The sequence below is a fragment of the Topomyia yanbarensis genome, chromosome 3, assembly GCF_030247195.1.
Source record: "Topomyia yanbarensis strain Yona2022 chromosome 3, ASM3024719v1, whole genome shotgun sequence".
NCBI lineage: Eukaryota > Metazoa > Arthropoda > Insecta > Diptera > Culicidae > Topomyia > Topomyia yanbarensis.
The window spans coordinates 85717628-85831340 of NC_080672.1; the positions used below are offsets into that span (position 1 = coordinate 85717628).

The window sequence follows — 113713 nt, forward strand, 5'->3', positions numbered from 1 at the left end:
GGGTATAAGAGTCAGGGGAGGGAGGGTAGACAAAGATGGCAGGGAGAGAAAATTATTTCAGTTTCAGGCATCGTGAGATCAACGGATGGATTACAAACTCGGGTGGCCTTCATCAGGGGAATCATGTACTGGGACGCCGGGTGGTCCTCCTCAAGACGGCAGGGGTTTTTCCAGACGATTTCGTAGTACGGCTCAGATGTGGATCGGCTACATTTCGAGTTAAGCGTGTTATGTTCGTGCCATAGGTCCCGTGTTTGTTGGCTCATTCGATACAGATGGTTTGATACAGGTGGAAGAGCGTTCTGAGAATGATAAGGAGATAACAAGGGGCAGTTAGACTTGTATATTGATGGTTTTCACAAAGGTGTATATAAGGGACATATAGAGAACATCGCGGCTTGCCAGCACATCTCGAACCGGGACGTTGGTTGGTCTTCCTCGGGCCCGCAGGGTATCCATTAGCCGAGACCTAGCGGAACTGTACTCGGTGCACGCCCAGACAATGTGCTCGATGTCGTGATAGCCGTCGCCACAAGCGCAGATACCACTATCCACGAGCCCAATACGCCGGAGATGTGCATCCAGCGTGTAATGGTTTGCCATGAGTCGGGACATCACACGAATGAAGTCACGACCCACATCCATCCCCTTGAACCAAGGTTTCGTCGATACCTTAGGGATTATCGAATGTAGCCACCTTCCCAGCTCTCCGCTGCTCCACGAAGTTTGCCAACTTTCGAGGGTTCTCTGATGAGTAATACTGAAAAATTCGCTGAAGTAAATTGGTCTTTCGTAAACGTCTCCTTCTAAGGCACCCACCTTAGCTAAGGAGTCTGCCTTCTCATTGCCCGGAATGGAGCAATGAGAAGGGACCCATACCAAGGTAATCTGGAAAGAGTTGTCAGATAAAGCACTCAGTAGCTCCCGTATTTTCCCCAAAAAATACGAGGAGTGCTTGCCTTGTTTCATCGAGCGAATAGCGTCAATGGAACTGAGGCTATCCGAAACGATGAAGTAATGGTCTGCGGGTAATGTTTCAATGACTCCAAGGGTATACTGAATGGCAGCTAGTTCTGCGGCGTAAACTGAAGCAGGGTCACTGAGTTTGTAGGAGGCGGTGAACTTTTGATTGAAAATACCGAAGCCAGTGGATCCTTCGAGGTTTGATCCGTCAGTATAGAACATCTTAGAACAGTCGACTTCTCGGAATTTATTATAAAAAATGTTTGGAACCACTTGTGGGCGTATGTGGTCCGGAATTCCACTAATCTCGTCTTTCATGGATGTGTCGAAGAAAACAGTAGATTCAGAAGTATTTATGAAATGCACACGGTTGGGATTGTAAGAAGAAGGGTTAATATTCTGCGCCATGTAGTCAAAGTACAGGGACATGAAACGGGTCTGAGAATTGAGCTCAACAAGCCTTTCGAAATTTTCAATCACGACCGGGTTCAAGATATCGCATCGAATGAGCAATCGATATGAGAGTTCCCAAAATCGATTTTTCAACGGGAGAACGCCCGACAGCACTTCGAGACTCATCGTATGGGTCGACTGCATGCACCCTAAGGCGATACGCAAACAACGATACTGAATTCTTTCGAGTTTGATGAAATGTATGTTCGCGGCGGAGCGAAAGCAGAAGCATCCGTATTCCATTACCGACAGTATCGTTGTTTGATACAACCTAATTAGGTCTCCTGGGTGGGCACCCCACCATGTTCCGGTTATTGTACGAAGAAAGTTGATCCTTTGCTGGCATTTCTGTTTCAGATACCGAATATGGCATCCCCAAGTACCTTTCGAGTCGAACCAGACCCCTAGATATTTTACTGTGAAGACCTGAGCGATAGTTTGACCCATTAATAGAAGCTGTAGTTGTGCTGGTTCACGCTTCCTTGAAAATACAACTAGCTCAGTTTTCTCCGTGGAGAATTCGATACCCAGCTTAATAGCCCAAGCAGACAAATTGTCCAGGGTATTCTGTAATGGTCCTTGTAGATCGACAGCTTTGGGTCCCGTAACAGACACCACGCCATCGTCTGCAAGTTGCCTTAACGTGCAGGAATTGTCAAGACATTCATCAATGTCGTTGACATAGAAATTGTATAAAAGGGGGCTTAGACATGAGCCCTGGGGAAGGCCCATGTAGCTAAATCGTGATGTCGATAAGTCACCATGCGAAAAATGCATGTGCTTTTCCGACAACAAGTTTAGTAAAAAGTTATTTAAAGTCGCCGAAAGACCATGCTGGTGCAGCTTCTCTGAAAGAATGTTGATCGAAACTGAATCAAAAGCCCCCTTAATATCTAGGAACACTGATGCCATCTGCTCTTTGCTAGCATAGGCCATTTGAATTTCAGTTGAGAGCAACGCAAGACAATCGTTCGTCCCTTTGCCTTTGCGGAAGCCAAATTGTGTATCTGACAGTAAGCCATTTGCTTCGACCCAATTGTCGAGGCGGGATAGGATCATTTTCTCGAACAACTTCCGGATACAGGATAGCATTGCGATCGGACGGTACGAATTGTGGTCGGAGGCTGGTTTTCCTGGTTTTTGGATGGCGATGACCTTCACTTGTCTCCAATCGAGTGGGACAATGTTAGCCTCGAGAAACTTATTAAATAAGTTCAACAAGCGTCTCTTTGCAGAGTCAGGCAGATTCTTCAACAAGTTGAATTTGATTCTGTCTGGCCCCGGAGCTTTATTGTTACACGACAAGAGAGCAAGTGAGAACTCCACCATCGAAAAAGGTGTTTCGTTCGCGCTATCGTGAGGAGACGCGGCGCGGTAAATCTTCTGTGCCGGGGCGGAATCCGGACAAACCTTCTTGGCGAAATCGAATATCCAACGGATTGAATATTCTGCACTCTCGTTAGTACTGTTTCGGTTTCGCAAACGCCGGGCCGTACCCCAAAGAGTGCTCATCGATGTTTCTCTCGTTAGTCCGTCAACGAACCGGCGCCAGTAACTACGTTTCTTGGCTTTCATCAAACTCTTCATTCGCGTTTCTAACGTCGCATATTGTCGATAGCTAGCGGGTAACCCGTCGTCCCGGAAGGTCTTATACGCGGCGGCCTTCTCCGCGTACACGTCTGAGCACTCTTTGTCCCACCACGGATTAGGAGAGCGTTTTTGTATGTTCGCGCCGGGTACTGGCTTAGTCTGAGCTTGATTCGCGCTGTCGAGAATCAAGCCAGCCAAAAAGCTGTACTCTTCCTCCGGAGGAAGTTCTTGGGTAGATTCGATGTTGTCGGATATCGCGGCAGCATAGCTCTTCCAATCGATATTTCGTGTGAGGTCATACGAAATATTGATTGATTTCAATGGCCTTGAACCGTTATTGATTGAGACTACAATCGGCAGATGGTCGCTGCCGTGGGGATCAGGAATTACCTTCCACGTGCAATTTAACCGCAGCGATGTTGAGCAAAGGGACAAGTCTAAGGCGCTCGGGCGCGCTGGAGGAGCAGGAATCCGTGTCATTTCACCCGTGTTTAAAATTGTCAAATTGAAGTTATCGCAAAGATCCTGAATTAAGGAAGACCGGTTATCATCATAGAGGCAACCCCATGCTGTACCGTGAGAGTTAAAGTCTCCTAAAACTAGTCGCGGTGCTGGCAGGGATTCTAAGATGTCTTGTAGCCGTCGGTGCCCAACCGCGGTGTTGGGGGGAATATATATGGAAGCTATGCAAAGGCTTTTGCCTTTGGTTGTTACTTGACAAGCGACAACTTCAATACCTGTTATCGAGGGAAGGTTAATTCTGTAGAAGGAATAGCACTTTTTGATCCCCAAAAGCACTCCTCCATAGGGGGTGTCTCGATCCAGGCGAATAATATTAAAGTCGTGGAAGTTGAGTTCTATGTCGGAAGTTAACCAAGTTTCACATAATGCAAATGCATCGCAACTCAAATTATTTATTAAAATTTTGAAGGAATCGATTTTCGGGATGATACTTCTGCAATTCCACTGTAGAACAGTGATCAAATCCGTGACCTCGTTCGATGAGTTAGCCATCGAAGGATACAATCGCTGAGAGGAGGGGCCATTTAGCAGTCAACTGCTTCAAAAATGTTCTCACTGTAGGGAGAAAAGCTAACATAAGACTTTTAATAGGATCAGTAATATTGAAAGTTTTTATTATCCAGTCCACTATGTCCGAGAGTTTTATAATTCCAGTGCTGTGATTACTCTCGAACTGAAACAAAGGAACACTTGGGATTTTTGATGTTCCTGGAAGTGCTGGGAACTCCTTCTCTGAGCTTAATCCTCCGAGACCAGGAGCTAATTGCTTCGGTTTGGTTGCAACACTTCCAATAGATGTGACTTTCGGAGCCCCCTCAAGGGACACCTTCTGGCCTTTACAAGGAACTTTGCGAGAGGAAGTGTTCCTCCTCTTCCTATAAATTCTAGGCACCCTAGTAGATGTTCCCTCTTGTGGGTTACCAGCCTCGCCCTCGTCAGGAGGCAAGTGAGTATAGATGTTTGCTGAGGATGGTGGCGTAGCATTCTTTAACATTTCTGCGAAAGAATGTTTGGATCGTCCCGCAAGGGAACGTTTCAGTTTATCCCCGCGTAGTTTGTACGCGGGACATGCCGAGATATCATGCAGACTCTCCGCACAGTAAGGACACTTTTCGGCTTGCTTACTGCACGAATCATCTAGATGATTCTCCCCGCATTTTCCACAGCGGGCCTTATTGCTACAATGGGTGGCTGTGTGACCCAGTTGTTTACACTTTGTGCAATTCATGACCCGCGGCACAAACAGACGCACAGGCAGACGAACCCTGTGCAAGAGGACGAAATTTGGCAAAGCGGTACCAGCGAAGGTCACCCGATAAGAGTTTGATTGGGGGTACGTTTTTGAACCATCCCCCGCAACTACTACTGAGTGCAAACGTTTGCACTCAAGTATTTTCACTGGCTGAAGTAAGCGGTCTCTGAAACGGCCAACCCCGTACTTCAGCAGATCCTCGCACGTCAAACTCTCATCGGTTACGACGCCTTCGGATTGTACTTTTACAGCTGGAATATACACGTTATAATCCCGCGTAAAGTGCTCACAGCAAGCAATATCGTTTGCCTGCTTTGAGTTGGCTAGCAACACCCTTATCTTGTCTGAGCGGACCTTTGAAATTTCGGTCACAGCCGAGAACCGTTCCGTCAGGTCTCTAGAAATCTGAAGAAGATTCAGTGATTTAGTCTTGGGCCGAAAGAAGACCACAAATGGACCAGTTGAGAGTTCTGGATAGCATTTGGGCCGCGGGGGAGCCTTAGAAGTTGAACCCGATTCAACTTCCATTTGACCATCCGGAGAGGGAACCATAGAAAACGTCAACGCACGGGGTCAGCGCCCGCGCAGACGGATCAAAGCAATAAATGTGTTACAAAAGACAAAAACCACTTAGCTTTAAACTGGTGTCCAACGACGAACCGATCCAGCTTATACAGCTGGCTATTGTTTAATCCTCACACGCGAACAAAAGACTGAGGACCGAACCGAACTGGCAAAATAACCTTGAATGCGGATTAACACTATTCTTTATCGCCTCACAGCACTACGGACTAGAAAAAACAACCTCTGTCTCGATGGAGAGCTCGAAAATGAATGACTGGTAAGTATATGTGAGTAGATAATGAATCCGAAAGTAAATATTATTTTTAATTTTCATTTTAGGCAATTAAGGGCGATTAAATGGCTCGTTCCGTGGGCGATTTGGGGGCGATTTGAGGGCGGGTTGGGCGGCAAAAAAATGACGGCGGAAAATCGCTCAAATGTTGCATTTGAAATAGCCCCCTAATTGCCAGCAATTTTCTGGCAAATTGAAGGGCAATTAGCGCATTCGAGATGGCAAATAGCCCCCCGTTAGCCAGCAACTTGCCCTTTTTGACTGGGTACAGTCTCAAGATTCTGGACAGAGTTGCCAGTCTTATAGATATGCAGTCTTCGCTTACACGCAACTCATATTGGTTCGATTCCTGACCCCGCGAATTTGTAAGGAAATTTCTTTATTCCGAAAAAAGTGGAGGGTAATCAAAATAAAAAAGATGTTGGATCAAACGAGATTTTAACTACTAGAGGTAGCATGCTTCTGTTAACACTGACGGTTTATTACTTCGCTCTTACATATGCTAGGCCCATTGGTTTGACACATATTGCCCCGAGTACACACATGTCAAAGTAATGGGATACAATATTTTGAAGCGAGACCCCTTGTTTCAGTCCGTTTTGACCAGCCCCCTGCTAGGCAGCCATTTTGTCCTAGCCAACATATTCCTTTGTTAAAATCAAAACAACCGAGGCCCATCATATCTTGACTACTGTCAAAGTCTGTATATCTCCATAGCTGATGGCAGGAGTGACACCCCCTGGTTTTGACAGTAGCGCTTTGCTCCCTCTAGTAGCTATAATCTCTTTTGCTTGATCGCGACGGTTAAAGTAAAACCAGTAAACACAAGAAGACAGTAGCGCTTTGAGCCAGCTGGAGGTTATAATCTCTTGTGCAATTTATTGCTTTTCACGTCTCCTACCCTTCGTAAACAGCGCAAGCAGTTCGATTCAGCAAGATCAGGGAGCAGTGACGTCATCAATGAATTTGTCGGACTCTCTCGGAGATTGAATGAATCATAAGAACACTGCCCGGTACACTACTACTACAAGTACTTTGTTTTCGATCCTGAACAGACGGAACTCGAAATAATCAATCTTGGGGTGCTGCTAATCAGTACCTAGCAAGACCATCTCGGAGTAACACCGTGCTTACTGGTAAATGGGCGTTTCATTAATTGTTAGGTGTAGGTTATAGAAGACAATCCAGTGAAAGAAGCGCTATAGATTAATAGAAATGCAAACTTGTAATCAGTGAATAATTATAATTTTCCGAAAAGTGAGTCGCGTTATTTTCCGTCTTCACACATAGCATAAGAATAACTTTTTAAATTCGAAATATGAAATATTATAAGAGAAGTACGCGATAAAAATGTTTTTTGTGGAACTAAACACAAATTCGAAACGTTAGCAAAACAAAAACACGGAAGAATCAGTTTGTTTTGAAATGTACGCTGCGAATGCCGGGTAGACATCAAGTTCAAAAAGGAAAAAGTGAGAGTGGGGTCGTGCAGAAAATTGCGTCTCGTGTGCGCGAAGGACTTGTGTGAGTGACATTTAGATTTAATATGAATATGTGAACTTTCATTTTCGAAGGAGTGTTAATCCTTTACGCATGAAAGTGAAAATTGATAAACTAGTGATTAGTAATCTGAAAGTAAACTGTAAGGTGGTGTGACCTTTTGGATTTTTAAAGTGATTCTTACACCAACGGTCCTCTACCCTAGTTTTAGGATTTAAATTTTGAGCCGATTTTTACATTCTATTGTAACTAAGGAACTTTTACGAAATCGCTCAAAGACGGGTAGGGAAAAAATCTCTTTGAATAACAATCCGAGGTTGGAAATAATGTACTTTCAGCTAGATGAAAATAAACTTCTGGAGAAAGTTTAGAATAGGACGTATGTAACATTGAGAGCCTCTCTTTGTTTACTTTCTCTTTCGATTATTGCGACGTCACTATAACACTTTGCACTAATTTTCTTGTACATATCGAAAGCCAGTGGTTATTACTATAATATTATGCAAAGAGTTGAGTACTAAATGTCGAAACAGCCGAGTAATGAACAGAAGAGAAAGACCCCAAAGAGAATATCTCATTGTTACTTTCGTCCTATTCGTCCTATAGCAATCGTAACTTTTCTTAAATACCTACAAAAAGTTAAAAGTATATGGCCTTGTTGGGGACCAACAAATTTGTTATGTTTTGCTGGTCATCGAAGACTTGCAGGTTTCCATGTTATATTTGGGGATATTTATGAGGTACGGATGTATACAAATTAGTGTTTTGTAATTCGAACACTGCACAGCCGAACACATAACCTTATGGTTTGGCCAATTTTAACAAATTTCGACTTTAATTAAGACGATAGGGGTAATTCAAGCGGTAACACAGACTGCAGACTTCGATGAGCTCAGGGGCGGATCCAGGGGGATGGTCCGGCGGCTCGGACCCTCCCAAAACTGTTCAACTTGTTGAGGAATTTTAAATTATAGGGTAGACGAGCCCTTATTCATCTCATTAGTCAGGATGTCACACAATTTCGTTGATAACTCGGCTGAGAGTGACGGGATTGTGCATAAATAGGTATTATCATCTTTGCTTCGTTCCTGAGAAGCAGTGCAGTTAAAATATTTGCCTGGAAAATGTAAATGCTCGCATTTGAGCGAAAAGTCGAATACAACGTACACTTATTCATCCTACCATTTGAGCTAACGCGTTGGATAGAGTTAGCAGACACTGCTCTGACTAATGTGTTCAAATGGGTGGGATGAATAAAAGAATTAGGGCGCAGTAACCTTATATTAGTTTATTATTATTTATTATTTATTTATTAATATTATGCAACTTAAGACAAATGTCTTCTTAAATGTTACAATGTATATGCTTGTCTGCAGAACGTGTGCAACAAAAACAAAATTAAGAATACAATCGAATGTCAAGTTTTTAAAGCATCAGATTTGGAATATAACTAATTAATTAAATTAAATTGAATTATAGTGTTCAATACATTTTTTCTTAAAGGTAGCTGCAGATTGTTCAATAGCTATAAAATTTGGCAAATGATTCCAGTATGATACACTTCTAACAAAAAAGGAACCTCCATATTTAGAAGTACGATGACGGGGAATCGTGAATTTTCTGGTTCTCGAACTTTCCAGAGGCTGCAATTTGTCGATGAGATAGCCCGGTTCGTTTGCGGTCGTAAGATTAAAAATAAATTGACAGCATCTCGTTTTTGCGAACTTTTCAAACAGACAACCGATCAACCGACGATGTAAGTGGGAGACGCGGGAATATCTGTTGAGATTGAAGAAGTTCCAAGGCCTCTTCCGGGTTCTATGTTGAATATTATCTTCGCTTGACGCTCATCCGGCATTCGGACCACGTGTCCAGCCCACCAAAGTCTGCCGTGTTGTATCAGCTTCATAATATCTGTCCCTTTATATACTTAGTATAACTCACGGTTCATGCGACGACGCCAGATTCCATTCTACTGCTTACTGCCGAGTATTGTTCACAGTACCTTACGCTCGAATACTCCGAACGCTCTACGGTCGACTTCCTTCAACCTCCATGCTCTATGACCGTATAAAGCCAACGTGAAAATCAGGGTCGTATATAGAGCAAATTTCGTTTTCGTTCGCAGACTGCGACAAAATCCGTAATAAGCCCTATTTGCAGCTGTAATACGCCTTTGCACATCGCGGGTAACATCGTTATCGCACGTCACTAGAGTTCCAAGGTACACAAATTCCTTTACAAATATTTCACCAACTAGCACCACTACACTATCACTGATATCGCGATCGTGTGATAATGGTACCTCTCCTCTGCACACCAGCTCTCCTAATCGTTCCCTCGAGCGCTATGTTGAACAGTAGATTCGACAGTGCATCGCCCTGCTTCAATAAATGCCATCAATACGTTGTTCAAAATCCGTCCGCGGCGACATTCGACGTTGAATAACTTAGTTATAAATAGCTGGTCATTGTGTTCTCGGCGGTATGTTGTTAGGTACAAATAGTGGTATATGTGTTTTTTGTCCAAGAAAAAGGTTTTAATTTTAATTCCATATAAACAATCTGTATCTTACACCAATTTCATTGCTGATTAGTTCGTTTAAATCGGTCAATTAGGCCACCACTAGTATTTTTTTAAATAAACAAGATAAAAATCACCTAATTTGGATGGCCCGTTTTTACTCTATACTCTGGCCAAACACAAACACGCGGTTTAAGTTGTTATACAAAATGATTGATTTCTGGGCCAGCTTGTTGAACGTTATTAGCAATGGATGCCTGATGTGGTAGAACTCGACAATGGCAAATTACCTAAGCCTATGCTACTCAGCATCAGCACTTCGCAAATGCTCGGTCTTGTGTGAGGCGTCAATAGGCAGCATATTTGTTCAGAGCATCACTTCTTGCTCCTGCGACTGCGCTCGACAAATTGCAAGGACAAGAATTAAAGTTTCTTTTGTGCTTTAGCCAAGGAACCCAATATAACAGTAATTGTTTTGTCGATCGCTTTGCGCTGACTTGGTAGAAGCAGAAAAAGCACACATCTGTCTTTGATGTTTGAAAATTGTAATCTTCTCCTTCAATATTTTCTCGTAAATCTCTTCAAACTAAACGATATTGAAATTTATTAACAGTCGCAGAAATAACTGTTCTTGTCCATTACTTATTTTTGAAAAAGGCCACTATTTCTTCTCTGGATGCATGCCTGATGAGTGACTATGTAAAGCAATGCTGCACACTCTTGGAATAATTTAAGGGGGATTCAGGGTTTCAGCGTAAAAAAATTTTTTTTTGCAATTTTTTTAGAACTTATGTAAAGCGAATTGATCAAAACTTTTGTACATTATAGTGTATCATTTCAATAACATTCTGTAATTTTTCTATGCAAAAATACCGACCAACGACTCGGTGACGATGCCTTTTGTAGAACATCTCTGGAAAAACAAGATTTGCGGTGTTACCTGCCATTCAAAAACTACTTAACCGATTTCTTTCAAGCTTTGTATACACATTCTATGATTTTTAACAAACAACCTAACCCCTACGTTGAGTTTTTGAAATAATTTTTCAATTAAGGTGTTTTTTACTCATTTTAAACAAAAATTTCTTTTTTTTCACGAAAAATTCTGCCTTTTCATGAGTAATTTTATCTTAATCGAAATTTTATCTCAAAAATTCAACGTAGGGGTTAGGTATTTTTAAACATAAAATGTGTGCACAAAGTTTGAAAGGAATCGGTTAAGTAGTTTTGGAATGGCAGGTAACACCGCAAATCATGTTTTTCCAGAGACGTTCTACCAAAAGCTTCATCATCAAGTCGCTTGTCGATATTTTTGCATAGAAAAATTACACCATGTTGTTGAAATGATAGACAATAATGTACAAAAGTTTTTATCGATTCGCAAAAACGTGTTTTTTTTCACGCTGAAACCTTTACCCCCCAAAATCTTGCTAAATAACTTGCAATGGGATGCATTTTCACTATGCGAGATATGGCTTACTTCAGAAATAGACCTACACTTCCACGATTATAGGCACCCAGGCATTGAAGTTGTCGCTTGCCAAACCAGAAGTAAAAGCCTTTGAATTGCTTCCACCTACATCTAGGGTTCGTCGCGGTGCGGATGTGGGCGGTAAATGGATAGTCCGCACCGCAACCGCAAAAAAATAATAAAACCGCACCGCTTACCGCAACCGCATTGCATTTACCGCACCGCGCGGTAATGCGGTAAATACGGTAAAAATCATGTATTTTAAAAATTGTGATGAAAAATTATTCATTTGTTTTGTATAGCCATATATAGTAAATTTTTTTCCTATTTACACGAAAATTATCTTTGACGGACTCCACAGAATGTAACATTTATGAAAATATTCAACCTTGCAAGTTTTATTAAGTGTTATTGCGGTGTTACCTGCCTTTCAAAAACTACTTAACCGATTTCTTTCTAACTTTGTATACAGATTCTATGTAAAAATACCTAACACCTACGTTGAAGTTTCGAGATAAATTTTCAATTAAGGCAAAAACTGTCCAAACTGTGCAAAATTTGGCATCTGGGCTAACTTTGACACTTGTCACAATATGAAGGAAGACCTTAAGGGAGAGTTTGAGAAACACAAAAAAACGCAATGCCCTACACTAACTTCGAAAGCTTTACTTTCAAAGAGTTACAAAATTCTCCTAACTGAAAAATATTATTTGTTAATTTGATAGAAAATTCCTAGTTGGACGAACAATGGAGACACGCGAAAAAAAATTCTTCCAAATTCGTTTGGTTTGATGATTCTTTGGATTGTTTTTAAGTCATATCATTAGTTCATCTCTAAGTTCTCCAAATTAATCAAAATTCACAGATGAGAATGTCATAGAAAACGATTCATAATTTCTCGATTGCCAAGATGAATCAGGAGAAATGAAGCATTTTGTAATTGGATGTGACAGTAAAATTCAATTGTTTTTCAATGATTCAAATTAATTTTTTTCTTTGAAGTATAAAATGAAAAGTTTTCAAAATATGTCGTAATGGTGCTAAATTATATTGGACATAGCTTATAGATTTTACTTCTTAGTAACAGTATGTTTTATCATATTTGATTGACCAAAATTTAAAAAATCAAGTAGCGATAGGTCGAATACAGATTATATTCGGATTTCTTTTCAAATCATTGTCAAGTCTATGGAAATTAGAGCAATTAAATGTTTATCATGTTTCTCTATTGTAGGGTAATAAAAAAACTCGAAGGTTCTGACAAAGAGATGTTCCTAATAATGACATTGCTAAGCATTCGTTCAGAAAATAAATCTAGTTGCGTCCTTCTCAAATGGTAAAAGTCATGGTTTTAATTCACTTTTTAATGCAGACTGCAGACTTTATCAATTTTTTTTGAAGTGCGGTTGCGGTAATACCGCGCGGTAAAAGCTCATTTCCCGCACTGCATCCGCGGGAAAAAGAGTCTTACCGCACCGCAGTTTCTGCGGTGCGGGTGCGGTAAATACCGCGCGGTTGCGGTAATTACCGCAACCGCGACGAACCCTACCTACATCCCTCCTAGAGCCTCAGTCAGCCACCGACGGCTTTGCGATAATGCGGAACTCCTCCCCGCACCGTGGCTAGTTTTAGGTGATTTTAACTCCCACGGTACGGCATGGGGTTGCCTTCATGACGATAATCGATCAGCCTCAATTCATGAGCTTAGCGACATCTTCAATATAACCATTTTGAACACGGGTGAAATGACACGGATTCCGGCCCCTCCAGCGCATCCGAGCGCCAAAAAAACGTAGCTACTGACGCTTGTTCGTCGACGGGCTAACGAGAAAAACATCGATGAACACTCTTTGGGGCACGGCCAGGTGCTTACGAAACCGAAACAATACTAACGAGAGCGTGGAATATTCAAACCGTTGGATATTCGATTTTGCCAAAGAGGGTTGTCCGGATTCCGCCCTGGCACAGAAGATCTACCGCGCCGCGTCCCCTCACGATAACGCGAACGAAACACACTTTTCGATGGTGGAGTTCTCACTTGCTCTCTTGTCATCTAACAATAAATCCCCAGGGCTAGACAGAATCAAATTAAACTTGTTAAAAAATCTGCCAGACTCTGCCAAAAGACGCTTGTTGAATTTATTTAATAAGTTTCTTGAGGGTAATATTTTCCCTCATGACTGGAGGCAAGTGAAGGCCATCGCCATCCAAAAACCAGGGAAACCAGTCTCCGACCACAACTCGTATCGACCGATTGCAATGCTGTCCTGTATCCGAAAGTTGTTCGAGAAAGTGATCTTGTTTCGCCTCGACAATTGGGTTGAAGCAAATGGCTTACTGTCAAATGCACAATTTGGTTTCCGGAAAGGCTTGTATTGGTATCAGTTTTCCTAGATGTAAAGGGGGCTTTGGATTCAGTTTATATCGAGATTTTTTCTGAGAAGCTGCACCAGCATGGTCTTTCACCGACTCTAAACAAGTTTTTGCTAAACTTGGTGCCTGAAAAACACTTGAATTTTTCCCATGCTGATTTATCGACATCACGAATTAGCTACATGGGTCTTCCCCAGGACTCATGTCCAAGCCCCCTTCTCTACAGCTTTAACGCGAATGACATCGACGAATGTCTTGTCAATTCTTGCACGCTAAGGCAGCTTGTGGAAATGTGGTCTCTGTTACGCTTTGCAAGGACCATTGCAAGATATCTTTGACAATTTGTCTGCTTGGGCCCTCCATCTGGGTATTGAGTTTTTCACGGAGAAAACTGAGCTAGTCGTATTTTCAAGGAAGCGTGAACCAGCGCTACGACATCTTCAATTAATGGGTCAAACTATTGGTTTCAACTTTCAAATATCTCGGGGTCTGGTTCATCTCTACAGGAACCCGGGGATGTCTAATTAGGTATCTGAAACAGAAGTGCTAACAAAGGATCAACTTTCTCTGTACAATAACCGAAACATGGCGGGGTGCACACACAGGAGACCTAATCAGGCTATACCAAACAACGATATTGTCAGTGATGGAGTACGGGAGTTTCTGTTTCCACTCCGCTGTAAACATACACTTCATCAAACTGGAGCGAATCCAGTATCGTTGCTTGCGCATTGCCTTGGGTTGCATGAAATCAACCCATACGATGAGTTTCGAAGTGCTGGCAGGCGTTCTTCCGCTGAAAAATCGATTTTGGGAACTCTCATATCGATTGCTCATCCGATGCGACATCTTGAACCCTCTGGTGATTGAAAACTGCGAGAGGCTCGTAGAGCTTAATTCTCAAACCCGTTTTATGTCCTTGTACCTCGACTACATGGCAAAGAGCATCAATCCTTCTTCATATAATCCCGACCGTGTCCCTTTCTTTGATACTACTGATTCAACTGTATTCTTCGACACATCCATGAAGGAAGAGACCCGTGGAATCCCGGATCATATACGCCCACAAGTGATCCCCAATATATTTTATGATAAATTCCGAGAAGTCGACTGCGACAAAATGTTCTACACCGACGGATCAAACCTCGTTGGGTCCACTGGCTTCGGTATCTTCTATAATACTACCACCGCTTCATTCAAGCTCAATGATCCCGCTTCAGTTTACGTCGCAGAATTAGCTGCTATTCAGTATGCCCTTGGCATCATCGACACTTTGCCCACAGATCACTACTTTATCATTTCGGACAGCCTCAGCTCTATCGAGGCTCTTCGTGCGGTGAAGCCTAAAAAGCAATTCCCGTATTTCTGGGAAAGATACGGGGGTCCTTGTGTACGTTATCTGAAAAATCTTATCTGATTACCTTTGTTTGGGTCCCCTCTCATTGATCTATCCCAGGCAATGAAAAGGCTGACTCATTAGCAAAGGTGGGTGCATTAAATGGTGACATATACGAAAGACCAATCTGCTTCAACGAATTTTTTAGTATTTGTCATCAGAGGACATTCGACAGTTGGCAAAACTCGTGGAGAAATGGGGAGCTTGGACGATGGTTACATTCGATTCCCGAAGGTATCAACGAAGCCTTGGTTCAGGGGGGTGGATGTGGATCGGGATTTCATACGTGTAATGTCCTGGCTTATGTCCCACCACTACACATAGGACGCGCATTTGCGGCGTATTGGGCTCACGGAGAGTAGTCGGTGCGCTTGTAATGAAGGTTATCACGACATCGATCACGTTGTCTGTGTATGCGCCGGGCATTTTGATGCCATGTCTCAGTTAAAGAATTCCATTCGGGCCCGAGGTAGACCACCCAGTCCCAGTTCGGGATATGCTGACAAATCGCGATCTACCCTATATGTACCTTATTAACACCTAAACGCTCGGGTTTAGATTTTAGCAGAATTTTTTTTTTCAAAAATTCATAACTCTTGACAGAGTTGACCAATTTTGATGATTTATATGTCAAAAGAATACCGGACCGGATATTCCTCTAGTTTATATTACTGGAACATTGTCCACCATGGTCCAAAAATACCGGAGTTATTCCGGATTGCGTTGGGGTAAGTCTGTTTTGCCATTTGGTGTTTTTACATCTTTATAAAAACGATAAACATCCCAAATTAGCCCCTCTTATTTCTCGTTTTCAGAAGCTCCCTGTCCTACCTTGTAGACCCGACCAGTGTCAGAGTGTCACTATGCGACCGCCATCGCCCTGCATAGAAGGAAACTGAAGCGAGAGCGACCCGATGGTCTGATAACCTCCCCGCGGGTCTGAAGAATACCATCCGCCAACCCGGTACTCGACGACCTACTAACATGACACTGTGTCCCGTTTCCCGTTTGCCCGAAAGTTACAAGTTCTGCCATTCTTTCCATGTCATCATATACGCATTCTCTCTCCTGTCCTCGATACAACTGCTGCTACACCGATAATGGAAACAAGCCCCCTTTTAAATATCTTAACCAAGCATAAATCTCCATCAAAAAATCAAATTTTTATTCTGTATTCCTAGTTTTAAGATAGCTGTTATTTTTATTAAAACTAATTGTCCCCCATCTTGTAAAAAGAATTATATCCCTAGTTTTAAGATAGCTGTGAAAATACTCATAACAGCCCCTTTTATATACCAAACTGTATTTTTAGTTTTAAGATAACTGTAAAATGTTTCGTAAAAAAAACTATTCCTCCCCTTTTGAATGTCAAACTGGATTCCTTGCTTTAAAATTTTTCATAAAAAAAATCTTTTGCCCTCACTATTGTATATAGAACTGTATTTCTAGTCTTAAGATAGCTGTAGAATTCTTCCTCTCAATATAAAAAAATATCTGAACATTGCACAATCCTAGTTTTAAATTTTTTAAAATGTAAAAAACAAAAGAATTTGGCCTCGCCAAGCTAACGCATTTGTGCCTATCAAATAAACGAACTGAAAAAAACCCAACAACAGTTTTTTATGTATTCACTTTAAATATAAAACATCAACGGATTCGTTAAAGCTTTCATCTAGGCGTGTGTTGAATAAACGAATTAAGGGGTTACATACGTTTTAATTTTTCAAAAATTCGATTTTTATTTTATCTCAAAGTACAACTCCTTGAGAATATTTTCCTAAATTTTTATAGAGATATTTTTTTTGATTGATCGTAATTATTTTTCTCGTACCTTAACGATTCCTTTTTTATGCATAATTTTTTGTTTTATAGATGAGAATTTTTCAAACAATTTTTAGAATTTAAAACAGCGATTTTTTAAGAAAAAAGTTCGCGAATGCAGAAAAAAATTACTGTTTAGTAAACCCATCGTTAAGGTACGAAGAGTACTATACTAATGGAATTTTTTGAGTTTTGGGATTTTAGTTGATCTATTGATCTTCAATCTTGATCACCGCAAACCTCTTGAATAAAAAACTTCGCCAATAATCAATATATTTTTATAAACATATGCTTGTTTATTTCACTGAAAATGTACTACCAAAATACTATAATTTTGATGTCATGAAATCATTACTTTACGCCTTTACGTAAATTTAAACTTTTTTGACATTTTTCGCACAAAAAGGTATGTAACCCCTTAAGAAAAAACTAATATCTTGAAACAGCATTTCCACGTTTCTTAGAAGAACCGTTGGCCATTGAAGATTTTGCTCCAGCTTAGGATTATCCTATTCACTTCCACAGGGCCGGCGAAATGCGTGGATACTATGGGTAGTACTACCCACTCGAAAATTACCGAGGGGGGAATTACCCACTCGAAAGTTTGGAAAAAGCCAAAATCTAAGATTAATCACGTATGTGTCTTGCGCACTAAATTCTTGCGTTGGAAATCCTCGATGTAAAACAATTGTATATTTTTATTCCGATACAAATTTCTTTGCTTTACAATTTCTTGTTTTTTGAGAATATGGATAATAATTAGAATTTGCTTGAAATTTGGAATTATCTATCTATCTATCTATATATATATATATATATATATATATATATATATATATATATATATATATATATATATATATATATATATATATATATATATATATATATATATATATATATATATATATATATATATATATATATATATATATATATATATATATATATATATATATATATATATAAAAGTCAATGTTTGTATGTATATGTGTTATAGACTCCCAAACGGCTTAACCGATTTTCGTAAAAATTTACACACAGTAGGTATTTGGTATGGGGCGTGTTTGTGTGCTATTAGTTGGAGATTATTTGCCCGCCAGATGGCGCTTTGGAACAAATTGTGCTTTCCTCCTATTTCGCAGAGTGTCGCAGCAACGCGCGATGGGTATTAGCTAGTTTTTATACTTATACTCATGGAAATACATTTTGACACAGCTGCATCTTAAAGCAAGGATCGCAGAGATCGATAGACAAATAATATTAATGCAATATTATTCAGACTATGGGATATATATATATATATATATATATATATATATATATATATATATATATATATATATATATATATATATATATATATATATATATATATATATATATATATATATATATATATATATATATATATATATATATATATATATATATATATATATATATATATATATATATATATATATATATATATATATATATATATATATATATATATATATATATATATATATATTTGCAGGTAGCTATTCAGCAAGTCAACCGAAAGAGAAGATCTACATAATCTGGCGCTACACACATAGAACAAATCGGGTAAATTTACGTCTCCTGACCATGACATATACGAGCATCTAAAAATTACATAGCTTTACGTTTGATTTTAATTTTACATGTCATTGATTTTTGCGAGTCACGTTATTTTACTCCACATATGACTTTTGTTTAAAATGTGGAGGAGTGTTTTTTAATGGCACTGCGCATGGAAGGTATATCTTTCATGTCAAATTAAACAGAGCACGGTTATATTTCGTTAATTACGGTTTGTTAGATTGAGACAACTTTTGAATTACCTCAACGGTAAAATTCAGATTTTGAGATGTGTTCAACACTAGGCGCACGACCCGACAACATGTTTAATGTCGCGATAGCTGCCATCGCAAGCACAGACACTCTCCACCACCTCAATATGCCGGAGATGCGCATTCAACGTATAAGGAAATCGCGACCTTCATCCTTTTTTTAACCAAGGTAAGTTGATGCCTTTGGGATTCCTAAACTTCTATTATTTAAATTAATAATTCCATTATTAAAATTTGAATTTGCCAATGTTCGAGCGTCCTCTGACAAGAAATATTAAAAAAATCGTTAAAGCTGTGCGATCTTTCACAAATATTACCTTCTAATGCCTAAGTGTCCGCCTTCTCATTACCACTCTAATCTAAGTGCCACTTTTCTTATTACCCGGACTAGAACAATGCGAAAGAACTCAAACTAATATTTGTATCAGGCAATCAGGAACGATTTTAACATAAAGAATCTAGGAACGCCCATATTTTCTCTAGGAAAATAAGGATTGCTTTCCATATTCCATCGATCGAAGTGCCTACTTGGAAGTGTAACGATGTGGACATGGTCATATAAAACCATAAGTTTTGTGGGGAGAATGCTTAACGCGAGTATCTTTGCTGTCAGATAAATTTGTGTATTTGAAGAACAAATATTACGTTTATTTACATTATTATATTTTGATCGCGAAACGTCTATCATTTGAATGTGAATCTATGTGGAATGCTGTTGTCGCCGATAAAGGATTCTTAGTTCCATGTATTTCAATCAAAGGCCGAATCGAGAACACAGCGTAGGACCCAGCTGCCAGACGAAATATTGTTTCTCTAGTTAATCCGTTGACGAACCGGTACCAATAACCACGTTTTTCAGTTTTCATCAAGTTTTTTATTTGCATTTCTAACGTCGCGAGTATTCGAAAAAATTTGGGCGATCCGACGTTCAAAAAGTCCTCATAGGACCTTTTCGCATACAATTCTGAGCGCTCTTTGACAATAACGGTTGTTAGCGTCGGATATTCGTTTCGGCTGGCTTTTAATCGCAATGTAGTGAAACCAGCCAGTCAAAACGTTGGACACTTACACCAGCGAAATTTCTTATTTTGATTCGATTGTTTCGGATATAGTGAACGCGTTGCTCTTTCGATCAATGAGCACACTAATGAGGTAGAGTACAACGATAAATCTAACGCGCTGGTAGACATTCGGTATATTTCCACTGTATTCAAGATGGTCATATTGAAATTGTCGCAAATATCACGCAGTAAGATATATCGGTTATCAGAATGAAGACAACACTATGACATAGCGTGGTAGTTGAAGTCTTCTAGAACCAGCTGAGGTGCGATGTATATGGACACAATATCAATAAATCTTTGTCTATGATTCGGATTTAACAAGCGACATTTTCCACACCAAATTTATCACACCGTGCTTTATTTCTACAATGGACCCGTTGTTTGCAACGACGGCAGTTCATGTCCCGCAGTACAAAAAGGCGAACAAATAGACGAGCCCCGTTCAAAAGAACAAATTTTGGAAGAACAAATCCGGCGTAAGGCTCGAAATGAGGCTGATGGAAAATAAGTTTTCTTTAACTCCTCTATTTTTGCTGAACGCAATTACTTGCATACCAGAATTTTCATTGACTGAAGCACAGGGATCTGGAAGGAGCACTCCCTATTTCGTACTTAAGGCCCTTCTCGGAGACTACACCATTAATCTCTACTTCCCGGGCGGATACGTAGACAAAATACTTTTTCGTACACGGTCGAGTGTTGTTTAGTTAGATCGATTATGTTAAATGGCTTGTTTTTGGTCCGGAAGTAGACTACCGGGGACCGGTTGTATTAGATATAACTAGCATCGAAAATGAGACTTATCGACATTATTTTAGCCATCGGAGAAATATTCAAAACGGCCTCCACTACCTTCCCATTAATCAACACTATCATGCGGGCTTCAGTACCCGAGAAAGGAAAGTTTTATAGCAGGGAACGGAAAATTATGCAACGAAATTTAAAAGAATGGAGTAATTGGTACTTAGCTGTGGAATATTTGTAGTATCTGTATTCAACAAACACATTTTCGCTGAGCCGTCAGATATACAGCCCTGTTAACAAAGGGTGTTTCCAAATAGCCACCAGATATTATCAGGGAATTTTAATTTTCACTTACACACGCCATAGCTGAACTTTCGTCAGTACGGGGAGAAATCACTCCGAATCTTACTACCCACTCGGGAAAAAGGTGCTCCGCCGGACCTGCACTTCCATGGTTGTCGCATTCGTCCATTGTCCGAATGTTTTCTTCGAAATGGTCTTAAAATTTAAATGTTTCAATTTGTTCATTCTCCAACTTTAACAATCGTTTTTTCTCGAATAGTGCTAAATGGCGCTTGTCATAAGATAGCACAACAGCGACAATGCGTAGATTGTTTTCGCCAAATATCACCTTTCATGAAACGCTGAGCTTAACCCATCCATGCCCATGTTGTTTGTGGACAATAACGTTTTTAAACAGCTATAACTTCTGATTGAGGCGAGATGTGCTCACAAAAGCAAGTAAGGCTCATTAATGTGATTGTTGTCTTTAATTTGAGTATTAACAGTTACAAGGATCAGCTCTAGAACTGAAGCTATTGCAATTAATCTGATTGGATTCCGATGGAGCAGTGCTGCCAGGGACAGTTTACGTTGACAACCGAAAATGATTTTTTCATATATCTTCGTTATGGTGCAATATTATTGAAAACTGGTAAAACTTATCAATTTAGACCGTCGTTGGCTACGTTTTCCACGTAATTGGACTATTGCAATTATTCTAGGAGAATTGCATTGAGTATTACAAGGTAAAAATTGACCAGCTTCTAGCACTGCCTATCGTTATGAAAATAGGCTTTTCGTGTTTCTTGACCCCACCGTTTTCAAGGAAAAATAGTTTTGAAACCCTACTTGCACTAGAAAAAAGTTGGGCATGAAAGGGTTAACATCCTGTATATGAAGATTCTTTTCCACTGTTAGATCAATCCGAGTTCTTCTCTCGATACCACGACCAATCACTTCCCTTACCAAAACCCGTACGCCACCCACAGCCTTCGTGATCGCGGTAGACTCATAACGCATTAATTTAAACGGACCACCTCAAAACGTAAACATCAATCTGCCGAAGGCCCAATAATGAATTACATAGAGTAGGTAGAACCGTGAGTCGTCGTAAACTTCTTATTTTGCCCTTATCAGTGGGCAGACTAGCGCGTCAGAAACTCTCATCATATTTCCATAGCCATCACAGGCGTCACAGGGTTGCGAACCATAACCGTTCATTCCGATTGTCGCCTAATAAGAAGACACAATCACTGCCACCAGACCAAGCCGAAGCTTCTGCGCGCAGCGATAGCAGCAACCCATTTGCTGACTGACTGAGTGCTGTCTGCTGCTGCTGCCATGGTGTTCCATCATAACACACACAGTAGTAATTTTCGGCAGTAGTGTTCACTATGTTGCACTCACATGTGGTGGCGGTTTCTGAGTGGCAAAGTAGATTGTAAAGTGCTTAAAAGGTAAGGTATTGCCTAATTCGCTAGTGATCTGGTGTGATTCGGGAGTGTTATACTATTTCCAGTCGCCGCGCTGTAACAGCTGTAGCAGTGAAGCTCGATCGGTAGGTCTGCCGGCGGCCGTGACGTGACGAGTTGTATGGCCCGAAAGTCTGCAACTCGTTTCATTCTGCAGCACATTTCACAAGATTGCAGTGTGACAATGTGTTTTCATCGGCTGCTGCCCTGCGAGAGTTCATGGTCGATCCAGTAATCTCTTTTCGAGATAAAGATAAGAGATATGCTAAGATGCAGATATCGAAACAGTTGAACTGTCAAAGCTGAGCCGATCGACCATTCCTGAGATAAGATTTTTGGACAGTAATGTTATGGCTGAGTCCAGCAAAAGTTTATCCAGTTTTTTCAAGCAGTAAAGCATCCGCCGAGAACCGGAAATATCTGACCGTTCCAGAAATGATAGAGACATTACCAGTTCGATTTGTAGGGTAGGTGAGCCCTTCTTCATCTGATTAGTCAGGATGCCGCACTGTTACTTTGATTGCTCAGCCTACAATTAATGGGTTGCGCTTAAATTAGTATCAACATGTGATAACAGGACTGGTGAGAAAAATGTAAAAGTCGTGTTCGAGCCAAGAGAAGTGCCTCTTTTTTCGTCCTATAGCGTAAAACAGTCATTTGAGCTAATGGCGTTGAACAGAATTAACAGAGATCGGCTGACTAATGTATTGACATTGGTAGGATGTGTAGAGGGGATGAATTGTATTAGGAAGCAGTTACCTTACCATATGTTGCAATACACTGCGTATTGAATTTCGCCAAACATCGACATTAAAAATAAAACAAAGTCACGCAGAACGTTCTCGCGTTGCTAGTGTTTTATCGCAATTTTTGTTGATGCCAGGCTGTTCTTTTTTTTCTTTGCATATCACTTATCTCCAGAAGATTAGTAGGTCTATTCACAAACAACGGGGCAGATAAGGTTGTGCTGATCGGGCGAGCTCCAGCAGCAGCAGTGACTTGGGTCGCACGAGAACCTCTGCAGTATGTAGTTAGCCGGATCTTGTCAACCGTCGACGACGAAACACGTACGTGCCTACCCAGACTTATCGCTCGGGTTCAAACCAGACAAAATCTGATTATTGTCGTTTTTTTGGGGAATTACTGTAAGATGATTGAACACAATAGGCTGCTGGCAGTACAATGTACCGAATTCAAAACAAGCTAATCTCTCGATGGGAGTCGGGCGAAAATCGGAAATCGATTTTTATGTTCTCCAATTGCCAGTGTGGAATGAGCTTTAAATAGGGAACCATAGGGTGGCTGCTCCAGTAGTCGTGAAGTGTCAATAGTTTGAGTAGTGAGTTTAAAGCATGTAAATAGAAAGGTTTTATCTTACAACATTTACTCAAAATATAAATTATCAATTCTGTGACATGTGTTTCCAATTAATTAGTTAACAAAGATAATTTGACATTTTTTCCCAAAAATTGGAATTGAAAGCTGTCGATTGACTTTCAATCATCACACATGGACCTCTCCATCAATTTCTAATACATTTTTTTTTCTCTTTTCTAGCTCGGATATTGGGACATCGACCCTACCGTGTTATCTGCAGCTGTGAATGGGTGACAATTTTTTTTTTCTCCCTCCGTGCCGGCCAGTATAAATTGTGTGTAGCCATTTTGCAACGGTTTCAGTTCGCTTGAAACGACCGGTCGGGTTGTACCATGATGGTTCGGTTAAAGTGAGTGCGTTGATTTACGCGGAATTATGAAAAAAATTTCCGTCAATTCAGCAGGTTGTTGAGTTCGAGTTCGGTACATTTATAGTTTAGTGGCTAGCCGCCTGATTAAGGGTTAAGAGCAGCATCATTGAAGCAGATCGTTGGCACGTGTGGCGTTAAAGTTTTCTCTTGCTCACTCGTGATCGGTTGGAGAGCGACAAACGTGACAAAGTTGATCGATTTTTTTTTGTTCTTTCGTTCGGATAATGGAGCAGAGCGAAAATAAAGCGATGATGAAGCATAGCGCGGAAAAGGAAACCGCGTTCCACCAGCTGAGTGATGCTGCCATTATGGAGCGTATGCTGCGGGTGCGATACGAGCACGCAAAGAACCAGAAAAAGGATTACTCGCATTTGTTCAGGTGAGTTGACCTCCAGCATAATTGCACTGATGTGATGATCAACGCCAACAGAAACACGTTTATGTTCCGGATTATACCAGTTTAAGATTTTAAAACATGTATGACAAGAAAAACCTTTTATGAAGGTCTTACCTTGTGCATAGAAATCGCTTGGTAAAGTAAAGGGTTACGGTAACCGGTTTCGTTCAGCTGTTTTTGAAATCATTCCGACAATATACCGGCAATTTGAAAAATGATGCTTTTTGATTATCAAAGTCAGCTCAATTCTCCGATGCATTTCTTTCAAAATTTCAGATATATTCGTTTCGAAATACTTGCGTAAGTTTAAATTGAATTCTAATGTGGTACTCAATTTTAATTTTTATTTATATAACTAATCATTAGCAATATTGACAAAAATCTTCACTTAACATTTAGGAAACAATTCAATCTACCGGTACTTTTCTATAACATTCCTATTCGTCTTTGGTAAATAAAAAGAATAGGCGTGTTTGTGTGAATCACCGTCTGAAGCGATCTGTCATTATCAGTCTTTTATTCCTTTTTCGCGAATGTGTACTAGTTACACTAAAAAAATATCGGCAGCCTTCTAGCGGCCTTTACCAATGACGAAGTGAGCAGTTGGATCGGTGTGTACGTTTAATTCGATTTTAAATAATTCAGCAGAAAACAACGGCTTAAACAGATGTACATTAATTGCGGTAAGCTCCGATCCGGTTAATACCGCATTCTGAAGCAGTAAAATCTCAACAATATAACTACGTGTTTAAGCCACTACAATTATACCTGAATAGTAGGTACATCTGCTCCTTGATTTGTGTGCGAACTATCGAAATGTATACAAAAAACCTGTTTTAATTAGCGATGCAATTGTACCTTTCTCAATCATGAACACAACAAATTTATCGTTTTTCATATTCATTAAAAGTTTTGAAATGTATAAATTACATTTTTATTATACTAGATATGACAACTATATACGAGACAAGAAATCATTATTCGAGTTCAAAATTTTGTAAAAAAACCATCGAAAACTTTACCCATCAGAACCAGTAAACAGCGGTTTGAGACTTAGTTTGGTCGGAGAAGAAGAGTAATATTCGCACCATCTGTAGGAAGGATACTTTATGCCCACATGGTCTAAACACCAAACGCTGTTTACGAAAATTTTCCGAAACAGCCACGATAATATTAAATTGAAAAACCTATTTTAATCCACCTAGCGGTGCAATTGTGCCTTTCTCAATCATGAACACGAGAATGTTTGCGTTGTTTATGTTTATTAAAAGCTTTCAGATGCATAGGGTGAAGTGCCTATTTTCGCCATACTAAGCAAGGTGCCTCACTAATTCGTTAATGTCTCGCCCTACAATCAATGGAATACGTAAAAATTGACATCAACAGCTTTGCTTCGTTGTTAAGAACCAATATAATAACACAAATGCACTGAAAACAGTGAAATTCTCGTGTTTGAGCGCAACGAAAACTCGAATCGAGTGCCCCTATTGTTGCGCTACCATTTGACTCAATGCGTTGAACAAAGATGGCAGACACTTCTCTAACCAACGGCTTCAAATGGGTAGGGTGATAATAGAAACATGGCGCAAATGGGCTCATCACCCTATATTACATTTTATTATTATACATGACATGACAACTATATGCAAGAAAAGAAATCATTATTCGAGTTCTAAAATATTGTAAAAGAAAAAAAAAACAGCCACGGTAATATTGAACTGAAAAACCTATTTTAATCCACCTAGCGGTGCAATTGTGCCTTTCTCAATCATGAATCACGAGAATGTGTGCGTTGTTTATATTCATTAAAAGAGTTCGAGTTCTAAAATTTTGAAAAAAAAACAGCCACGGTAATATTGAACTGAAAAAAGGTGCGAAATCGGCAAAGTCCCAAAAAGTCGATCTTTACAAAAAAAAAATTTCGAGATAACATAAAATCTCGACATTTCATGCATTTTAAAGATGTTTGGCATCAAAAATACGAATTCGATTTCTGAAATTTCATGGGGTCCCCCCTTTGAAAAAAAAATTTGAGTTCTGGCTTATATGGGAATTTCATATGTGACCGGACGATTTAGTCTATATTTCCGGACCCATATAAGCGATCCGTACGAAATTTTATAGACATCTATGGGGATATTATAGCTATCATTTGGGACTAAGTTTGTGAAAATCGGCCTAACCATTTCCGGGAAACTGATGTGAGTTCGTAAATTTTGAAAGATGGCCGCTTTTCCTGGGCACTTCCGGAACCGTCTATGGTGGTCAATGTAGTCAACGAAAGTTTGGTTGGCCGTCGGTGACCTAGAACAGCAAACTTAAGTTGTTTGAGAGACATTTTATCGAAATTTTTACCTTTTTTGCTTTCATCGGAGTATCGGTTTGAATCACAATTTGCTATGTGATCGCACGCCACAACCTGTAACTCCAGAACCGGAAGTCGGATCTGGATGAAATTAAATAGCCATTTACGTGGATGCAATACCTTTCATTTGAGACCAAGTTTAGCTGAATCGGTCCAGCCATCTCCGAGAAACCGATGTAACTGTTATTCTGAATTTAGATACTTCCGCCGGAGCTTCCGGAACCGATGATGGTGGCCAATGTGGCCAAATAGACTTTGAATGGATGTTAGTGACCTAATACTACAAATCGAAGCAGTTGTGGTCATATTTTGGAAAAATTTTCACCTTTATACATTCATTGCAGAATTTATTAAAATCGACATTTTCTGCGTGTTCGTACTCATCACCCTGTAATTCCGGAACCGGAAGTCGGATCCATTAGAAATTCAATAGCAGCCTATGGGAAGCATCTCTCATTTGAGACTAAGTTTGTCAAAATCGGTTCAGCCATCTCTGAGAAAAATGAGTGACATTTTTGGTCACATACACACACATACACACACACATACATACACACACACATTTGCTGAACTCGACGAACTGAATCGAATGGTATATGTCACTCGGCCCTCCGGGCCTCCGTTAAAAAGTCGGTTTTCAGAGCAATTGCAATACCTTTCTATTGAGAAAAGCAAAAAGGTGCGAAATCGGCAAAGTCCCAAAAAGTCGATTTTTATAAAAAAAATTTTTTCGAAATAACATAAAATCTCGACGTTTCATGCATTTTAAAGATGTTTGGCATCAAAAATACGAATTCGATTTCTGAAATTTCATGAGGTCTCCCCTTTGAAAAAAAAAATTGAGTTCCGGCTTATAAGGGAATTTAATATGTGACCGGACAGTTTAGTCTAGATTTCCGGAACCATATAAGCGATCTGTACAAAATTTTACGGACATGTGTGGGGATATTATAGCTATCATTTGGCACTGAGCTGGTGAAAAACCGGCCCAACCATTTCCGACCCGGAAACTGATGTGAGTTTGTTAATATTGAACAATGGCCGCTTTTCCCGGGCACTTCCGGAACCGTCTATGGTGGTCAATGTATTTAACGAAAGTTCCGTCAGTGACCTAGAACTGCAAATGTAAGTTATTTGAGAGACATTTTAGCGAATTTTTTACCTTTTTTGCTTTCATCGGAGTATCGATTTGAATCGGAATTTGATTTGTGACCGCACGTCATAACCCATTACTCCTGAGCGGGAAGTCGGATCGGGATGAAATTTAATAGCTATAAAGATAAAGCAGCTTTCGTTTGAGACTAAGTTCGGTCGAACCATCTCCAAGAAACCGATATGACTGTTATTCTGAATTTGGATACTTCCGTCGGGGCTTCCGGAACCGATGGTGGTGGCCAAAGAGACTTTGAATGGCTGTTAGTGACCTAGTACTACAAATCCAAGCAGATGTGGTCACATTTTGGAAAAAAAAATCACCTTTATACATTTATTGTAGAATTTGTTAAAATCGACATTTTCTGTGTGGTTGTACTCATCACCCTGTAATTCCGGAACCGGAAATCGGATCCATTCAATAGCAACCTATTCATTTCAGACTAAGTTTGTGAAAATTGGTTCCGCCATCTCTGAGGAAAGTGAGTGAGATTGCGTTCGCGTATATACACGCAGACGCTTATACACACACACACCCAAAACGCGAACCGTATGAATTGCATGCGAATAAGCATGATTCTAATGATAATTTTGCATTGTAAATGGTATAATGCATAGAAAGCGATATTGGTCCGGGACAAAAATGCATTAAATGGCGATTACACCACAGAAACTTACACAAACCCACAGTTGGGAATGCTTTGGTGCATTTAACGATATCGGAGTATTAGTATAAAAATGACTCCGCACTAATACACATGTAAAGGACATCTCCACTCGGATACATGTGCGCTCTGAAAATACTAACACACGCTTTTCCATTTCGCTTTTCTACTGATCACATGCTGAATATTGGAGCGAACAGTTTATAGCATCATCAAATTGGTGGGGTGTGGGTGATGCTTATGTGTTGATATAGGGGAATTAAAGCGTCATTTTGCTGTCAAAGAAAAATCAGGTAACTCATACCAATGAGAATCGCATTTCATTTACGTCATACGCGTACACGTTAGTCGGAATGAGAAAGGCTATTTTTCATGCAGGGAGAGATAGGTGTATATGGATGTCTCGAGCGAGAGAAGAGTGTGGAGGTTAAAATATCGCGGAAAAACACTTCCCGAAATATGCATAATTTACATATTTTACTTCGATCTACCTAATTTTAGCCATAAGAAACCGATAATACATAGTTCAAAAATGTTACACAGCATGAATTGCCACCCTTTACAGTCGGTTATCATTCATTAATATCTTATCGAAAAATATAAATATTAAGCGATTCTAGTGAAGGTGATAATAAGTTTTCGTTATTGTGCGCTCGTTTCATGTTGAACTCACAATTCGGTTGCAAAATATAGTTCAAGACTAATTGATTCACGATATTATTAAGAAAATATTAAACTTTTCATAGAGAAAATGTTTTAAATCCCGGGCTAAAAAGGTGAATAAAATGCACGTTGTTTGTTTACATATTCCTGATTTTTCTCTAAACTTTTGTAGAGGGAACCTCAGTACACTTGAATGTTCCCATTATGTTGAGCTTTCGGCGTTCTCTCAACCCTTAATTTAACAGCGATATGCGAGTTCTAGCCACTAGATAGGTTCATATATGTAAATAATGATTAATGATTATTTAAGCGCACTATACACAGGAGAAAGTTAACTATATGTGAACATTGGGCTAACAAGTTAATTCGACATTTGTCTGATAGAAGCGTCCGCCAATCATTTCTGGCATTCGTCATATCAGCAGTACTTTCAGGTGATATTATATCAGTATTTCGCAGCAAAAATATCTATGTTTAAAGTGTCATAAACTAAAAAGGTAGTGATGACATGGTTTTGCATTTTTGAGCAGCAGTGGCAGCTCATTTCAGTTTGTATTATTTCCCGAACATGCCAATCCAGCGCACATCATCGCCCTGGTCAACGATCATCACAAATCAATCTGAGCACAAATCATTTTCTTCCACTCTTCTCTGAAGCGTAGAATGAGAGAGCGATGATTTTACTGCAATAACCATTCGCTATGGGAAAATAAAAACGCGTAGGTATAGCACACGCTCTCGTGAACGTAAATAGACCTTTCTTGTCAGACCTGACCAAGGATGCAAAATGCCTACCTTTTCCACGGCTGTAATTTTTCTGCCTACATTCTCATTTCTCTCTCGATGCTGCTGTCATTCGCTAGTGCAGGACGCCCAGCGCTGTACGGCTGCCTGTGTGTAAAGCAGTAACATGACAGAAAACTACTGTCCCCAGTACAGCCACCAGACGCGAGCGGTACAGCTTCGCTTTCCTTATTTTACATTTTTTAATATTTTCAATCTTTTTAATATTTTTATTCAAAAATGACTACAATGAATGCGGCTCATTTACGCCACGGCCGGCATCAACGCTTTCGTGTGCGGGACTCTCCCTTTGACTATGCAGAGAAAAATGTACAAAGCGAGAGAACAAACTTTACTACGCCACACTCTCACCGAGCAGTCGGAGTACAGCAGCAAAACAAAAATGTATTCTACTGCTGTACGGCAAATGTACTCGGTTTGACTACTGTTCTGGCAAGAGCTGTAGTGATGCGTCACTGTAGCGGGCTGTACAGCTTGTGCAAATGTAAATATATCGAAAAAAATGTAGTTTATCGGTACCGTTTGCATCCCTGGACCTGACCCCCCTTTTTCTTATTTTTTATCGATAGTTTTCATATTTTTATAAACATTTCCGTTTAAATGAGGCTTTTAGGACTATTCCTGGATTTTTCATGAAATTTTAAAAATTGCAAATTGCAAGAATGTTGAATATTTTTTTCACCAAAGCAAGAATGGTGAGTCGCAAAATATGCGTTTCGGCAGCACTGTTCAGTATATTTTGTATAATTTTATCGGGAACACTGTAAATGAAGTGGTGAATCGCGGTACTACATTCATTCATAACTGAGTGAACTTCGCTCTGTCAAAATGGCTTTTTGTAAACAAAGTCTGCATTAAAATGTTTAACCTAGCTTTTCTGACAATTTCGGAGAGCTTGTTTCCATGGACTGAATTCATTCAGCACAAGGAACTCGGTTCGAATTACTTTTAGATTCTAATACTATGTAAACAAGCTCGCCGACTCATTTTTTGAGCATTTTTACTCAGATGACTTCATCTTGTAATATTCTATTGCCATCGACCAAGCCAAACGGACAAAACCCAGCAGTCCTTTTTAGATGAACCTACGAAACATAATGTTCTACCACAGATAACAGACGTTTAGGCTCGATTTGAATCATGTGTAAATACCCGCTACTGAAATTCCGAATGATTCAGACGTCTGAAACACGTTTGGCAAACGTTTGTAGATGGCGCAGTGATCGATACAATGCAGTTAGATTGCAGCTGTCAAACACGTGTAGCAAACAGTTTCGCAGATGGCAATAGTGAAACACGCATTTCCAACGTTTATCAATTTGAAAGTTTACACAGGTTTTTGAAGAAATTTTGTTCTAGCCTAAATGTCTGTTATCTGTGGTTCTACACTAAGTGGTAGGTTGGCTGCGAAATGGACGATTTCATGATTCAAGCTGACGTCAAACACTGGCCGTTCACCGTTGTCAATTATTGCGGCAAATCAAAGAACGAGGTCGAGTTTCAGCCGAAAATGAACCGGAACTCTGGCTGGTTCTAGTTAGTATACCGGCTCCAGTGACACCACCGATTCCAACATGAATCGGTTGTGTCGCTGGTGTCGCAATACTAAGTGGAACCAGCCAGAATTCCGGCTGAACATAATTGGGGAGAGTTCTTCAGAGTAAATTGACTAAGGTTCAGACTTCCTTGAGACGGAGATGTTGCCACGGGATGGAAGATTTTCCTATCAGGGAGGAGGCAATAATAGAAGTAGCAGCATTAAAATTCATATCCTAATCTTTCCAGACTGGCACCTGCCTGCCTGCAGTATGGGTTAACCGTCCCTACGGTTAAATAAATGTTCTTCCGATGAAACCAACTCCCGCAACGAAATGAGACCATCTTTGCCCAGAAACCACAAAGCTACGATTTACACGATACGTCCGGCTTGTCCCCAGTACATCACGTCAACGATACGACAAAATAGTTACATGTAGTTAAATAGAGGCATACACACACACAACTTCAACGATTCGGAAAGCTTTGACGTACGTAATGTGTGAATGCGCGTTCAACTTAACCTGACAAAACTGTGGCAGGCCGTAGATGTTCTGTCCCGTTGACGGAAGTTGATGTATCGTCTAAATCGGGTAAAATATCAAGGTTTTTGTCATTACATGAAAGAATTCATAGAATATCTTATTCCGCTCAAGGTCAAAGTCGAGCCAATTCTGTTCAATAGCACAATCTTCATTGGTTTTGAAGGTAAAAATTATTGACAATTTACTCTAATGTGCGGAATCGAGCTGTCTACGAAACTTTTACAAGGAAAATCACTTGCAAATTTACATCAAATGTTACCATAAATCTATACCGTTTACGCCTTACTGCACTCTGTACACTTGAATTTCTTCTCATCCGGAATGTGAATGCTCATGCGGCGATCCAGGTGCTGCCGACGGAGAAAACTCTTGTTGCAAATTTGACAGATGACTTTTTTCTTCCGATTCGTCATCTGATCGCTGCAGCAAAGGCTTCTTGGGTTTGTGCTTTTGCTGGGCGTGCATATTCATGCTAGTATGCCACATGAATCTTTCATTACAGAACGGGCAGATTTTCTTGTCGTGATTCTCTCATTGGTGCTTCAGGTGACGCATCAGCAGTGCCCTATTCGGGAAACCACTTGAACAGTGCCGACAAGCCAACAGTTCCTCCGGTTTGTGCTGATCGACCACATGTTCCATTACATTTTAATCCTGGTAAAACTTTTCTGGCACACCTCACACGAATGTTCTCTTCGAATAATTCCTTCTATCGCCGGTTCTCCTTCCTCCTGTTCCGAATCTGAATCGTTCAGTCCTAATTCTTCACCGTCCGGTTCCACTATCCTACTGCGATGTGAAGACCTTTTCATCACATGTCGCTATAGAGTGACAGCTGCTGCTAATCCAAGACTGTTCAGTTTGAGCACTGATGTTTTTGACAGTATTGAATGAATTCAAGCAAACTTATTGAAAAGGACCTATGTGCTCTCTGTTTACTTTCTCTTCCGCTAATAACACGGTCGCATTTGCGTTTGCTGCTTAACTCTTTGCATAATATGCTAGTCGAAATTAAACTCTTCCAGTATGTACTGGAACATTATTGGAAAGATTAATGGTAAAGCCGAGATAATCGAAAGAGAAAGTAAACAACTCTTTTGCACATAGGTCCATTTCAAAAAGTATGCGAGAATTATTGTATCGCGGTTGCCAGATCGATTTATGCAATAGCATGCGTATGAAGCTGAAAAGTCTGCAAGCTACTGCAAAATATTTGAGGGTGGGAAGTAGTGCAATGATTTTTTAAATAATACAAAATGTTAAATACTTGTTGAAATTTAATGATATAGGCTTTGTATTACGAAATATCTGAAGTCTGCAAAAAATCTGCAGCATAGTTGAAAAATCTGCAGATTTGCTGATAAATTTGGAGATCTGGCATCTTATTTTCATTCCCCACCTGAAATTCATCCAAATGGTGAAAAAAATATGGGGAAATGAGGCAAGATAGATCATCAGCATATGGGGTGAAATGAGCAGTTCGCAGATTTTTTGATTTTTTCAATAGTTGGAGGCTCTTAAACATCGCGGCAATATGAAATTTCGACTCAGGGATAAAAAAGGAAGCATTTCAGCAAATAAATTTTTTTGACAAGAAACCTCTATTGTTGACGAGTTTAGTGTGGTTGGAATTGAGCCGTTCGCAGATAAAAAAGCGTAACTGTGTATGAAAACAGAAGTTCTTACAAACACCACAGAGGTATTCATGTATAGAATACACAACCTTTTTGGCAGCCTCAGCAAGCAAAATCAACTAATACTTTTACATGCGGGCAGATAATATGGTAGCGTGTATTCTCAATCAATTTAGTTCATCATGAATCAAACTGTGTTGGTATAATGCCGTAGCTGTGCTGGGCCTACAATGCGAAGAAGGCATGATTCTAATTCGGAATATGCACGAAAGGATGTAATGCCTTTTTTGCATTGGGAAATTGTTTTGGGTGCACAATTCCCGGCTAACTACTTCTTCTCAGGGCGAACTAGGAGACAGAACGACAGATTGGCACTTACCTTCTTCAAAATGACCTCACGTTTTTTTTTCGGAACTTATTATATAAAAAAAAAACTAGTTTAACTGCATTTCACGGTTATTATAAAAGAAAATATTAAAGTGGGATTAATTTCAATAAATTTTATCTTGTGCAAGTATTTTATATTAATTTTTAGGCTACAATTTGTTTTTTTCGTTGGCTAGCTGCCGTCGGGCAGGTAGGTGCATTGATGGGTAGAAACTACCGGGACAGACTGTTCGTCCGGACAGAGCAGACAGGTCATGTTAGGGGTACTCACATACCTTAGTGAGCGACTCGCCGGTCGCAACGGGGGTGGTGACGGGTCGTCGGCGTTCGATGAGAGTTCACGATGACCGGGTAGTGTGGGATAGCTGGATCGGACTACCACCGTAGTAGTGGTTGTTGATGTGACGACGAGGGGGAGACAGGATGCGGAGTCAGGCTTCTTCGTGTTGGGTCCAACGTGTCTTCTTTCACAACGGTATTCAACATCGTTCTTAATGGTTGAGATCGACGAGGTATAGTCACCCGCGTGGGGTGATCGATCGACGGGATGTTGGATCGTGTGTTGACGTACGATCAGGGCGTACTCAAGCGGACTAGAGATGGTCGGGTTTCAATTTTTTCGAACCCGAATCCGACCCGAACCCGAGCGCATGAAAATTTAAAAACCCGAACCCGACCCGAGCCCGAAATTATAAAATTTGAAAAACCCGAACCCGACCCGAGCCCGAACATTTTAAAACTTAAAAACCCGAACCCGACCCGTACCCGAGAATGAAAATTTTGTAAAACCCGAACCCGATCCGACCCGAGAATTTTAAAATTTGAAAACCCGAACCCGACCCGAACCCGAAAATTTAAAATTTGAGAAGCCCGATCCGAATCCAACTTGCTAATACGGAGAATCAACCAAAGATCTCGAAGATTTTTAATTCTAGGCACCCGAGCTGGACCCTTGACTCATCTAAGAATAGTAGAATCACTCGAATCTAAAGTAGCACCATACGCATTGAGTTATATCTGCATTTGGAAAAACAAATCACTACCGAGTAGAATCCGCATTTATATTTACTATTATTGAACGTCAAATTTGTAACGTGCTGAAAAACTTGATAAATCATTGATATCTTAACCGGAAATTAAGTTAAATCGACGGCCAACTCATGGGGAAACAGAAAGCTTAATAGTCACAGTTTCCAACAACCTTGCCCGTCGTAATTAACTAAAATTTCTGATTTTTATCAGAAACCATTCCTGCAAGGTAGTTTCGTATAGTTTATTACATGCATTAAATTAAGCTATGGCAATTGGCAATTCGTATTCGACAGTTTACATGACGTCACCCACGTTACTGGTTGGAACGGTCAAACCTGTATCGAAGGGTATCAATCATTTTCTGACGTTATTTTATGCTTTAGATTATACGGTATGCGCGCCAATAGAGATGCTTCGACATCTCCAATGGAGCTCTCGGAACGACTCCAAACTTAAAAATCCGTTAATGGCTTCAACAGAACACACCAAATTTTTGCGATCATTTCGTTAAGTTCGTGGAAATTCATGTATTTTCATGAAGGAATCCGGATCATGCAACAGCTCAGCCCGGGAACAATCTGACAGAAAGTGCTTGTATCATATATGTACCACTGATTTGATAATGGTGCTATTATCCCATCACCATATGAGTGTCATTAACAGCGAAACCTGGCGGAAGTGAAGCTAGGTTTAGGTCTGATGGAACAAAGACAGTTTCTAGAAAATAAATTTGGCCTGAACTATCTGCTTTTAAAAAAATAATGCGCGCTTTTTAAATTTGAGCCGCCATAATGACACCAAAGTACCACCAAATTTATGATTCCAAATTTTTATTTTTCCGTTACAGTTTATTGCAAGAATTGCAAGAAATCTTTATCATAAACCAATTTGATTATTAAACTTCCGTGAAGGCAGGTACAATCTATTTGTTTCATTTGACAGTGCTTGCAAATGTACCCCACAAAACCGTTAGCGTTAGTGTTTTGTCATATGTACATAATTCAAAAAAAAATTATATATTTTTTTAAAAGCAAAATATCGATACATAGTAAGTGAGAAACTTGTGTAAAATTGTATAAGTATCAACTCTGCTGAATAATAGTATCTGTTATTTGGTATAACAAAGCACTATAACAAAGCAACTAGAAAATGCGTTTGGATCGGTATCGTAATTTTTGCGGATGAAAGAATCAAAACACATTCGTGAATATGATTTGTATATACTATGCATAAGCTGACCAACTGTGGGCTAGGAAAAATCCGTACACATTTTATCTCAAAATTTATAACACTAAAGTTATTTAGACTGTTTAGTATTTCTCTTGTTTACTATATTTTACTACAGGTTCAGGTAGGAAGGACGCAATCTTACCGCGTAACCACTATTGAAATACCTAGGAATAATTAGTTTTGTTCATGTGTCCTTTGTAATGATTACACTTTTCTGAACAGCGACATTTTTAAAGACCGTATCGCTAGTTCGAGGTGCCCTATCGTGCAGTCGAATCTCGATTTTGCCATTATCCATGAACACGATGATATTGATTTTGATTCTAATGCGTCACGATCAGCGACTTGTAGATTGTTCTGCAAAATGATTTTATTTCTCTGGCGCAATTTATCGAAAATTATCATTATTGGATGTCTGATATCGTTTCGTGTCGTTTTTTTATTTACGTGACTTTAAAAATTTTCATTCGTCACGTAAAATGTCTGATATGATCGCATCTGATAGAGGTGACTTTCCCAAGGCTAAGCTATGAAACCTGTATGTAAATATTCCAAAAACTCGGACTAATACGAAATCCCTCGAAGTCACGTTCTTTGACCAGAGTTCCTCTTTTGTTTTTCATATTCACACATTTCGTCACTAAACGATCACTTCGGTAAGAATACAAGTATTACAGCGATTATTGTTCGAATTAGCACTTCCCGACAGATTCTACAATACAGCAATTCCTCCAAAATTCACCCAAAATCTTTAAAATCGCAAAAGACCGATGAAACATTAGACTTTTTACCGGCATAGGTTCTGAGCACTTTGCACGGCAAAGCAAAGCATTTTGATTCAAGCGCAATACTTTAAAAGGGCCTACGAGTTTTTGCAGGGTTTACAATAAAAATTGGCTTGAGATCTGTATTTTGTGCAGCAAAAAATTGCAGGGAATAATCTCTTCTTCGCAAAAAACAAACGCTGAATAAAAAGTTTATCAAAAAGTTTATAATTATATCAAAACTTAAAACTACAAAAAACTCATTTTTTGAAAACTTTTATTTTTTGTCAACGAAAGTCTAAAGAGAATGGAAACATTTGTTGTGGTTGCATCGCGGAGAAGTAATTATTGAAAATGTTTTTCTTGTAACTACTTTAAATATGTTTCTAAATTTCATACTAACTGGTAGACAAAAATATAATTTTATTACAGAATGCGATTCTTATAGATATTTAAAATTTTGTTTTCTTTCTTTCTTTTATGAGAGTTGTCCTACTAGAACTGTTGATCTGAGTTCACGGAAGGGCTCCCCATCAGAATCACTCATTACTGCTTAAGTCCAATTGCTGTAGGCCATGATTCTGATTGCGACATAAAGTGTACGGTTCAGTTGTGCGGGAGTATGGACTTTACGATCGCGTGGGAATGAGCGTTTATTGGTGTGTACTTGAGACCGCGTTGGTGGAATTGGAAGTGCTGTAGGGGTCACTAAATCATTGGGGGCGTTTTTGTGTTAGCGAAATTTTGGGTGTAGTTGTGCGTGGATGATCGCGATTGTATGTTCGCTTTGTGTACCATAGCGAAGTGCTCGGGTGTTTGTATGTTATTGTATTCGAGGCGTTTGTTTGTCGCGTAGACGTTTGCATGTCGCGTGTGCTAGCGTGTCACTTCGCATGCATAAGTTCGATTTTAAAACCGGGTGTCCATTTCATATTAGCGTGTGTTCTTGGATAATCGTACGGATCGTGAATCTAATACTTAATTTTCAGTGTAGCGTCATTTTTTCTGATTGGTTCAGCTGAGGACATGGGACCTAGGCTGCTAGGGCCAAGAGGAAGATCTTCCGGACGTAATTAATTCATGATCGCAAGAACACGAGCGTGTGAAGGCTCATTCTTGAGACCACGTTCAAGTTCACCGGAGTGCAGGCATGCACAAGAACGGTACTGCACCGTGTACTATTCCTGTGCACTAGCTAACAATGTATCAGAGCTAAGTTCATTGAGCTAGCAGGTAGCACGAGCACCGCTGCTCCGAGCTATAGCAAAGTAGAAAAAATACAACGCGTTAGTGTGAGTAACAATGCTTGCATCGTTTTTTGCAGAAACTCGCACATTTACCAACGTATATTTTTCGCCTTGTCCTATTCTTTCGTTTAATGGCTTACTCTACTGCACCGTTCTAGCTTATCGGGCAGACTTACCGTGCTAGTTCATTGAGCAAAATCGTTTCAGCTTACCGAGCTAGCTCATCGTGCTCACCCGTTGTGCTAGCTTTCCGAATCCTACAGCTCGAACACGACGGATACCTAGCACGAGCGTTGTCAGTGCTTATTGCATTTGGTTCGTTCAAAGCGGCCTCCCAGCTCGTTTTAGGCTTTCGTGTTGTGTTTCATGCATCCCTGCCGGAGTGTTATCCTGTTAGCAAGATAGTAAGCGTAGGTATGCGTGGATGATCGCGAAAGGCTCAAGCGTTTGTATGTTAACGTGTTTGTCGCGTGTGCTAGCATGTATGAAACTTCGCGTGTATAAATTCGATTTTATAAACGTGTGGTTATTCTTTGCACAAGAAGAAATTGATTACTGAATATAAAAATAAGTGTCCACGCATTTTGCACTTATGCTCATCTTATGTGTGTATCAAGCTGCCCGATCAGCTCATCGGGCTGAAAATCTAACGAAAAATTAAATACTCTATTGTACTTAACAGCCTCGTTTCTGTATCTAATGTTCTTCGAGTACGTTGAAATTTTCGGTTCAACCTTTCAAATCAATTTAAAGGAAAAACCTATTAATCTATATATGTAAATGAAAAATTTGAAAGAGTTCCAGAATCTACTGCAGATTTTAATCGTATTATGTCTCAGAACTATAGAAAACAGTCGAACTGCAGTGATAATAATTTGGTTCCGAAAAAGATTAAAAATAGAAAATGTATAATCCGGATCATTTTCAGATACCTTCATTGGAGGCAAATTGAGTTGAATCAAATGTGTACATCGAGCACTATACTTTTCATAACGAAAATAAATCGAGTAAACTGCGTTTCGACTTGGATAGAACGACTTGGCGGCTGCTAGACACTGAATTTCAAAATACCACCCAACTTGAGAAAACGGCTTAAACAAATAGTCGAGGCGGATAGCGGGACATAAAAAAGTTCAATTTTTTCTTTAATATTAAAAAAAATCTTAAAGTTTACTTAGTTCCAAAGTTCTATTCTATTCTATTCTATTCTATTCTATTCTAACCCTTACACAGCCAGTATTGAAAAGCATCCTGGAAAACACTACAGTTATTCTGTGGTGTTTTCTTGTCAACATTAATATTTGAAGCATATTTTCATATGTTGCAAATATTACAACGGCCAGGCCTACTGTGCAGAGTTGGGTTTAAAGATGTTTCAAAATTAAACAACAACCAAATTATTCAATTAATAAACAATTTGATTGACGAATAGTTTTGAATCTTAAAGGAAGAAGAAACGAGGACAACCGTACCAACCGTTTCGTTTGAAGGGGATATGATATATCGTTGGGAGTGACTTTGCTAAGAAAGTTAATGTCACTCCTTTGGTCCTTTGAGATGGGACAGAGGTATTTACACCTTGCCCTTGCTGTTAAGCCTAGGATAAAGCGCCTTTACTCGCTATGGGCTACGCCATTGGTTGCAGTTGTTTTTAACAGCAGAGTCAAAAGTTGCTAGAAAACGACTTTCAATTTATCGATGTTTGAAGAGTCACAAAGTGTTGAATCCATAAGTAAAAGTTGTTATGCGCACTCCACATGGACAAACAATATCTTTCCATCAATAAAATCCAGACGATTAAATAACATTTATAATACTCGTTAAAGCACTGCCTGATGGTTTGCATGAGAAGAGCGCGTCAAAGATGTATATTTAGTGTAACTAAAGTTCAATGCAAATAAGATCAAATTAATAAATTCAAACGATCTCACCAAAAACCAGCGGTTCTTCAAACTTTGACCATTCTCGTGGTTGGCCCCGGGGGTCCTTGATCGGATTCTTTGATGCTCAATATAAACTGCAACTGAAGTACACCAAACACTGCTGATAATTTCAGTGTGAAGACCAAACCTGTTCCTGAGTCCCAGCAGAGAGCACAACATAACTAACTTCTATAACTTCATCAATTTTAATCCTAATTCCAGCACTGACTGTCGCAATTATTATATCATATTTACTGTAGATATTCACAAGGAAAAAAAAATTCTGGAGCAAACACGCGACAGATAAAAAAGTCCACTTCCAACCAAAACCTACTTCTGTCTTCCTGTTGGAAACATCTCTACTTAGTCCCAAAGTTCATAAGAAAATTTTCAAAAATCGAATTTTAGAACTCTTGTTCCTTGTGCTTTTAATTGCATTTTTGGAACCTGAAAAACTAGTTTGCAACATTATTTAGTCTGTTTCTATTTGTGGAAAAATTTTTGTGGTCCCGGGAGTACTCCCACTTCCACTGAGGTTGGAAATTCCGTGCAAATTCCGGACAAATCCGTACAAGTACTTTTTCCGGACACACGACAAAAAATCCGTACTGTCCTCCCAAATTCCGTACGGTTGGTCAGCTTAACTATGCAAGACGCATCATTCGAATCGATATCTTCTGCAGCCCAGGCTCTGGAACATACTTACTTTATATACACGTACAATGCACCGGCTCTACCTATTCCTTCGACGCCTTCCTGTTTCATCTCTGTTACTGCATATTCCTGTATTTTTAACGTTTGTATTGGCGTTTGGTTTTAAAAAAGCATCGGAATAAATATACATTTTGACCGGTTTTTGAAAAAAAAATTGATCAAAAGGAAATTTAATAAGCTTTACAACGTCGTATAAATGGTCAAAATCGATTTGAAACTACCGGAGTTATAGCAATATGCAGAAAAAGAGAATTTTGACGTATTTTAAAGACTTGTTCTATACAAAATGAAATATTACCTAATTAAATAGCCAAAACACGAATATTTTTAAACAGGTTACTTTACGAATGATTTTAATTATAAATTTAATAAAAATTAGACATACTAGAGCGATTTTCGTTCTGGGGTACGAATGTACCCCACAAAACCGTTTACGTAGAGAAAAAGTCGCCGCGGCCTAAGTATCGGTTTTAAAGTACTTGTCGAAATTTATATTCCATTATAGAAAGTTGAACTGGTATTTTCCGATAAATTCCTGTTGACTTGGTTTATTACTAATTATCATGAAAAATAATACGCAAAGAAATTTTAGATGTGAAACACGCATTGTTGAATGATCTTTCATAAATGTTCGTTTAAAAAATTAAATAATTCAGGCAGTTTGCGAATCTGAAGAGACGGAATTTTATGCAAGAATGAAAAAAAAAACAATATTTGAGCACCAGAAAATACGACGAATTCTAGCGATTCAGAGGTGGTAACATTTGGTACGGTTATATGTGTCATCCATTCGTATTACGAAGTATAATTCACTACTACAAAAAAGACTGCGTTTTGTGTATAGACGCAAACAGTATCATGAAATGGATGGGTTGTTTTGTTCAAAACCCGAACCCGACCCGACCCCGATAATACCTAATTTGAAAAACCCGAACCCGACCCGAGCCCGAAAGTCCAAAATTTCATAAACCCGGACCCGACCCGAACACGAGAATTTCAAATTTGAAAACCCGGAACCCGACCCGAACCCGAGAAGCTTAAATTTACAGAACCCGAACCCGACCCGAAACCCGTCGGGTTCGGGTCGGGTCCGGGTTTCGGGTCCAAAAACCCGAACCCGACCATCTCTAAAGCGGACACTAGATTTACAGGGTGCACTTATAAGAGTGGATTTTTACAGGAGGAAGCCGCACGATAAACTTTAATAGGGCGTCTGACTCTTCGACACGCTCACTTCCGGTCCTGATAGCCGCGCTTTTCTTCGTCCAAAGGACACCACTCCGCGAACTTCGTGTCTCACTATATTACAACGGTGATTTTTAACGGCAGACTTCAATTAAATTCCGCCCGAATGTAGCTTTTTGGTTTAACCTTGAACCGCGCTCGAGGGACCGCATTCCCGTCACACTATTGTCGTACTTAATAAAAGAGACCTACCCACATCACTTCATCCCCTTTAATAGTCCTTGCTCTCTCTCCCATACCAGAACTCTCCCTCTCATAACGCGAACGCAACGAAACCCACCAACTGTATTGATCGTGGTTCTACATCCCGTAGACGCAGGGTTTCGTATGTAGCCACCCTAATATTCAATTAGCGATTACTTTTGAATTGACGGTTATTCTATCCTAGCTTTTAATGTTCTTTTGAGAGTGATTACTTCGCTATTTTTCCTTTTTTTTGGCGCATGGTTTAGTATTATACCTAGCTAGCCTTTAAAATTGTAGGTTAGTAAACTCATTGTACAATTCAATTATTTCGATCAAAGTTTGCCCCTTGATTCTGCTAAATTCAAATGTTGCCTTTCTCATGAGCTTGGGCTTGTGCGACCACCTCTGCTACTCCGTAATCGTTCTGAAGTAGCTGAAGATGCACAGGCAATCAGTAGATAATTATGCTTGGGAGTAGCGAAACATAATCCTAAACTGTTTTATTGATCAATACCGGCACCTGCCAGTCCCGAACGTAGATCACGGTAGAAAAGGGAAGGAATGTTAGTCCGATACTTGCTTTTTGCTAGAGGCCGTATATACTACAGCGCGCTCCATAAGTATACCGGAGGAGGAGATTTTTTTTAGTAAGTATATAAGTTGGATTCTACTTCTTTATTACCAACGCCAGAGAGGTGACTAAACTATCTGGACTAGATATCGATCCATCAACTCATTAACTGGGGACCAACGGCTTTGCTTCCCTTCCGAAGGAAGACGTAACTACAGATTTTTTCACCTCAGAAAAATCTCAACGACCTCGGCTGCGGTCACGCTTACCACTCAACCACCGGCGCCGTCACAATCACGTTTTGCCTTTCTCATATAAAGAAAGGCATACAATCACTCCAAAAAATCGACTTTCCAGCCGAGGCTCGGAGAGTCGGGTGTCATATGCCATTCGATTCAGTTAGTCGAGATCCAAAATGTGTGTGTGTGTATTAGAGTGACAAGAAAAATAACCATTGAATTGTCTACAACTTTTTCGAAGACTGATAATCAATCCGGCTTTGCTAAAAGAAGATATTGACCTTTTAACGAAGTGATGTCTGAGTCAGTTTTGCATGGGGCCTTATGTAACAGTACTCGATTACCACGAGCTGTACATTTTTGTTGTATAATGGTTGGGTTTAGCTCAATAATGTGTTCAGAAGAATTATAGACATAAATATGAGCCATGTTGTGGTTGGAAAATTTTAGTTCCACATCTTACCGCATAGAGGGCGGCACTAACTTTTCAACGGAGATAGATATAAATTCAGTGTCTTCTACAAAGTTGTAGAACAGGCCTTTTTCAGTAATTCTTCTGATCATGTTGATATTTTAAATCTCTTTTTTGGTAAGTAAGTGTTGACGCCCTCTATGCGGTCATAATTGGAACTAAAATTTGCTATTGATGCATATCTTGTATCTGGCCCCACAACTCGCGATATTTGTACTGTCACGGTCAATGTCTGTTGATAACATAAACAGAAAATACGTCTATTGTTCGGCGTATCTGCCACAAAATGAATAATCAACTTCTGATGATTTCAAAAGGGTTGTACCATACTGTGGCAGAAATGGAATCCTCTCATAATCTGTAGTGATGCAAATGCTCATCCAGGAGCGGATCTAGAAAAACATTTCGGAGGGGGTCCGAATTTTCGATTTTGAAATGTTCATAGTACAATTCGTAATAAGTAATGATCTTATTTAATAAAAATCAGTTTTGGTAGTCGAATCTGGTCTGGAATGATTTTGAGTTTAAAACGAATTAAAATGGAAACTATTTTAAAAATTCTCAACAAATTAAAAAATTTCGGAGGGGTCCGGACCCCCAAGACCCTCCCCTTGGATCCGCCACTGTGCTCATCACATATTTTGGGGCAACTCGGATTTCAATTTGAGACGCACCGAATTGATGGAATGCTTAAGTAATACAAATCAGCATATACTTAATGTAGGAAATCGTCCAACATCGAACAACATTTGCACGAGCTGGCAGAGAGGAGGTGTTAGATGTAACTCTCTGCTCTGACGGTATTGCGCATGAGTTGGCACCGTCGATATCTGATCATAAGTACATCGACCTTCGATCATTCAAACGTCTCGCTAGATATCTTCACATATCGTAATTCCAAATCTACGAATTAGGACATCTACGACTTAGTGGCTAGGTTTCATGGATATCTTCCATCGATTGAGTTTTCAAGCGATTTGGATGAGGGCGTGGATAAAACAACCTTACTCATAGTAGCAGTATACCAAAAGGCTTTTCTGCTTCGAGTTATGCGTACTTCTGGTGGAATACCGAACTTGTTAGACTTAAAAAGTTATGTAGAAGAGTTTGGAATTGAAGATGCAGGAACAGGTCGGAGGCATTTAAGTTGGCTTGCAAAGCATACAGTACTGCTTTTCGATCCTCTGAGCGAAGTGGTTGGAAAAGCCTCTACACAAATGTCTCAAGTCTCAACGAGACTAGAAGATTATCTTTGAGTATTATATCGACTGGAGCTGGAATTTCTATGAATGTTTACGGCTTTCTCAGTCAATGTAGCTTGAGCAAACGAAATGTTTTTAAAACTACCCGACGTTTCGACCACACTCAACCTCCTACCGTTGTCAATCAGCGACTACGGCAAAAACGACACGTTTAAATTTCCCTTGAAAAAGGCCGCCAAACACGGTCGAAACGTCGGGCAGCTTTAAAAACATTTCGTTTGCTCAAGCTACATTGACTGAGAAAGCCGCAAACATTCACAGAAACTAGAAGATTAAATGAGCTACTTTCGAAATCGAAAGACTTTCGAGTTGGTTCGGTTGGAACTGCTAATAGTGAATACTCGTCTGACCAAAACGTAGTAATCAACCGTCTTTTTGACATACACTTACCAAGCTGTATGGAGCCATCACTGACGACTGCCCCTGATTTCTTTTAAGGTAGCTCTGATTCTTGAGCACTTGCTTGTAGAGTTGAAATCGAATCGATCAAATGGGCTAATGAAAGGGCGTATTATTTTGAGCCTTGAATAAGGAAGAAACGTGAACAACCGTACACAACCGTTTCAATTTGATGGGGATTTGATAAATCGTTGGGAGTGACTTTGCTAAGAGAGTTAATGTCACTCCTTTGGTTCCTGGGATGGGACAGAGGTATTTAACCCTGTCATGGCTAATGAGCCAGGTTTTGGTGCCTCGCTCTCTGAAATAATGATAGAGAAAATTGACTAAACATAAAGACAAAAACCTATTTTAATCCACCTAGCGGCGCAATTGTGCCTTTCTCAATCATGAATCACGAGAATGTGTGCGTTGTTTATATTCTTTAAAAACTTTTAAATGCATATATTACATTTTATTATTATACATCATATGACAACTATATACAGGAAAATAAATCATTATTCGAGTTCTAAAATTTTGTAAAAGAAAAAACAGCCACGGTAATATTGAACTGAAAAACCTCTTTTAATCCACCTATAGGTGCAATTGTGCCTTTCTCATTTCTCCAAACTATGATTTAATAGCTGGTTCGTACAATGTAGCATTATGGAAATGTCTTTCATTATTATTACACTCGGTAAGTATAGGGTAAGGCGGGGCAAATCCGACCTAGTAAATGGTTTTGACTGTAAAATGCTCATTTTACATCGGATCAAGTCGTTTTATATATCAAATTAAAAGTTAGACTCCTGGAAAACTATGCACTTTGTGGGACTTAAATCAAAGAATTTAAATCATCTTACATTTTGTATGCAATCGCTTTAACAATCAGAAATATCCTGTAGTCAATGATGCACAAAAGTCAAATCAAAAGTTGTAAAAACACACTTTTTGTCGTATGAGCATCTCAATGTAGGCTAATAAAATGCTGTCATACCACCATTTGGATTATTTTAGATGCTCTACACGACACTATTGATATTAATTCGCGTAGTGCTTCTGATTTTCGGTAACAGGGGGGGGGGGGGGGTCGGGTTTACCCAACGGTCGAATTTGCCCCACCTTACCCTATATAAGAGCACCTTTTATATTCATCGCGGTATCGGTTTGAATCAGAGTTTTCTATGTGATCGCACTCCGCAACCCGTAACTCCGTAGCCGGAAGTCGGATGGAGATGGAATTTAATATCAGTTTCCGGGGACGCAACACCTTTCAGTTGAGACTAAGTTGATCAAATCGGTCTAGCCATTTTCGAGAAACCAATATAACCGTTATTCTGAATGTGGATGCTTCCGGATCCGTCGATGGTGGCCAGTGTAGCCAAAGAGACTTTGAATGAATGTTGGTGACCTAGATCTACAAATTCAACAGTTGTGTTTACATTTTGGAAAAAAGTTCACCTTCTTACATTCTTCGCAGAATTCGTTAGAATCGGGATTTGCTGCGTGATCGTACGTATCACCCTGTAATTCAGGAACCAGAGCTCGGATCCACACAAAATTCAACATCAGCTGATGGACCTTTCTTTTAAAATCAAGTTTGTCAAAATCGGTTCAGAAAATTTCGAGAAACCGATGTGGACAAATCAACAAATTTTGTTTTCTAACCATACTCTTCAACTCGTAATCCGGAACAAGAAGTCGGTTGAAAATGAAATTCAATAGCAACCTATGGGAATATTATACCTTTCATTTGAATCTTAGTTTGTAAAAATCGGTTCAGCCACCTCCAAGAAACCGATGTGGACATTTTGTTAACAAATCCGCACATACACACATACATACATACATACATACATACATACATACATACATACATGCATACATACATACATACATACATACATACATACACACATACATAAACACAGATATTTTGCGATCTCTGCGAACTGAGTCGAATGTTATATGAGACTCGGCCCTCCGAGCCTCGGTTAGAAAGTCGGTTTTTGGAGCAATTGCATAACCTTTCTATATGAGAAAGGCAAAAGAATAATATTTAATTAGCTTAATCAGCATGAGTTCAATGTTATCTTCATGTGATTATATTTTGAAATGTTGGTGGAATGGGTTTGAAAGTGGAGGGAATGGGGGGTTAGTAGAGTGGGAGTGGAGGATGCGCCAGAAATACTTCATCTTATTTCGGTATACGGGGTGGATGAAGGAAATGCGGGCGTGAGGGTGGTCCAAGGGGAGGGGAGTGATGAAGGAGGGAGGTGTAAGGGCAAGGCGGGGGGGGGGAGTGAGGCGGCGCAATACTCAACTGCATATTTTGCCTTCCATTTGAGACTTGGTTTGAGAAAATCGGTTCAGTCGTCACCGAAGAACCGATGTGACTTTAATTGTGGAATATGCCCGGAATTCCGGAATCGTCGATAGTGGACAATATATTCAAAGAATGTTTGATTGGCAATCAGTGATCTAGATCTGCGATTAGAAGTAATTTGGTGACCATTTCAATAGTTTTTAGCCTCTGAGGTATTAGGATTGTACCGATTTATACTGGAAATTTCAGTGTATCCTTACTAACACCCCTGTAACTCCGGAAGCAAAAGTCAGAACCGAATGAAATTCAACAGCAGTCAATGGAATTACTGTATCTTTCATTTGAAATCAAAAAAAAAATGTAAAAATCGGTAGAGAATTCGTTGGGTAATGGGTGTGATATTAGCTTAGGAACTTGGCGGGTTCCCCGGGGGCGTCATGAACCGTCATAGGTGGCCAATGTGGTCAAAGCTGCTTTGGTTGATCATTAGTGATCCAGACCCGCAAACTAGAGTAATGTTACATCAATTTTAATATGTTTTACATCATTTGAACATCACGGTGGTACCAGTTTATATGGGAATTTGCTGTGTGACCGCACTCTTCAACCCGTAACTCCCGAACCGGAAGTCGGATCAACTAAAAATTCAATAGCAGCTTATGGGAGCGTTATACCTTTCAGATGAAACTAAGTTTGCGAAAATCGGTTCAGCCATCTTTGAGAAAATTGTGTGAGTTTAAATGACACACACATATACACACACACACATACATACACACACAGACATTTGCCGATCTCGACGAACTGAATCGAATGGTGTATGACACTCGGCCCTCCGGGCCTCGGTTAAAAAGTTGATTTTTACAGTGATTGCATAGCCTTTCTTTATATGAGAAAGGCAAAAAGGTGCGAAATCGGAAAAGTCCCAAAAAGTCCATTTTTATGAAATTTTTTTTCGAGATAACATAAAATCTCGACGTTTCATGCATTTTAAAGATGTTTGGCTTCAAAGATACGAATTCGATTTCTGAAATTTCATGGGGTCCCCCCTTTGAAAAAAAATAGAGTTCCGACTTATATGGTAATTTCATATGTGACCGGACGATTTAGTCTATATTTCCAGACCCATATAAGCGATCCGTACGAAATTTTATAGACATCTGTGGGGATGTTATAGCCAGAGTTAAAAATATTCAAATTCATTGAATGAAAATTGATCATATTCAGCCGCATTCATTTTCAATATTCAGTGACGCAGCTGAAAATGTCAAACGAACAAACCGCCCATTCATCCATGCAGATTTTCATTCGGCTCCGATTATTATACGAAGCGACCGTGCAGCAACGAATCAAACGCATCAAAGTAGGCCCTGGCACAATGTAAGAGATGATGATTGTTGTTTTATATGCTTTATCGACATTTGAAAACATTTTCCTAGATAATTAGTGTAATGAATATATTGTACGATATTGAACTGAATGAATAAGATGGATAGTTGAATGAATATTTTTTCTATTCACCGCGAGTCGCAACAGGTTCATTTTCAGCCGTCAACAAAGAGCTTCGATTATTTTTAACTCTGATTATAGCTATCATTTGGGACTAAGTTTGTGAAAATCGGCCTAACCATTTCTAGGAAACTGATGTGAGTTCGTAAATTTTGAAAGATGGCCGCTTTTCCCGGGCACTTCCGGAACCGTCTATGGTGGTCAATGTAGTCAATGAAAGTTTGGTTGGCCGTCGGTGACCTAGAACAGAAAATTTAAGTTGTTTGAGAGACATTTTAGCGAAATTTTTACCTTTTTTGCTTTCATCGGAGTATCGGTTTGAATCACAATTTGCTATGTGATCGCACGCCACAGCCTGTAACTCCGGAACCGGAAGTCGGGTCAGGATGGAATTAAATAGTGATTTACGGGGACGCAATACCTTTCATTTGAGTTTAGTCGAATCGGTTTAGCCATCACCGAGAAACCGATGTGACTGTTATTTTTAATTTAGATACTTCCGCCGGGGCTTCCGGAACCGATGATGGTGGCCAATGTGGCCAAATAGACTTTGAATGGATGTTAGTGACCTAATACTACAAATCGAAGCAGTTGTGGTCAAATTTTGGAAAAATTTTCACCTTTATACAATCATTGCAGAATTTATTAAAATCGACATTTTCTGCGTGTTCGTACTCATCATCCTGTAATTCCGGAACCGGAAGTCAATAGCAGCCTATGGGAACGTTGCACCTTTCATTTGAGACTAAGTTTGTCAAAATCGGTTCAGCCATCTCTGAGAAAAATGAGTGACACACATACACACATACACACACATACATACACACACACATACATACACACAGACATTTGCCGAACTCGACGAACTGAATCGAATGGTATATGTCACTCGGCCCTCCGGGCCTCCGTTAAAAAGTCGGTTTTCAGAGCAATTGCAATACCTTTCTATTGAGAAAGGCAAAACGCCCAAACAACTAAAAGCACGCAAAATATTTTGACTCATTTAATCATCTAATGAAAAGTGATTCTAATTTCAATCCTGAGAGTTTTGATTTAATCACTATTTTGTTGGTGTACTATTGGTAGGTCGTTCATGAAAACGGGCATCGGTATTGAAAGAAACTCCGCAGCCGGGGAAATCTCTGCATCAGCTAACAGATAGGAACGAGATAAAAAACCCTGGAAGGTTGTAAAGAGATGTAAGTCGTTTTAGTCAGCATCTCTGGATCGGTTCCCTACTGATGTAATACAACGGTGGCCTCGTAAGGACGAGGATTGGGAGGAACAAGAGGTTTTGGTTTAGTCGGTAAGTTTACTATATACACCACTGCAGTAAGAATCCGGCAAAACCACGAGTCAGCAGGCAATGATGTCTGTTGAAGATTCCTTCTCGATAACAGATATCGTCCCAATTTGTTGAGCGGAGTCGTTTGGTACAAAAGACTTGATCCTCCAGATCTATGAAAAAATTTTCAAAGTCTCCCCCCCTCCTCTTTTATAAGAAACGTATATAATCCACCTCGCAGGTGCACTTATGAAGCCGAAATGAGCAGTTAGTACATTTCAATGGCTGTTTTAATAGTTTAGACGTTAATAACTAACCGTTCAAACAGGTGTATACAAATAAAATGTGGTTCAAGCAAGTGTACCGTCTGTAGACAACAAAATATTCTGAAACTGTTATTATTCTTCCACCATAGCCGGTGTATTGTGTTGAATGATCTTTATATTCATATATCAGCTGAAATGTACACATGACTACATTATATATTAAATGCGGCTATAGGGTTTTTTGATGCGCTTTCTGTCTGTGCCTCTGTGGATAGTTTTTTGTGCAAATATTCGAAGTGGTAAAATAAACACATATCTTTGCGTCAAATTACAAACCAAACATCATATGCACAATCATAGAAAGCACATTTGTTGTTAGCCTCGGCAACAACCATTGTGTGGTAAATTCGGTCTAGGATTTTTATCGCCTAACGCAACATTTTGGCTGTAATTAAATTGAAAGGGCACAGAGTATAGACGTTTACCTCGAGGGTTACACGTATGTTAGTATTACATAACGGTTTATTCAAAGGTAAGCTCGACAACACCTCCAGGTGCACTACTGTGATTGACTGAGTTGACAGCTGATCATACAGAGGTTTTATAATGGCTGGCATAGTTATTCCTTTAAATGGGGTAAGTTGGTATGACGTCGTTAATGTTTTAACAAGTATTCGTATGGATGTTTACACAAGTATTATTTTCTTGATTGTTTGACCATAATTCTATTCTATTCTATTCTATTCTATTCTATTCTATTCTATTCTATTCTATTCTATTCTATTCTATTCTATTCTATTCTAACTCTTACACAGCCAGTATTGAAAAGCATCCTGGAAAACACTGCAGTTATCTTTAGTGTTTTTCTTGTCAACATTAATATTTGCAGCATATCGTAATATGACGCAAATATTAAAACGGCCAGGCCTACTGTGCGGAGTTTGTTTTGAAGATGGTTCAAAATTATACGGCAATCCAATTATTCGTTTACTGAATAATTGAACTAACGAATCATTTTGAACCTTGATGAAAGAAGAAACGAGGACAACCGTACCGACCGTTTCAGTTTTAAGGGGATATGATAAATCGTTAGGAGTGACTGAGCTAAAAAGGTTAATGTCACTCCTTTGGTCCTTTGGGATGGGACAGTGGTATTTACACTTTGCCCTGGCTAATTAGCCTAGGTTAAAGCGCCTTTATTCGCTCTCTGCAATGAGAAAGAGAAAATAATAATAATAATAAAGAAAGAAAAAAATCATTATATAAACTTACACCTCATTGCTCCATGAAGTGCATTCCAACTGAAAAATATTGAAAACGATGGTTGGGAAGATGGGGAATACGTTTCCACTAGTGCGAATGCCTTTAAGCTCACAAAATCAACAGGAAGAAAAAAAAATACCAGAACGAATCCTGGATAATGGAATCAAATTCCAGTTGGGGTTCAATAACTAGAATTTGGCCCCACCATCCAGGATTCGTTCCACCTGCTTAAATCTTTAGTGATGAGATAAATCCTGTGTGTTACTGTTTGATTCTGTTAGAAAACATACATCACTAGCGAAAAATCAGAGAGAAAAGACAGTAAAACTGATCAAATTATATTACCCGACTTTGATATGTATTCGAGTATACGTTCTACTGATTTTCTATGTAATTTAGAATTAATTTAATGTTCCAGCACTGCAAAATCCCAGATATTTCAATATTGACAATTTGTAGTGTCTGTTGATACATACCTGTAGTTGCAATATGAGGTTCTGGTTGAAACTCCAGAATTTTCTTACCGACATCACGCAATTTGCTTTTGTAACATCCACGGTGATAAGGATATCCTACCAAATAAACTAATTGTTTACCTCTGTAGCGTCGAAAATAGTTCATGCCCTCATCATCAAGGTCAACTGCAGCTGTCGTAATTCCTCGCCTGCCGTACTTGATGGCGCACAACAGTATTATCCGGTCGCACCGACTGCCAGTGCATATGTCACCAACTCTAGGATGAACGGCCTACGGCACCAATTAAAGCCTGTGGACACGACACACTACGACCAAAAAACTTGTCCGAAAGGATTATTCGGTTTGCCCCAAATTACCTTAATATTTGCCCGTTAGATCAGTCCGCAAATTGTGTTTTTAGATCTTTTTCAATAAAACAGAAACCAGATTGTTTGACCATAATACACTAAAATAGGTAATCCATATACGTTAAAAGACCGATAATATACACCAAATCGTCGCTGTTGTGCTATCTTATGACAAGCGCCATTTATCACATTTTGAGAAAAACGATTTTTAAAATTTGAGACTGAATATCTTGAAACTTATAATCTTTATAAACAATTCAAAGAAGACAATTGATCCTTCTATCTATTCTGTATTAATGTCTCAAATATTACGAAGATCAGTTGACTATGTTGCGAGTTTTTACTATAAATGTAAACAAAAATCGCACTCACACTTGTCATAGGTGTGTATTGATGACAAAATTTGTATGGCGTGTCATAATCGTGCATGGAACATTTTCTATAGAAAAAAATCATCAATTATTAACTTGTATTTATATCTTTGGCTTCATTTGGTCTAATAACAATCGGTGAAATGCATTTTGAAGGAAATGAGTCGGGGAATCTAGAAAAATTAATTATTTTTGGTTGCAGTGTTGCCAAATATGCTATATTTCCAGTTTAAAACTTAAACTGCATTTTTCACAAAACTCATGTATTTTTATTTGGAAAATAATTATGCCATTGTGTTCCTCAGATAATTTTACACATAAAACTATCTTATACATCAAGATAACTTGAATCAATCCCCAGACAGAGTCATTTGATGCAAAAAATGAGAAAAAATCATCGCGTTTCTCGCCATATCTCAGTAACCAAGCAAAATGTCAAAATTCTGAAAACGCCACTTTGTAGAGATTTTTTAGTCAAGTGATGTGGCATATTTAACTCCGTTTACCCCAAAATGGCGTTTGTCATAAGATAGCACAACAGCAACGAAATACGCTCATAGAAATTTTAAAACTAATTTAAAAATCAGATCATCGAAATCATAAAAAAATCTAAACCGGCATTTTTTGGTTATCACCTACCATAAAACGGGGTGAATCTAGTAGACGCGGAGCAAAACTGGTCCAAACAAGTATCTGTGAATATCACTGTTAAAATATCTTTTCCTAATTCACGTTCGCTTATCATTTAGTGTCCTTATCATAGCACAGCTGGTAACCGTATCTTTTTTCACATTACCTGTTATAAAAATAGCAGTCAGTTATTTTTTTTCGTGTACGGTAATTTCGCAAACGTCTATCGCAATTTCGTAATTGTTTAATTGGGTATGAGCATAATGAGCGTATAATTTTGTGATTGTTCAGAGGAAGCGATTTTTTCCTTCTGAGAATGTTTGGAGAGTTCTAATTTTTCACATGTCGGCCACGTCCTAAGGATGATCGAGGAAGCAAGGGAATGTTATTATGTCATCCGTTTTTTTTCTAAAGACCGTGTGTAGTTCTGTACCTTCACGCTGTTCTATCGAGCGTAACATTTTCACTGTGCTGCATTAGGTTCGAGAGCGGAAAATCAACACATTGTCCCCCATCACACACATTATTCGTACGGTCCGAAACGTCGGTGCGATTAAGGTTAGGTTACTTTCTAATCGCACACCGGATTAACCTGTATTTACCGTGATAAGCGTTATGATTCATGCAAATTTCCCAAGCCTTCCTGTAGTGTGAACAGCTATCACCTGCTATCACCAGTCGCCGTGATTTATCCCTATATTTTTCCTTTGTTACTTTCATTCGAAAATCCAGGAACCTGTACATAAAAGTAAATAAAAAAGACTCCAGCTTTTGTCGCATCTCACGGCATGGAAACCAAAGCCAAATCGGTGGATCAACTCTTGCTTCAGCCGCTGGATGCTACACGGCATCTGGGTTGGCTTTGTACGAAGAAAGATAATAGTGTTATCAATCTCCCAGTAGACTTTAGCCCCTTATCTCAATTTCATAATTGGGTTATTGTATAAGAATGAGATTTGAGCCGAGCAATGGAATGCTAAATTTGATTTTAATAATCATTTTTGAAGACACGAATGAAATGCCAAAAGCACACGCGCTGAATCTAGAACAAAAGGTAGCCGACACTTTCTTGCAAAAATGGCAGATCTCATTATATGGTTTTGCAAAAAAAAATATTCGAAAGATTTAATAAGAGCTGATATCTTTTATCTCATTTTTTTAGAAGTTCAGACAGTACTCTTAGATAACCACGCTCTACGAATAAAATAACAACTCGTCTATGTAATAAGTTTTCTATACTCTAAATAGCACGAGATTATTCCATAATTGGAAGAGTGGTCGCAATCCAAAACAGGAACTATGATCAAAGACAAACAAACATGACACTTCGAACAAATTATCTAGTTTTTCATCTTTCTTATCTCGATACAAAGTTGTGCTTTAGACAGTGAAAACAGTGTTCCATTTCGGAACCGCGCTTGCTTACTAGTCTATGTAGGTCGATCCGAAAGGACAGTAATATTGTATACTATCAACTAAATCTTTTACCACAAAATGATGGAGATGCCGCGAAAAAAATTGTATTATATCTGTTAGTATGCGCCAATTCGTGTGAAATTTTATAATTTGTTCTATTTGCATATGCCGGCCCACCTAGCAATCTCGTCGAATTTCAATCTGTCTTCCTCCGCTCCTACTCAAACAGCCCATCCATATCTACATTCGATTTTTTCCCATAATCTTTGGCTCTTAATATTTCGTGTGCTGCTGGTTTCTGTCACCGCCGCTGGAACAGCTGATCAGGTGACCTTGACCGGATTCTGCTTTACGGTGATCATTCTTCCACTATCTGGATCGATCGAGTGTATTCGGGATGCAACGACCCAGGCGTTGTTATGCTGATGTTGTGACGATGGTCGTTATTGTACGGAACCGATTGGATGGTAGAACATCTCGCTGTAGCTGTGTTGCCCGTCGACTATCTGGTAATGAGTTGATGGAGCAGAACGCTTGTAAACAACAATGAAGATCGCTTGGGTGCACACCTAGACTGGAGGAAAAGTTGTTGTCGTTACTAAAATTGTAATAATCAATTTTCACACTCTTCCCATTTGCGTAGTTTGCCGATGAGATGATACATGTGAAAATCCAAAAGCAAACTTAAAACTAGATTTAGCAGTACAATGTACAAAAATCGAAGAGATGTGAAGTTTCCTTGAAATTGCTGTAACATCTGTGTACCGGATTATTCCGGCAATATGCTGCACGGCGCCTAGGAACAGGACCGTAGTGTGGTCTTCTGACGCCCTTGGCGGAAAAAAGTTTCGCGTTTTGCGCCACTTTGCTGTAAACTTTGGTTTTCTTTTCTCAATTAGACTTTCGAATAATAACTTAATGCGTACATCGGATTGGCATTAACATACCGAAATACCGGTTTTTAAGCATTAAAATTTTCGGTATTTTTGTTAGGAAGAACTATTTAAAATTTTAAAGCTTTCGAAACACTTTAAAACCTTTCCAAATCTGTAAGGCAAAATCTATCAATTCTACATTGCAAAATACACCATTTTGTATTCAATTATTTGTCCTTTATTGTGGAAATGCTGGTGTAAATTTCGCACTCAATTCTATAATTGAAATGGAAGAACTGAGTTCCTATTTGTCCGTCCCGTTAGATCAACCCGTGGTTTCTTATCACTAGATCTATCCAGGTCATCTCTAGAGTCTAGACCCCTTTAGGAATTTGTTTTCGCAACTAGACGATCGTGCTAAATCCAGTAATCTAACTTTGCCTATTTTAGAGACATGATATGTTAAATGGCGTGAACGACCTATAACGGCCGATGTTTATTTCAATAACAACATATTTTTCTAATTTCTAAGAAGAAATTAGGTGAAAAACAATTTGTGTATGGTCACAAAACCTACTTCACGTAGATGAGTTTAACGTTACGCGTTCCGCTCATCAGCAGACTGAATGGATTTAACGTCTATAAGGTGGTCACAACGGCTGTCGAATGTTCACGAGCGAAACCTATCAAACCTACCTTACTAGTGAACGTTCAATATAATACAATAAAATTCATATTGATAAAGTGCTTTCATACAGTATTTGTAATTGTTTCACCGAAAAGTTTCTGTTTTGCGTATTTTTTTGTTAATCAACAGTAAACATCTATATTTTTGTTGGTTGAACCTCATGTTAATAGGGTGACACATTTCCATATTATAACAAATTTTATTGGTTGTTTGTATTCCCGATTTTCGGTTGACTAGTAATTCATGAGAGCGATTTGTTTACTCGATACAAAGATCACTCTAAATTTCATCAATTTTAGCTTACCAAACAACGACGACATTAACGACTTCATCCAAACTTTCAGGAGCAAATCGCGCTGGGACTTCGTGCGACTGTCCTTCGTCATAATGGGCATCGAGTTCGTGTACTCCGCAGAAACGGCATTCGTTTCACCGATTCTGCTCGGAATTGGCGTAGAGCATCAGCTGATGACCTTGGTGTGGGCCATCTCCCCCCTGGTTGGGTTTTTCGTGGCACCCATCCTGGGCACCATTAGCGATCGATGCGTCTCAAAACTGGGTCGGAGAAGACCGGTGCTGCTGGGACTGTCCTTCAGTATGCTACTCGGTAGGTTGCGCGTTTTAAATTTCGATTCCGAATATCTAAAATTTACCATTCATTTATTTTAGGCTGCATCCTGGTTCCGTATGGCGAAAACGTTGGCAAGTTGTTCGGTGATTTGGGAGAAGTGTTTCCGGAAGCGCCCTCCAACCTGTCACAGATTGTGAATTCTAATCTATCGGACTTTACGCCGTACAAGTTCAATCGGATCGAAGAGGAAATAGGCTCGCACGAGATGAACTACAAATGGGCGATTTTCTTCACTATTCTTGGAGTGTTACTGTTAGATTTCAGTGCTGATACAAGCCATATGCCAGCTCGTGCCTATTTGCTGGATGTTTGCTTACCAGGTAAGAATGGTTATGTAATTATCTGTGCCTTGCAAAGCTACAAACTAGAATGTTTGCGACTGGTTTTCGAAAGGTACTTCGCTGTTTTCCACAATATTAGCACCAATGAAAATCACACATAATATGAGCCCATCGATATACAAGATGCTCTGCCCTCACTACACAGCAGTTCAAAATGCAAATGTAGTCAGATATTTATCTGAAACTACACAACTTTACCTTATTATGCTTTTGAGTACGTTTTGTTATCTTGAGGCCCTTCGTTTTCTTTAACCCTCTTATGCCCAACTTTTCTAGTGCACATAGAGTTTATTATTTTTCTTTAGGACTGCTGCGGTCAAGAAACACGAAAAACCAGTTTTGGTTAAGATATGTGCTTTCTTAGCAGTGTTAGAAGCTGCTTAAGTTTTACCTTCCGATGCTCAATACAATTATCCTAGAATATTTACAAAAGTCCAAATGCATGGAAAAGATAGTCGAAACAGTCGTCCCAACTGATAGGTTTTATCAGATTTCAATTATATTGTACAATATCGAAGATATATCAAAATTTTAATTTTTCATTACTCATAAATTTGCCCTGGCACCACTACTCCACTGGAATCCTATCAAACTAATAGCAACAACTCCAGATCTATGAATAATACTTCTAACTGTAAGCGCTCAAACGATAGGTGATAGGCAAAGTTATTGGCCTTACTTATTTACGTGAGAAAATCTAGCCTAAAACAAAAGTTATAGCTATTTGAAATCGTTGTTGTCTATAAACAACATGACCATGAAGGTGTTAAGCAACAGCTGGGGTGGTTCTAATACTAATTTATCATTTTGTCGTCAATGAAGGTGTTGAACAATTCCCCGGCGAGAGAAGTTCCTCCGAAACCGAGCCAACCAGCCAGGTGTCGAGGTCAGTATGGCGATTCCGGTGGAGCAGGGCGTCCGGTTCGCTGGTGCCCCGACGACCCGCGACTGGTGGTGTCTAGTCGCAGTCTACTCAGTCTAGTCCCCGGCCGTGAATCTAGCTTACGCCGACGGAGATTTCCCCGGTGAAGGAAGTTCTCCCGATTACCGATTCTTCTCTGGTTTCAGCACCACATTTTCTTGAGCCCTTTGGCTCTCTCTCGTTCCATTTCACTCAACTTCCCCGATAAGCCATTCAGCTCCCGCCCTTACTTGTTTGCGAACTACTCGGTCTAGTCGCCGACAATGGATCTAACCTACTCCGACGGAAAATTCTCCGGCGAGAGAGACTTTCCCGAATCCGAGCGGTAGATTTTTCCCGAAACCGATGAGTTATTTAGCTCCCTGCTTCGTCCCGATCTACTCGATCTAGTCCCGGCGGTGTATCCAGCCTACTCAACGGGCCAGCCATTTGGTACTGTTGTCTGTCCAGCAATTCCGGATGGAGTGTAGCTTCTGGTTCACTGGAGCCACAACGACCCACTGCTAGCTATTCGACGCGGTCTACTCGGTCTAATCCCCGGCGGTGGATCTAGCCTACTCACGAGCTACTCGGTAGGGTGTCGAGGTTGGTTCGGCGGTTCCGGTGAATCCTGACATGTGGTTCACTAGCGCCACGACGAACCGAACACTGTGCTACATCGCGCACTACTCAACTGGTCTCCGGTGGTGGACCTAGCCTACGCCGACGCAGAGTTAAAGTTTCACGGTGGCTTTATTGATCCCTTCGCCACTTCCTCTGCAGCTCGGAGAGTATACCACTCTGTTGACAGCGTCCCAGATATGCTTGTCGTGGCACTTTTCTTCGACGATATTGTCCACTGTCACACCAGACATACCCCTACGAACTTCTTCGAAGCTAGGGCATTCGAAGACCACGTGTTCCGGTGTCTCTTGCACGTGCACACACTCCAAGCAAAGGGGTGACGAAGCCTGATCAAGCCGATACAGGTACTTCCGGAAGCCTCCATGCCCGGACAGAAATTGCGTCTAATGGAAGTTCACCTCTCCATGATTTCTATGTACCCAAGCAGAGACATTTTGGATGAGTCGGTGGGACCACTTTCCTTTTTCCGCGTTATCCCACTCTTGCGGCCACTTAGCCAACGAGTTCGCTCGGACCAGTCTCCTTACATTACGTGAATTTCTCCGCTGGTAGCATTCCACGTCCTCAGCTAGAGTGATGCAGATTGGAATCAGCACTACCTCGGTCTTGTGGTGAACCAGCTGCAACTTGACGTCAGCCATCCAGGTTTCCACGATGCTTATTGTCTCTGCCGTTAGCATCTCCACTTCCTCGTCTCGCTTGGGCAGTTTCAGTGTTAACACTCCGTTGTACATTATATTCCAGAGCGTTGGGCCAAGTATGGAGCCCTGAGGTACCCCCGCAGTGATCCTAATCGACCTCTTCCCCATGTTCATTTCGTGGACTAGTACTCGGTTCTTGAAGTAACTATTCAGAGCCTTGTGCAGATAGCTCGGAACCCTCATTCTGTGCAGCGCTACGGCGATCGCTCCACAGCTAGCAGTGTTGAACGCGTCGATATCCCTTTGCGGAACCAGAACTGCCTCTGCGATAGTCAGTTCTAAATTTCAGCGTAGGTCGTCAGTCTGTTGAGGATAACCCTTTCCAGAAGTTTACCAAGAGTATCCAGCAGGCTGACATGATACTGGATCTTCTGGTGGTTTCCCTGATTTTGGCAGAAACTTCTAAATCTTCCATCTATCCGGGAAGTAGCCACCGTCCAGGCATTTCTGTAGGACTATCCTGAACATGTCCGGAAGCGCCAGGATCGCCAGGAGCTCGTCGTTGGAAACTTGATTGTCACCTGCATTTCCACCGTCTGCATCAACGTACGGTGTAGGCGGCAATGCGGTCGGGTCGTGCTTCGGGAAAAGGCCCTCCACTATAATTTTCAGCTTGTCGGCGCACATTTCGACTGGCGTCATTGGACCCTTGATCCTGGCCATAACGACACGGTAAGCATCGCCCCAAGTGATAGCGTCTACTTCTCTACACAGCTCCTTGTAGCTGGTGGACTTGCTTAGCACTATCTCGCGTTTAAAAGCGGCTTTGGCCGCCCGGAATGTTACCTTACACTCTCCTCTAACTGCCTCAGATCTTGCTCTCTGGACGCGTCTTCTGGCTTTTAGGCAAGCAGCCTGGAGGATGCTTAGCTTTTCGTTTCACCAGTACGCCGGACGCCGGTAGTTCCTCGGCTACATTTTCCTCGGCATTGTTACATCGCATGCTCTAGCTACTGTTTCCGACAGCTCATCGGCAATTCGAATTGGACTGACGCTGTCAGCACGAAGTGCTTCCACAAAAAGGTCCTTGTCGAAGTCCTTTATTTTCCATTTCCGCTCGCCAGTCCTCACTCTCGGCGTTACCGTACAATTTCGCCGACCAATGATGTAGTGGATCGCTTGGTGGTCACTATGTGTGTATTGCTCACTTACTCGCCAATTCATGTTATCCATCAGCGAAGCGCTGCAGAATGTAACGTTGATGATAGAATCCCGACCGTCTTAACGGAATGTGCTAGCGGAACCTTCGTTGCACAGCTTTACGTCCAGCTTTGCCAGTGTTTCCAATAGGCTGTAACCTCTTGCGTTGGTCAGCCTGCTATCCCATTCCACGACCCAAACGTTAAAATCACCTTCTATAACAACCGGCGTTCGCCCGACCAACGAGTGCGTCCAACATCCTGTTGTACTGCTTTGGTGTCCACCGTCCTGGCGATCACGAAACCTTCGTGTGTGCTATCCACCACCCCTTGAACAGGGAAGCCGCCCATCACATGGATTGCCGCTATCCCTGCACTATCCACCACCCAGTTACCGTTATCGGGAGGGACACGATACGGCTCTGCAACAATTGTAACGTCGCACATCGTTTTTGTTGTTAACTACCACAACAGTTGCTGTGCAATGTCGCAATGATTGATATTAAGCTGGGTTAACTCCATCATCATTGGCCTGCCTTCGCCCTTTTTGTACTCTGGGCATATGAAGCCTCCCGTCACATGGTCTTTACCGCCCTCATTTGTGCAGAGCAAGCACTTCGGTTGCTTCGTGCTGTCTCTAGCAATGTGTCCCTTCTCCCCACATTTTCTGCACAGATCAGATCTGTCCAGGCCCCTACAGTTTCTTGTCTGACGGCCGAAAGCCAGACACCCGAAACACCTCTCCATTTGTTTAGTTGCTCTAGGGATCAATCGTAACGAACACACCGACCATCCGATTTTGATTTCACCGGTCGACATAAGCTTATTGGCTGCGGTTGGCGATAAGCGTATCACTGCTGTTTGTGCGCTACTGTACGCCTTCCTCAACCTGATTGGTATCTGCTCTTTCTCCAGGTTGCATTGCTCTATTAGCGCGCTTCTCACTTCGTCTTCCGTTGTGATCTCGTCATAATTCTTGCACTCGACCCCTGCTTCCTGTGCTAAAACTCTCACATTCGCTTCTCATCCAACCGCTTCTGCCACGAGCTCCCAATAGGCCGAGCTTTTGATCAATGGATTTTTCTTCAGCTCGACCAGCATTTCGCCTTTCTGAGTACGCTTGGTTCTTATAACGTTCTCCCCCAGCTCCTTCAACTTGGGGTCCTCTCTCACCCTTTTGAGGATCGCAGCGTACGTCACGCCTTCGTTTACTTTGACGACTAGAGCGTCTCCCCTCTGCTTGTGCTGGCGTGGCCGAAGGTCTTTTTTCTTCTTTTCCTCCTTTTCTTTCTGTTTTTTCTCCTATCTTCTGCGGTTTCTACGGTTCGCCATTCACTCTGCGATTGTCGGCTGTTTCGCTAGACAGACCTTATTGGGCTTCTTCGGTTCCTCCACTTCTCCTGGCGTTCCCTTATTATTTTCACAGAACGAAAATACCGGTCACCCTTCGGCGTCTCATGGGCTTCTGCTTTTACTATCTCTGTGATCTTCCTTTCGGCGTTTTCAGCTCACTCTAGCAATGCCATCTGTTCGAATTCGGCTGCTGCTATGACGGATTTGATGCCAATCACCAGATCCTTGATCTGTCCATGCACGTTGCCTTTGCTTTTCACGAATTTGTAGATATTTTCGATTTTTTGCCTCAACTTCGTCACTTTGGGTAACCCAGACTGCTGGTCTTCTTGGGAAATGCTTGGTTTCAGCGTGCACACCTGAAATCCAAGCTTTCCTTGGCGTCCAGTTGGTTTGTCGTCGCTCATGCTCGGTATGGCCTCTCAATGGTACTCTCGCTGCTGCTGCTATTGCGGTTGCACTTGTTCGTTACGCTGGGTCGGCGACCTCGCTAGCCCAGCTTTGGTGAAAGGGTTCACCACAGTTGCTCCGTTAGATTTTTTGCTCATTTTTGTTGTTTTGTCTTCTTGCATGCTTCTTGGGTCCCAACTCCAAGCCGCTACTACTTCTACCGGCTAAGGTGACGGGTTTCGAACGTACGTACCTACCAAAGTTTTATTGGGACGGAGGGCAGCAAGTATCATTAGCCCACTTGCCGTTTCGGATAAGTGTCACCCATCCTTATTAGGGTTGTAAAATGGCGTGGCTGCGGGTCCGTGGATAAATTTCGATGAATTCCTTATGCACATCCGTGTTCTGCCGCCAGTATGCCGTAATTAGGATCTTACTGGTATCGATCCAAATGTGCCGGTTGGCACTCCAGTTGGGTGAGGATGCTTTATGCTAAAGTCTTGGGTAAAACCTTAGCGGAAGCGGAACCGACTCGCTTCGACGGAGCTGCTTTCGAATTTATATGGCTTTTTCTAGAGGTGTAGCAGAGCCCACCATTGCCTTGCCCCACCATATTCTAGCAAGACCCTTCCCCCCACCTACAGCGGAGGGGAAGGGTTGTTGAGCCCCTGAACTTCTGTCCTCCAGTGCTACCCCCAAACTTGCTGCCTCTTGTGTGTGTATGTGTGTATGTGTCAAAACTGTCACTCTTTTTTCTCTGAGATGGCTGAACCGATTTGTCGATCTGAATTCCGGTTCCGGAGTTACGGGTTTGAGAGTGCGACCACACAGAAATTTCCATTTAAAATGGTAGCACTATGACATAAAAATGATGCAAAACTTTTTATAATGGTTGCAAAGTTTTTTGGATTTGCCGGTCTAGATCACTAATGATACCCCAAAGTCGCTTTGTGGTCTAAAAAAAAATTAAAGATCGTATTTTTATTTTTGATGCCAAATGTCTTTAAAATTCCGGGATTTTAGGTAATTTCGAAAAAAATTGACATATATTGACTTTTTTGGATTTGCCATTCTCTAATTGAAAGGTTATGCAATTAAAGCCCCATCCATTCCTCATACCTCGCTCTCCATTCAACCCCATTATCTTTATATGAATTTTTCACCCCCGTCACACACCCACCACCGCATGGCAAAATTTGTTAGAATGAAGACAACATTGAACTAATGCTGATCAGGCTAATTATACATGATATTTTTTTATGTCTCAAGTGTGTCACCGTCGACACGTGAGCTACGGTTCGTGGCTGGCGAGCGTGTGTAGGTGCACAGTATACTACGAATGTAATAGACATTTACGCAATTATATACATTGGTTCCGATAACATTAAGTTACAAGTTACTTTACGCTCGTCCGGACACGCCGTAGACTCAGGTGATTCGCATTTCTAATGCCCAAAGATCCTGACTCCAAAGGTAGCAGACAAAGGGTTAAGTCGCCGGTATACTCTAAGCTTGCTCGTATGACCCTTTACACGCTTTTCTAAACTTTCCTCCTTCAACCCCTTGCTCTCCCTTGAGTTCTATGGCTCTTAATATTAAAAAATATGCTTCATTTTCCAGTCCCTTGCTAATTGAATGTCGTTAAAAACATAAAAATATAGACTCAATATTTTATCAAAGTTACATAAAATTTTAAAACCCCCATCAAACCGAATTTCTGGCTACGCAACTGTCTACTGCTGAAGACGAACGAATCGACACATAAATTGAAATCTTTTCATGTATCCCTTGCTAGATAATTCCATCAAATCCGTGGAGGTCGAGAAGCAGTTCGAACTTTGCGTGTGAAAACCAATATGCGCATATTTGATATCTATGTTATTACGTCTAAACACTATTGCTTTTTGTTTTCCACAGAGGAGCACGGCCGTGCTTGCAGCACCTTCTCCATTCTGGCCGGCATCGGTGGCTGCCTAGGGTATGCCCTCGGCGGTTTCAACTGGGACAATACATCCTTCGGGGAGTTCCTCGGCGGAAGCATAAAAACCGTCTTCACCATAGTTGGTTTCATTTTTCTGGTCTGTTTGATACTGACCGCCACCAGTTTCCGGGAGGTTCCGCTACCGGTGATGGAAAAGGATGATCTGTTGAAACCGCTGACGGAGGTCACGATCAAGAAGGAACGAGCCAAGATCATCAATTCGCTTAAGACGATCGATGAGAAAGGTCAACCAGCTCCCCAAATGATTACAAATGCATTGACGGAGATCGAGAAGGAGGCGGAGAAACCAATGATAGACGACTCCATCTCGGAAGATGAGGATAATTCGATGACGCTGAGAGATTTCCTGAAAAGCATCATCCTGATGCCAAAATCGATTGCGATTCTTTGTCTGACGAATTTGTTATGCTGGATGGGTCATTTAAGTTTTTGTTTGTACTTTACCGATTTCGTTGGCGAGGAAGTGTTCAAGGGCAATCCGGCTGCACCATCCATATCGGAAGACTATCAGTTGTACCTGGAGGGAGTTCGCTACGGTTGCTACGGTTTGGCGATCTATTCGTTGGCCTGCTCGTGCTACTCGTTTACAATCGAGAAGCTGATCAAAGTCCTGCGAGCCCGAATCGTGTACGGTGGTGGATTGCTGCTGGATTCTATGGGGATGATGCTGATGGCAGTATTCCCAAACAAGGTGACCGTTTTCGTCTTCAGTGCCACCGGCGGAATCGTTTATGCGCTTCTGTTCACTATGCCTTTCCTGCTGCTTGGACAGTATCACGCTAAGGAACGGGTAAGTTGTTTGTTTTTACGAATAAAATTCTATACTAATATACATTTGTTAATTCCAGTTCAAAGCCAACAAATCCGGTAAGCCACAAGAACCGGAACGGAAGCGAGGTCTTGCGACCGATATCGCCATGGTTGGCGGAATGATTTTCGTGGCACAGATTATTGTTTCACTTGGACTGGGCTCGTTTATCTCGTGGCTCGGGTCGACGACAGCCGTTATTTACGCTGCCGGGATCTGCAGTTTTCTAGCAGCAATCTCGTCAACGCAGGTGGTTTACATGGACTTGTAAGAGATCGTGGGAATTCGAAATCTCACTAGTACTAGCAGACTTCAGAATTCACTAATGATACTCATGTTATACTACATCATCGGTACGCACTGTAATAATCTGTAACACATCCTAGATTCATTGAAATGTAATGTGATACTTAAAAACAAACATGTTAGATAGGTTATGTTCATTGCCATCTAGTTAGGTTATAAAAATGGAATGCTTTTAATGCATGTTTTTCTAGGTTCTTTTATTGTATGAGATATTTTCAGCACTGACAGAACACGAAATAAAAATATGCGCATAGTTTGTCGTAGAAATCGTTGAGCTAGATAGCATTGGAAACGATGTTAGGTTGATAATTTAATATATACAAGAACTGTGAAGGTTTGTTTTTCAACGGATTTGTTAGTCTTCCAACAAATCGAAGAACGAATTTTAATATTGTCCAACGTTTCGGTGCTGATATGCATCATCTACAGGGGAAACTAGTTTTAATGCATAACAATTAGTTTGGTTTTAAGATGATATATGTTTGTTGTATTTACAATATAGTTCGTCCTTCGTCTAAATATTTTATTAAGCTATATGTCAGGAATGTTGCTGATTGTTGGTACATCTATAAATATGAAATATATGGTATCTGACCGTACATTCTACATTAAGGTGACAATAATTTATATAAACAAAAATCTCACAACCTACACCTTCTAGCGTCGTCCCAAATCATGAAAAAATTACACTGTCCAAATTTGGGCGAAAACGGTTAATCCAAACTCCTTCCCCAAAGAGCTTGAAGTTTGTATGGGATTTTTGACCGAAATGTATGGGGAAACAGGTTACTGTAAACTTCGAACCTAGATCTAGAAAGGAGTTAAGCGTTTGAAGATATATTGAACAAGTTTGTCGAAGACTGCGAGACAATTTAACGAATCATTAAAGATTTATTAACATTTGAAGTTTGATACTACTGATTAGCATTTGCAAAGGGCGTATTCCGCTTATCTCATGTATGTAACCACGTGTAAGGGTAGGGTAAAGCTAGAAAAAAACTCACAAATCTCTGAAATAGCAAAAGATAGAAAGTTATAATGTTCCTCAAAGGTGTAGTAGAATAAATGGACTTTCAGTTTCCATCTAAAAGTTTCGAAATTTCCCCACATGGTGGCAGTAGTGAACCAAACAATTTACAGGGAATACTACCTATCTGTACAACGGCAAGAGATAGAGGAAGGCGTAGCCAACTAGCTTATGTCGACCGATAAGAACAAAGTCGGATGGCCGGTCTGCTCGTTACGATTGATCCCGGGAGCCACGATACAAACGGAGAAGTGTTTCAGGTGCCTGCGTTTCAGCTATCAGACAAGAAACTGTAGAGGCCCGGAAAAATCTGTTCTGTGCAGAAACTGTGGCGAGAAGGGGCACATTGATAGAGACTGCACAAAGCAATCGAACTGCTTACTCTGCACAAATGAGGGCAAAAAGGACCACATGACGGTAGGCTTCTCTTGCCCAGAGTACAAAAAGGCAAAGGTAGGCCAATGATGGAAATAACCTAGCTTAAACTGAATTATTGCAAAACTACACAGCAATTGTTGTGGCAGTCAACAACAGAAACGAAGTGCGACTTTGCAATTATTACAGAGCCGTATCGTGTCCCTTCCGATAACGGTAACGGGGTGGTGGATAGCGCAGGGATGCCAGCAATCTAAGTGGTAGACGGTTTCCCTGTACAAGAGGTGGCGGATTGCATACACGAAGGCTTTGTGATCGCCAGGATTAACAGCGTAAAGGCCGAAAACGAAATTATTGCGACGCCGAAAATGTCATGCCAATTTTCTTGTAATGTTAAAAATCAAACCAAAATTTTAGGGGAGTTTTATAGATATATTTACTTCAAAAATCAAAAGAAAAGTTAATCGATGGAGCCTTGAGTGTAAAATTGAACGCATTTACGCTTGATGCCCTCCATCAAAGTCTTTACAGTGTCATCCGGTACCAGTTTCTCAGTTTTTTTTTTCTAAACATGCCCTTCTCGTCTTTGACTGTCTTCTTGCTCTTCCGAAGCTCCCGCTTCATCATTGCCCAGTACTGCTCCACCGGGCGCAGCTCCGGACAGTTTGGCGGATTCATGTCCTTTGGAACAAAATGGACAGAATTGTCCTCATACTACTCCAGGACACTTTTAGAATAGTGGCATGATGCCAAATCTGGCCAAAATAGCGGAGCTTCGTCGTGCTGCTGCAGAACGGCAAAAGGCGCTTCTCGAGGCACTCAGATTTGTAGATCTCGCCATTTACTGTGCCCTTTGTCACGAAAGCCTCACTCCTCAGTCCACAAGAGCAGATGGCCTGCCAAATGAGATATTTGGAGGCGAACTACGACATTTTCTGCTTCTTAAATTTGTCGTCCACATAGAACTTGCTCTTGCCGGTGAAAAACTCCAACCCCGGAATTTGCTTAAAATCGGCTTTTATATACGTTTCGTCGTCCATCACACAGCAGCCATATTTTGTCAGCATTTTCTCGTAGAGCTTTTGTGCCCGAGTTTTAGCCGTCGATTGTTGCCGCTCATCGCGATTTGGGAAGTTCTGTACCTTATATGTATGTAGTCCAGCTCTCTTCTATGCATTCTGGACGTAGCTCTGCGACATGCCGATCTTTTTAGCAAAATCACGGCTTGAGATGTTGGGATTTGCTTTAATCATCCGCTTCACCTCTCCCTCCGTCTTTTTGTTCTCCGGTCCGGGTTTTCTTCCAGCTCCTTTGCTGTGGTCCAACGTCAACCGCTCCTGGAACCGCTTCAACACTCTGGAGACGGTTGAATGGTGAATGTTCTGAACATTTTTCCCACTGCCGGTGCGACAGGTCAGGAAATTCCAGGTGTTTGGAAAGAATTTGTTCTCTCGACTCGCGTTGGTTCACCTCCATTTTCGTTGAATCGAAAAACACAACTTCGAGTTTGACAGCATGTAAACAATACACATCAATGAGAAAGTGTGCAAAATTTGGTTGATTTTTAACCAATGGTAAAAAAGTTATGCCCTGTTGAATGTGTCGCAATAATTTCGTGGTCGCCCTTTAGCCTGCGGGATTCTGCGTTGAACCCAAAGCGGAACCGAACGAAGTTGACAAACACGTTTCGCCTAATGGCTGTTCATGTCGCGAGTGCGTACAGAACGATATCGTCGGAGGCGGTATGCGTAATTGCCGGAATGATTCCCATCTGCATCACTCTGGCTGAGGACGCAGAATGCTACCAGCGGAGAAATGCACGAAATGCAAGGAGACTGATCCGAGCGGACTCGTTCGCTAAGTGGAAGCATGAGTGGGACAACGCGGAGAAAGAAAGGTGAACCGACCGACTCATCCCAAATGTGTCTGCTTGGGTGCACAGGAAACATGGAGAGGTGAACTTCCGTTTGACGCAGTTTTGTCCGGGCACGGATGCTTCCGGAAGTACCTGATTCGGTTTGGACATGCTTCGTCACCCCTTTGCCAGGAGTGTGTGGACGTGCAAGAGACACCGGAACACGTGGTATTTGAATGCCCTAGGTTCGAAGAATTTCGTAGGAGTATGCCTGGTGTGACAGTGGACAACATCGTCGAAGAGATGCGCCACGACGAGCATATCTGGGACGCTGTCAACAGAGTGGTATACTCTCCGAGCTGCAGAGGAAGCGTCGAAGGGACCAACAAAGTAGCCCAATTGGCTAGAACACCACCGGGAGGAAAATCGAGTTGAGGGAGAAATTCCGCAGTCGGGAAGCACTTCGTCGGGGTAGATTTGGTCCACCACCGGGACAAGTTGAGTAGTACGCAACGTAGCACTGGGTTCGGGTCGTTGGGACGCCAGTGAATCGGACGTCAGGTTTCACCGGAATCGCCGAACCGACCTCGACATCCTACCGGGTAGCTAGATCCACCGCCGGGAATTAGACCGAGTAGACCGCGTCGAATCGGAGTAGGCTGAATCCATCGTCGGAGACTAGACCGAGTAGTTCGCGAACAATATTTGCGTCAAGTCGGGAGATCAATGGCTCATCGGGGAAGTGAAGTGTAATAGAACGAAAGAGGAACCAACGGACCTAAAGGAGTTGCGGTGCTAAATGGCACCGGACAGAGAGCCAAAAGGCTCAAGAAGTTGTGATGCTAAAACCAAAGAAGAATCGGTTTTGGGAGAACTTCCTTCGCCGGGGAACTTTTCGTCGACGTAAGCTAGATTTACCGCCTGGGACTAGACTGAGTAGACCGCGACGAGACACCACCAGTCGCGGGTCATCAGGGCACCAGCGAGCCGGACGCCATGCTCCACCGGAATCGCCGAACTGACCTCGACATCTGGCTGGGTGGCTCGGTTTCGGGAGAACATCTCTCGCCGGGGAATTCTCCGTCGGAGTAGGCTAGGTCCATCGTCGGGGACTACACCGGGTAATTCGCGAACAAGTCAGGAGCTCAACGAGTGAGTGATGCTGAATGGTGCTAGAAGAGAGTTGCGGTGCTTAATGACACAAGGGAGTCGAGTTGCTGAATGTCTTTGAAATGCATGAAACGTCGAGATTCAATGTAATCTCGAAAAATTTTTTGACAAGGATTAACTTTTTTGGATTCCTTTCTCATACAGAAAGGTTATGCAATCACTCTGAAAACCGCCAACCTAATTTTTTCGAATGTAATAGAATTTCTGGATTTTAACAGGAGCTTAGCTAGGGTTGCACGGAGATATCCCTTTGAAACACCCTTCTGATCACCCCTCGTTACAACGCTTATTTTAATATTACCATAGCCGAGAAAGGTGCTGAGTGTTCGAACTGGTCAGCTGTCCGAGCTGGTTCACTTACCCATATAAATTAAATTTACGGATCTAAAACAATTTTGGCTTTTAAAAACCATATAATTTAAGTATTTTTTCCAAGCTGAGAATGGAAAAAAGGAAATATTTTAAAACGGCTTCCATTTGTGCGAAAGCAAAAAAAAACTCTATATTCCTGTTGTATGAAATCACACCGCAGCGGTTGACGTTAAGTATTGTCGTACCATTCGTCTTTTTGTGAGGATGATCCCGAAGTACAAGAACGATGACAAAAATGTCACACAGATGTTCTCAACGATGTTCGAGTGACGCGATTACGAATTTTCGAAAAAGTACGCTGATCAATATAGATTCGTGCATGAAGGAAAAAGTTAGACAGAGAATGTCCAATAATAGGAAGTAATTGAGTGGAACTCACCTTCAGGGACGACAGGGATGGTTCGTCAACGTACAATGCAGTTCAACTTAAAAACCGGTTATATATCGAGTTTCCAGACAAATAAACAGCAACACTTAGATGGCGAATTGACAGGGCCGCAGAGAGAAAATACGAGCCCGGGGGTCCAACGTACGGGTCCCACCACTGTGTATTGCCTGAGTACAAAAAAGTCAATGTTTGAAATCCATTGGAGTTCACTGATATTATGTATAGTACACTGAAATTTTATATTTATGTACCATTTTTTGTGCTCTAGTTGTTTGTAGTGCCAATGAAGGAAAAAAACGTAGAGTTTTTTATACTTTGGGAGTTTTTACTACCTCTTCGACAGTTTTGGTGGCTTTGAAAAGCGCCATTTTTGTTAATAGTATTTTTAATAGTAAGGAAATGGCAAGATTAAAAATGTAGTAATCACAAAAATAAAAAATATCTAAACGGCGATCAACGGCAAAAGATAAAAAAATAGGAAAACTAAATATTAAAAGAATGTACAAAAGAGCTAAAAACAACCAAATAAACAAAAAATGTCAATTGTCAAAAAATGTTTGATCGAGAAAAACCAAAACATAACCTATAAAAAATTGATAAAGGAAAACAGGAAACTAAAAAAACATATTGCAAAGATTAGAAAAGTTGAACATTATTGAACAAATGGTGAAAATAATGAAAAATCGATAGGAAAGTAGGAAATTTTTTGGAACCAATGAAAATGAAAAAAGAAAACTACCAAAAAGAATACAAACATTAATGTAAGAAATGCATAAAACTGTAAAGCTCGATAAATCAAAAATAATAAAATTTATTTAACATTAAAAACAAGACATATTTAAAGCAATAGAAAAAATAAATAAAACGTTAATAATGCATAAAACTAGAGGAGTATGTATAAAAGACAAGAATAAAATAATCATAGAGAAATTAAAAAAATGAACGAACCAGAAAATTTTGAAAAACTGGAAAATTGAAATGATGAAAAGACGAAAAAGTAAAAAAATAGGATGTATTGAACAAAATCGGAGCAAACAGACAAAATGGAAAACAAAAAATAGTAGAAAAAAGCCAACATACTATAGAAACACAAAAATGAAGATATTAACCCTCTAGTTCCCAACACCGCCTCTAGGCGGTCTCCTTAAATATCTAAATAAAACTACTAAAACATGATTGTATGTTGTCATCCGCACTAGTATTTCTTCCCAATGCTCACACCTTTCATACACACACATTGTTTGAATAATCGTAGCTTTCTGTTAAAGGCAATTGAAGCACAAAGTTGAAAATCCGATGAAAACTTGGAAAAAAAACTTGGAAAAAAAACTATTTTGTGTTTAGTGGTAATCTTTATTAAACAAATTTTAACTCTTTTTGGAAATTTTAATAACTAAAAAAATATTTTTGAGTAGCCTGTTAGTAGCGTTTTACTGTAGATGTAAATTGGTTTAGTGGAATAATTCGGAAGTTTAGCTTTTTTGGTAAAACACTTTGCCCGCCTAAAGGCGGTGTTGGGCATCTGGGCGAAAAAAAAAATTCAGTCTTTTGTAGTTACTTATCGTACCGAAACTAGATTTATGTGCAATTTTAGCTGAAAAGGAGCATGTTTTAAAATCTTTGGGTGAATGCTGCTGTTAGAATATGGATGTCCTTATCATTTAATTATATTTAGGGGTGTCTGGAGTAAGTTGGCGGAATCTTTTTTTCGCCTTTTGTGTTAGACATATGGCGCTGTTTATAGTCCTGCACTTCAAGTACTGTGTAATAAATACTCCCATGTACTTATGTTGCATTACATTATGTTTCGTTCACGTTAAGCGTTAAGTTTTCGAGCATATCAGAGTGAAGATCCCTCATTAATTACTCGGAATACAATTGATGCAATGCGTATGAATTGGCACTAGTATCTTTGCTTTCCAATGCGTTGAACAAAGATGGCTAACGCTGCTCTAACCACCGGCTTCACATGGTTAGGGCGAAAATAGGCTTATTACCCTAGGTGAATGACTAGATTTTTCGATAGCGCGCGAAAAGAACTTTCCGTGGCCGTATATACAATATAAGTAACCACAAACAAAATTGGTTCTTTTTTGTTTGTTTACTTCGGAATTTCACCTGAAGAATCTTGAAAATTCTCTTTTACGCGATCTTCTTAAATTAAAAAATAAAACATGATAAGTGAAACCACCGCCAGCAGACACTGGTTTCTTCTACTATAAATTAGAAGTCAATAATTAAACAACCAAAGCACTAGAGAAATTCTTCTTAGCTTGGGTAATTTGTGTTCTGATGGAGTTCAAAATATAAACCATAAAAATTCGATTATGTTGAAGTAACTAGAAGTAAAAAAGTTTTTGTTTTTTATTCGCCCAGGTGCTCAACACCGCCTCTAGGCGGTCTACTTATTTTAAGGCTTTAATGAAAAGTCCATAGCTCGCATGAATTATCAACATTATTTTCGTTTTTCTCATCACGAAACCCACCTACAAAAGTTTTTTCAAGTCAAATAAAAATTTGGGCACTAGAGGATTAACACGAAGAAAAAAAATGAATAAAATGGATATTAAGAATAGAAAAAGCACTAGAAATGAAATTGAAACAAATTCAATCAACGAACTAAATGTAAAATTAAGAAAAAGTGCGCATAGAGTCAAGAAAAAATAAATCAAATGTTTTATTAGGAAAATTAAAAAAAATCAATGTTAACGTATAGGAAAAAGGTCAACAGAAACAGTACTTTCAAAATAGGTTAAATGGAAAACATGAAGAAATAACAATAACGAATTAAATCTTAAGAAAAAGGTATGCAAAATAAATAAAATTATATTAAATGAACAATGAGAAAAAATAACACTACGATAAACGGAAAGCTAAAAACTAGAAAATGAGGAAGAAAATCGGACAAAGGTAAAAAATTAAACAATAAGACAAATTGGAATGAATTTGAATATATAAAATTGCTTTTGGAAATGCAAAAAAATATTAAAAAATAGGAAATAGAAAAAGACTATGACAAATTCTAAAAATTAGAAGGAATGACAAAAGAAACAAATAAAAAAGCAGGGTATTAAAATATGAAACAATAAGAACAAAATAAAGAAAGCAGAATTTTCTCGAAAAATTGCGAAAAAAATAAATAACAGAGAAAAAACTATAAATTAACGTAAGTGATAGTGATAGCAATAGAAAAAAAAATTAAAGGGTTGTATACAGGACACGACCACGGTGACATTAAAAATGTAGCTTTTTAAAAGAGCGTGCAAATGAATTTTATCTATCACACATATCGACTCACGTTCTTGTTCACTCGCCTGTTTTCATATGTTTCAATTTGCTATATACCCTCCCCATCAAAACATAATTTATTGAAGGTCTTTTAACGGTAATCTATTAATTAATCAAGTATCTCACTAGGTGATTGGCATTATTTGGCTGATCCATCTAGTAAAAATAGGCTGGTCTGTCCAGAAAATATATTCAATAGAAAAGTTCCATATTGAGAGCTGTGATAAGGAAGCCCACGTCCGCCAACGGAAATATACAGATTCTCCATGAAATATGAAATTTCATTTTCCATTTAAATTTTCAATAATGTACTAATGAACTTAAGTAAACAATCTTAAGTTTAAGTATTTCTTGATCGATTAGTGGTGGAAAAAATGAAATTATTTGATAAATTACATTGTTATGCAACGTTCGCACTACCAGTTAAAACGGGTTTTTATGCTATCTTGGTGACATTTTTCTTGTTGCTAATTATTAAAACGTGTTATAACTCTGTAGTGTAATCATTGTATTATTAAACCAATTCTGCAGCGTTTTATGTTATATAGGTGTTTTATGTGGTAATAGGACTGACATAATTATATCTTCAGTACAGCGGTTTGTTTCATAATTTAAAACAGATTTATTTTAAAATTTAAATTAGTATACCCAACCGTTCTATTTGTTGTATACTTTAAAACGCAATTAGAACTGTGTTTTAAATACATATGGTAGGACAGATAGTCTGACTGGATAAACTGGGAAAACAATTTTAAGTCCAGTAACGCTTAAGACATGGCTTGAATTTGAATCGAAAAAGAACACCCGCTTAAACTGCTGCTGGGACGGTAAGTTCTGTTTTAAAATTTTCTGTTGTGTGCAGTACGAAACAAAAGTGTTTGAAATTAGAAAACAAAAAGTTCTGCTGGGAATGTGATTGTTTCCGATGCAATTACACTCAGATTTTTCGCACAGGGGATACAGGCCGTGTAAATGAAAGCCGCGTAAATTTAAAAAAACGCGTTAATGAAAACCGCGTAAATTTCAAAATCCGCGTAAAAAAACCTGAGTGTACTCTCCTATATAAAATACTACGCTGCTTAACAGTGCAATAACTACAGAAGCACGTTGTCAGATGCCTTACTGATAAAAAACATAACCGAAATATGAAACCCAATAGGCTCTTTACCCTACGCAGCTACAAAGCGCCGTAAACATGGATTAACAAGTTACAACGCACACGCATGCATAAAAATAAATATATTTTTTTCAAACGCAACACTCTTAAGCAGCACACACCGTATTGAATTAAATCCTAACCACCCCGCCCACCCACTTTGCAAATCATTCTGTGACATCGTGCTGGTACCCGAAAAATCCGCACACGGCCACCGCTGCCGAAAATGCATAGCGTCTACCGCTTATTGTAGTGCCCAGACGCTGCAGCCATGATCTTACCCGTTCGACATAAGAACAAAAACTGATTCAAACGGGTACGCGTCACCTCTATTTATAAACTAACCGTATATGGTTTAGTCACTTAGGTGCGAGTGTGTGTGCAAATGCCAACGTTACTGAAAATCGATAGCGCTTATTGCATCGCCCGGAGACGATATTGCTCGTATGGGATAAGAGCAACAACTGATTTAAACGGACATGCGTTGCTTCTATTTATGACTTTTCGTGTTTCATTGAGCAACTAAGCTGCACTCTCTTGACGGCTGTGTCTGAGAAATCTGCCTCACGAATGGTAATTTTCCTGTTTTTCGTGAACTTTTTAATTTTACCAATTTCCAAAAGTCTACTTTTATTGGGGAGATATTAAATTATTACCAATATTTAAGTTAGGTGTTTCTGAATCGGTTGGTGTATGAATGATTTAAAGCCATCTAGTAATATCGGAGTTATAAGCGTGCAAACCTTACATAGTTTCGTTACATGGGAGATAGTTTAGATTTTAGAATGACACCTAGCCCCAGATAGTGGAGTAAGACATTTTTAATGTCAAAAAGCAAAAGTAAGGAACGTAAAAGGATGGACAAAATAAAAGTATGCAAATAGATAAAAAAGGCAGAATCTTACAATTGTAGAAATACAAATACAATCCACAACATGAAAAAATAGATCAATGAAATTTTAACAAAATAAAAAAACTAAGAAGGAATAAAAAATGGAAAAAATGAGAAACATGGATCAAATTTTGAATAAGGGTTTTGGTTGGATTCTACGCTACGCTGGTTTGGAAAACATTGCTAACTAGTTGATTTAATTTGGTAGCAGAGTTAAATTTTCTCTTCGAAATCAATCAAACACATTTTAGCAATTTAGTTGAACGTATGCTTCTTAGAATCATTGGCCAGCTGCAGGATTGTGAACTGAGAGATCTTCTCGTCATGCTCCATGAAATATAAAATTCAAAACAAAACTATTAACACTATACTCGTCACGAAAGGGGCTTGTTGTGTACGCAATTCGCTGCTATAATGAAAATGTCGATAAAAGGTCGTATTTGAAAAAAATGTAAAACGTATTTATTTTTTCCCATCTCTGGCCCTGGCCTGCTAGGGAGAATTGGTAGTCGAAAATCGCCGAAAAAAGCTACGTCATTTGAGTATGACCCCTTTACAAAAATGTTTCGGTATCATCTCGTATCTGAAAATGATTTTGTATAGATTTTATATCAATGAACGGCAAACCAAACATATTAAATTTTGAATTTAAATTTTTGGATTAATTTCGAATTCTTTTGGTATATCAAGAGTTTTTGATGACTCATTTGACATCGATCTCTCAAATAGAGGTGGGGTTGCCGCCTCTAGTGGTACTTTGACCAGCGGAATTTTGCTAAGCAAGGGAAAGACTTCAAGAGACACATGCGTATGCGTTGAAATCAATTAGAATTTCGAATTAAATTGATCACTCGACAAAATTTTGGGGCGCTTCCATTGCTTTTTATTTTATAAAACGCTTAAAAACAAATAAATATGCACTGTTTTATTTCTTATGTAGCTCGTAGCACTAGGAGGAAAAATATATTATTTTTTTCACATTCACCGTAGAGTGTAATGTTTTGGTACAGCACTTCACCTTTCTGTGCCGTTCACATTTATTTGTATGTTTTTGCATTTGTAAACAGTTTTGTTGATTTAGTTGGATGTAGTAATTCGCTTTCTCGGATATTCACAAAGAATCCAAAAGCATCAACCACTCTCGCTGTGAAGGATAACCCGAGCGAGCTTAGCTCTGCTCCTCAGTAAACAAACATGGGGTGTGAAATCACACTTCAGTTTCTTTCGAGAATCTTTGTAAAGAACATTAATCCATTGACGCGAAAGTTCAATGGGGTAAAGTAAACTCAAATGGCTCCTTTAAAATAATATTTGTCAACGCCAAGAGGAGCCCTCCTTAGCAATTAGGGCCTGCAACCCGAGGATGACGTTTATGAGGACTGGGTGCTGTGCGATTCCTTGTAAAGAAAAGGTCAACGCAAAATTGCAAAATAATCCAATGGATTCTTCCGGGCGAATTTGGATTTAAATGAACGAAGACACGGAATTCGTCTGGTGTGGCAACCCTAAGCAGGGTTTTTTTCTTTCAATAATTACTTTCGATACTAATCCAGCGCTTTCGAAGATTGGATTCAATTCAATTCAATTCAATAAATCCAAAAAATAGATTTCAAATTGGCGAAATTTGAAGACAACTTCATGACTTCTATTCAAACCATTTAATTGTTTAACCCTGACAAGTCTGATCATATTTTTGTTTAGATTATAGACATTTTAATCTTAAGGTCATTCGCTTCTTCATTAGGATTAGAAATTTTCCTATAACAAATCTCTATTCTTGTGTGCGGGGTTGCGATTCGAACCCAGGTGAGCTGCTTACATGATATTCAATGTACATATTCCGCTATGCCCGCTCGAGCCTGATCTTGTTTCGATGCGAGAATTAGGTTGGTATAAACATAGTTGATATCAAATATGCAGTAGTTTAGAATTTTCTCTATTCTAGTTATCTCATACATAAGATATTTTTAATTGTATTCTCAAATAAATTTTTGTCGGAAAAGTATTTGTCAAAATTTTAGTTTCTGTTAAAAATCCGGGCCCCCTTCAAAACTCTGGGCCCGGGGGGAAACACCCCGGTCCCCCTCTCTCGGCGGCCCTGCGAATTGATACAGTAGTTTTCCATAAAACCTCGTGAAACGAGCGCAAAATCTCGAGTTCGCATAGGACGTAATGTGAGCCAATATGTTAGTATCGATTCCGCAAATTCCGAGGGAAGTAGTAAAAATCAAGTATAAATATCACATGGGTTTCTAAGAGTTGTCTGAACCAGGCACGTAGCAAGAGAGGGGCTAGGAGGCTAAAGCCCCCCCCCCAAAATGTTTTGAAAATAAATTACAAAAACATTATTATCAGCGACATTAGCTTGTAGCTCGTTTGGTTTGAGATAAAGTTAGACGATTGCTGTTTCCGACAACCAAAATCAATGGTCACGAAATTCAGTGCGGTCTGTCCCCGCCGGTTTGAAGCGAACGACAACTAAAGTTACTTTTATATTGTGTTCATTGTCTGAAGAACAAAGGAAACTTCTACTATACTATGCCCTAGTAATCTGTCGAGATGAGTGAGTCGCAGAAGCAAGAAGTGGTGCACCGGTCAAATACTGTGATTAGTGGTGATTCGCATAAGACCGAGTATTTGTGATGAGGAACATTTTCTGAAGGTGAAAATGGAGCCTATACTTACGATAGCCACCTTTATTGAGTTCTACCACCTCAGGTATTCTGCGCTCATAGCGTTCAGTAAATTGGATCAGGCGAAATCATTGATTTTGAATGATTTAAAACCATTAAATTTTAATGATTGTGTGTGACAATGCTCTAATTAAGATCTTCATATAAATGGACGGTGAGAGAATCTATGTTCGGTTACAAGATCGGACACCGCTTACTTGCAGATACATATCACATATGGGAGAAATGCACTACAAAACATAATGCGATAGTCCAATTACACATATTATTCTTTGCACATATCAAAGGCAAACTAGTACGTTTCAGTTATGTGCAAAAACGTCACATTACGATTTATTTACCGCTGAACACAAACAATCACCAAATTTGTGGCACATGTTCAGGAAATATTGACAACGGCAAAAGCTGCGTCAATATCTCAAAATCTATAGCCAGCACAATCATTGAGGAAATTCACAATCATAAAGGCAACAAGCAAGCATGTTTGCAAACATAAAGGTAGCTATCACGACTATGAAACGGAAGTGTTCAACAGCGAGATAGATATAAACGACCCCCTATGCGCAGTTGGCGAGAAAAAAATATTTCCCTGCTTCGTTAACAGGTATCTACGTGCAATGGTTAAGAGCTTGCGTCAGATCTGTTGGACAACCAGTAAAACTCATTTTATTATTTTTATTGCAGGAAATAGATATAACTAGATAACAGAACCACTGTTTCGATTGGCTAAAGCATTGAGCCGAGTTCACTTATGAATTATTTTAAAAATAGTAGAAGAAGTTTAATGGACAGCTGAGTACATAAACTCTGCAAAAATGAACGCATCCTCGCAAGTGATTGTTCCGTTTAACAAAACTCAGATGTAATACTCGATATTGGCAACTTTATAATAAATTTAAATGACGGGTTTTTGAATTGTACCCAATTTGAATTACTGTATTAGGTCAGTGCACTCTGTACTCTTAGTATAAATACTAGACATTACATTCAAGCGTACTAGGCAAAAAAAAAATTTCAATTTACTGAGAATGATATAACTGAGGCGACAGTTTTTGCTTTCGCTTCATTTTAACGCATCATCATTTTCATTGGCACTTAATTTCACTCTCATGCAAGAAATTCGTTCCGTTCATGCGAGTTCGTAACACTGTTGCGACTAAAATGTTGTGACTGGTTGAATCTATTAGTCCAATAATTTCGATTTTATGTCTTCAGTATATAGCAGTCTCACGATCTGTTTTTTATTCGTTTTGGACTAAAATGAGAGATGATCGGAAATCACGGAGGAGGAAAAACGAATCAGCTAATCTAAGAAGCCTTAAGAGCACCTCTTCTGTCTTTGATATGCACTCAGAACGAGTGCTTTCGGAATTTCGCTCTGATCCTCTCAATTCGGTTTGAATAAAACAGCATTTTCGAAAACACATTACGTCTTCGTTATCGTTGATTGAAATTGTTTCCTAAATTTTGGTAAAACAAACCTATAATCTAAAAGCATTACAGCTTGCTTCAAGAAGTCATGCATCTCTTCCAATCTTGATAATGATTGTAAAAAAACTTGAGCTAACTAAAAACGAACCAATTACTGAGATGATTGTTTGAATTGACTTTGAAAGTGTAACTGCAAGCATCTTCGCATCACGAAAACTGCCGCTGACAAAAAAATTTGCAAAAGATTCACAGAAATCGGATAAATTACAATAATTTAAAAACATAGATTTTAACGACATTCAATTAGCTAGAGATTACTGGGTAGGGAAAGTTATGAAACTTAGAGCCATAGTACTCAAGTGAGAGCAAGGATGTGAAGTAAACAGATCGGAAAACTAGAAGTGGCAGGGTCATTAGAACAGGCTTAATATCGTGCGGGCTTAATTACTATGGCTCTAAGTTTCATAACTTTCCCTATCCAGTAATCTCTAGCTAATTGAATGTCGTTAAAACGTAAAAAAGAAAATGTGACTAACATAGTCGAAATAAAAAAGGGAAAAAATAAAAACATAGAAATCTGAAAGAAAGTCTCTTCGGCATAGGCGAAGCATGGGCGATGTGTTTTCTTTGATTTGTCGGAAGCAAGTGTGATGCTAAAATTATTTAGCTCACCCATATTTATAGTTTCGAGTAATTCTAGTGGTGTCATCAATGTTACATTCAGTGCTTTCAAAATCAGTTAACTATTTCTGCTTATCGAAACTGACATTCAGATTCAACGCTTCGGTCATTCATTAACTTTCCAATTGACTGGAATTTCATGCAGAATCGAATGTTTGAGTGCAGAGGAAATATAAATTCCTTCACCAACCAAAGTTATTATGTAGACAGTTCGAGCATTAGTGAGCTGCGTAATCTATGTCTATGTCTAGCATTTTCGCTCAATAAGCTAGCATAGAAACAAAATTCAGTTTGCTTCTGAAACCGAACATATGCGAACCCGAATGTGCTATGTCGGGAGAATGAATGACGAGGGAAACGAACCAAACATTTCATTTATCGCGGCGGACGGGAATTGAATTACGGTTCTCTTTCAAGTTCACGCAAGGATGTCAATTTTTTAAGCTCTGGTTACATTTAACAAAATTTACGTAAATTGCAAGATAACAGTAATCAGGGGATTTCCATTCGATTAGTGAACAGTCCTATAGTATATAAAATTCCGGCTAGTTTAGTAAATTAACTTCTTGGTAAGAGCTCGACTGTTTTGTAATATATTCTTGTTGGATTTATTTCGGCTAAGCAGTCATTCACTATTTTTGAACTTCGTATTTATTTATCCGACGTTTCGGCACTGTATAGTACCCTGAAGATGGCGCTATACAGTGCCGAAACGTCGGATAAATAAATACGAATTTCAAAAATAGTGAATGACTGCTTAGCCGAAATAAAACCAACAAGAATTTAGTAAATTAATTCATTGAAACATCTCTTTTGTATTGTCCAAAAATCCATGAATTCCGAAATGAAACCTGTAAGCTTCGTGTGCTCAAATATAATATTTGCTTAATCTAGGTAAATACAGCTATAGTTCTTACTTATGCTTTGTACAGAAATCAGTAGTCTTTTTTTGTACATCCTTTACATGTTAACAAACATGTCGGTCTTTTGCCATAGTTTCAAGGATCTAGTAGAAGAATTGTCTAGAAAAAAGCCTGTCAAATGATATAAAAAGTATCAATTTCATAAAAGAATAGGATCTGTGAAAAATCTGAATACTTAAATAGATAAAGAATTAGTTGTTCTTACTTGTTTGAAAATAGTCTTTAATGTATCATCATTTAAATTGAAAATTATTATAAATTTGAGTTGAATAGGAGTTGAACCGTTTCTGCGTATCTACAAATCGCCTGCCTAATCAGAAGATTTGGAGCGAATTTCGACATTCTCTTGTATTTGTATTTGTATTTAATTGAGTCTTAATGAACTATACTAAAAAGAAATGACCAAAAGTAGCATGCGCGGAACTAATGACGAAGTCGAAGATGTCGTTGAAGCGACGGGTCATTTCTAATATCGGTTGTTGGCTGCGTAGTTAGTGTTGTGCATTTCAGAGTGCAGCAGTGTACGAGAACAAAGGACGCGGGTTGGTGTGATAGAAGATCGGGAACACCATATTCAGCCATAAGAAGCGTAGACACGAAGGTAATTTACGACATGGGTCTACGATCTGTGTAGTCCTAATAATTGACAACGATCTTCGTATGGTTCAAGTTCAGCGGATCGTTCCAAGGCAATTGACGTAACGCATATCGTATGAATCTGCCCTGGACAGCCTCACTTCGTTGGAAAGTTGTATGATGGGGGTAATAAAAACTAAATCCAAAAGCAAAAATTCGTCGATGTACTATACCATTTCTTGTATCAGACAACATATTGTTTATTGCCTTAATGTTGGAACTGTTTTCACTAAGAAATTTTCAAAATTACATTCAGTTTCAAGTGACTATCTCAAGTCACCAGAACAAGCTTTTAAGCCCCTCCCGAAACAAAATCCTGGCTACGACATTCATAGGCTCAAATGAGAGATGCAATATCTCCGTAATCTGACATTAAATTTTATTCGGATGCTTCGAAGCTATGAATTTCAAAAAATAAACCCGCAGCATCAATTCAAATTAGTTGGGTTCGCAGACCTAGATCATTGATCCAAATAACTATCTCTTTGACAAATTTGTGAATTTTTCCCATCATATCCAGCATGAGCGGTAATAAATTTACCAAAAATGTCTTTCGCTTATCACGTTAAACTGGATACTCTAAAGTGATTATTAAATGGCTTTTGTTAGGTTTGCTATTCAGTGGCGTAGCCAAGGGGGGGTTTTGGGGGTTAAAACCCCCTCCAAACCAAAATATTTGAATTGAAGAAAAAAAGTTTGATGCTGACTAGTTTATTAAATATTCAAATAATAATTTTGGAAGTTTATTATCTGTTCATTACATTGAGAACCTAATGTTTTAAACGTTATGGGGACTAAATTCTGAGAATGGGATCTTGTAACTAATATTTTAGTGAGGATCCTATAGTTGATAAATCATGTAAATATCAAGCAAAATAGCTCAATGAAAACGTCTACATAGAAACTGATGCAAAATGGCGTTTTACGCTTGTCTCTAACAGGTCAGAATCGGTTTTTATATGCATTTATATAAAGTGCCACCAGCTGAGATCGGTGATAAAAAAAATTGAACGATTTTCGCTATTTATGATGTACATTTTGATATCGAATTGAATGGCGCCAAGATTCCATAATTTGGAAACCATCAGCTTTAGTATTTAGCAGCATAATTTTGTTTAGGACGGGTGGTATCCAAAGGGGAAAAACGATCGGAAATGGTGAGCTTGCAAAGCGAGAATTACACACAACGGCAGCTGATCACCCCAACACATTTGATCTATTTAATTTCCCCACTAGATACCAAGGTCCGGGTTTTAATTATCGTGTGATGTCTAATTTTAGTTCATTACCCATCGTACTTCGGTGGGTGACAGAGCTAATGATGACTGTCAATTTCTGGTCCCTTGCCCAGTGAACAGAGGTAATCATATGTTCTTTCTGGGATGTCGCCATACCCAGGGATAGCATAAGGGTTAGTGCATTGGGCCGGAGTCTCAAAGGTTGCGAGTTCGAGTCTCGCCTCTGTGGGGAATTTTTTTCACATGATTGCTTAGCTTCACTCACCATTTCCGATCGCTTTTCCCCGTTGGATACCACCAGTCCTAAATAAGGTATTGGCACTTAAGTCAAAAGACAAAAAAAAAATGAATGATTAGTATAATTTTGTTGATTAATTTTTCCAGTTGGATGCATTACTAATTCCAATCAAATTTAGTATCTTCAGCAAAGTTTTTCAGAATGTTATTGCAAATAGCTTGGTTGAAGATATGAATGCAACCCGTATTTGTGCATTATAGGCCATATTGCACTACGAATTCCCTTACTAACGGTTATAGGCGGCAACAAAGAATTTGGGAGAACACCTTGTAGATGACGTTTACTATCCTAGTATGCAAAAGTGACTTCAGCGCCACTTTGGTCAAATTTAACTTTTTCGTATTTTTATGTTCACTACGAAAATTCGCATCTTTCAGTGTAAACGACTTCAAATGAAAATAAAAAATTACCTGCTGAAATGCGAAAAGCAAAGTGGCGAAAGCATGCTTTTACCCGCACCATGCAAGATTTGAAAATTGATTTCCTGAAAAATATGCTGGATGGCGTTTTCGTCACCTTTGCATTCATGGGCAGTTCAGTAATGTGATTAATCGGTAATTAGTTGCAAAAATCCCGCTTAACACCATTTTTATAGATGGGACATACTACTCCCTACTTCCCATACTTCGGTGAAATCTCCTCCTTCCAGATTTTCAAAAGCACCCAGTGGAGTGCTCTAGCCAATTCCTCTACTCTGTGTTTGAATAGCTCACATGACAGTTGATCATTGCCAGCGGTTCAACCGTCCTATTTTTTCATGAATCTTAGGTAGATCCGGAATCTGCCGTCGACTGCGCGCGTCTCCAAGCTGATTCTTGCAATACTCTTGTCGTCTACTGTTTCGCTATTTAGGTGTTCGTCATAATATACTTATCAATCGTGAGAATTTCTGCACATTATTTATAAAGTGTACAGACTATCCTGTGCGATAACCGGTTTATACAATGCCCCCGGCGGATGTATATGTCACCGATGATAAGCTTAACATTCCGCCATAGGCAGCTATCATAGACATGCTCCAGCTGCGCATAAAATGCATCTTTCTCGGCTTCGTGAGGTCAGTGCACATTGATAATGGCCTTTGATCCACACTACACACATCCTTTCGCTGATCGTCTGCCACTTGATCACGCGTTGGCGCATTTTGCCCAGCTTTTGTGCCGTCGCTCGATCCCCGCATTTCCACACCTTCTGCCCCGTCTATCAAAGCTCCTTAAATCCTACGGTTTCGAAGTTGCGAGTTTTCAGCTCATGCTTTTGTTAGTAAAGTGGTGTTTTGGGCCACTCGTTGAACTTGACCTAACCCAGTGGCGTAGCCAAGGGGGGGTTTTGGGGGTTAAAACCCCCTCCAAACCAAAATATTTGAATTGAAGAAAAAAAGTTTGTTGACTAGTTTATTTAAATATTCAAATAATAATTTTGGAAGTTTATTATATGTTCATTACATTGAGAAAACATTAGGTTTTAACCGTTATGGAGACTTTTTGTAAATTGTGAGAATGGGATCTTGTAACTAATATTTTAGTGAGGATCCTATAGTTGATAAATCTTGTAAATATCAAGCAAAATAGCTCAATGAAAACGCCTACATAGAAACTGATGAAAAATGGAGTTTTACGCTTGTCTATAACAGGTCAGAATCGGTTTTTATGTGCATTTGATTTTTTTGGGTTATCGCTTATATAAAGTGCCATTAGCTAAGATTGGTAATAAAAAAAATTAAAAATTTGTCACGTTTTTCGGTATTTATGATGTATATTTGGGTATCGAATTGAATGGCGCCAAGATTCCATAATTTGGAAACCATCAGCTTTTCGAGGTTTAGTATTTAGCAGCATAATTTTCTTGATTAATTTTTCCAGTTGCATGCATTACTAATTCCAATCAAATTCAGTTCGAGACTTACTGTCTTCAACAAAGTTTTCAAGAATGTTATTGCAAATAGTTTGGTTGAAGATATGAATGCAACCCGTATTTGTGCATTATATGCCATATAGCACCACGAATTCCCTTACTAAAGGTTATAGGCGGCAACAAAGAATTTGGGAGAACACCTTGTAGATGACGTTTACTGTCCTAGTATGCAAAAGTGACTTCAACGCCACTTTGGTCAAATTTAACTTTTTCGTATTTTTAAGTTCACTATGAAAATTCGCATCTTTCAGTGCAAACGACTTGAAATAAAAATTAAAAATAATCTTCAAAAGCACCCAGTGGAGTGCTCTAGCCAATTCCTCTACTCTGTGTTTAAGTAGCTCACGTGACAGTTGGTCATTGCCAGCGTTTCAACCGTCCTATTTTTTCATGCATCTTAGGTAGATCAGGAATCTGTCGTCGACTGCGCGCGTCTCCAAGCTGATTCTTGCAATACTCTTGACGTCTACTGCTTCGCTATTTAGGTGTTCGTCAAAATATACTTATCAATCGTGAGAATTCCTGCACATTATTTATAAGGTGTACAGGCTATCCTGTGCGATAACCGGTTTATACAATGCCCCCGGCCTATCAGGATGTTTATGTCACCGATGACGAGCTTAACATTCCGCCATAGGCAGCTATCATAGACATGCTCCAGCTGCGCATAAAATGAATCTTTCTCTGCTTCGTGAGGTCAGTACACATTGATAATGCTCTAATCGAAGAAATGGCCTTTAATCCACACTACACACATCCTTTCGCTGATCGCCTGCCACTTGATCACGCGTTGGCGCATTTAGCCCAGCTCTTGTGCCGTCGCTCGATCCCCGCTTTTCCACACCTTCTACCCCGTCTATCAATGCTACGGTTTCGAAGTTGCGTGTTTTCACCTCATCCTTTTCTTCTTGATTGTTAGTAAAGTGGTGTTTTTGGGCAACTCGTTGAACTTGACCTAACGTGTCTCGTAGTCCGTCACCCAACATAACTGACACCTGCGACAGGTATTTAGTTCTGCCTACAATAGGGTTATAGCGCCCATGCCCGCTCACACCATCCCATTTCGCTATTACTGCAGAACACGGTAGTACCCAGTCGATCGCGGCCTACAGATTAAATGTCATCAATAGACCCACCAACATTTTTGAAACATCTATGATTTTCGTCAAAAACCCCCTCCAAACCAAATTTCTGGCTACGCCACTGACCTAACCTGTCTCGTAGTCCGCCAACATCCATTCATCTAGAAAATCCATAGAAGATCATTCGCATCCAATAGCTGAACACTACGAGATTGAGGAAACGAAATGTTTCAAATATTTAGGTCTTTGGTTAGATTCTACACTCTCCTGGAACGACCATCTAAAATCTCTCGAAAAAAAAGTGGCTGCATTATGTGGGGCTATGCGTCGGGTTTGTACTTTTGTACCTCTGCACGTGCTATTAAAGTTTTACTATGCACACATTCATTCATTACTAAACTATCTTGTTTCAGTATGGGGGCGTGCCAGCATATCAAATCTAAAAAAATTAAAGGGTTGTATACAGGACACGACCACGGTGACATTAAAAATGTAGCTTTTTAAAAGAGCGTGCAAATGAATTTTATCTATCACACATATCGACTCACGTTCTTGTTCACTCGCCTGTTTTCATATGTTTCAATTTGCTATATCGTCGCTGTTGTGCTATCTTATGACAAACGCCATTTTGGGGTAAACTGAGTTAGATATGCAACATTACTAATCTGAAAATTCTCTACAAAATGGCGTTTTTAGAATTTTGAAATTTTGCTTGGTTACTTAGGTGTAGCGAAAAAAGTGATGAGAAATTGTCAGTTTTTTGCTTTAAATCACTGTATCTTCGGATTCGCTTAAGTAATATAGTAGTTTTAGATTTTTTTATATGTAAAAATGTCTTAGGAACACAATGGCATAATAATTTTTAAAATAAAAATACATGTATTGCGAGAAATATGCAGTTTTACTTTTAAATTGGCAATATTTCATGTTTGGCAACACTGTAATTAAAAATTACTATTTTTTCTAGATTGCTTGCTCAATTTCCTTCAAAATGCATCTCATCGATTGTTTCTAGGCCGAATATAGCCGAAGATATTAATAAAAGTTAATAATTGATGCTTTTTTTCTATGGAAAATTTTCCATGCACAATTATGACAAGCCATACAAATTTTGCCATCAATACACGCCTACGACACGTGTGAGTGCGACTTTTGTTTACATTTATAGTGAAAACTCGCAACGTAGTCAACCGAACTTCGTGATATTTGAGGGTTTAATACAGAATAGATTGAAGCATCAATTGTCTTCTTTGAATTGTTTTTACCATTTATAAGTTTCAAGATATTCAATCTCAAACTTTAAAAATCGTTTTTCTCGAAATGTGCTAAATGGCGCTTGTCATAAGATAGCACAACAGCGACGATATACCCTCCCCATCAAAACATAATTTATTGAAGGTCTTTTAACGGTAATCTATTAATTAATCAAGTATCTCACTAGGTGATTGGCATTATTTGGCTGATCCATCTAGTAAAAATAGGCTGGTCTGTCCAGAAAATATATTCAATAGAAAAGTTCCATATTGAGAGCTGTGATAAGGAAGCCCACGCCCGCCAACGGAAATATACAGATTCTCCATGAAATATGAAATTTCATTTTCCATTTAAATTTTCAATAATGTACTAATGAACTTAAGTAAACAATCTTAAGTTTAAGTATTTCTTGATCGATTAGTGGTGGAAAAAATGAAATTATTTGATAAATTACATTGTTATGCAACGTTCGCACTACCAGTTAAAACGGGTTTTTATGCTATCTTGGTGACATTTTTCTTGTTGCTAATTATTAAAACGTGTTATAACTCTGTAGTGTAATCATTGTATTATTGAACCAATTCTGCAGCGTTTTATGTTATATAGGTGTTTTATGTGGTAATAGGACTGACATAATTATATCTTCAGTACAGCGGTTTGTTTCATAATTTAAAACAGATTTATTTTAAAATTTAAATTAGTATACCCAACCGTTCTATTTGTTGTATACTTTAAAACGCAATTAGAACTGTGTTTTAAATACATATGGTAGGACAGATAGTCTGACTGGATAAACTGGGAAAATAATTTTAAGTCCAGTAACGCTTAAGACATGGCTTGAATTTGAATCGAAAAAGAACACCCGCTTAAACTGCTGCTGGGACGGTAAGTTCTGTTTTAAAATTTTCTGTTGTGTGCAGTACGAAACAAAAGTGTTTGAAATTAGAAAACAAAAAGTTCTGCTGGGAATGTGATTGTTTCCGATGCAATTACACTCAGATTTTTCGCACAGGGGATACAGGCCGTGTAAATGAAAGCCGCGTAAATTTAAAAAAACGCGTTAATGAAAACCGCGTAAATTTCTAAATCCGCGTAAAAAAACCTAAGTGTACTCTCCTATATAAAATACTACGCTGCTTAACAGTGCAATAACTAGAGAAGCACGTTGTCAGATGCCTTACTGTTAAAAAACATAACCGAAATATGAAACCCAATAGGCTCTTTACCCTACGCAGCTACAAAGCGCCGTAAACATGGATTAACAAGTTACAACGCACACGCATGCATAAAAATAAATATATTTTTTTCAAACGCAACACTCTTAAGCAGCACACACCGTATTGAATTAAATCCAAACCAGCCCGCCCACCCACTTTGCAAATCATTCTGTGACACCGTGCTGGTACCCGAAAAATCCGCACACGGCCACCGCTGCCGAAAATGCATAGCGTCTACCGCTTATTGTAGTGCCCAGACGCTGCAGCCATGATCTTACCCGTTCGACATAAGAACAAAAACTGATTCAAACGGGTACGCGTCACCTCTATTTATAAACTAACCGTATATGGTTTAGTCACTTAGGTGCGAGTGTGTGTGCAAATGCCAACGTTACTGAAAATCGATAGCGCTTATTGCATCGCCCGGAGACGATATTGCTCGTATGGGATAAGAGCAACAACTGATTTAAACGGACATGCGTTGCTTCTATTTATGACTTTTCGTGTTTCATTGAGCAACTAAGCTGCACTCTCTTGACGGCTGTGTCTGAGAAATCTGCCTCACGAATGGTAATTTTCCCGTTTTTCGTGAACTTTTTAATTTTACCAATTTCCAAAAGTCTACTTTTATTGGGGAGATATTAAATTATTACCAATATTTAAGTTAGGTGTTTCTGAATCGGTTGGTGTATGAATGATTTAAATCCATCTAGTAATATCGGACTTATAAGCGTGCAAACCTTACATAGTTTCGTTACATGGGAGATAGTTTAGATTTTAGAATGACACCTAGCCCCAGATAGTGGAGTAAGACATTTTTAATGTCAAAAACTACAAACTCTTCAGAATCGATGTCTTAAAATTATTTTTAAGAAACCAGTTATGTATTCAACTATGCTACTCTACAGCAATAATTCACATAACATCTTGCCATTGCTTGGTTTGACAGAATTTCAAACAGCAATGTATGTTTTTAATGCTCTGCATAACCCAATAGCGCATAATAATTTACACTTCACCACAGGCACTCGTGTGTATAGTACCAGGCAAGCCAATAGTTTACAACGCTCCAGGGCCTCCACTAACCTTGGTCAAAAACGTATTTCATTTATCAGGCCAACGGTCTATAATCGGCTTCCTACTGAGTTAATACAAATAACAAATCGCATCCAATTCGAAACAAGGCTGAAATGTTTTTTAAAAAATAAAATTAGAGAATTTGTAATATAGAATTAGTTATTCACCAAAAAGTTTTCTTTATGTGCATTATTCTAATAATAATTATACCTACTAGAATTTAGAAAAAAACACTTTCTGTATCTATCATAAATACTGTAGAGAGCCCCTTAAAAGGAGCATCGTTCCACTGGGAGCTCGATGCAGTTATTTTTCTTGCATTTAACTCTAATATCTTTATTGTGCCGGTTACTTTCACGTTTTTTTTTGTCTTTTTTGTTCTCAGCGTATTCGCGAATAGTTTTTTCTTCTTGTGTTGCCTTTTTTTTTGTCGCTGAGAACTGATGTGTCCACTACCAGGGGGCTCTCTGTGCGAGCCTTTTGGTGTGGGGGTGAGAGGCGGGCCATTGAAAAAAAAAAAAAAAAAAAAAAAAACATAACTGACACCTGCGACAGGTATTTAGTTCTGACTACGGTATGGTTATAGCGCCCAAGCCCGCTCACACCATCCCATTTCGCTATTACTGCAGATCGCGGTAGTACCCAGTCGATCGCGGCCTACAGATTAAATGTCATAAATAGACCCGCCAACATTTTTGAAAAATCTAAGATTTTCGTCAAAACCCCCTCCAAACCAAATTTCTGGCTACGCCACTGTTGCTATTGCACTGCATAGTCTGTTGTAGGTATTCCCATTAGATCGAATTAGATATGCCAAATCATGGAATCCTCATGAATGAGAAAGGCACAATTATCTAGTTATGTAAGATTAAAACATGCTTTTAAATATCATGTGACATTCTTCAAATGTGAGTCAAGTTGAAACAAACTTATATGTAAATTGTACGCAAACTTGCATATATTATTGTTGGAAAACTTGTATGAAAGCGTACACGTATAGTTGTATGAAGGCTCTGCCACGTTGTATAAATATTGTCTTGTCATATATCGTCGCTGTTGTGCTATCTTATGACAAGCGCCATTTAGCACTTTTCGAGAAAAACGATTTTTAAAGTTTGAGATTGAATATCTTAAAATTTATAAATGCTACAAGCTTTTCGGAGAAAACATTCGATGCTTCTATCTTTTCTGAAGTAATCTCTCGATTTATGTGAAGATAGGTTGAGTACACTTACAGTTTTTGCTTAAAATGTAAACCCAAGTCACTCGCATACGTGTCATAAGTGTGTATTGATGATAAAATATGTATGACGTGTCACAAATATGCACAGAAGATTTCATATAAAAATGAATCAGAACTGATTCGTGAAATTATGCGCTATAGATAGCTATGTGCGATATTATACTTTTCCATGCGATAGCAGCAATATCAGGTTACAAAATGATAGTATTGGAACACAAAGTTTTCCCAGTTTTCCTCCTTTATTCGGGAAAAACAATAAACAAAAGATGGTTCCATTAACAATTTAGAGACAATATATATCAAACAATGTTTGTGTTGATAGGCGACTAGACGAAACAAACAGTCTTCTTACATAATCCATCACTACATCTTGGTATACTTTCCAAAATTAGTGGAAATCTCAATAGGAAATATGTTCAATAATGTTGAAAATATAAGCCAACCATTCCCAGAAAAAAAACTATGGTAGGAAAAGTTTTGCTCCCGAGACAAAAACCTAGCTAATGGTTATGGTTTATCTGCATAGAAATTACCTATGTCATGAGAGACATCTATTGGCTTGCTATAAGCTTTTTGGCTTATAGCAAGCCAACAAACTGTGTATGTTGTCTGATATTTCTTTGTCATAAGATAGCACAACTCGATCACTCGAGAAACTGGCGCTTGTCATAATCGTGTTTCGCTATATCTCAGTAACCCAGCAGAATTTCAAAATTCTGAAAACGCAACTTTATAGAGATTTTAAAATTTAGTAACATGGCATATCTAACTCAGTTCACCCCAAAATGGCGTTTGTCATAAGATAGCACAACAGCGACGATATGTTAAAAACAATTGGTTTCACAATGTATCTCAATTTTATGGGTATAATGCTTAAAAATATATTACCCAACGAAAGGTTACTGGTTAGGTTCATAAAATTTTCTGAGCTCTTCAAAGATGTGTACAATAATATTAGTTTTGCGTAAAAACAGATGCTTTTTGCACCCCCTTAAGTGCCAACGTAGTTGAACGCATTTTGTTTGTTCAATTTTTATCGTATAAACAATACAAAACCTTGATCATTTTGCTGATTCGAAATTTAGAAACGATTTCACAATTAATCAGTTTCGCGATTACGGGATCGTTGGCCACATGACGTATTTTTCAAAGAAATTGCGCTAATCGTTTAGAAAAACTGTATCAAGTCAAATCAAGGATAATTTACGGCACCACTAATCTATCGAGTGCTTATACGTTGATCAAAATAATCATAGGTACGTGTACAAGTCGTGCGTAAAACATTTGCATTCTCCAACCACCGAGCTGGTGGCTGACGGATCGTTCCGCACACCGGCTCAAACCAGTATCGGTAATTTATTTCTGCAGATTGGCCGCTGGTGAATTTGACACTCGCAGGCTATTTTTGGGGGGCCTCTTTGGCTGGAATTACCGGGCAAAATGCTGCAACAGCGTTTCTGGTGTGCCATAAAATATGATAGCAGCGCTCCGTGCTATACATTTGGTGCAAGTGAGACGCAATCACTTTATTACTTTCGTCTGGTAATGCGATACTCGGATTGACGTATGAAATATTTTCACCTGGGACTATTGTTCATTAGAATTTTTTAGGTGATCAATCACAATGGATTTTCGCTTTGTTGTTTGTTTACAACATAAAAATTAACTTCGCAGTTTTATTCGCCGTCGGTTGGATCCTGAGCAAACGAAAAGGATATTACACTTTTGTTTATGGTCTAAACTCGTACTCATTGCATTGTGTTTAGATAGCGTTTATTATGGGGTCAACCGTAAAAAACACCATTACCATGGTCCGGTTGATTTCTTTTTAAAAACAACATTTTGGCATATTTTTGGGTTTTTGGGTCTGTCGTCTGATGACAGAAGAAGCAAAACAGTACAAAAGAAAGAAGTAAACCGATTAAAGCTTTTTCAAGGCTACATGAACGATGCAACCCAGTCATGATGAGTGATATTAGTAAAGCTTATTGACATCGATCGAACTTTTATTGGTAGCTATTTCGCGACAGCCATTATCTTTATTACTTAGAATTTCGGAACCCGGATTTTCGAAGCAGCTCTTTTCGTTTAACCTAGTCATCGTCATCTTGTGTCTGTCGACTGTCTATCATCTGTCACTTTCGTCGGTACGCCATCTATTGTATCACGCATAAAAATGAGATTTAAAGAAAATGTATACAACAAAACGACCAAACAAGTTTGATGCAACTGTACGAACAATTTTTTCTCTGTTTTAATGAATTATTGTTATAGAAATTATCAACATCGATCATTTTTTTTATAGGGAGCAACTTTACGACAGTTAATTATCTTTATTGCTAAGAAATGCGTATCCCGGATTTTGGTAGCATTTCTAATCTTCATCCTTATTGTGCCAAATTGTCGTTCATCATCATTCGTCTGTTCACTGTCTGCTATCTTGCCATTTCCTGTCTAAAAATAATCGAGTAAGATATTTGAAGTAATTAACACAGGCAATAATTTTTCAAATCCACCTTAGAATTGCAATTTAGCCTTTATGCATAATATTTACAAAACTTTTCGGCACCAATCGAACTTTTATTGGGAGTCATTTCGCGACAGTTATTATCTTTATTGCTTAGAAATTCCAAACCCGGATCTTCGAAGCAGCTCTAATCATCCCTGTTTATTGGGCCCTGGAAGGTACTAATGCACACAGTCCGCAAGCTCAATTTACCCAAATCGCACGATTTACCGATCCAAAGTCCGTCGGAGCTGAGAGCACGTTCTTAAATCATAAACCTTTCGAATTCCAACCGATGGATTCCGTACCTACACACAGAGTTTCTGAATGACCCAACCATTAACGGCAGCTCTGTATCACATGGTATGGTAAGACCAATGTCACATCAATCACTTCTCTATCCCTTGCTCCGCCACCAACAGAATCCGTAATGGTTAATCTTGCCAGTACAGAAAGTGGTTCTCACGATTTTGGTATAATCCTTTAGGTACCAGTTTTTTGCAAGAAGAATTTCATGATGTGGAGTAATTTCGAATTATATATTCTGATTTAGGTATAAAATGTAGTACTCTGTATTGAGCGTGTTAAAAAAGATCAAAGACATGCTTGCTACAGTGATTCTTAACACTAGTTGCTATCTTCTTGTCTATAATTAAAAATGGTATACAAGCAAAAAAGCATGCAATAATAAAATAACTTAACCAGTGATTCACACCGCCTTTTTACTTGTTTTTATTTTGTAGCTGAATTCAACCATTCGCTTGTACCCATGTCTTAACGTCAAAACCGGATTCGGCTCACGCCTGAAATCAAAGATAATGCTAGAGAAGGTATTAGCCGGTTTTAAACATACGACCGTAGCAATCATAAGAACAAGCTTGTACTGCATTTGAAGCATGAATCATGAACTTGCATCGAGTCCACTCAGTTCATGGCTGATTGTCACCAGCAGCCCGGCTAAAAGGCTACTAAGACTTCAAGCAGGTCAATGCGCAAAAATTACACGATAGAAAAAAAAACTAATCTGGACCCCACTTTCAACGTAATTAGCGCTATGAACAGATCAAGGACAGCAGAAACATTTTCAAATAGGAAATGTTTGCATACTCCGTACACCGGTTTGAATTGAAGCAGTTACATAGCACATAATTAATATTTTGTCGTATATTGGAATTAATAGAGCAAACAAAATTCGAACAGGTTAAGCGACATAGATTTTTCTTTGAAAGAACGTTACAAAATAACGAGAACGTTTCGAATAGTTCCCTAACATCAGCCGAGATCCAATGAAATAAATCAAATTGAAATTATAATTAAGACCATATCTAGGGTTACCAATGATCCTTATTTTCAAAGCATGTTTTTAATTTCGAAGTTTTTTATTTCACTTCTGTTCTTCATTTTGGCTCAACCGTACTCGGCATTTTCAAAAAAATTCATATCAAATTTTAAATGGTCGTTTCCTTCTACCGCATTTCACATTTCTTTTAAAAGAAATGTACAGAATTAACATTTCGCGAGGCCCGGAAGTCCCCCCAATTGAATGTTTGTATTTTTTGCCTTTCTCAAAAGAAAGGTATTGCAATTGGCCCATTAAGTCGTAGACGGTTTTTAATTTTTTCCGAAGCAGGTTGCGTTCAAAATGCGAAATCAAATATTTGTTCACTCTTTAAATCGACAAAAAAAATTATTTTATAAAATTCTTGATCCCTATCCTTTTGCTGGGATAACTATCAAAACTGCTAACCTATGTGACTAAATTAACTGTCAAAGAAGATAGTGTCAAACAGGGACGTGTTTACATTTCTGTACTAAATCAATTAAAAATTATACTGATGTTTTAAGGATTGAACTTATATGCTACTATCTTTAGAAAGAAAAGCTCTATCGGTTTATTTAATAAAAGAAGAGTTTTATTTTCTCATTTAATGACCCAATTGCGCTGAAAATCGACTGTTATACACCATTCGATTCAGTTCGTCGACTACGCCAAATGTCTGTTTGTACGTTTGTGTTTTTGAAGGGTACAGAAAAAACTTTTAAAAAAGCCCTGAGTAAGCAGGAAAAAAAGTATAAAATCCAACGTCTCAGGGAACGGGTTTGGGTTGCCATCAGAGCTCTAGTGCTCTTCTCCTACAACTTTAGATTGTCTAATTCACCGAGCCCTTCGGCTCCCTTATGCCATTTAGCACCACAAATTCCTTCTCTTCCCATTTGCTCATTGAGCTCCCGACTTTTTCGCGAACTACTCGGTCTAGTCCCCGGCGGTGAATCTAGCTGACGCCGGTGGAGAGTTCCCCGGCGAAGAAAGTTCTCCCAATAGCGTTTAGCACCACAACTTCTTGAGCTTTTTGGCTCCCTGTTCGGTGCCATTTAGCACCGCAACTCCTTTTGGCCCGTTGGTTTCACTCTCGTTCCATTTCGCTCAACTTCCCCCAACTTCCACGTTGAGCCATTCAGCTCCCGGCTTTACAAAAATCTTGCTCGCGAACTACTCGGTCTAGTCCCCGACAATGGATCTAGCCTACTCCGACGGAGAATTCCCCAGCGAGGGAGGTCCTCCCGAAACCGAGCGGTAGATGTCTCCTGATTCCGATGTTCGTATCCGTGAGCCATTTAGCTCTCCGCTTCGTCCCTATCTACTCGATCTAGTCTCCGGCGGTGGATCCAGCCTACTCAACAGACCAGCCAGTAGGTGCTGAGGTCTATTCAGTAATTTCGGGTGGAGCGTAGCTTCCGGCTCACTAGCGCCCCAACGACCCACTGCTAACTGATCAACGCGATCTACTCGGTCTAATCCCCGGCGGTGGATCTAGCCTACTCACGAGCTACCCGGTAGGGTGTCGAGGTCGGTTCGGCCATTCCAGTGAATTTTAACATCCGGTTCAATGGTGCCCCGACGATCCAAACCCGGTGCTACGTCACGTACTACTGAACTGGTGCCCGGCGGTGTACCTACCCTACATCGTCGAAACCAATAGCGACTTTCCGACTTTCTAGCCAATGGCGTTACTTTGTTGGTCCCTTCGCCACTTCCTCTGCAGCTCGGAGAGTATACTCGTAACCACTCTGTTGACAGGGTCCCAGATATGTTCGTCGTGGCACATCTCTTCGACGAAATTGTCCACTGTTATACCTGGCATACTCCATCGGACATCTTCGAACATAGGGCAGTGTTCCGGTGCCTCATACACATTCACACACACAAAAATTGCGTCAAATGGAAGTTCACCTTGCCATGCTTCCTATGTACCCAAGCAGACACATTTGGGATGAGTCGGTCGGTCCACTTTCCTATCTACGCGTTGTCCCACTCTTGCTACCACTTAGCCAACTAGTCCACTTGGACCAGTCTCCTTGCATTACGTGCATTTCTCCGCTGGTAACATACCACGTCCTCAACCAGAGTTATCGCCAGGACAACATCATTTGCCAAGCCGACGATCTCAACTCACCTAGGCAGTTCCAGTGTTAACACTCTGTTGTACATTATATTCCAGAGCGTTGGACCGTGTATGGAGCCCTGAGGTACTCCCGCCATGACCCTAATCAACCTCTTCCCCATGTACGTTTCGTGGACCAATACTCGGTTCTGGAAGTAACTTTTCAGAACCTTACACAGATAGTCTGGAACCCGCATTACGCAGCGCTATGGCGATAGCCTTCCAGCTAGCACTATTAAACGCGTTCTTCACGTCTATCGTTACCACGGCGCAGCCCAAGTAACAATTAAAGTTCTATAGCACATTGCAAGTGCAATCTAAGTGTTATTGTTACTAGAAAGTAGCAATTACCTCTTCACTTTTGCTTTGATGCTTTCTCCGCGCTCGCGATGACTGTGCACCGTCGATATCCCTTTCCGGAATCCGAACTACCTTTGCGATAGTGTTACATTTGTCCATGTCCCATAAAATAAAATAAAATAGAAATAAATTGTTAAATCAAAATTTGTGAATAGGAGATAGGGAGAGGAAATATCATTTAGGGAAAACAACCGCCGTTTCAAATCTCGAGTGTCGCTACCAAGGCAAAAACGCATTTTGCCAGCAATCCCCTCACACAGTGCGCCTCGCTCTTGGCGTTCGGCTCCATCCGCCCCAATTGGTAGCGACCAGGGCTAGAAAGGGCTCATCGTAGGCCGAAAAGGAGATCTCGCTCTCTTCGATTTTGGCTACTGGACAGTGCAGACGTTTTCCCGATAGAGTGATATCGCTAAAAAAAACCGCGCGTGTGGCCGAAGAGCCAATACCAAAGTGCAGATCGCGAGATAAAAGGTAGTGTGTGTAGCCGAAGGCCTAATACTAAAAGGTTTAGTGAGACGACATTAATAAACCAAGAACGAAGAACTGTTCCGTAAGACCGGAGTGCAAATACCGGTCCGAATAGGGAAGAAAAAGTGTCGCGAGTGGCGCCCAGACGGGAGCATAATTCCGCCCGTAAAAGTAAACCCTATAAAGGGAATAAATTACCTTGCGCACGAGGCCGACCATCGAATCATCCGCCGGTAGTGTCTTCCCTACACCTATTTTCCACCCGTATAATTCGGAACATTCCGTCCCGAAAACCCTTAAAATTAACCGCTCGGCCTCCCCAAACCGCCTAAGGAATCAGAGCCGTACACGGCATAGTGCGAGAGTGAGTGACGCGATCGAGGAAAGTGGCGCGAACTCGGGTCGGCGCGAAACGGCGGCCGACGTAGAAGAAACAAAGCAGATAGGAGCACCCCGAGGTTATAGTCAAAGGTAAGTCGCATGCTTGTGCTAGCCAGTAACAGTCATAGTTACAATAGTCCGTTCTCACTTTCAGCGTAGGTCGTCAGCCTGTTGAGGATGACCCTTTCCAGGAGCTTACCAAGAGTATACAGCAGGCATATAGGCCAGGTGGTTTCCCTGGTTTTGGCAGTAACACCAGTCTCTGGAAGTAGCTATCGTGTAGGCATTTCTGCAGGACAATCCTGAACATGTCCGGAAATGCCTGGATCGCAGTCTTCAATGCCACGTTGGGGATACCATCCGGTCCGGGAACTTTCTTCGCTTTCAGTGCTTTGCCACTATAAGGAGCTCGTCGTTGGAAACTCGATTGTCATCAGCATTTCCACCATCTGCATCAACGTACAGTGTAGGCGGCCATGCAGTTGTGTCGTGCTTCGGAAATAGATCCTCCATGATGATTTTCAGATTGTCGGCGCACATTTCGACTGGCGTCATTGAACCCTTGATCCTGGGCATAATGACACGGCAAGAATTGCTCCAGGAGCTAGCGTCTACTTCTCTGCACAGCTCCTTGTTGCAGATGGACTTGCTTGGCACTATCTCGCGTTTAAAAGTGGTTCTGGCCGCTCGGAATGTTACCTTACACTCTTCTCTGTCTGCCTCAGATCTTGCTCTCTGAACGTGTCTTCTGGCTTTTAGGCAGGCAGCCCGGAAGATTCTCAACCATCTTAACGGAATGTGATAGCGGAACCTTCGTTGCACAGTCTCAAATTCAGCGTCGCTAAGGCTTCCAACAAGCTGCAACCTTCTACGTTGTTGAGCCTGCTACCCCACTCCACGGCCCAAGCGTTAAAGTCTCCTCCTATAACAGCCAGCGTTCGTTCGACTAACGAGTCGGTTAGTGCATTCAGCATCCGTTTGTACTGCTCTGGTGTCCATCTCGGAGGAGCATAGCAGCTACAGACGAACACGCCGTTGATCCTGGCGATCACGAAGTCTTCATCTGTATTATCCACCACCTCTTGGACAGGGAAACCGCCCATTACTTGTATTGCAGCCGACCCTTCATTTAACCACCACCCATTTACCGTTATCGGGAGGAACACGATACAGCTCTGCAATAATTGCAACGTCGCACTTCATTTCTGTTGCATTTCGACAGCCACAACGGTTGGTGTGTAAGGTCGCACTGATTGAGATTAAGCTGGGTTATCTCCATCATCATCGTTGGCCTGTCTTCGTCTTTATGTACGCAGGGCATTTGAAGCTTCTCGTCGTGTGGTCATTTCCGTCCACCTGCAAACCGATCGTGCACTTTGGTTTGTTCGTGCAGTCCCTAGCAAAGCGCCCCTTTTCTCCGCATTTTCTACACAGTGCAGACCTGTCCGGGCCCTTGCAGTTCCTCGCCAGATGTTCGAGGTCAACCCATCTAAAACATCGCTCCATCTGTTTGGGAATTCGCGGAGCGACTCTCAGCGAATACACCGACCATCCGGCTTTTATCTTGTCGGTTTCCGCCAGTTTGGTGGAAAGGGCCATCAGTTGTCGAATCGCCGCCGTTTAAGTTCCTCCGTACGATTTTCAAATCCGTATAGTCAGGGCCGCCGAGAGGGGGGGGGGGACCGGGGTGTTTCCCCCCGGGCCCGGAGTTTTGAAGGGGGCCCGGATTTTTAACAGAAACTAAAATTTTGACAAATACTTTTTCGACAAAATATTATTTGAGAATACGATTAAAAATTCAACATATTGTGTATGAGGTAACTAGAATAACGAAAATTCTAAACTATTGCATATTCGCTATCAACTATATTTATACCAACCTAATTCTCGCATCGAAACAAGATCAGACTCGAGCGGGCATAGCGGAATTTGTACATTGAATGTAATGTACGCAGCTCATCTGGGTTCGAATCCCAATCCCGCACGCAGGAATAGAGATTTGTAATAGCAAAAACTCCTAACCTGAATGAAGAAGCGAATGACCTTAAGGTTAAAACGTCTATAATCGAAACAAAAATATCAGACTTGTAAGGGTTAAACAATTAAATGGTTTGAATAGAAGTCATGAGGTTGTCTTCAAATTTCGCCTGTTTGAAATCGATTTTTTTGATTTATTGAATTTCCAATCTTCGAACGCGCTGGATTAGTATTGAAAGTAATTATTGAAAGAAAAAACCCTGCTTAGGGTTGCCACACCGGTTTTTGGAGGCGAGTTCCGGTAAATCCGAAGTTGCCCGGAAGAATCCATTGGATTATTTTGCAATATTGCGTTGCCCTTTTCTTTACCAGGAATCGCGCAGCACCCAGTCCTCATAAACATCATCCTCGGGTTGCAGGCCCCAATTGTTAAGGAGGGCCCCTCTTGGCGTTGACAAATATTATTTTAAAAGTGCCATTTGGGTTTTCTTTAACCCATTGAACCTTCGCTTCAATGGTTTAATGTTCCTCACAAAGATTCTCGAAAGAAACTGAAGTGTGATTTCACACCCCGTATTTGTTTATTGAGGAGCAGAACAAAGCTCGCTCGGGTTATCCTTCACTGCGAGAGTGGTTGGTGCTTTTGGATTCTTTGTGAATATTCGAGAAAGCAAATCACTACATCCAACTAAATCAACAAATCTGTTAAAAAGTGCAAAAACATACAGCTAAATGTGAACGGCACATTTAGAGTCCCGATCAGAAACACATAACAAGAATATTTCAAAACTATATCTCCCGCTGTTACTTGTTATAATTTTCGGTTATTTTAACTACTAACGAGACCAAATTCATAACACAATATGTTACGAAAATTGCATTCTGTTATAATCTTGTTATTTCATTCAGATCGGGCGTGCTTTACCAAAACATTACACTCTACGGTGAATGTGAAGAAAATAAGATATTTTTCCTCCTAGTGCTAAGAGCTATATAAGAAATAAAACAGTGCATATTGATTTCAACCAGGGGGTGTCACTCCTGTCATCAGCTATGGAGATATACAGACTTTGACAGTAGTCAACATATGATGGGCCTAGCCGCTTCTAGGCCTATGTCGCCAGTGCAATAGCATTAAGTTGTTTTGATTTTAACAAATGGGGATGTTGGCTAGGACAAAATGGCTGCCTAGCAGGAGGTTGTGTCTCTTGAAGTCTATCTTCTGCTCAGTAAAATTCTGCTGGTCAAAGTACCACTAGAGGTAGCCCTACCTCTATTTGAGAGCACAAATGGTCAAATGAGTCATCAATAACTCTTGATATACCACAAGAATTTGAAATTAATCCAAAAATTTAAATTTAAAATTTAATATATTTGGTTTGCCGTTCATTGATACAAAATCTATAAAAAATCATATTCAGATACGAGATAATACCGAAACATTTTTGTAAAGGGGTCAAACTCAAATGACGTAGCTTTTTTCGCGATTTTGGACTACCAATTCGCCCCAGCAAAGAGGCCAGGCGACGCAAAAAATAAATAAATACGTTTTACAATTCCTTCAAATACGGCCTTTTATCAACATTTTCATTATAACAGCAAATTGCGTACACAACAAGCCGAGTATAGTGTTAATAATTTTGTTTAAAATTTTAGATGTCATGGAGCATGAAGAATCTCTCAGTTCACAATCCCTAGCTGCAGGGTTGCCACTTCTCCGGATTTGACCCGGAGACTCCGGTTTTCAGGAGCGATCTCCGGGTCTCCGGGTTTTACATCAATTTCTCCAGGTTTGGTGGGAAGAAGCATAGGTTCAATTTTTTTGGAATTAATTCTTTACAAAATATTTTAAAAGTCTAAATTAACTATTACTCTCTTTCAGATTTATTTTTCCCGACTAACCCTTCGTTTCAAGGTGGCGAAAAGTTCACCAAATATTGCTAATTTCTTTCATAAAGCAATGAAAATGAAAAACAAATAAAATTTACTACAAATTAACCTTCCGGAAGTCGCGCTAGTGAACTGAGTGCACGCTGCTCAGAAAATCTAGCGAAATCGTCTTAGGGGACCAGCGGCTGCTCGTTCGGTAAGCCATATGCGCGACTTCCGGAGGGTTAAGAAAGTAATATTTCGCTATGTGCTACAATTGAAACTAAGTTGCTCAAAATGGTGTAAAAAAGTTATTTTACTGCAATTTTACCAAATCATTTCACTCTTAGTGGTGCTTATCAGCAGCTGCACTAAGGTCTGGCAGATTTGTTTTAATCCAACTGACTAGGTCAACATCAAACGAGTTCTTGCGGTGTTGTTGCTCCTCCAGCAGCGATCCTTAACTGGGCTAGGGAGGTGAGTTTTGCCCCTTTGTTGCGAAATTAAAATTTGTTGGTGATGAATAACCGACACCACATAGTGTGATGTCACAGCTCTGCCTCGTTTGCTCACCTTCTCCTGTTAGTTGTGGAGGAGAGCAATGCTCGTTCGACCTCCACAGTGAGAGTAGCTGGTGCTTTTGTATTCTTGGCACTTAGTCGGAGAAGTGTAATACTACACCACATTAAACCGATAAAACCGTTCTCAATCGTGAAAAATTTACAGTTTTACTTTAACGTGGTAATAAAAAGCGATTAAAGTGCTCTAAAATGCCTAGTAATCGCTTTGATTCCAATTTCTGTCTCGTTCCACTCAAAATCCACCACCCCCCAGATCAGTGAAAATCTCCGGGTCAAAGCCTCTCCAGAGGTGGCCCTGCCTGCAGCTGCCAATGATTCTAAGAAGCATTCGTTCAACCAAATTGCTAAATTGTGTTTGGTTGATTTCGAAGAGAACATTTAACTCTGCTACCAAACAAAATCATCTAGTTAGCAAGATTAGATAACTAATGTAGCAAGTTAAATCCGCATACAAAATCTTTTCGTATTAGAGAAGTGAGCGTGAGATTTTGAACGTTGCTTCCTGAACGTAATGATTTTATTTCTATTTTTGAACTATTTGACTAGAAATCAGTTACAACATTCTTGTAAATTATTTTAAGGTGTGCTAACACACCAACACAAATAAAAGACAATTCATATTTTTATAGGATTATGAATGTTTTCGAAACCAGCATAGCGTAAAATCCAACCAAAACCCTTATTTGAAATTTGATCCATGTTTCTCATTTTTACCAATTTTTTATTCTTACATGGATTTTTTTTATTTTGTTAAAATTTCATTGATCTATTTTTTGAAGTTGTGGATTGTATTTGTATTTCTACAATTGTAATTTATTTGCATACTTTTATTTTATCCATCTTTTTACGATGCTTAATTTTGCTTTTTTTCTATTGCTATCACTATCACTTACTTTAATTTATAGTTTTTTTTCTGTTATTTAATTTTATTCGCAATTTTTTGAGAACATTCTCCTTTTTTTTCATATTGTTTCATATTTTATTACCCTGCTTTTTATTTTGTTCCTTTTGTCATTCCATCTAATTTTTAGAATTTGTCTATTTACTACATTTATTCTTGTCATAGACTTTTTCTATTTCCTTTCTTTTCTTTTTTTTGCATTTCCAAAAGCAATTTTACTTATTCAAATTTATTCCAATTTGTCTTATTGTTTAATTTTTTACCTTTCTCCTATTTTCGTCCTCATTTTCTAGTTTTTAGCTTTTCGTTTATCGTAGTTTTATTTTTTCCCATTGCTTATTTAATTTAATTTAATTTTTTTTAATTTTTTATACCTTTTTCTTAAGATTTAATTCGTTATTGTTATTTCTTCATGTTTTCGATTTATTTTCCTATACGTTAACATTGATTTTTTTATTTTCCTAAAAAACATTTGATTTATCTTTTCTTGACACTAGGCCCACTTTTTCTTAATTTTACATTTAGTTCGTTGTTTGAATTTATTTTTGCTTTTTTAATTCTTTAAATAATATCCATTTTATTCATTTTTTCGTGTTAATATCTTCATTTTTGTGATTCTATAGTATACCATGTTGGCTTTTTTCTACTATTTTTTGTTTTCCATTTTGTCTGTTTGCTCCGTTTTTGTTCAATACTTCCAATTTTCTTCTTTTTCGTCTTTTCATCGTTTCAGTTTTCCAGTTTTTAAAAATTTTCTGGATCGTCCATTTTTTTAAATTTCTCTACGGTTATTTTATTCTTGTCTTTTATATATACTCCTCTTGTTTTATGCTTTCTTAACGTTTTATTTATTTTTTTCTATTGCTTTAAATATGTCTTGTTTTTAATGTTTAATAAATTTTATTATTCTTGATTTATCGAGTTTATCAGTTTTATGCATTTTTATGGTAATGTTTGTATTCTTTTAAGTAGCTTTTTTTTCATTTTCATTGATTCTAAAAAAATTTCCTACTTTCCTATCGATTTTTCATTATTTTCACCATTTGTTCAATAATATTCGACTTTTTTAATCTTCGCAATATGTTTTTCTAGTTTCCTGTTTTCTTTTATCAATTTTTTATAGTTTTGTTTTGGTTTTTCTCGATTAAACATTTTTGACTATTGACATTAATTTGTTTATTTGGTTAATTTTGTAGTTTTTAGCTCTTTTGTACATTCTTTTAATATTTAGTTCTCCTATTGTTTTTTATCTTTTGACGTTAATCGCCGTTTAGATATTTTAGATTTTGTAATTACTACATTTATAATCTTGCCATTTCCTTACTTTTATAAATACTATAAACAAAAATGGCGCTTTTCAAAGTCACCAAAACTGCGAAAGAGGTATTACACACTCCCAAAGTATAAAAAACTCTACATTTTTTTCCTTCATAGGCACTACAAACTACTAGAGCAAAAAATGGAACATAAATATAAAATTTCAGTGTACTATACATTATATCAGTGAACTCCAATGGATTTCAAACATTGATTTTTTGTACTCAGGCAATACACAGTAGTGGGGGCCCGTACGTTGGACCCCCCGGGCCCGTATTTTCTCTCTGCGGCCCTGCGTATAGTCGCCGGTACATCCAGTTTGCACTTCTCGATCGGTGCACCCTTCAGTTCTTCAGCTGTTGTTATTTCATCTAGACACTTCCCCTTTGATGTCACGGAAACTGGCGTGTTCTCCTCACCAATCTGCTTCTCCTTGCCCTGCTTCGGAAGGGCTAGGAAGATAGTAGCCTTAGCCGACGCCAATGCTCGCTTAGCTACATCACACTTGTAGACGACACTCTCAGCTTGCTTGCAACACCTTGGACCGAGAGTTTTGGGTTCCGCTTTATGCAACTGGCCACTCTGTTAGTCATTCTTGCAGCCTCAGGCTTTCGATTTCCCTTGTCTACCTGGCTGCAATATTCCTCGATCGTATAGATCAATATCTCTACTGAACTTCGACTACAAACTAATCTCTCAAATTCTAAAAACCCGGTTGGAAACAATTCTACGCGAGGACAGAATTCTCAGTAGCTCACGAAAATGCGCAAACACTGTGAGAAATGTCTTCCAAGCAACAATGGCGATAAAGGACCGCTCTGCTCAACTGACTGCTCACAAGCAGAGAGGACAACTTATCTGAATTCATCATCTGGATCACGCATTTGATTAAGTAAATAGAGAATTAAAAATTTTCTCTATAAAACGATGCGATAGATTGGACTAAACACTGGATCCGTGAATCTTCTCTCTCGCTTTGCTGACCACTCACGTCGCGCTTAAATTTTGAACGGCCATCTATCACTAGCCTTTCCTATAAGAAGAGAAGTGAGGCAAGGGGAGCCTCTACCAATGTTGCTATTTGTGATCTCTCTTCAACCAATGATTAGCAGACTCAAGTGTATATGTGGATCCGATCTCGTAGTGGCATACGCAGATGATGTGAGTATAATTGTGATATAAGAACGAAAAATTGAGATGGCGAGAGAGCTTTTCGCTCGATTTCAACTAGTCTCTGGTGCTAAACTCAATCTCTCGAAAACAACATCCATTGATGTAGGTCACATAAACGGCAATCCTCTGAATGCTTCATGACTGCAAACGGAGGGCAAAGTGAAGGTTCTTACCAACTTAATTCGTCAGATGGTGAAATTAAATTGGGACTTTGCCGTGACCAAATTCGTTCAGAAACCTGGATGCACTCAATGAGATCGCTCACCCTTTAGCAAAAAATAATACTTCTGAACACTTCCTTATCTTCGAAAATCTGATATCTATCGTCAAATCTTCTTCCAGCAGCTATGCCGAACACGCGAAGATGGGGATTGCAGTTTCTAGTAATTAAGAGCAAGGCACTTCTGCTACTTAGACATATGATAGAAATGAATTCAACATTCTACTACAGCTCATTCATTTTACAAGAAGGAGATGTTCGACAGAATCCACCAGCAGATCTCTCGTGCCTAAAATACATTCGTCAATTTTTTTCGCTTCTCCCAGTACCAATGCAACAAAACCTTACTGCAAAGGAAATTCAACGGTTTTATAAAAAGCAGAATGACTCCCTAGTGTGGAGCGAAATAATCCAATGGTAAAATGGAAAACTATATGGAGGAATATATTGCTTGCGGAACTAAAAACTGGATTCTAACCACACTGCGCACTCACCATTCTTCCATTAAATTATTCTCTTTGACTGGTTAGTTCGACTGGTCTGTCTATGAAAGTACCGTCTCTATCACTTGAAATGCATGTGCTTTGACAGCTCGCAGTTTTCAGTAACAGTTTGATCACTCGCACTTTGAAAGTGCGGAGTCCAGATTGGTGGGAAGTGCCCGATAGCTTGTTCACCATCCGGCGATCAAACGGCGAGAACTGCCTTTCTTGTAACACAGCTGTTGGGACCATGCAACACAAGTTCTGCGAGTGCCCAAGGGTCCAAACAACGTGGGCTGTGCAGTAACATCTGTATTAGGCGGTTGGCGAAGAATCACCTTCAACGACCTCCTGAGACCGACACTAACCAGCATGAGTAGAGTACAGCGATATAGAGTGTTCAACCTATGATTTAATTACATTGCTTTTATTCTGGAAAATTACAATGCAATAAGTTTTAATGCATTGAAGCACTAGCTAGTATTATAAGAATAGAATGATAAGAGATAAACTTAATAAATAAACTTATTTTACAAAAAAAAATTACATCTACGCAACTGTTTACAACACGTGTTTGACAGTTGCACTACAACTGCGTTGCGTTGATCGCTCCACTACCTACAAAGTCCGATTTATTCGGAATTGTAGATGCGGGTGTTTACACACATTTCGTCTAAATGTCTGTTATCTGTGCAAGTGTTAATATTGGTTCCACTATTTTGTATTATAGGCGCATCGCCGAATATGACGCCAACTAATATGGCTAGTGACGCACATAATTCGTATTCTGCATTACGCCGGATCGCTTATTCGTTCGAATGTGACTTGGATGCTCAATTATGAGACGGCAAAATCAAACGGGAGTCGAATTCGATCCAATCAAATTCGTTCGAAACATCATTCCGCCGCAAGGCAGAGGAAGCCTGAATGACAAAGAATTGACAGTGCAGAAAGGTGTGATTTGTTTTATATGATGCGATTTTCTTTCTAGGTGTTCTCAACGGCGTTCGCGGGATGAGAATGTGACTGGGCCGACCTATTCCTTCCTTTCTGCGTTCTCCAGATCAACGTATGTATCAAGGTCTGACCACCACGACATGCGGCGGAAGTGTTTTAATGAATTATGCAGTTTTAAAACCTGACAGACATCACTCTTAGTATAATAGGGCTGACTAGAAACAGGAACATAGATGAGCATGGGATCTTTATTACTTAATCGTTTTACCCAACTATCCTGGCTTAGTATCATCAAGATATGGGATTGATCTTTCTAGCATTATTTCTGACATTTGTGCTCTGATCAGGAAGCATTTCTCTACAACGCTCCATTATATGTACAATAGACTGGTTCAATTTTTGACTTTTAGCTCCACCAGGCTCTACTGATTCCTTCTATGGCCCTTAGTAATTGTGCAAATTTTGGTACCGATCGGTTGTGTTTACGGACCCTCCAAAAAATTCAAAGTTTATATGGAAGTTTGTATGGAAAATCGGTTAACATTGAATAAAAATTTATAAAAAATCACCTCATCAATCAATTAATCACAAAACTATTTATTTCTAAAGGTATTCATCTACTGAACACATTTGGGGAACATTGTAAGTATATGAAAATTCGTTGAGAAAAGTTATTAACTAAAGAAGCAGCATGACTTCAAAACAAATGGATTTTATTATTAATCATAGCAACCCTGCTTGAATAGCTGTATCTGCCCAAAGAGAATAGGGAAAGAGACGAAGAGTGAAAATCAGTCAAAACGGCAACACGCCCTTTATGATGATTTCAACACTAGAATTTTGGCAACCGCTTCTATAGGCAGCACTTTAAATGACTCCTATTATATTTTGAAAACAAACCGTATGTCGATCGATGGATTTGTTTATCAAACGATGTGCATTTCGAAACAAAGAGATGAAATAATTCTAAAGCTTATTTTTACTCATACATATACTCTAGAATGCACCTTACAATCACGATTGAACTAAATTCTGATGAAAATTCAAATTTCTTTTTTGATAGAAGTACAATACTTATCTCCTCCAACTCAGGCATGAGTAATGTTTATTTACATTGCACGATTGGTCTGCTCAATAAGGTATTTTTGGCTTCACACTATTCGTCTCTTTCCCTATTCTCTTTGTATCTGCCCTACGCGAGCGGTGGGTGGCAAGTCTAGTTTACACTGGTATAACGATTGAGCTATTCAAGCAGGATTGCTATGATTAATAATAAAATCCACTTGTTTTGAAGTCATGCTGCTTCTTACAATATTCCCCGAATGTGCTCAGTAGATAATAGTTTTCTGATTAATTGATTGATGAGGTGATTTTTTATAAATTTTTATTCAATGTTAACCGATTTTCCATACAAACTTCCATATAAACTTTGAATTTTTGAAGGGTCCGTAGACACAACCGATCGGTACCAAAATTTGCACAATTACTAAGGTCCATAGAAGGAATCAGTAGAGCCTGGTGGAGCTAAAAGTCAAAAATTGAACCAGTCTAATGTACAACAAATCGGCTGTGAAGTTCTTCGAAATAAATAATGTATTTTTGCTTCAGAATGTAGAGAGAATGTATGCTTGTAATTCCAAAATTTCGTTTTGATTCCAAATCTTGCATCAACAAAAAAATTGTTTTGACTTTGTTTGTGTAATAAAGTACAAATAAACTTCACACCGTGTTAATCATTTTTAAGAGCCTAGCCAAGTCTAAGAAATCAAGAGAAATTGCAGGAGAAAAATGCAAATAGCTTTCAACTACAACACCTGGTAGTCGAATAGGAGGCAGAAGGCATGCCCCCTCCTCCTGTACCCCTCTCTGGAGTCGACACTGCTCAACGATCGAGTGGTAATTGAGCTAGAATATAAAAATTACATTTAACACTCTGCAGGTGGTCAGATCGATCCATGCAATAAAAAACTCGCTAGTAGGGGGAAACCAAGGTGAATTGAAACAGAGAAGAATTGAAATAGGGTTTGTAGTTAGAAAAACCATACCATTAGGAATCCAGCCAATATACTCTGGTTTTACATCTTTTGCATATGTATAACAATAGCTTTGTTGCCAGATTCTTAACGGTATGGTTTCGCTAGCGATGGACACTTTTTCAATTCTTCTCTGTTTCAACTCACTTCGGTTTCCCCTATATTGAAATGTAGAAGAATGTCCTCGATTATGTAGTAGATTGTGACAAACACGTTAATTTTTGATCGGAACATTAAATTATATTGATTGACATTCTGATGTGAAGCTAATGTCTATCTGTGTCTATAGGTTTCAAAAAGTATTTAGATTCCGTTTGATGAAGAAAGGTTATGGAAATTTTTCGGAAGGAAGCTTCAACTAAACCGAAATTGGTCTCCTATGACGCTGCACTTTCTACCAACAGTTGTTATCAGGTCAGTGTTTACTCAAAAACTAGCTTTATAAGAAGACTAGAGATTGACAGAAGTTTCACCGCAGTAGGTAAATAAACAGATCGATAATGACGGGTGCTGTGCAACCGAGACTGTAGCGTAATGGGCAACACTCCCCTACTCTTGTTTAGCATTGTAAAATTCTCGTTGAATCGATTATGAAACCTTGCTATCGGCACAGTCCTTTTAACACGAAGCGACAAAGTGCTCAGATCAGATTACTTATTCATTAATTCCTATTTGCTGCCACAATGCTACTTTGCTAATGCTAATGCTAACGCATGAACCATATCAGTTTGAAACTGGTGGTGAACCCTGACGGTGTGGCGAGATAATCATTATAATTCAAATGGTTATTTAATTATTTCCTTGGCTTCCGGGCATCCATTGTGTTGCGAGTATCACCGCACGAGCTTGCCACCACCGTCAGTAATAATTTCGAATTTTCCATGGGAAATAGTTTTTTTTTGTTACCAAGCCCACCAGGTGATAATGCAATCTCCACCGCGCAGAGTTAGGGATATGAGTCAGCTGGTGGCATGGATTGTTGCAGCAGGTTTGCGAGAATAGTTGGCTTCGTGCCTTTGTCCTACTTTACGTTTCCTAATTTAATTTTGATTGCACATTTGATTGCAAAAAAAAAAAAATAATAGCAGAACTAATTCAAATGCGAAATTTTACCAAAATCGCACGATTGGTTTTTCAGCACAGCTATTTCATTTGATTGATTTTTTTCTTGAGAGGTTGAAGCACCAGCTACTACTGCAGGATAGATCTGAACCAGTGCAATGGAGCTATCGTTCTCACTGCAAATACAATTAAGAAATACAACGTTTTGGGAAAATTGTAGCGGATCCTTAAATTTATACCACAAATTAACACATTATGATTTTGTGTGTGTTTGTGTAAAATTCTTCAGAAATCTGTTTGAAGTTCAATGGTCAGTTCTTGACTTGGACACGAGATCGAAGGTAAACATTTTCACTTGTGGAAGTACAAGATCTTCTTATGGCGTTCGACCTGCAGCTTCCGGATGCGAATATTTATCATGTGCGCATTCTCGTTTTTTTCATTTCACCCCGCAATCCTCATTCCATGTTGGACATGTTCACATGTTCCTTTTCTCATTTTCCTTCCAATACTACTCTTTCTTTTGATGGGGTTATACAGAGAAAATGCGGACACACGAAGTTCAACAGAAGGGTCCCCAACAACTATCGATTACTCAAACATCAAAGAGTTTAATCTCGATGTCCATCGAAAAAATGGCACTGTTATTGTATATAGTTCAGAGACGCCATACCTTTAGAGTTTCTGTAGAATCAAGTTTTTACAATAGGTGTTGGTAATCTGAATGTCAGAACCAGAGTAGAATGGCTGTTAATCGAAGGGAGTTTTTTGGATGGATTTGTTCGTAACTTTATTTTCGGCCAGAATGCATCAAAGAACAAAAAACGATTGGACGATCAAAGTGAAACAGTCTCCAAAGCATTTTAGAATCTGAGGGGGAAGCTTTCTGTTTGCTTGTTATTCAAGCTGGCTTTTTTCTTCCATTTAGGGAAAGAAATCAGATTTATAAACACTAGGGTTTTTGTACACACTTTTTTGCACTTTTTTACGCGGCTTTTTACACGGTTTTCGCAATCAACACGGTTTTTGCTTTTAATCCAAGACCTTTTGAATGTAAAAAACTTTTTGAAAAAGGCGGATATTGAAGATTCTTTTGGATCAGTATTAACGAGTAGACACCAAATGTCTATGTCTGAGGCTATTTTGAAAACCAAGATGGCAACTTCCTGTTCAATGGAATTCTCTAAAACCCCATTAATATTATGGTATTTTTGGAACGGGATTGATGAGTAAATGCCAAATACATATAGATGTTTGAGGCCATCTTGAAAACCAAGATGGGCACTACGGTTTAGTAAAATTTTCAATTATCACAACATTGAATTTTTGGAATAGTTTTGATAAATGGATACCGGATGGTCATGTTTTAATCCAAGATTTCGTAATTCATATTAAATTTAATCATTTTCTTGTGCATATCTAAAATATTCTTCAATTAAATTTTATTAAAAGTACCTGGTTGAACGTAAAAATCCCAAGGAACCAAATAGAAAAAGATTTACCGTCGGCAAAATTCAGATACATTAAATTTTTCGACATTTAGTCACGATTCCATAATTAATCATTAAATACCACAAAACAACTCCATTTTTATTTAATTTAATTTTAATGTGAAAATGTTCAGGAATCACATAGTAAATGCTTTATTTCAGGTAAACTACGAAAATTTGAGGTATTGGAGAACTTGATAAAAAAATGGTTTCTAGCCTAAGCGTCAAAAATTTACCGGCAATGAATCTATCTCTATTTTGTTCCTGGGAATTTTTCACCTTCAACAAGGTACCTTTAATATAAATTTATTG

At 39.4% G+C, this 113713-nt stretch overlaps 1 protein-coding gene across 7 annotated transcripts; it reads left to right on the top strand.

Moving 5' to 3' along the window:
* The first annotated feature begins 6739 nt into the window (after positions 1-6739).
* Positions 6740-66577, top strand: LOC131690805 (proton-associated sugar transporter A-like). Of its 7 annotated transcripts, none has more exons than XM_058976835.1 (6): positions 6740-6772; positions 23699-24267; positions 57099-57361; positions 57424-57705; positions 64773-65647; positions 65706-66577. In XM_058976835.1, exons 2-6 carry the CDS (start codon positions 24113-24115, stop codon positions 65934-65936), a joined length of 1806 nt encoding a protein of 601 aa, XP_058832818.1. In that variant the 5' UTR covers positions 6740-6772; positions 23699-24112; the 3' UTR covers positions 65937-66577. The 7 variants fall into 7 exon arrangements, with proteins under 7 accessions (XP_058832818.1, XP_058832812.1, XP_058832813.1 ...); XM_058976829.1 differs by lacking the exon at positions 6740-6772 and adding an exon at positions 6988-7160; XM_058976830.1 differs by lacking the exon at positions 6740-6772 and adding an exon at positions 18612-18748.
* Positions 66578-113713: the final 47136 nt, after the last annotated feature.

Excerpts from the sequence above, each read along its gene's own strand:
- LOC131690805 (XM_058976835.1), top strand. The coding sequence starts at position 24,113 with ATGGAGCAGAGCGAAAATAAAGCGATGATGAAGCATAGCGCGGAAAAG. Across the intron at positions 24,268-57,098 it reads GATTACTCGCATTTGTTCAG|GAGCAAATCGCGCTGGGACT; the intron begins GTGAGTTGACCT and ends CCAAACTTTCAG. Across the intron at positions 57,362-57,423 it reads GTCCTTCAGTATGCTACTCG|GCTGCATCCTGGTTCCGTAT; the intron begins GTAGGTTGCGCG and ends CATTTATTTTAG.